A 144,179-nucleotide genomic window follows, 5' to 3' on the forward strand; every position below is an offset into this window, starting at 1 on the left:
GCAGGGCACTGTACGGCTTCAGTACCTGATCTGAAAGATCCACTCCGCCCATGTACTTATTGTAATCTAGGATACAATTTGGTTTTGAGGTGTGGGTACTGGTACCTCGTACAGGGATGGAGGTGGTACTGTCTCCATGAATTGTTGTCAGTATAAGGACATCCCTCTTGTCCTTATATTTGACCAACAACATATTTTCGGTGCATATTCCCCTGCTTTCACCCCTTCTTAGTACTTGGGCAATGTGCGTTTTGGGGAGGCCTCTTTGGTTCTTGCGCACAGTACCGCAAGCTGCTGTACCTCTTGAACCAAGGGCCTTAAACAGGGGGATGCTAGTGTAAAAGTTATCCACATAGAGGTGATAACCCTTATCCAGGAAGGGGTGCATTAAATCCCAGACAATTTTTCCACTAACACCTACGAGGGAGGGGGGGCATTCTGGCGGTTCAATTCTTGAATCCTTCCCTTCATATACCCTAAACTTGTGGGTGTACCCTGTGGTGCTTTCACACAGCTTATACATTTTTATGCCATACCTTGCCCTCTTACTGGGAAGGTACTGGCGGAATTTAACCCTTCCTTTAAAATGTATAAGGGACTCGTCGATACTAATACATTTATCAGGGATGTATAGCTCTGCAAATTTGGCACTGAAATGATCAATGACCGGCCTGACTTTGAATAGCCTGTCAAAGGTGGGATCATCTCTGGGTGGGCACTGTGCATTATCGGTGTAATGTATAAATTTATGGATTGCTTCAAAACGAGTCCGAGTCATGGCCATACGGTAAAATGGGGTGCTGTACAGAACATCTGTACTCCAATATTGCCTAATTTGTGGCTTTTTTACTATGCCCATATGAAACACCAGACCCCAAAACGTCATCATCTCTACTGCATCTACAGGGGTCCACCTAGCAAATGATGACGTGGGGTTTTGAGCAATAAACTGCTGGGCATATAAATTAGTTTGGTCCACCATTAAATTTATAAAATCATCAGAGAAAAATAATTTGAAAAAGTCAATTTCTCTGAGACCTGTGGAATCAAATTGGATTCCTGGCATGGCCAAAAACTCAGGAACCTGGGGCTCAAAATTGTCTGGTGGTGGGGTCCATACGAGATCAATTATTGGGGGGGGGTCTCAGCTGCTCTACGGGGGCATCTTTGAGGGGGTCCCTCATCACCAGAGGAGGAAGAGGAGCTTAAGACGAATCCTTCAAATTCCCCGCTTGCATCACTGGCTGTGTCAGAGTCAGAGGCAAGCATGGCATATGCCTCCTCCACTGAATACATTCTTCTGGATGACTGGGATGACATTTGGGATGACATTTGGGATGACATTTGGGATGCCATTTTTATTTTTGTGTTACTGGTAGTGAAATGTTTCAACACGTGTATAGTGTAGGGGGGGGTACAAACTTTATTTCAACCCGGGGGGTATGTAGTGTGTAGTGTGTATGTAGTGCAGAAAAAAAAAAATACTTTATACAAAAAAAAAAAAATTGAAGGGGTTAAAAAAAAAAAAATTGAAGGGGTTAAAAAAAAAATTGAAGGGGTTAAAAAAACAAAAAAAAAGGTCCTGCGCCAAAAATTGAGCACAGATGTTGGTCAGTAACGTCCGTCACTGAACAGCGCTCAAAGGCAACAGGAATTTGATCAAAAAAAAAAAAAATAGATCAACCCTGTGCCGAAAAAGCTGATCAGTGATGTACGTCACTGATCAGCGCACAGTGGCCACAGGACACCCACAAAATCACAGTGTGTGTAAAAAAAAAATTAAAAAAAGACCACACAGCACCCACAAAAAAAAAAAAGGTGATCAGTGATGCAACACTGATTACCAGTGAGGGGCAGCAGGTGCACAACCTTTGGTGCAACTGACAGTGCAACTGGCAGCAACTGACAGGTATATATAAAAAAAAAAAAACCTCTGCGCCCCCAAAAAGTTGCTGATCACCTCAGATATAGTGATCAGCACAAAAGGCGGGGGTAGCAGACACAAAATATACACTCTCTATCACTCTCTGTCACTATCTCTCTCTATCTCTCACTATCTATCACTATCTATCACTATCTATCACTATCTATCACTCTAGGACACTGCAGCAGCAGCACTGACAGTTATATGTATAAAAAAAAACCTGCACCCCCAAAAAGGGGGGGTAGCAGACACAAAATATACACTCTCTATCACTCTCTGTCACTATCTCTCTCTATCTCTCACTATCTATCACTATCTATCACTCTATGACACTGCAGCAGCAGCACTGACAGTTATATATATATAAAAAAAACCTGCACCCCCAAAAAGGGGGGGTAGCAGACACAAATCTCTCTATCTCTCACTATCTCTCACTATCTATCACTATCTATCACTATCTATCACTCTATGACACTGCAGCAGCAGCACTGACAGTTATTTATATATAAAAAAACCCTGCACCCCCAAAAAGGGGGGGTAGCAGACACAAAATATAGCTCTCTCTGTCACTATCTCTCTATCTCTCTCTATCTCTCTCTCTATCTCTCTATCTCTCTATCACACTGCAGCAGCAGCAGGAAGTCTCAGGAAGTCAGATCCAGGAAGCGTCCAGCACGCTACAAGCAGTGATCAAGTGATCAGGTAAGGTATTTGCAAGGATCAGGTAAGTATTAGCAAGGATCAGGTCAGTATCACGGCAGATAGGCACGGTGACCGCTCTGCACGCTATTCCAGACCGGAATGGCGTCTGCAGCGCAGTCACCGTTAGTTTAAATGTCGCGCCTTGGCTGTGATTGGTCCGTGGGTCCCACGGACCAATCACAGCCTTGGGGGCAGGTGGGGTGAGGGTGGGGTGAGGTGTCATCGTCACCGATGACCCCCTCATGCCCCCTGACGCCCGGCGGTGATTGACACCTGTGTTACCGAGCGTCTGATTCGCTGGTAACACAGGAAAACGCTGTGAATGGCTGTTCACACTGAACAGCCAATCACAGCGATCGCCGACGGGGGGGCGGCATCGCAGCCCCCCCTGGGCATGCAGGGACATGTCTGCTGTCAGGGACAGCAGACATCGTCCCTCTGTCACTGCGTCTCTAGACGCAGTGACAGTTTAAAGTCATGACGTATATATACGTCATGTGTCGGGAAGTACTTCCCGGCCATGACGTATATATACGTCAAATGTCGTGAAGGGGTTAAGCCTTAACAAGCGATAAATGCGAGGGTGATAAGTAGAGATAAATGTCCAGCCAATCAGCTCCTTGCTGACTTTTTTCAAACACAGCCTGTAACCTGGCAGTTATGATGTGATTGGATGGACGTTTATCTCTCCTTATCACCCTTGCATTTATCTCTTGTTAAAGCTTAATACATCTGGCCCATTGTATGCATCACAATCAATAATCCTATAGAATTACATATTATATCCACATGACTGCATGTCAAAGAGGAAGTAGCACACATATAGTGTATGGCATGTTAAACTCATGATCAGCCAGTTTACCTTATTTACTTTAAAAAGTTCATGTAAGCAATCATGTAAAAATGTCCATTCATTGTGTAAACACTCACATTGAGCAATCCTGCCCCTGATTTGCTGGAGCAAATCTGGCTGTCGCCTCCGGAGGTCTGACCATCGCCGCTCCAGCTGGGCAATGCTCCTCCGCACCTGGGTGGGGGCGAATATTCGGCGGCGGGCCGCTACATAAGCATTACGCTTCTGCCGATTTATTATAAAAGCCCCGCACGGCCCAGCCTTCTCTCCATAATGGAGACCAATGTCCTGAGATCCGCAGGCGAAAATGGAACTGCTCTGCCATAGGCCACCATCTTAGCAATGGCACCATACAACCAATCATGTCCTGTAATTGGTTGTTCACAGTGAAATTTGTTAATAACTTTATTGATCATTTTAACATTAACAGCGTGTATGCGCCACAACAAACGGCTAAAACATTGCATAGCCAAACAACACTTGCTGTAGGTTGGCATCGCTGAGCTAACCTTGGCAGTACTTAGTATATTCAAAACAGACAGGGTGAAAGAAGTTTGAAAACCAATGTAATCACCAAACATGGCAGAAAACAACAGGTGAAATAGTGTGCCACAATATACAGTTACACATATCTGTACAAGGTACTACATTAGTCAGCCTTAGTGGTCAGAAAGCAATACACCACTAACATACAAAACAGTGTACCTTTTCCCTTTCCCATGGTGCCAATTTATGTACCTAGCATCAAGGAAATATTTATAGGCCTATCACATGTGATTTGGATGCAAGCAGTGATTACTAATGCATGAGTTGTGGACTGGATTAACATATGGAATGGGTTAGTGTCATTTGTTGTACATACCAAACAAGTGCACAGTACAAATGAACATTCACATATAGATTTTATGTCTGGCCAAAGTTGTAGGTGTTTATTGGTGTTCAAATCTGCCAATAAGTACAAAATCAGACTTTGAAAGTATGCCTGGTTTTGTACTTTTGTTTGTCCGCTGGTATGGGCGTGGACTAAGCGCCGCATCGTGTACATAGCCATACAGAACGCAGGGTGTGGCTGATGTACGCCAATGACAGAAATGTGTATATAAAGGTGAGCTAGAAAAACAAAATGGTGTTGCAAACATGTCTGGTTCTCAATCAGAGGGATAACAGGAGTATCAGGGCCTCCTAGCTCGCCGGGACTCCAGCACCTCCTATTTGCCTCTCACCAGAGACCAGCCATTGGGAGGTGAGCAGGCAGCTGGGCCATCAACAGCAGGCGAATCGATAGATGCCCAATCTGCAGCTGGGCCATCTTCTGCCTCAGCAGAATCATTGGGAACACAGCAGGTGGCTTCCCAAGAGAGTAGCCTGGCTATTTCAAGTACAGCGACTGGTGGCCGTGGCCTTCAAGTACAGCGACTGGTGGCAATGGCCGAAAGAGGCCAACAGAGGAACCATGCAGCAGGAACATGGCATTCGAACCGCAGGAGCTTGCCATACTGGTACCCCGTGCATGGGATTGGATAGAGTGTCCACAGGAGAGGTTGACACACACAAGTAGATGGAAGATTTGGGAGGACATAACTGTGAAGATTAATGCGGTAGCTCCACAAGTTCGTGAGGCGGAGCATGTGAAGAAGAGGCAAGTTCAAGTGTGTTACATTTGAGCAGAACAAGACCAGTAATGTTTTTACTAGATGTTAGATGGAGTTGGTAAATGGTCGGTCACGTTGCTAGGAGCAACAGACATGATTGCCATGTCACTTAGTCTATATTTATTGTAGGGTGAGTGTGAATGTATCTTCTAAGGGTTGGTTTTATAGTTCAACATAATGTTAGTTATGTGGAATGAAGCACATGTTGTATTCTGTAGCAGATTGCAATGGATGCTACATCAAACGTCAGGAGTGACATGTAGTAATATGTAAACTTTGGTTGCAGGTGGCATGACTTCAAAACCAACCTCAAGAAGAAACTGACCAAACGGTGGGAACACAGCCACACCTCTGGGGGTGGCCCCATGCCAGGCTGCCTGAAGCTCACCCCCCTGGAGGAGATGGCTGAGGGCTGTATAGCAATTGAGGAGGTCCGGGGGGTGAGCAACATGGATAGTGAGGCCCCAGTGGACATTTTTGCTGCTGATTTAGAAGGTAATTTGTTTGCATGGCATAAGTAGTTTGTCCAAATTTTCAAGGAATGTGTTGTAATTGTAAGTTTCTCTTTCAGCAGCATCCCCACCGTTTGGTCGTGAATCTCTTGAGGAGGCGGAGGAGTCAGTGCCACCTGCCACCAGTGGCAGCCATGTGCAGCAGCAGCAGCAGCCAACAGCCACACCGGATTTGGACAGGTGGGTGCAGATGCTTGGGCAGATTCGCCAGCAGGGAGAGTTAGCATCAGAGCGGCTGCGTAGGACCGAGGAGGTCATGCAGGGTATTGTCAGCACCCAGCAGGCAATAGCTGGGAGCCAGCAGACAATTGCTGGGAGCCAGCAGACAATTGCTGACACCCAGCAGGCCATGGCTGGCACCCAGCAGGCCATAGCTGCCAGCCTGCAGGTGCTGGCAGATCAAGCCCTGCGCCAAAATGACCTCCTCCTCCACCATAATGAGCTTATTACCACCAATAGGGCCCTATTGTCAGTTGTTTCTGGTACATTTCCAACACCAGCACTCCCTGCTGGCAGAAGGGGAACAGCATCTGCTCCTCCTGCCCCACCATCCCAACGTGGCTGTGGCCGAGGAGCTGCTGCACGTGGCAAGGGCCCTACCACGGCCAAAAAGTCCCGCAAATGAACTTGTGTCCGCATTAATCTCCACCCTTATGTCTTCCCAAATCTTCCTGTGTGCAACCCAATCCCGTGCACAGGGTACCCACATTTGCCCTTGGTTCGAATGTTTTGTTTGGTTCCCCTGTTGCCCTCTTTCGGCTACCATTACTGTCTACTGTACTTGAAGTGTTGGTGCTATACTTTTGTTATGAAGCCACCTGATGTGTTCCTAAAGATTCTGCTGTGGTTATGTATGCAAAGAATACATTTGTGTTTTGGTTTTTTTCGGTTTAAAATTCCTGTTATGGTAACTTTAATTTTTGGCATGTGCCAAAGAACATGCTTTTAAAATGTTATGTTTTAAATCTACCTGTAATAAATTTTTATTTTTATCCCCAAATGTGTGCTGTTATTGGTGAATGTAAAAGTGACATATACATTTATATTAGTGATAGCAAGTTCTGTCCATTGCTTACAGTGTAAATGTGTGTAAAAAATGCAACCGTGCTTTCAGCATATATTTGTTTGTTTTGTAATGGTCCATTTAAGATGCAATTGTTCAAATTGAAGCAATGAAAAGAGTGTAATTAATGAGTAATGAGTAAAGGAGTGGATTGTATTGTGTTCAGCTGACATTGGTTCTGGTGCGGCCGTACTGATTGGGTGTTCCGAATGCCTAGCGCATGACCGAGTGGTGTCCGCAAAGCAATACTTGCTTATGAAGACCACATATTTCCTGCCTTTTTGGTCGGTGTTCTGTCCGAATGCACGCCTACCAGAATTAGTGCACTCCCTCGTGTACGCCCATGTTTATGCCCAGTTTTGCCCACTTTGAAACTACACCCCTGTGTACTTCCGAATGACGCCCATATTACGCCCATATTTCCCGAGTGAATACGGTGCACTTTTCTGTACGGTATTAGTGAGAATGAGTACGGAGACCTTGCGTGGCACATGCGCATAGCGTTGCCCACGCATGCACAGACGGCTAAAAAACGCCATCCGAAAGAATTCGGAAAATTACGCATCGACCAGAATAAGGCCCTAAGTGCTACTTTTGCTATAACGTGCAGTACTCAAATAGTGACTAAAGCATATGACCATATATAGACACATGGATACAGTTGTAAAAACAATTAAACAAAGAAAGAAAAAGTGACAACAACTGAATAAAGATGTTGTGGAGAATTTAAAAAAGAACTTTTCCTCCCTATATGGAGTCTGAGTTTAAGCTCTTGCATGCGTTCCTAACTTGCTCAGGTGTTATGTCGACAGCTCCGTCGGCACCTCTGCCGTCCTCTGTTAGTGTTGCGTTAAATACCCTTAAGCTCTATTAGTGTGCAGGCATATGTGTATTTTATCTAGATTCTAATGTTATCTCATAACTGCCTTGTGATATATCCTAACAATAGGGATAAATGTCCTATTGGTTGAAAGGGACTGTGGGCCTTATTCTAGTTCACTCTTTCTGACAAAATCCTACTTAGATGGACAAAACCATGTGCACTGCAGGGGGCAGATGTAAAATGTGCAGAGAGAATTAGATTTGGGTGATTTATTTTGTTTCTGTGCAGGGAAAAAATACTGACTGCTTTATTTTTACACTGCAATATAGATCTCACTTTGAAGTAAAACCCCACCCAAATCTGATTCTCTCTGCACAAGTAATATCTGCCCCACCTGTAGTGCACATGGTTTTGTCCATCTAAGAAAGTTTTTATCAGAAAGAGTGAACTAGAATAAGGCTCTGTGCCATAGAGGATCGGACACTACACGCTGAACCTCCTACACAGCTTCCTCCAACACGCCCTCTCCTGTCTTAAAGGTGCAGGAGCTACAGAGCCTGTGTAGGAGGGGTAGGATGTGTATATGTATGGGAAGGTGACATGTGTAGGAGGGGTAGGATGTGTATATGGGGAGGGGATGTATATATGTATGGGAAGGGGACATGTGTAGGAGGGGTAGGACGTGTATATGGGGAGGGGATTTATATATGTATGGGAAGGGGACATATGTAGGAGGGGTAGGACATGTATATGGGGAGGGGGTGTATATATGTATGGGAAGGGGACATTTGTAGGAGGGGTAGGATGTGTATATGGGGAGGGGGTGTATATATGTATGGGAAGGGGACATGTGTAGGAGGGGTAGGATGTGTATATGGGGAGGGGGTGTATATATGTATGAGAAGAGGACATGTGTAGGAGGGGTAGGATGTGTATATGGGGAGGGGATGTATATATGTATGGGAAGGGGACATGTGTAGGAGGGGTAGGATGTGTATATGGGGAGGGGGTGTATATATGTATGGGAAGGGGACATGTGTAGGAGGGGTATGATGTGTTTATGGGCAGGGGAGCCGAGAGAGGGGGGGAGCAGGTACTAATTACCCGGGCCCAGGCTTGCTGGAGGGGCCCTGCAGGGGCCCTGGTCCGACCCCTCCCCTCCCCCTCTGTCCCTCCCGGGTAGCAACAGTAGCACACACTTCTACAGCATGTGCTGTGCTGACAGCAGGCTCAGCATGAGTGTCTCACTGACAGCGTGAGAGGTCATGCTGAGCCTGCTGTCAGCACAGCACGTGCTGTAGGTGTGTGCTGCCTCTGAGATTACAGTTTTTAGAGTTTTCTTTCACCCTCCTCAACATTTTGGGGGCGTGGCCTAAGTGTGGGAGATTACCACACCACACACACTTAGGCCACACCCCCAAAATTTTACCGGGGCCCGGCATTCCTCTCGGCTGCCCTGTTTATGGGGAGGGGATGTATATATGTATGGGAAGGGGACATGTGTAGGAGGGGTAGGACATGTATATGGGGAGGGGGTGTATATATGTATGGGAAGGGGACATGTGTAGGAGGGGTAGGATGTGTATATGGGGAGGAGGTGTATATATATATATATATATGTATGGATTAGGTGGAACAGTCATGCGGATGGGGTGTACATGGGAAGGGGACATATGCCGAAGGGGTGTTACATACATCACACTGACAGGCACTCCCTGTCCCCCCCCTGGGGTTCTACATTCATGACAATGACCGGCACTGGGGGTGGGGGGGGACTCCATGTCCCCCCAGTAGCGGCCTCCATTTCCCAGCCTCCCTCCAAAGTGCCACTAGTTTCCCCCGAGCAGCGGCCTCCGCTTCCCAGCTTCCCTCCAAAGCTCCGCTAGTTTCCCCAAGCAGCAGCCTCCACTTCCCAGCTGCTCTCCAATGCACCGCTACAGTCCTCCAGCAGGAACATGGTATACCCCGATTTCAGGAAGCGTCAGGTGCAATTGCAAACGACAGGACGTCTGACCAATCAGCAGCTGGCACAACAACGAGGGAGTTAATCACAGTATGAGAGGCGGTAATATGTACATAAGCTGTGCCTGAAGCAGTGCCATGCACACGTGTCTCTCCCTCAGACCGAGTGTGATGGGTGGAATGTGACAACTGAGCCCCATGCATACAGTGTAACGGTACACAAAGTAACGGTTGCCATTGTGTCAAGAGGGGATGGAAAATGCCAGCGTCTCTTTCTGTACTGTAATAAAATAAGCCATCTTGGTACACCTTTTTAGTGAAGTCTCTCTAAGTATACACTAAGTTGAAATGCTATATCTTTATAATGGGGCAAATTTCACTAAATTTAAAAAACCCTGTAACTTTCTGAAAAACCTTATCTGTGTCCAGCCAGTCTTTTAAAAATCAGCAGCGCTTCCTGCCACGCTGCTCGGCAAACAGCGCTACAAGGTGCCAGCACCCACTGTCTTCCAGCCGCAGCAGCTCCCCGGGGCAGTGCTGTCTTCCCCATTGGGGTGGGCCCCTAGGCAACTGCACATTGTGCCCAATGGGAAAGACATACTGTCACTTCTGGGGGGAGGATGGGGATGGCGTAGCTGCTGTTAGTGCTGGTGGGTGTTGAGGCTTCTACCTTCACGGCTGGGGGAAGGGGATGATGGTGCAGCTTTCAGGTCATGCAGTGATGGGGTGCAGTCAGTGATGGGTGGGGCAGGGGGGATACAGCTATCAAGTTAGTAATTGGGGGGGGTACAGATGTCAGGTCAGTGATGGGGGAGATGTCAGAGTGCTGGTGTGCTTCTTACTGTGTGGTGGGTGTAGTGACACTCTGGCCGCAGTTTGGACCCTCTTGGACCCAGCTGGAGCAGGACAGCAGTAGCAACGAGAACCCTCCTGGACCCAGCAGCTGAAGCAGCACCCTGGCAGCATCAAGGACCCGGCTGAAGCAGGACAGCGGTCGTGGTGCAGACCCTCCTGCGTAGAAGAAGGAAGAGCGCAGGGGAGAGAAAGAGGAGAAGGGGGGACAATGGGAGAGAGAAAATAATGCTCATTACACATTATGCACCACACCGAAATGCTCAATACACATTATACCAAACACTGTAATACCCATTACACATTATGCCACACAGTGATAGTGAGTGATAGGGGCATATGGGTGACAGTGGTGTGTGAGTGGGTGTGTGAGTGACATACGCAAGTGGGACAGGATGTTGGAGACAAATATTACAGTATCCCTCATAAACGGCAGCAGTGATCAATACTAGTGCCCTGCGCTTGGTTATACTTCACTTGTTACCTAACTTAACTGCGCAGCGCAACAGCATCAGCTGGGAGCTGTAGATGGAGCAATCTCCTTCCCCCAGTTTCCTGCTCTCTATCAGAATGACATGCTCTCTCACCCTGCGGCCTGCGCAAATCACACTAGCACACTCCATCACTCTGCAGCCTGCGCTCTATCACACTAACACGCTCCCTCACCCAGCGGCCTGCGCTCTATCACACTGACGCTCCCTCACCCTGCAGCCTGCACAATATCACACTGACGCTCCCTCACCCTGCAGCCTGCACTATATCACACTGACGCTCCCTCACCCTGCAACCTGCACTAATATCACACTGACGCTCCCTCCACCTGCAGCCTGCACTATATCACACTGACGCTCCCTCACCCTGCAGCCTGCACTATATCACACTGACGCTCCCTCACCCTGCACTATATCACACTGACACCCTCCCTCACTCTGCAGCCTGCTCTATATCACACTAACACTCCCTCACCCTGCACTATATCACACTGACGCTCCCTCACCCTGCACTATCACACTAACACGCTCTCTCACCCAGCTGCCTGCACTATACCACACTGACGCTCCCTCACCCTGCAGCCTGCTCTATCACACTAACACGCTCCCTCACCCAGCTGCCTGCACTATACCACACTGACGCTCCCTCACCCTGCACTATCACACTAACACGCTCCCTCACCCAGCTGCCTGCCCTATAGCACACTGATGCTCCCTCACCCTGCAGCCTGCTCTATCACACTAACACGCTCCCTCACCCAGCTGCCTGCACTATACCACACTGACGCTCCCTCACCCTGCAGCTTGCACTATATCACACTGACGCTCCCTCACCCTGCAGCCTGCACTATATCACACTGACGCTCCCTCACCCTGCAGCCTGCACTATATCACACTGACGCTCCCTCACCCTGCAGCCTGCACTATATAACACTGACGTTCTCTTACCCTGCAGATTGCACTATATCACACTGATGCTCCCTCACCCTGCAGCCTGCACTATATCACACTGACGCTCCCTCACCCTGCAGCATGCACTAATATCACACTGATGCTCCCTCCACCTGCAGCCTGCACTATATCACACTGACGCTCCCTCACCCTGCAGCCTGCACTATATCACACTGACGGTCCCTCACCCTGCTGCCTGCACTATACCACACTGACGGTCCCTCACCCTGCTGCCTGCACTATACCACACTGACGCTCCCTCACCCTGCAGCCTGCTCTATCACACTAACACGCTCCCTCACCCAGCTGCCTGCACTATACCACACTGACGCTCCCTCACCCTGCACTATCACACTAACACGCTCCCTCACCCAGCTGCCTGCACTTTACCACACTGATGCTCCCTCGCCCTGCAGCCTGCTCTATCACACTAACACGCTCCCTCACCCAGCTGCCTGCACTATACCACACTGACGCTCCCTCACCCTGCAGCTTGCACTATATCATACTGACGCTCCCTCACCCTGCAGCCTGCACTATATCACACTGACGCTCCCTCACCCTGCAGCCTGCACTATATCACACTGATGCTCCCTCACCCTGCAGCCTGCACTATATAACACTGACGTTCTCTTACCCTGCAGATTGCACTATATCACACTGATGCTCCCTCACCCTGCAGCCTGCACTATATCACACTGACGCTCCCTCGCCCTGCACTATATCACAATAACACGCTCCCTCACCCTGCGACCTGCACTATAACACACTGACATGCTCCCTCACTCTGGGGCATGCACTCTATCACACTGACGCTCCCTCACCCTGCACTATATCACACTGACGCTCCCTCACCCTGCAGCCTGCACTATATCACACTGACGCTCCCTCACCCTGCAGCCTGCACTATATCACACTGACGCTCCCTCACCCTGCAGCCTGCACTATATCACACTGACGCTCCCTCACCCTGCACTATAACACACTGACACTCCCTCACCCTGCAGCCTGCACTATATCACACTGACGCTCTCTCACCCTGCAGCCTGCGCTAAATCACACTGACACTCCCTCACCCTGCAGCCTGCACTATATCACACTGACGCTCTCTCACCCTGCAGTCTGCGCTAAATCACACTGACGTACTCCCTCGCTCAGCGGTCTGCGCTCTGTCACACTCCCTCACCATGTGGCCTGCGCTCTATCATACTGCTCTCTATCAACACTAACACACTCCCTCACCCAGCGGCCTGCGCTTTATCACACTGATGCTCCCTCACCCTGCAGCCTGCTCTATCACACTGACGCTCCCTCACCCTGCACTATATCACACTGACACCCTCCCTCACTCTGCAGCCTGCTCTATATCACACTAACACTCCCTCACCCTGCACTATATCACAATGATGCTCCCTCACCCTGCACTATCACACTAACACGCTCCCTCACCCAGCTGCCTGCACTATACCACACTGATGCTCCCTCACCCTGCAGCCTGCTCTATCACACTAACACGCTCCCTCACCCAGCTGCCTGCACTATACCACACTGACGCTCCCTCACTCTGCAGCTTGCACTATATCACACTGACGCTCCCTCACCCTGCAGCCTGCACTATATCACACTGACGCTCCCTCACCCTGCAGCCTGCACTATATCACACTGACGCTCCCTCACCCTGCAGCCTGCACTATATCACACTGACGCTCCCTCACCCTGCACTATATCACACTGACGCTCGCTCACCCTGCAGCCTGCACTATATCACACTGACGCTCTCTTACCCTGCAGCCTGCGCTAAATCACACTGACACTCCCTCACTCTGCACTATATCACGCTGGCGCTCCCTCACCCTGCAGCCTGCACTATATCACACTGACGCTCTCTCACCCTGCAGCCTGTGCTAAATCACACTGACACTCCCTCACCCTGCAGCCTGCACTATATCACACTGACCAGAGGCGGAACTACCATTGGTGCAACAGGTGCATTGCACCGGGGCCTCTGAGGACTAAGGGGCCCATTGCTGCCCAAGCAAGCAGCTTGTACCCCTGTCACCCACTGGTGTAGGGCCTACACTATACTTTTGCACCTGGGCCCACCACTCACGAGTTCCGCCACTGACACTGACGCTCTCTCACCCTGCAGTCTGCGCTAAATCACACTGTAGTACTCCCTCGCTCAGCGGTCTGCGCTCTGTCACACTCCCTCACCATACAGCCTGCGCTCTATCACACTGCTCTCTATCAACACTAACACACTTCCTCACCCAGTGGCCTGCGCTTTATCACACTGACGTGCTCCCTCACTCTGGGGCATGCACTATATCACACTGATGTGCTCCCTCGCTCAGCGGTCTGCGCTCTGTCACACTCCCTCACCCTGCGGCTTGCGCTCTATCAAACTGCTCTCTATCATGCTGATGTGCTCTATCACACTGACATGATTCCTCACCCAGCGGCCTGCACTAAATCACACTGACACACTCCCTTACTCTGCGGCCTGCCATAATCACACTGACACACTCCATCACCCTGAAGCCTGCGCTCTATCACACTAACACGCTCCCTCACACAGCGGCCTGCGCTCTATCACACTGACGTGCTCCCTCACTCTGGGGCATGCGCTCTATCACACTGCTCTCTATCACACTGATGCACTGTAACACACTGACATGCTTCCTCACCCTGCAGCCTGCGCTTTATCACACTGACGCACTCCATCACTCTGAAGCCTGCGCTCTATCACACTAACACGCTCCCTCACCCAGCGGCCTGCGCTCTATCATACTGACATGCTCCCTCACTCTGGGGCATGCGCTCTATCACACTGCTCTCTATCACACTGATGAACTGTAACATGTGGACAGGGGTTTGTTGATCTGTTGCACAGAAAGGGAGACAGGTATTGGGTATATTTGAGATTGGCCCCCTCTTGTGAGGATAAGTATAAATTGTAATTTTCCTAGGGGTGTGCTACCACAGACAGTATTGGTAGAAGACTTTTTTGAAAAGAGAAAGAATTGTCATATGGTGGTGCACCATTTATAAGAAATTGAGTCATAAAATATACCTTTTATTGGTTATCACTTAAAAAGGAACGTAAAATATGACATAAAACACAAAACATATACACAAGTGAAAACAGTGTGTTTAAAAGGCACATGCGGGTTCAAGGAGCAACTGCCTTATTCAAATATTCATTAGTGACACCATTTAATACTCCTTCTTATCATAAAACAATTGTTCAGGAGGGAGGTGTGAATTAGATTCTATTCGGGTTTGGTGTGTGTTTAAGTACAGTTTCAGTCAGCCATATTAATAGCTACCATTAGGCTACAGTGTTGATAATTGTAGAATGTCACCTTGCACTCAATTGGTTACAATAGACTAGTTTGTTCATTCAGCATCAGAGTATTTGCAACCTGCCTGATATGTATCACTCCTGAATCAGATACATATTAGTCTTGGTAATTGGATCTTATATGCCCCGTTATTTACAGTCACCTCCTATAATGGGAAAAGGTGCTGTGACACGGGCTTGTTAAGTCTCACTTGTCTCTCCTCTGCGTCACCGTCAGCTATGCTGATATTACAGTGATTGCAAGGAGACTGTGATTATCGCCTTGAAATGAGTGCTTTAATGTGGGTTATTTGTAGAACGGCTGTCTCTCTCTGCGCCGCTGTCAGTTGGTACTGGTACCACTGCGGTCGTAGAGAGACTGTTGATACACCTGGTTATCTTAATTATCACGCAGTATTTGGACACGCACTCCCTATGAGGGAGGCGAGTACTACAATACACACTGCAGGACGTGGTCAGTCTCACTCCGTACCGCCGACCGCTTACGTTGGTCGTACTACGGTTAACAGGGAGACCGCCGGTACTGTAGTCCGAATAGGTAACTTATCTGCGGGCACTCCCTGTGTAGGGACAAATGCCACAATCGGATTGCCGTGGGTCAGTTGTCCTGTACCGCTGTCAGCTCGTGCTGCTGCTGCTGCTGCGGTCTTGGGGGGACTAATGACGTTTAGGCTGCTGAGTACATTAGAGTCCTAAAAAGGACTAGTAAATACATTTCATACACACAAACAGGGTGGTAGTGCTCAAGGAACGTGCGCACGGCTGGGTCGACCGGCGTACGCTTCGCATGTCTTCCTCAGGGCAACCGGTATAGGTGCCCAGGACAGGCTTATAAGGCTGTTCTCATTTTAAACTATCCAATGGTGGTCCACTTGTTCTCTGTGGTACCGCCCATGTTTCAATCTGCCAATCGTTAGGTGGTTAATGTACTTTGTTTAGTATTCCCCCATATTTAATGGTTTCTATATTGGTGTCCCATAAATAACTAATAAGATTATCCGTGACTTAGTTGTTTTGCTATCCGTGTATATTATTATATAATTTTTTTTTGTTTTTTAGTAATACCGCTATCTTTCAGCAGTTGGAGTAGCGTGTCATTTTCTTGTTAAGATTCTGTTGGTCCCGGCTCTACATGCGGGATCAGAGCATGTACAGGGCAATTGGTGAGGTGCCGTGTCAAAAAGATGCATGTGTCGACTGTGTTGTGAGGTGCGGTATTGGAGGAATTAAATGTGTCGATTGTGTAAATTCACTTTAGAAGGTAGGCTTCATCATTTTGGTAATTGTTATGAGTGTCAGCATCCTGTTTATTTGCAAGGGAAGCCGTAGAAATCAAGTGAGTGTTTTGTCTTTCTAGAGACTAATTAAATGTTATTATCTTTAGCTTATAATGTGCCCCGTGAGTGATGATATCTCTTAAATTTGTGATGCTGGTACAATGACGGGTTGATAGTTCCAGATTCTAGGGGTGTGTGGTGATGATCAGGTTATGTGTGTAAGGGTGGTGAGAAACAAGTGTTTAACTTATACTGCAAACAAAACAGTGCCAATAGGGGGGTGAGTGGAAAGGTGGGTGATGTAATTGGTGTGAATGGGTAGGTCCTGATGTTGTAGTATTAATATTGGTTGCCACTATCCCTCAATGTGTATAGTGGAATGATCTGATATGTCAGATCCTAGGATCTGTTAGCTTGTAGACTGAGTAAGTCAGGGGTATTGACATATAGGGGGACATTTACCAAAATGGATTCGTAGAAAAAAGGTGTATTCGTAGGGAGAAATACACCTTTTTTTTACGAATTTGTATTTTCGGGATTTACAATCCCAAAAATACAACAATTCGTAGTCCTAAAGATGGAACATTCGTATTTGTATTTACAAATACGAATGTCTACACCATCGATAGGATACGACAGAAATCACCATTCAAAAGAATGGTGGTTTCTGATTTACTAAGCAGCCGTACTTATAATACAGCTGCTTAGTGGTGTAAAACACCCACGCAAATACGACAGGAAAATAGAACACCATTTTCCTGTTCTATTTGCGTTTTAGCCTGCACGGATCAGTCAGATCCGTGCAGGCTTCAGTGTAAAAAAATAGAAAAATTAAATAAATTAAAAAAAAACGGCGTGGGGTCCCCCCCACAGCCGAAACCAGCACCAGGCTGACAAAGCCTGGAGCCGGTAATTAAAAATCAGGGAACCCGACAAATAGGGGTTCCCTGATTTTTAACAACCAGCCCCAGGCTCCTGCTCTGGGGCTGGTTCCCAAAATACGGGGGACAAAATGACTAGGGGTCCCCCGTATTTTAAGAACCAGCCCCAGGCAAAACCAGCCAGCAGGGTAATGCCACAGCCGGGGAGAGACTTTTTATGCAAGTCCCCCCGGCCAAAGCATTAACCCTACTGACCAGTCAGCCTGGCCAGGGGCCCTGGGGGAGTGGGGACCCCCCCAATAAAGGGGTCCCCCCCCTCCAGGACTTACCTGACCAGGCTGAAGCCTGGTGCTGTCCTCGATGCCCCTGGGCGGTGGGCATCGAGCTGATAGCGGTGTAAAAAATAGAACAAACGATTGTTTTTTACTGTGGCACTACAAGTGCCAGCAAGCCTCCCCAGCAAGCTGGGACTTGGAAAACCACAAGTCCCAGCCTGCTGGGCATTAAAGGGCCCGCTGGGTCTTGTAGTGCCACAGTAAAAAAAATAGCTAAATAAAACACACTGACACCCATTTTAAATAAAAGTTTAATACACACATTAAACACATACTGATACTTACCTATCTTGATCCCGTTGGTAGGTCGCTGGCTCCGGTGTCGGCGGCTCCGTGTCGGCGGCTCCGTGTCGACGGCTCCGTGTCGGAGGCTCCGAGGTCGGCGTCCTGTCCGAGGATAATCCATGTTGGACCTGTGGAAGGAAATCCAACTCACCCAGGTCCTCCATGGATGGTCTTCTTTCTTCATCTGTCGACATCCAGGACTTCCAGCAGCTGCCGGCATCTCCCGCGACGCTCCCCGGCTTTCAGAGACGGAGAGATCCTTCCTCTTCGGCGTCAGGGCTCAGAATGAATTCTGGCCAATCAGGAGCCGCCTAGCGGCCAATCAGGAAAGACCTTTCCTGACACGGAGCCGCCGACACCGGAGCCAGCGACCTACCAACGGGATCAAGATAGGTAAGTATCAGTATGTGTGTAATGTGTGTATTAAACTTTTATTTAAAATGGGTGTCAGTGTGTTTTATTTAACTATTTTTTTTACTGTGGCACTACAAGACCCAGCGGGCCCTTTAATGCCCAGCAGACTGGGACTTGTGGTTCTCCAAGTCCCAGCTTGCTGGGGAGGCTTGCTGGCACTTGTAGTGCCACAGTAAAAAACAATCGTTTGTTCTATTTTTTACACCGCTATCAGCTCGATGCCCACCGCCCAGGGGCATCGAGGACAGCACCAGGCTTCAGCCTGGTCAGGTAAGTCCTGGAGGGGGGGACCCCTTTATTGGGGGGGTCCCCACTTCCCCAGGGCCCCTGGCCAGGCTGACTGGTCGGTAGGGTTAATGCTTTGGCCGGGATGACTTGCATAAAAAGTCTCCCCCCGGCTGTGGCATTACCCTGCTGGCTGGTTTTGCCTGGGACTGGTTCTTAAAATACGGGGGACCCCTAGTCATTTTGTCCCCCGTATTTTGGGAACCAGCCCCAGAGCAGGAGCCTGGGGCTGGTTGTTAAAAATCAGGGAACCCCTATTTGTCGGGTTCCCTGATTTTTAATTACCGGCTCCAGGCTCTGTCAGCCTGGTGCTGGTTTCGGCTGTGGGGGGGACCCCACGCCGTTTTTTTTTTGTTTTTTTTATTTATTTAATTTTTTTTTACACCTTGCAGCCTGCACGGATCTGACTGACCCGTGCAGACTGCCTACAAATAATTCGTATTAGCAGCCGTATATACGGCTGCTAATACGAATTCCTACGACATCGGAGGGTTACAAAGCAGTCGTATATGACTGCTTTGTAAATCCCCCTCCGGAACACGATTTTGCATACGACTGAAACAGTCGTATGCAGTCGTAGGGAAAATACTAATACGAAAAACTAGGTTTTTCATATTAGTAAATTTCCCCCATAATGTTGACTTGTAGGTTTGTGTTGATCCTGATACGGTGGTTACTAATTCAGGGAACCGTGTTGATTTAGTTATATGGGACACTATAGTATTACATTAATGGGGAGCCGTCTGTTCTTATGGATTAATGCTGTTCCTGTTAAACCCCGAGGCTCCTTGTTAAGATGAAGGATGTCTTCTTGGTTATTTCAGTATAGTACTCACTGAAACCTCCTATATTTGTGATAGGTTCAGGTTATGATGAAATAAGGAGTATATTTTTAATTGTTACAGTTAGCAGATCAGAGAGGTAATGGAGCAAGGAGATATTTATAGGTTATTGTGTTTTATTAGGAGAGCAGTAAGAAGAATTGGTGGGACATAAGTGGATCTATCCCGTATATTTATTGATTGTATACTGTTATCAATACTGGGTTGTTCCACTCTTTCTTGTCCTTAGTGTCACTTTTGCATGTCTCAGAGAAAGGCTGCATAACTAATGTCCTCATTTAGTCCATTAGGGGTCATGGTGTCCAGCAAGAATATAAATTTGGTTTCTTGTTGTAGGAGTTCTTTATCGACATTATCCCTCCTAATGCCCTTTTCCACTTGCATCATACCAAATGCTTGTAACCCTTTGGCATTACCTTGGTGACATCTGAGAAAATGTTTGGCCACTGGGGTCAGTGTCCTCATATTCTGTTTGTCCCTGCTGGCATTTTTTATGCTGGATAAATGCTCCAGCAGTCTTTGTTTGAGAGGCCTGATGGTTTTACCTATGTATGTTAGGTTACATGGGCATCGGAGGTTGTATACCACCCCTGGGGTGGTACATGTGATCTTGTTCTTGATCTCCCTTTTCTTGTCGAATTTGTCAACAAATGCAGTTGTACTCGTCATGTAAAGACATGCCTTACAAGTACCACATTTATAGGAGCCATTCTTCTGCTGGTGTTTCATGCTGGTCTGTGTTTTTTCTAGAAGGCTGTGGACAAGCAGATCTTGTAGGTTATTGCTTCTCCTCCAGCTAATCTGTATCGTCTGGGAAGGAGAGAAAGAACTATTTATAGAATTCATAAATATCCTCAATCATAACCAGCTCAAACTCCACCTGACTTTTGATATCAGCCAGCAGACAATCACCTTCTTGGATCTCAAACTCACTGTGGAACCTGATGGCCACATCTCCTCTGACCTGTACCGCAAGAAGACTGCCACGAATTCTAGCCTTCATTGGGACAGTTTCCACTTCCCACCAGTCCTTAAGGGTCTACCAAAAGGGGAATTCCTCAGGACGAAGAGGAACTGCTCCGAAGGGACAACATATGAAAAAAGAGCAAAAGAATTGGGCGAGAGATTGACACATAGGGGCTACAGCAAACAAGCAATTAACAGAGCCAGTAAAGAAGTAAAAGGGCATGATAGAGAGCAACTCCTCATTCCAAAAAACAAGGATATCCCCAAACCAGATGACAAAGTGCGATTCATTGGCACCTTTTGCCGAGAATGGAGGACAGTACAAGATATCCTGAACAAACATATTGATGTCCTGAAAACAGACAGAGATCTGGCAAAAATTCTAGACAACAAAATACAGATTAGAGATTAGATTGGAGGAGAAGCAATAACCTACAAGATCTGCTTGTCCACAGCCATCTAGAAAAACCACAGACCAGCATGAAACACCAACAGAAGAATGGCTCCTATAAATGTGGTACTTGTAAGGCATGTCCTTACATGACGAGTACAACTGCATTTGTTGACAAATTCGACAAGAAATGGGAGATCAAGAACAAGATCACATGTACCACCCCAGGGGTGGTATACAACCTCTGATGCCCATGTTACCTAACATACATATGTAAAACCATCAGGCCTCTCAAACAAAGACTGCTGGAGCATTTATCCAGCATAAAAAATGCCAGCAGGGACAAACAGAATATGAGGACACTGACCCCAGTGGCCAAACATTTTCTCAGATGTCACTAAGGTAATGCCAAAGGGTTACAAGCATTTGGTATGATGCAAGTGGAAAATGGCATTAGGAGGGGTAATGTCGATAAAGAACAACAAGAAACCAAATTTATATTCTTGCTGGACACCATGACCCCTAATGGACTAAATGAGGACATTAGTTATGCAGCCTTTCTCTGAGACATGCAAAAGTGACACTAAGGACAAGAAAGAGTGGAACAACCCAGTATTGATAACAGTATACAATCAATAAATATACGGGATAGATCCACTTATGTCCCACCAATTCTTCTTACTGCTCTCCTAATAAAACACAATAACCTATAAATATCTCCTTGCTCCATTACCTCTCTGGTCTACTAAAAGTAACAATTAAAAATATACTCCTTATTTCATCATAACCTGAACCTATCACAAATATAGGAGGTTTCAGTGAGTACTATACTGAAATAATCAAGAAGACATCCTTCATCTCAACAAGGAGCCTCGGGTTTAACAGGAACAGCATTAATCCATAAGAACAGACGACTCCCCATTAATGTGATACTATAGTGTCCCATATAACTAAATCAACACAGTTCCCTGAATTAGTAACCACCGTATCAGGATCAACACAAACCGACAAGTCGACATTATATGTCAATACCCCTGACTTACTCAGTCTACAAGCTAACAGATCCTAGGATCTGACATATCAGATCATCCCACTATACACATTGAGGGATAGTGGCAACCAATATTAATACTACAACATCAGGACCTACCCATTCACACCAATTACATCACCCACCTTTCCATTCACCCCCCTATTGGCACTGTTTTGTTTGCAGTATAAGTTAAACACTTGTTTCTCACCACCCTTTCACACATAACCTGATCATCACCACACACCCCTAGAATCTGGAACTATCAACCCATCATTGTACCAGCATCACATATTTAAGAGATATCATCACTCACGGGGCACATTATAAGCTAAAGATAATAACATTTAATTAGTCTCTAGAAAGACAAAACACTCACTTGATTTCTACGGCTTCCCTTGCAAATAAACAGGATGCCAACACTCATAACAATTACCAAAACGAGTGAATTTACACAATCAACACATTTATTTCCTCCAACACCGCACCTCACAACACAGTCGACATGCAGCATCTTTTTGACACAGCACCTCAACAATTGCCCTGTACATGCTCTGATCCCGCATGTAGAGCCGGGACCAACAGAATCTTAACAAGAAAATGACACGCTACTCCAACCGCTGAAAGATAGCGGTATTACTAAAAAACAAAAAAACATTTATATAATAATATACACGTATAGCAAAACAACTAAGTCACGAATAATCGTATTAATTATTTATGGGACACCAATATAGAAACCATTAAATATGGGGGAATACTAAACAAAGTACATTAACCACCTAACGATTAGCAGATTGAAACATGGGCGGTACCACGGAGAACAAGTGGACCACCATTGGATAGTTTAAAATGAGAACAGCCTTATAAGCCTGTCCTGGGCACCTATACCGGTTGCCCTGAGGAAGACCTGCGAAGCGTACGCCGGTCGACCCAGCCGTGCGCACGTTCCTTGAGCACTACCACCCTGTTTGTGTGTATGAAATGTATTTACTAGTCCTTTTTAGGACTCTAATGTACTCAGCAGCCTAAACGTCATTAGTCCCCCCAAGACCGCAGCAGCAGCAGCACGAGCTGACAGCGGTACAGGACAACTGACCCACGGCAATCCGATTGCGCCATTTGTCCCTACACAGGGAGTGCCCGCAGATAAGTTACCTATTCGGACTACAGTACCGGCGGTCTCCCTGTTAACCGTAGTACGACCAACGTAAGCGGTCGTCGGTACGGAGTGAGACTGACCACGTCCGGCAGTGTGTATTGTAGTACTCGCCTCATAGGGAGTGCGTGTCCCGATACTGCGTGATAATTAAGATAACCAGGTGTATCAATAGTCTCCCTACGACCGCAGTGGTACCAGTACCAACTGACAGCGGCGCAGAGAGAGACAGCCGTTCTACAAATAACCCGCATTAAAGCACTCATTTTAAGGTGATAATCACAGTCTCCCTGCAATCACTGTAATATCAGCATAGCTGACGGTGACGCAGAGGAGAGACAAGTGAGACTTAACAAGCCCGTGTCACAGCACCTTTTCCCATTATAGGAGGTGACTGTAAATAACGGGGCATATAAGATCCAATTTAAAACGCCCAATTACCAAGACTAATATGTATCTGATTCAGGAGTGATACATATCAGGCAGATTGCAAATACTCAGATGCCGAATGAACAAACTAGTCTATTGTAACCAATTGAGTGCAAGGTGACATCCTACAATTATCAACACTGTAACCTAATGGTAGCTATTAATATGGCTGACTGAAACTGTACTTAAACACACACCAAACCCGAATAGAATCTAATTCACACCTCCCTCCTGATTAATTGTTTTATGATAAGAAGGAGTATTAAATGGTGTCACTAATGAATATTTGAATAAGGTAGTTGCTCCTTGAACCCGCACGTGCCTTTTAAACATACTGTTTTCACTTGTGTATATGTTTTGTGTTGTATGTCATATTTTATGCTTTTTTAAGTGATAACCAATAAAAGGTATATTTTATGACTCAATTTCTTATAAATGGTGCACCACCATATGACAATTCTTTCTCCTTTCAAAAAAGATGCACTGTAACACACTGACAAGCTTCCTCACCCTGCAGCCTGCGCTTTATCACACTGACACACTCCATCACCCTGCAGCCTGCGCTCTATCACACTGACATGCTCGCTCACTCTGTGGCATGCACTCTGTCACACTCCCTTACCCTGCGGCCTGCGCTAAATCACACTGACGCGCTCCATCACCCTGAAGCCTGCGCTCTATCACACTGACGCACTTCATCACCCTGCAGCCTGCGCTATATCACACTGACGTGCTCTCTCACTTTGTGGCATGCACTCTGTCACACTCCCTTACCCTGCGGCCTGCGCTAAATCACACTGACGCGCTCCATCACCCTGAAGCCTGCGCTCTATCACACTGACGCACTTCATCACCCTGCAGCCTGCGCTATATCACACTGACGTGCTCTCTCACTTTGTGGCATGCACTCTGTCACACTCCCTTACCCTGCGGCCTGCGCTAAATCACACTGACGCGCTGCATTATCCTGAAGCCTGCGCTCTATCACACTGAAGTGCTCTCTCACTCTGTGGCATGCACTCTATCACACAGATGCGCCCCCTCAGTCAGCGGTCTGCACTCTGTCACACTCCTTTACCCTGGGGCCTGCGCTAAATCACACTGACGCGCTCCATCACCCTGCACTCTATCACACTGACGCGCTCCTTCACTCAGCGGCCTGCGCTCTGTCACACTGACACACTCCCTCACCTTGCGGCCTGCGCTAAATCACACTGATGCACTACCTCACCATGTGGCCTGCAGGCTTTCACACAGATGCACTCACTTGCCCTTCGGCCTAACCTTCCCTTTCCACCAGCTAATTCTAAGCCCCCCAGCAGCCTAACTCTATGTCCATTCTAGTGCCTAAATCTAACCCTCCCTCCTCCAGCCTAATGCTAACCCACCTTACATACTTCATTTCACAGGGGAAAAAAAACACACAGTAGTACTCACTTGCCTGAGGAACTTAAGGTGATCTTATAGCCATGCCTGGACTGGAAGGATGTGGAGTTGTCCCTCTTCTCCTTTCATGACAGCAGCAGCAATGTGGGCAGTAGGCCAGTAGCTGCCCTGAGCCAGGTTAGCCCCACCCCCTGTCCAGCCCCGCCCCCTGACTTCCATGTAGCTCCGCCCCCTGACTCCCATGTAATTCTGCATTCCCTGTAAACTCCGTCCCCACTGCTCTCTCTCCTGAAAGTGACAGGCTCTGTAAAAGCCGTGTCAGCTCCCTAATGCAATAGCGGGAGCAAGCTGTGCAGCACCCCTTTCAGTTGCACGGCTTGTCTCCTGTGCCCCCATGCGTACGCCTAAACTGCCAGGGGATCACGGGGGACTAGGACACTGAGTATGCTGTGGGGGGATCACAGGGGGACGGGACATGGTGGATTTTGCATGGGATCACAATAAGAAATAACGAGCGCTATCCGCCGGGCTATGCGGAAGCGCTTCTGTTTTGGAAACACTGGCCGCACGGTGTGGCCAGTGTTTCCAAAACAGAAGCGCTTCCGCATAGCCTGGCGGATAGCGCTCGTTATTTCTTATTGACTGCTGGGACCCCACGCTGCCGCTGCCGCCGCCAGCTTTGCAGCGCCGCAGGACAGGTACCCGAGCGGCAGACACCGGGGCGCCCCACCCCGACTTGCCTGGGGCGCTCTGGTGCCTTGCACCAGCCCTGATTATTCCTCTACCCTGAGTTATGCCTTCCCAAAAAAAAACCTCATAGACTAACATGGGTGACAAAGTGTCATTTCTCGAGTGTCAGAAAAAACTGACAGTTGGAAGTTTAGATCGTTCCCAACTGGTCATTTTTTTATATTTCGCCCTGAAATTTGGCACGCAGCACCGGTTGACGATTCTATGCGTACTTGCCAAATTTCAGCTCGGTACGCCCAGTCACTTTTGAGGTGCAGTCCCTCAAACACCATGCCCCCATCTGAAAAGTTCCCTATGGGAAAAATCCGTTCGTTGGATTCAGCCTTAATATAAGGGCACGAACGTGCCCTTATAATATACAGTTATGAATCAAAATTTTAATAAATTGTTTCTTTTTCTATTATATATTCTTCTTTATTACTATACTAGCGACCCGACCCAGCTTTGCACGGGAAGCACTTATTATCTATAGCCAGATGACTTCTGGTGGATGGATGTGACAAAGTTTTAGCAGATATCTATACTGTAGGTACAGTGCCGATGGTCAATCTGGTTCCGTTGCACAACTGGTGTGTTTAAGTTGCAAATAAGCATCACCGGTGATCAAACCATCAATGTAAATACATGCAGTGGCATTCCGGGTGGTTCCAATGAATTCAAAAATTCAATCGGATAATTGATGGCTTGTTCTTTGTCCATTACTGTGTCGATCGATTTGTATTTGACTGTTTTACCGGGTAGTTTCAATTGAATTTGCTCATTGAGCTTGTTGACATCATCATTTTTTGCTGCCAAAATTGCACGTTCGCACAGCTAATCCGGATTTTTGTAGTTGGTTGATAGATTTGGGAATACCTTGTCGACAACGGCTTGAATATTCAGCTGAATTTGACAGAAGTTCAGCGGGAACGAAATCTCATTTGTAGCGCGATCAATTAATTGCAACCCCCCCCCCCCCCCAAAAAAAAAATTCTGTTGATCAGATTGCTACCAAACTTCACAGGATCACCCGCTGGGCTAATCTGAAGATTGCCTGAAAATTTTATCAAAATCGGTCACGCCGTTTGGGAGTCCATAGGGAACATACACACATAGATTTTTATATATATATATATATATATATATATATATATATATATATACATGAATACATAATGATTAATTACTAAAGCAATGAACCAACAGGTGATTGATATAATGAATCATTGAAAACATTTATATTACACAATTCAAACAAGACATGGCATCTTGAAAAATTCTGTTGCTAGGAGATGAAATACGTTGATGCCCCCTAATTTCTGGTCACTCTAATCGGTCACAACAGCAGCAGACTCTATACATCCACCCTCAGGACGGACTTTCCTTTAAGAACACCAGAGCCGTAAGGCCACCAGCAACAAGCATAGCTATGCCAAACTCCTCTCTGCAGTGCCGAAAACAGAGTGCCACCTTCCATCAGTGAACAGCCGCCAGGGTTCCATGCCGCCCCACAATTGACCTTCCCCAAGGAGGAATCTATTTGTGTCCTCACTGCATGGCTGACCGGAGATGCCAGTGAATACATCCACACCACACAGCACTCCTTTGTAGCCAGGGGACCCAGTTTGCTACAATCAGTTTGCAAACACTGGAGGTTTAATCAAGTTACATTGGAGGAATGCTTAACTGAATTACACATTGGGTGAAATTTAATAGGATGAGAGATTCAGAAAGTGAGAGATTTGGTAAGAAATCTCCCGGGTTTTTTTAAAGCAGCAATCATTTACACGGCAAAACTAGTTTGATTTTGAAGTGTACTGTAAATGATTGCTGCCTTCAAAGAAACTGGAGATTTCTTACCAAATCTCTCACTTTCTGAATCTCTGATCCTATTTAAATCTCACCCATTAATTCAATACTAACCACATGGTTAGTGCTGGTGCTGCTACTTACATAAGAAGACTGATTTGTTTTAAATAGCTTGGACGCCAGCTTTTGAAGTTTCATTTCCCTACTTTAAATTATATGTGATTTATGTGTGTGTGCTTATGTTTTTATTATGTGTTTATAAATATTTTTGATATTTCAACTTGACGGAGCTTGTGTCACTATTGAAAAGGTGGACCCTTATTATAGTAATTATTAATCTTAACCAAAGGTGCAAGTCTTAGGGCTGGGACAGTCTCCTAGTGGCTTCTTTTTACCTTTTACAAGCCGGCCTGCTTGTTGTTACATGCAGCTTGCCTTGCTTATCATTTTTATTAAATGATAGTGCCAGAGGTATGGTGTGACTCATTCACTTCCTCCCCTTTTTTCTGTTTAAATCCAGTTGTGTATATCCTTGCTTCTTTACAAGGAGCATAGAGTTGTTACTGCTCTCCATCCCCTCCCTTGTGTCTGTGCTAGTGATTTTTGCATTCCACCCTCAGCCTCAATGATGTCAGCAAGGAGATTGATATAGCGGTCCATACGCGGAGTACCTACCTGGAGCTCAAATCCTCCATCAACATGGAAGTGGGAATTGAAAACTGCCTGCACATCGAATTTGAGTACAAGTCCAAGTAGGTTTATAGGTCAAACATCAGCTCCAATTTGATTGAAAAAGCAGGTATTTATTGTACATAAAGAATGCAAAAACAGACATTTACATTTAAATATACATACTGTACTGTGCCGCAGCACAGCCAAAACACAGCAAACATGTTACTACATATAGTACATATTACAACATCCAGTACAAGATAAACTTACACTATAGGCTATACTATGCAATTTTCATTCTAACGTTAAACATACATTAAGTATATGTGGCTATGGGTGTGGAGGGTAGGGGGGTGAGGGAGGGGGAATCACAAGGCCGAAGCTTTATTGATCAGACAAACACATATAAGGGGAGAGTAAATAAATAAAAACAACATCAGACATTGGCCCTTATTCAGATCTGATTGCAGTACAAATTTGTTTGGAAAATGGGCAAAACCATGTGCACTGCAGGTGGGGCAGACGTAACATGTGCAGAGTGAGTTTAATTTGGGTGGGGTGTGTTGAAACTGAAATCTAAATTGCAGTGTAAAAATAATGCAGCCAGTATTTACCCTGCACAGAAACAAAATACCTCACACAAATCTAACTCTCTCGGCACATGTTACATCTGCCCCACCTGCAGTGCACATGGTTTTGCCCATTTTCCAAACAAATTTGTACAGCGATCAGATCTGAATAAAGGCCATTGTGAATAGTGTGTGTGTGTGAGGGCACGGTCCCAAAGTCTTATAAAGCAGTTCATACAAGGGGAAAGGGCGAGAAGAAGGGTGGCTTAATCCTCTTCATCTGGGCTATTCATGATGGAATAATCTCTGAGCAGTAAGTAAACCATCATCTCCCTCTTCAGAATGAGGTGAATTCTGGCAAGCCACAAAGCATCCTTAATACAGTTGTATGGGTGCCAGGTAATAGTTCCTGGGAACACGGTCTCTGAGCTCTGTTTTGAGGGCTTTCAAAAACAAATGTGCATACTGTAGGTACAGTCCCAGAAAAGGTCCACATATTTTTCCTTGTGAATGAGGCACTAAGCAAGGTCTGTACCTGAACAAGTTTCGGAAGTGCTTGTATGACTAGTTGGGCAAGCCCCCTTGGATGGCCATTCATGACAGGTCTTTGTGTTTATTTGTAAGCCTTTTGGAGGCCACATACTCCCAAACAAACTTGGCAGTTGCTGAAGGGAGCCCTGAGATCTGATTAATTATGTATTTGGCTCTGATGAGCTTGTGGATAGATTTTGGCTTCCACAAGTCGGATTTCAATCCCTCCAGTTGGTGTTCTCTCACAGGTAGAAACATGTTGTCCCACTTGTCCCATTTAAGGGTCGCCCACAAAGGTAGGAGGAAGAAGTGGGACATGGAGTTCACCGCAGAGCCGTTACAATTGTCTATCAGAGTTCTGCAGATGCAATTACATGCAAAGAAGATTCTCAGCATAGTTGTAATGTCTGGAATACCTTTGCAAGGATCTTTGCACATAACAATCCGCTTCACTCTGTCCATTTTGGAGCCCCAGTTGAAGTGAAAACGGCCCATGTGATGGCCTTACATACTATCCATAACATGGGTCCTCAAACTGCGGCCCTCCAGATGTTGGGAAACTACAAATATCAGCATGCCTTGCCACACTTTTGCTATAAGGGAGTGTTAAAACTGTGGCAAGGCATGCTGGGATTTGTAGTTTCACAACATCTGGAGGGCCGCAGTTTGAGGACCCATGATCCATAATAATCCTCACTTTAATGGTAAAAAAGATGAAATGCTACCATAAGATTCCAGGGCAGCAGCTGCCTGCAGAAAAAAGAGGGGGAAACACTTCCTTGAGGAGGAGAGGGGCAGAGGAGTTGGTAGGAAGGTTGGATCAGAGGTCAGGAGGGGAGGTAGTGTGAGCAGCAGGGGTGGGGGTTTCTGTCACAGTGGTAGGGAGGGGAGGAGGGTTAGGTATGGTGTGGGAAGGTTTCTGACCACTGGTAAGCAGTTTCTGCTTCCTCGTTACAGGGTGGGGTGGACACTTGGGGAATCCGTCCACTCACAATTACTACTGCAACAGTCTCAGTCACAAGTTGCAGGTCTCCCTCGTGGGGCAGTCCTTGGTCTCATGACCAGCCATGCGACATGCAAGGTTCTGGCATGCAACAGCTGGAACCTTGCATTCTCTCCATACATAATTTTTTCCGCCGCACTTCCGTGAAGTGAGTGGCTGCTCCATGTAGTGAAGTCCTGCAGATTCTCCCAGGTAGAAGCACTGAGGGAGGTACTCGACTCCATTGGGCCACAAAGTGTCCTCATGGAGCCTGACAATCACCAACCACTTTTCAGTCCAGTCTGTTCCCGTAAAGCATCCTTGAAGGGTCTTTGATGACTCTGCAGAATCGGCCAAGGAACATGGTGATGTCCTTGACAAGTGTATGTGGCTTTCCCATTGAAACCATCACCCACCTTTCCTCTCTTTGAATCAGTCAGTTGTCCACAAAGAGAGAGAAAGGGGATTTTGGTCACGCTGCTTTAACCCATTCCCAATACAGTACCTCTTGCAGACTGCGATGGAGGCAAGGGTCACGTACAAGATGCCTGCGAAGAAAGCTTTGGATATGGAGGGTGTCAGATGCCAAGAATCCTTGTTTCAGGACCATCTTCTTGCCGAAGTACTCAACCATCATGTCTGGCATCCATTCATCGACCTCCTTCAGTTTCATCATCATGGTCTGTCTCATCCAGGGCAGGGGATGTCTTGGAGCGGACTTAGCTGATGAAGTCGGCAGGAGATGTCTTGCATAAGTAATGTTATTTAAAATGTTAGGGTGAGAAAAGTAAACATTATGCAAATTAGATTAGAAATTAGAGCATCTGATTGGGTTATGCAAATGAGTTTTGAAATAACACTCTCTTATTGGATTATGAAATGTTAACGTCATCTATTTTACAACTTTTGCTGGTACCATCTACCAATAGTCTTAACGTTTCATTAATTTATTATTTATTTAGTTTCTTATACAGCGCAGTAGATTCTGTTGCGCTTTACAATAGTAGACAGTGATAAAACAAACTGGGTAATGACAGACTTGGAGGTTAGAGGGCCCTGCTGCAAGCTAACAATCTATAGGGATATAGGAGGGAAACACTAGGACAGGCATCAGTAATAGCATAGCAGTCCCACCATGTTACAAGTCCAGAATTGAAGCTATCTATATAATAAGTTGAAGAGTCTGTGTGCGTGCGTGTGTGTGTGCGTGTCCGTTGCATTGCGGACACACCGTGGCACTCAGAGCCACCAAATTCTGCAACAAGATACCTCTGTACCCGGTGGTGTGCACCTCGAAGCCGTTTTTGGGAAATTTCACTTAGAAATTTAAAAAAAACACCAAGTTTTAATTTGCCTTAATTGCTGATCTGGGAAAAGGATCGACGATCTGGGAAACCGTTGCGAAGGAACAACTCCACACCTGATTTCATTGTTGTCATTGAGTATGAATGACACATTCTAACACTATGGTGGAGACTTTAAACAATTAGGAATAAATGAGGATATACATAGACCACACATCACACACAAATGTACACATTGTACACGTGCACACACACAAAGTACACCACATACGCACACCTAGTACACAACACACACATATATACGTAGCGAGCTTCACACACTTACACATTGGACAGATACACACAACAAAACACACACATAACACACCACATGCAGTACATCACAAACCCATATACACTACAACACACACCCAAAAACAGTACAACAAACACACACACACTTAAACATTGTGCAGATACAGAAACACACACAAACATTGCCAGGATAGGCACAGCACACTACACACACATGTATACGTAGCGCACCTTACACATTCGGCAGATACACACAACACACACACACATAACACACCACTCACAGTACAACACACACCCACATTCACTACAACACACAGCCAAAAACAGTACAATACACAGATCACACACACTTAAACATTGCACAGATACACACACATTTATACGTAGCACACCTTACGCACTTACACATAGGGCAGATAAACACAGCACACACACACATAACATACCTCTAACAACACAACACACACCCACATTCACTACAACAAACAGCCAAAAATAGTACAATACACAGATCACACACACTTAAACATTGCACAGATACACACGGCACACACATTTATACGTAGCACACCTTACGCACTTACACATAGGGCAGATACACACAGCACACACACACACATAACATACCTCTAACAACACAACACACACCCACATTCACCATACACACCCAAAAAACAGTACAACATACACAAAACACACACTTAAACATTGCACATATACACAAAGACACAACATACACATACTGTATATACATAGCACACCTCACACACTTACGCATTGGACAGATACATGCAACACACACAACCACATACACTACATCACACACACAAAAACAGTACAACACACAGAACACATAAAAAATTGACGTTTATTTAACAGTCTGTACCAGCAAATAAAAACTGTACCTAATGTACCGTTTTTTCTTTTTTCCGCATATCCGTCTCTGCAGTCCTCCAGCCTGTCACTGCGCTCCCCAGCCAGTTGCACTGAGAAATCTTTGTCCTGGCCAATGCACCCCTTGATCAATACAAAGTGGGTACACTGCACTCACCCTGTCAGTTGTACGTTAGGCACTGCTCTGCCTTGAGGGTGTCCCAGACTCTTTTGGTTCATAGATAATGTTTGGTCGATGGGCATGAGCGCTGCATGTATTCGTTTGAATGTTATGAGTGTAAGAATTTGAAGAATAATACTGAGATGAAGATTTGCCACGTTAAAGTGTACAATTTACTCAATAAATCGTGAAAAAAATATATTTACATAGAAGTACAACCAAGAAATAAAAGTAGGTTTAAAAAATAAATTCTAATTCAAACTGATAATTGTTTGGATGGGGTGGGTTGCCAAACAAATCTATAAGTGGAGGGGGGTATGGATATTGTGGGCATAATTGGTGTTTGGTACACCTACAGGGGGTCCCCAGTTGATGAGAAATTTTCACTACAGTGTCACCGTAGGGGGAAATCCAATTGGGGTTCAGGTGGTTTTTTAGGGACCCCTTTACAATCCCGTTGACAATTATTAAGGGAGACCGTAGGCTCAAGGAGAAGAGACCTACGGGATTGTAAAGGGTTCCTAAAAGACCACCTGGACCCGAATTGGGAATCCCCTTATGGTGACACTGTGACCATGACACTGTAGTGAAAATCCCATCAAATGAGTAGCCCCTGTAGGTGTACCAAACACCAATTATGCCCACAATATCCATATCCCCCTCCACCTATAGATTTGTTTCACAACCCACCCCCATCCAAACAATTATGAGTTTGAATCAAAACTTATTTTTTAATCCTACTTTCATTTCTTGATTGTACTTCTATGTACACTTATATCTTTTCATGATTTATTGAGTAAATTGTACACTTTAACATGGAAAATCTTTATCTCAGTCTTATTCTTCAACTTCTTACACTCCAAACCTTATCAATGCACCCATTGATGATTGCGATGGCTGGATCTGTGGATTGGCCCGGCGGGTGTAGGGAAGAATTTGGCCCATTGCCCCCATTCCCAGTGGTGCATTGCAGTGTTGTGCGGGTAGACTGCGTTGCGTTATGACGTCATGTGGCCAGGCCTGCGGACATGCTCCCACACTCAGGGGCTGCCCAACTGGTAGAGATGACCGGTGCATGTGCTTTACAGATCTCCAGACCTCAGAGACTGCTGCAGGCTGGATTGGTGAGGGGAGCGGGAGTGGCAGGGAGCGTTGAATTTTTTATTAATTATGGCGTGGTAAGTAACGCCCAGAAACTGTACAATTGAAAGTATAGAAATGGAGGTGTGGCCACATCCCTTTCTGATTATGTACCGATTTCTGACCCTCAGATGTTGGAGGCTATGTCATAGGTGCTAAATCTCAGGAGTGGATGTAGAATTCATCAACACATACAAGTTATCAACTCAGGATCGTTGTGTTTCAAACAACACCACCACACCTGAATTCATTGCCGTCATTGAGTATCAATGCAAACACATTCTAACATTATGGTGAAATCTACAACAAATTACAATCTTAGGTCTTTGGCACAGCATACTGTAAGATTACATTTTTCAGCAATTTTGGAAATAAAAAAAACCCAAGGTTTTCCCGGGCAACGCCGGGCGGGTCAGCTAGTATTTAAATAAGTACCTCAGAAGGTTATGCGTGTAGAACTTAAATATGATAGGCTTGCCTGAAGAGGTGAGTTTTCAGGGACCACTTGAAAGTTTGGAGGCTAGTGGAGAGTCTTATTGTGCGTGGAAGTGCATTCCTTAGGATGGGAGCAGCCCGATGAAAGTCCTAAAAAATAGTGAGTTGGAGCTAATAATCCGTGCAGAAGAGAGACGCAGATCTTGTGCAGAGCGGAGAGGTCGAGATGGGAGATATTTTGTGATAAGTAGAGATATATATGCTAGAGCAGTATGGTTAATAGCATGGGTCCTCAAACTGCGGCCCTCCAGATGTTTGGGAAACTACAAATCCCAGCATGCCTTGCCACACTTTTGCTATAAGGGAGTGTTAAAACTGTGGCAAGGCATGCTGGGATTTGTAGTTTCACAACATCTGGAGGGCCGCAGTTTGAGGACCCATGGTTAATAGCTTTATATGCGAGTAGAAGTGTTTTATATTGAATACGGTAAGATACAGGCAACCAATGGAGGGACTGGCAAAGCGGATCAGCAGACAATTAGCATCTTTCTCGGAAGATAGCCTATCAGCAGCATTTAAAATGGATTGTAGTGGTGAGATTCTGTTCTTGGGAAGACCAGTTCAGATTGGTATATAGTTATAATTCCCTCTCGTGCAAAGCACTAACTTTCTATGTTATGGAGAGCAAAGTAAACCTTATGTAAATTAGTTTAGAAATAAGAGCATCTGATTAGGTTATGCAAATTAGTTTGAAAAGAAGCATTTCTCATTGGTTTATGCAATGTTAACCAACAGTCTTCTCGTTTGCAATTTTTCTGCAAACATGAAGCAAGTGTCTTAATCCAACAAGATAAACTCTAAACAATTAGTTATCAGCCATCTGTAGCTGGTTAAATGGGTTTTAATTTACCCTAGTGTGAAGCACTACCTTTCTATGTTATGGAAAGCAAAGTATGCCATATGAAAAGGATTTCAGAAATGAGAGCATCTGATTGGACACAATGTCCAGTGGTCATAGTAGGCTGGTATACTATGGTATGGAATATCGGTTTCGAGCACTGACTTTTCGCCCTTGCCTGCAGAGGATTGTCCTGATGGCTGCCGGACAGGGTCCCGACAGTCATTAACCCGATGTCGGGATCCCGACTGTTAAAACACTGACGGCCGGGTTCCCGACGGCCGTCGGCTATTTTCCCTCGTGGGAAAATACGCTCGCCACCGTGCCCGCAAGGGGCTTTGTTGCACTGGCCACGCTGTCTGAGACCAGGCAGTCGGGATCCCGACGTTGGGATAATGACTGTCGGGATCCCGACTGTCGGTGAATCACCCGTCCTGATCACTGTGGCCAGCAGAGATGAGGTAGCATAGCACACAGTATTGGTCCTTTTGGCTCAGGCTGCTTCCCACAACAATAGACCCCTCACAGCACCCCAGCTGTCTTGTTCTAATCCCAGGGATGGTCAGGGGGATGAGGTAAGTGTGTCCCACCATACCTTCACATTTAGGTTTGCGTCTTTGGGGTCCGAGCCACCCATCGGCTTCACTGCCCCCTCCCCCCTCAAATAACTACGCCCTTTTTTTGGCATCCATAACAGAGAAAACATTCAATTTTTTATATCCCCGCATAAAATTTCCCACTTTCAAGACTGCATAAACCTTCATAAACCATGCCTGAGTGCACACAATGAAACTTATTAATACACAGAAGAAATAGCAGCATCGGTAATATAATAATAAGCAAGTGAATGATAACTATTGTATCAAGTAAACTAATATTCCTGCTATCAAGTATAATAGAGCTATATCCAATAGTTCACTAGCTAGGCTGTAGCTTTCTAAAACCTTTGAGAAAGCTACAGCCAGTAGAGAAATGCATCAGGTTGCTTTTGCCTCACCTCCATGACCACTTCATTTAGATCTTGCTGACAGAGCCAGCCACCCACCTTTAGACATCTTTTCCCCCTTTCTCACTGACAACTAGAGAGGATTTTCCAACCTGCAGCGATACCTTGTGCTACCATTTCTACCCAGCTCCTGAAACTCCTCCAGTGGCCTAATATTCATCCACAGCCACCCATAGAGAGGACGCTTGATCTCAGGACCAACTGGGCTGCATTCTTGTTTGCTCCCCCAGCAGCACTTCTCAGGTGCCGTTTAAACAAGTTACGACATCAACATCTTCCAGCGGGACACTGTCATTCATCCCTCCTCCAGTGGTGAACCTATTCATGGTCAAGTACACTTACCTCACATTCATCAGACGCCACCTTCTATAAATTTAATCGGTTGCTCCAGAAATTCCAGTTCCTACGAGTGTGACATCTTAATACCAATATTTTATACAGTTTTTTGGTACTTATGTAATATCTGGGCTCCCGTTTTTCTTATGAGACCGCGTCCCCTCGCGGGGCTCGCTACGCTCACCACGCTTCGGGCACGGTGGCTCGCTGCGCTCGCCACACTATATAAATTCAACTCCATGAGTAGTTGGATAGTAGGGGTATGAAAAAATGGGGTGCATTTAACATGGGAGCCCAGATTATACATAAGTACCAATTTATTTTTTATTTTTCCTGTGTGGTATAAATGTATTGTGATTTTATATTCTATCAAGTAAACTAATATTCCTACTATCATTCACTTGTTTATTATATTACCAGCACTGCTATTTATTCTGTATATTGTTTTTATCCTTAAGGACTGACTATCCCCATTACTAGCAGCTGCTTTTGAAACTCAGTCCATGTCCCAGGCACCTGAACACATTCTTGGTTGAATTGTGTGTTTTCTTTAACTTTATTAATAGACTACATTTTAAATCCTGGAATTTCATAGGACAATTAATTTAGGATAATAATTATGTACTTTAAAATTGACAAAATTTAAAAAAAGACCACCAAAATGTATTTGACTTTATTTTGCAAGTGAGGTTTGAGCTTACACAAGTTTTAGCAGCACATTTTTTTGGTGCTTGAAAAAAGTCCAAAAGAATCATACGCAAACAAAAGTTCATTACAAAAAATAAAAACAAAATATTAATAAGTAAATCAGAAAATAGACAGGTACACTCTATGGATGAACTTCATCATTTACGTGTACTATGGATAGCACACTTAAAAGTAAAACGCATTTCGTTGCTTTACATGCTATAAATCTTTAATAACAATATATTAGTAATAACCATTTTCATTCAAGAAGACCATATCACATATATATCCATTTGCACAAAATAAATATATTTGATATAAAGGACTGTTCATCTAAAATATTTCAGTTGTCATTCAGTTGAGAGTAGATAAAAAAACATGCTTTTTAAGGCTAAGTACAAGCGAGCTTCAGGAGTTTGCCAAAAATGTGCAAAGAGCTTGATTCTGAGATGTATGGCAATTGCATCGCCCCAGCTGTGGTGTGAAAATATGGTAATTCACCATCTCCAATGCAGAGGCCAAAATCTGATGCTTATGTGCACTTAGCTTAAAATAAGACTTGAAAACAGAAAAAAATAGGTTATATTAAATTAGTGCATATAATCATTTCAATTAATTTAAATAGTAACAAATCAAAAAAATAATGTCATATGTGGAGAAGTACAGGCATTCCACAATCTGGCTTTTTTTTTTTATATATTTAAGTCAACATGTCCCAAAGGCAGCAGCAACAAAGGGCAGTCCAACAAGCAGTTAAACAGGCACTTTCACCAGAGTCGTCCCTTCTTCTTTCTTCTACAACATACACTAATTAAAAAAAATAAAAAAAGAGAAAAAATATAATAAATTTCAGCTATTGCAAAAAGACAGAAAATGTACAAATGATATGCAATATCTAATAACATGTACCCTGTAGGGCTTCTAATATACCATACAGTTGTAGAAGGCTTATTGTGAACATTTAGATAATACGATTCTGCAGTGGCCATATAGAATATTAATATTCGAATAACAGAGCCCAAAAAAAAAAAAAAGAAGAGGACGGTTTTAAAATGTTGCACCTTGTGTTAAAATATACTACACATCAGTTGGAGAGGGCAAAACACTGTATATGTTATGTACTGTATGCATTGGTTTGATGTCAATTTGGAATCCACAACAGATGGTCCATTGGTTTTTAAATCCCAACTCCACTACTAGGGATGCCAATCCTGGGGCATTTTTTCAATACCGGGATTGAAAAATAGGTACTTGTTTCCTAGCACGGCGCCTGCGATCAAGATTGTATCCATTGGGTCCAAAAAAATCGCGTTGATCGCATCGCATGCAACCAAATCGCATGCCATGTGATCAATGTAAAATGGTCCCTGAGACCCGATTTTACATTGGCGCCAATGTTAAATGGCCCCCAGACCCCAATTTTTATTGTTTCCCAACCCTGATGGGTCAAATGCCCCCCCATTGTTAACGCGACCCCACGATCAACGGCAACCTGAAGCGTGGCGAGCGCAGCAAACCCGCGAGGGGCGGCGGTACGCGTCCTCCGACCTTTTCATACCCCCACTATCCACGGAGTTGATCTTATATAGTCTGGCGAGCGCAGCGAGCCACCAAGCCCGAAGCGTGGCAAACGCAGTGAGACCCACGGACGGACGCGCATTAATTCACAGGTATAACACTCGCCGCGCTTCGGGCTCGGTGGCTCGCCACACTATATAAAATCAACTCCACATGGATAGTGGGGGTATGAAAAAGTCGGAGGAGCGTACCGCCACCCCTCGCGGGCTCGCCATGCTTTGGGTTGGCGTTCATCGTGGGGTGGCGTTAACAATGGGGGGGGGGGCATTTGTCATGTCAAGTACCCATAAGGATGGGTATACAATGAAAAATCGGGTCCATTGGCCCATTTAACATTGTTCCCTATGTAAAATCGCATCCATCGCATGCCTTAACTTAAGGCATGCGATGGACACGATTTTTTAATTGTCGAGGAAAAGGCAAAAAATTGCGTCGGTCGCGTCCATCGCATACCTTAAGTTAAGGTATGCGATCACATACGACGGGCGCCGTGCTAGGAAACAAGTACCGAAAAATGCTCAATCCCGGTATTCGCATCCCTAGGCGCAGGCATGTCCCCGTACCCACCCCCACAGCAGCCGACCCACACATTTACTTACAATGGTGGGCGGACGGCCGGCAGTGGCTTCGGAGATGCACAGTGCCTCTGGGTGCGTCCACCTCCTCCTCAGCACCAGGAGAAGAGGTGGACGGTTGCAAGTAAGGGGCGGGTAAAGGAGAAGAGGCGGGGGCAGGCAAAGGAGAAGGGGTGGGGGGCAGCAAAAGGGGCATGCGGGCGGGCAGGAGAAAGGGCGGCAGCAGAGTGGGAGATGTGGCCTGCGCAGCGCGACCTCTGGGTCGGGAACAGCCAGGCAGCGTCTGATCAAGTGCTCAGACACTGCCCGGCATTGGGCAGTGTCTGAATACTCCAATCCTGGGATTGAAATCCCAGACTTTTTGAGGCCAAATCCCGGGATCCCGCCAATCCCGATCCCAGGATTGGCCACCCTATCCACTAATGCTAATTATTTCACTGCCAGCATAAAAGAGTGAAGCTTATTGTGTGCATCTTACTTGAAATAGTTAAACACATACAAATAAAAATTGTCAATCACCTAGCTTTGCAAATAGTTCGTCTGAAAATAATTTTTGATGCCATACAAAAATGTTACCTTTCTCACTTCAGTCGTGCCAAATAGCCACTCAAGGGCCTGATTCTGGTTTACTCGCAAAAGAAAACATTTGCTCTCTAATGGATAAAACCAAATCTAACACCCACAGCTAGATTTCTGTGCAGGGTAAGTACTGGGTGCTTTATTTTTACACTGCAATATATCAGTTTGAAGTACAAACCCCACCCAAATCGAACTCCCCTTGCACATGTTGCACCCCACCGCAATGCACATGGTTTTGTCCATTAGAGAGAGACCATTTGCTTTTGCGAGTGACCCAGAATTAGGCCCTTAGTGCACTGCCGCTTCCAACTGTCTGCTGGCACATTTGAAATGATGGCGGCCATAAGCAGACTGTATACAGGGGGGACATGATAGCTAGAGCCTCCTCCTCACTGCCGACGCCACGGACAATCTCTGCTGTCACTCTCACTGTTGCTCTTACCCTGGTGTCATTCTCATGGACACTGAATTTGGCTCATACAGTGTGGCATAATGTAATTTTTGGCTCATACTGTGCTGCATAATGTCATTTTTGGCTCATTCCATGAGAATTATGGCTCATTCTTTGTGGCATTATGTGAATTTTGGCTCATAATTTGTGGCATAATGCGAATTTGGGAATTCTGGCTCATTCCATGTTCCAATAATGTTAAATTTGGCTCATTACTGTGTGACCATGGGAATTTTGGCTCATTCCATGTGGCATAATTTGCAAGGGGCATTAATACTAGATAGAATAAGGGGTCCTTCTGTTGTGGTAAATAAACTGTATAAGGGGGGTAGGGCCATACTGCAGTTGATACACTATACTTAAGGACACCCCCCCTTTTGACACCTCCGTGGCTCCAATCTCCCCCTGGCCAACAAGCATTTAATCCACTTGGCAACAAGCAAACAAGAAACAGGTTATCCCCCCTGGCAACGGGAATGGCACCACCTGCAACGAGATTTAAGTAAGTGGCTCTTATGTGCATAACAATGCGATGTTCCGATATAGGGAACATCGGAAGCCAAATCGCATGCTTTTTTAGGGCTTCCGAGCCCGATGCACTGCCGATACGCGCTCCCGTGTGAGCGCATATCGGTAGCCAGATAGAGAAGGCAGGCAACACTATATAGTGCAGATCTGCACTATATAGTGTAAATTGTGCCCCTCTGGCATGCCGTGAGATGCGAGTCCCGATGCGATCTGATCATTCTCCCTTCACTATGCAACACTTCCGCGCTAACAGGGGGGGAGGCGGAACAGCATCGGTGACCATGTGCATGCAGCATCATTTAAATAGATTAAAAGGGCACCCTCCATATTTATGCCACATTTTTTTCCCAGTATTCGCTCCATAAGAGGCACACACTTTTCCTCCAACTTATTTGGGGAGAAAAAGTGTGTCTTATGGTGCGAAAAATGTATATTCTATAATGTAAATAATGAAGACTGTCAGGGCCGGCGCCACCACTAGGCAAATCTAGGCAATTGCCTAGGGCGCCGGCCACTGGAGGGCGGCATTTTGCCCCCCCCCCATGCCGCGGGGGTACCTGTCCTGCGGCTGTGTATATAAAGCTACCTCTCTAATATTTTTTGCTATGGGGCCCAGAAGGTGCGAGATACACCCCTGGTTAGCACTAACATGCTGCCAACTTCTCAGAGCAGTGTGTAAGCTCCTCCATCCCCCCCCCCCCCTGTGCCGACAGGCGGACTGCTCACTGCCTCTAACTAGATCGTCAGTCAGCTGTTCCGGGCAGGCCTGGCGATGGGGGAGGGTAAGAGAGACAGCCGCAATCCAGAAGTCTGCATCCATAGCCACCTGCTGCGATACATGATGCGCTGGAGGTGTGCCTGGATCTGGCTGACCCCGGCTCTCTGTTTTTCACGTGGACTGTGACTGTGTCCCCCGGCTCAGCTTCTCCTTCTACAATATACAGTATGTGTCTACACAGTGAGCCTTAGCCAACCTATGGCCAGGCAACAAATTTTCCAATAAATGAAAAACAGGAGGCGGCACTCTCCAAAAAATGAGAAAAACTGTATTAAAACATTACAGCAACAGTAGGTGCAAAAAAGTCAGCGCTGTATGTCAACATGCAGATTTTGGGGGTTTCCCAAACAATGTTGCGCTTTGTGGTGGAGCAGCCCAATGAAAAAGCATCCTGGTGGATGTGAAACGCATTGGACCAAGAGAGAGACATCACTACAGCAAGGGTACACACTGCCACCCACTCCAGCAATTGCCGCAAGCCACGAGCCCCCCCCCCCCCCCCCCCCCCCCGACAAGCGCCCAATAATCCTTTTGCTTTCAGCAATAAACACCCCGCCGGAGCTCCTTCCTCAGGAAAGCTGATAACATAAACATGTCACAAGTGCACCCTCCCCGACATCGCTACACCAGCTCTTTCGTGCGCAGACGGGCAGTGCTATTTTTCAGCAGGAACTCAGTTCCTGAACCTCTAATTAAATATGACATCATCAGGAATTGAAAATCTACTTTCCATAAGATAAGTGTTATTTTAATGTCACCTGTGAGTGCCTTTGTTTCTAAATACAATATATACATATATCCCTCTATCCCCCTCTCTATTATATATACATTTTTTTATTTAATTGATTCATCCCCAGACCTAGAGTTCCTGGACCTATTTTTCCAGAAAAATAGTACTGCAGACGGGGGAGCGGGCATTACACTATTTGGTTCAGAGTATTCTTTTCCTGTTTTCCTCCTCTAAAACTAGGTGCGTCTTATGGTCAGGAGTGTCTTATAGAGCAAAACATACAGTACATGTTGGCTGTTTGCACTCCTATGAAATCCCAGTTGTGGACATTTCTCCTTGCTAATAGACAAATCATGCAGAGGCGCCTTTTCCAAAAGTCGAGACCTACAAACAGCATTAGCCATCTTAAAGCCCATTTAAAGAATATATTGTCCCATAAAGTGCCTCACAGCCTCCAAAAGCTCCAGAGAGATTACAATAAAGGTGGCAAAAGTGGTTTCATTTTTTGGCAGCCAAATGAAGGGAAAAAAAATCTACTGGGTTTCTAAAAAAGCCCCTGGAAATTCCTATGTCTGACCAATCACTTTTAAAACCTTAAATCAAGGCCTGTATAGTTTGCCCCTGATATCCACAGAGTTTGATGGCACTCACTAATATAAACAGATTACGTAAACCACGGCTCTCCCCAAATTATTGAAATTATCCAGGAGTATGGCACACATTCTGGCTACAAAACTCACCTTTAGATGAAATCTTGGCTATATACATAATATATATATATATATATATATATATATACACATAAAAAAACTGGAATCGGTACATCTGTCAGAATGAACTTAGGTCTACAGTCATTAGGTCAACTCCATTAGGTCGACTGGCTGGAAGGTCGACCTGATTTAATAAGGTCGACATGGGCCAAAAACGACATGACTTAAGGTCGAATTTGCCTAAAGGTCAACATGAGGAAGGTCGACTGGTCATAAGGTCGACATGGGTTTTTCACTGGTTTTTAATCCGAATGTCGACACAGTCGACATGGACACAGTTGGCAATGAGAATCGGACCCTCGCATCGCTCGCAATGCATCGGGCACGGAGGCTCGCTTCGCTCGCCACAGCTTTAATAACCTCCTCCACGCCCTAGTGGATGGCAGGGCATGAAATATCGCCTGTCGGCACATGTCGGCTCAAAAAACAGTGAAAAATCTCAAGTCGACCTTATGACCAGTCGACCTTCCTTATGTCGACCTTTATGCAAATTCGACCTTAAGTCATGTCGACATTGGCCCATGTCGACCTTAAGTCAGGTCGACCTTCCTGCCAGTCGACCTAGTGGGGTCGACCTAATGACTGTAGACCTAAGTTCATTCTAATAGATGACCGCTTCCCAAAAAAACTACCCTCATCAAATGTGGCCTGGAAACATGGTCTCAAACACTTTTTTTTTTTTTGGCTCGGTCAGGTCAACAGTCAAAATAGACATCCTCCCCAGAGTACAGTACTTATTCCAAACTATCCTGATTCTTTTCCCTTCCTATGTATTTAAATGTCTAAGATATCATAGATGATTTATGTGGTCCAACAAAAGGGCCTTGGTTTGGGTGTCCCCGATTTCACACATTACTTCTAAGCAGCCCATGTACTGTAACATGGCCCTTCAGTTATTGTGAAACTACACATCCCAGCATGCTTTGCTATAGTTTTAGCATTCTCCAATAGCAAAACTGAAGGGAAGGCATGATGGGACAAAGCTACCTTGAAATGGTACGGAAATGCGTTGGGGTTTCTACTTGGGACCATCACCTATTAAATGGACACTTACCTGTTCATTATTCTGTACTACAGTCGCTCTAATTTGGAGAATCCATTTTTATCTGGTTGCAAGCCGTATTCAGAGAGAGGACCTATCCAGATTCAAATCATCTATACTTGGATTACAAACCTCCAGCTGCCCCAGCTTTCCTCTTACCTGTGGGAATCTGACTCGCTGTTCCAGTGCAAGTTTTTCACTATATTACCACCATATGGTCCCATATAAAATGTTTTTATAATATGGCTTTAGTTATTTATATTCATTTTTATTCATATGTCTAGGTGTTATTAAATTGATATATTTAAAACCATTTACTTGTCAACACATTTTTGTTTCTTTCACCATATTAATATTTTGGAATCTGACTAATCCCTTTGGCAGCTGCGCGCCTTTGAGAATCCAGCCCTAACAAGCGCTCAGCATAGATTACACTGACTTTCCCCCATAGTTTGGACATGCCTGCACTACACTCAGTACAAAGTGACATGGCATGTGACAGAACTTGCATGGCCTGCGCTAGAGAGGTCTTATACCGGCCCTACATTCTTACCCTAATCTTTATGCAACAACTCAATTTTCATCAGTCCTCTTTCATTTAAGGGGTTTGGGTCATATAATCGACCTTAAGTTGGTTGATCGTCTTTAGGTCGACACCACTAGGTCGACATGCGTCTATGTCGACGGTCATTAAGGTGACACAAGGATTAGGTCGACATGGTCTAGGTCGACAGTGAAAAACCCCATGTTGACCTTATGACTGTTTTTTTACCTGATTGTCGACACAGTGGACATGGACACAGGATAAAGTGCACCGCATCCCCTTGCCATGCTTCGGGCATGGTGCCTCACTACGCTCGGCACACTATTTTATTATCCCACAATGCCCTAGTGCAGTGATAGCTAACCTTGACACTCCAGCTGTTGTTGAACTACACATCCCAGCATGCCCTGATTCAATTTAGCATGGCCAAATAGTAAAACAGCTGGAGTGTCAAGGTTAGCCATCAGTGCCCTAGTGGATGGTAGGGCATGAAATATCGCCTGTCGGCTCAATAAACAGTGATAAACCCCATGTCTACCTTTTGACTGTCGACCTAATGCTTGTGTTGACCTAATGACCTGTCGACCTTTCAGCATGTCGACATAATGACCGCATCGCCATTTAAGCTACTGCAGAAGAGGGGAATATACTTTCTGAATGAGATCACTAAAGGATTGTACCTCCACTGTTTTAAGTAATACAAGAACAGTTCAGGATAGCTCACAAATTCTTCATTGAACTCCACAAAATCAGTTATTTTCATTCTTTGGTCCAAAATTGCTTAACACATAGACCCATCATCACCTGTGAACAGTGTCGGCAGGGGCATAGGGAGGGCGGAGCTCAAAGGGCGCGGGAGCCGTGCAGCCCGCTCCCTGAGTCCCTGCTCTGTCCGCGGGGCTGGTGCTACCCGCCTGTTAAAAAGAAAGAAAGAAAGAAAGAAAGAGAGATGCACAGAAGGTAGCATGCAGAACCCGTCTAACAGCCGTTGCCAGTGGCGCGGCCATGCTCTCACCCACCTTCGCCCATCTGGTGACCAGCAGCCGCACTACCAGTCCCTCTTACTTCCTAGTGTCTCCTTTGCCCCTACTGGTACTCTAGCATGCTCTCAGGGACCCCTGAACCTCCTGTTGCTACTTGCACTCAGCTTTGTAGGCACCCATTTAACTTTTTAATTTACACACACGTATGAAAAATAATATTATATATATACATATACACACACACACACACACACATACATACACACACACACACACACACACACTTTATTGAAAATCGCGTCGGACAGGGCAGCCGCAGCTATGCCGGGCAGAGCAAGGAGCGAGCGGGGGATGCAGGCTTCAGTCCCCCTTGGCAACAAGCTATCTCAGTCCCCCTTGGCAACGAGCTCTCAGTCCCCCTTGGCAACAGGCAATTTCAGTCCCCCTTGGCAACAGGCAATTTCAGTCCCCCTTGGCAACAGGCAATTTCAGTCCCCCTTGGCAACAGGCAATTTCAGTTCCCCTTGGCAACAAGCAATTTCAGTCCCCCTTGGCAACAAGCAATTTCAGTCCCCCTTAGCATTGAGCATGAAGTTCCTAGCAATGAACATGTAGCATCCAAGGATACTAAAAGAACTAAAAGATGTGCTGGTAGCACCATTAACAGATTTATTCAACCAGTCACTAGATACAGGTGCAGTTCCAGAGGACTGGAAAAGAGCAAATGTAGTTCCACTACACAAAAGCGGAAGCAAAGAAGAAGCAAGTAACTACAGACCAGTGAGCCTTACATCATAGTTACATAGTTACATAGTAGGTAAGGCTGAAAAAAGACTTGCGTCCATCTAGTTCAACCTGGTATAGATATCCATTGCTGATTTGGTAGGTTCTGGTATTTTACAGACAAATTATATTTCTTATTTGTACCCATGGATGTTTTTCTCCAGTAAATGTTTGTCCAACTTTGCCTTGAACGCATTTAATGAGCCAGCCGTTACCACCTCTCTGGGAAGAGAGTTCCAGAGTTTGACTGTTCTGACCGTAAAGAAATTCTTTCTACTAGCTGAATGAAATCTTTTTTCTTCTAATCTATACTCATGCCCTCGCGTCCTAGATTCCTTTCTAGTAGAAAATAGGGTGTGTGACAGTTCCTTATATTGGCCCTTGATATACTTGTACATGTTGAGCATGTCCCCCCTTAAACGTCTCTTTTCTAATGTAAATAGTCCCAAATTGCTTAATCTCTCCCCGTAGCTTAAATTCTCCATTCCCCTAATAAGCTTTGTTGCTCGCCTTTGGACTTTTTCTAATTCTATGATGTCCTTTTTATAGTGTGGGGCCCAGAACTGTACTCCGTACTCTAGGTGAGGTCTCACCAATGCTTTATATAGTGGCATAATTACCCTTGAGTTCCTAGTTTCCATTCCCCTCTTAATACATGCCAGAATTTTGTTGGCCTTTTTTGTAGCTACATTACAATGGGCACTACATCCTAGATTGCTGTCTATTTGGACTCCTAGATCCTTTTCAAGTATGGAATTACCCAGTTCCTCTCCGCTAAGGTTGTAACTTGCACACTGGTTGTGTCTCCCAAGGTGCATAACCTTACATTTATCTACATTGAACCTCATCTTCCATTTTTTTGCCCACTCATCTAGAATTGCAAGATCATTTTGAAGCATGGTGACATCTTCTGGTGATTTGATGACTTTGCTAAGTTTTGTATCGTCCGCAAAGATGGATACATTGCTGAGTAACCCTATCCCAATATCGTTAATAAAAATGTTAAACAAAATGGGCCCCAAAACCGAACCCTGGGGCACTCCACTTAGTACCGGTATCATATCTGATACGGCACCATTCACAACCACTCTTTGTTCTCTATTACATAGCCAATTCCCTACCCATCTGCAGATATTTTCACCCAATCCTAGGTTCTCCATTTTATTAATCAATCTCTTGTGTGGGACAGTATCAAATGCTTTAGCGAAATCTAGGAAAATCACATCTACAGCATTTCCATTATCGAGGTTTTTGCTAACCTCTTCATAGAACCCTAGTAGATTAGTTTGGCATGAACGATTTTTCACGAACCCATGTTGGTTAGTACTGAGTAGACGGTGATGATCTAAATATTCCTGGATACCATCCCTTAAAAATCCTTCAAATAGTTTACCCACAATTGATGTTAAACTAACGGGTCTGTAATTAGCGGGATCTTCCTTTTTTCCTTTTTTGAATATTGGCACTACCTCTGCTATTCTCCAATCTTTTGGTACTATACCTGACAATAGTGACTTGCTAAAGATATAATGTAGGGGGGTAGCTAGTTCATCCCTTAATTCCATTAATACCCTCGGATGAATCCCATCTGGCCCTGGTGACTTATTTGTTTTGAGTTTGCTTAGCCTCAGTATTATTTCCTTCGGCGTGAAATCCACAATGAGATCTGGCTTATTTGTCCAGTTTGTGGTAAATGTTCGTTCCACAGTCTGCTCTCCCTTAGTAAATACTGATGAGAAGAACTCATTTAACAGTTTTGCTTTTCCCTTGTCCTCAGTAACACTTTTTCCACTAGTATCAGTTAGTGGGCCTATGTTTTCCTTAATTAAACGTTTACTATTTATGTATTTAAAAAACTTCTTTGGGTTGGTTTTGCTTTCAGTGGCTATGCACTCTTCATATAATATTTTAGCTGCTTTGATTACCCCTTTACAAGTTTTGTTTGATTCTTTGTATTTTGCGAACGCCTCCTCATTCAAGTTATTTTTATAGAATTTAAAGGCTCTGGTAGTGGTAGGGAAATTATTGGAAACACTATTACCACAAAGAATAGTGGAATATCTTAAATTAAACAATTTACAGGATCCAAAACAGCATGGTTTTACTGCAGGGAGATCATGCCAAACAAATCTTATTGACTTTTTTGACTCTGTGACCAAAATAATAGCTGAAGGGGGGGGGGGGGGGGGGTTGTAGATGTGGCATATCTAGACTTTAGTAAGGCATTTGACACTGTCCCGCTTCGCAGACTGCTAAATAAACTTGAAAGTGTGGGGTTGGATTATAAAATAATTAAATGAATAAGCACCTGGTTGCAGGATAGGAAAAAGACAGTTGTAGTAAATGGAGTGCATTCTATGGAGGGACATGTTACCAGTGGAGTACCTCGGGGATCTGTACTTGGACCAGTGCTCTTTAATATCTTTGTTAGTGACATTGCAAATGGTATTGAAGGGAAAATATGCCTTTTTGCAGATGACACAAAGATATGCAACAGAGTAGACACACCAGAAGGGGTAAATCAAATGACTGATGATCTAGGTAAACTTGAGAATTGGTCATGAGCATGGCAACTACAGTTTAATGCAAAAAAAATGCACTTGGGACTCAAAAACCCAAAAGCTCAATATAGTATCAAGGGTACTATAATGGAAACTGCTGAGGAGGAAAGTGATCTAGGAGTCACTATTTCAACTGACTTAAAGGCAGGTAAGCAATGTAGCAAAGCAATGAGGAAGGCTAGTCAGATGCTTGGTTGCTTAGGGAGAGGAATCAGTAGCAGAAAAAAAAAAAATAATGCAACTTTATAGGTCATTGGTACGGCCTCATCTGGAATACTGTGTCCAGTTCTGGAGACCATATCTTCAGAAGGATATAAATACATTAGAGAGTGTACAAAGAAGGGCAACTAAAATGGTGCATGGCCTACATCACAAAACTTACCTGGATAGACTAAAATATCTTAACATGTATAGTTTGGAGCAGAGAAGGGAAAGGGGGGACATTATAGAAATATTCAAATACTGTATATGAAGGGTTTTAACATAGAACAGGAGGGTAATTTTCTTCAAAGGAAAAGTAGTAATAGAACATGAGGACATGCACTAGAGCTAAAGGGAGGTAGGTTCAGGGGAAATGTTAGAAAAAAATACTTCACAGAAAGGGTAGTGGATAAGTGGAATAGCCTCCCATCAGAGGTGGTAGAGGCAGTAGAACAATTTAAACATGCTTGTGATAGGCATAGAAATATCCTTTCAAAGAAATAAGGATCAACAAGGGTTGAGATTACCTGAAGGATAAAAAAAGGGGCAGACTAGATGGGCCAAATGGTTCTCGTCAAATTCTATGCTTCTATGTTTCTATGTTTAAGTGGCACTTATGAATCAAATGTCTGGGCATTGTGGTTTGTTATATAGTATGTAATGGGCATCATGTGTGGCCTTATGTGTAATTGGCATTACGTCATGTGGCTTTATGTGTAATGGGTATTACAAAGTTCACTAAAATGTGTGTGTGTGTGGGGGCAAAACATGCCCTTGCTCCAGGCACCGTGGCGCCAAGCTACACCACTGAGTGTTTGACTGAGCTATAGTAATGCACATGCATGAAAATATAATGTGGAAACTTTTTGTTGTGTTTCTGTAGTATAAAGTGAGAGAAATTGTTCAGTGTATAATCCTCTCGATTTTGGAGGGCAAACAATTACATGTACAGTAGTATATAGGCAAAAATACATGATGGGTTATACAGTGCTTTAGGATCAGAAATAATGCAATTGGTAAGCAGAAAAAATTGGTGCTTAAAAGAACTACAAATACCAGTGTAACTGCTATACAATCAACCACCATTATAAACACTTCTGCAGCAGTGGCAACCAAGGAAACACTATTCTGTGATTGCAATCATGTGACTGGCAAACTGGGAAACTAACCCAGGGCCACAGCATCACACACCCGAGCCCAAGCCCACCCCTCTGTATTTGGCTAGCACGTGAACTCCACCGGTATTCAGGAACCTATACATACACTGGTAGTCAGGATTCAGATTGTCAAAGAAACGACTGGGGGAATCCCAACTGTGAGTCATCCGGCAACCTTTCTATCTGAAGTAATTTTTCCTTAAATTTCTCCTGAATCTGCCTCCTTCCATTTTCCATCCATGTTCTACAATTCTAATACTTTGAAGAAGAATGTTTCTCTCCTGGACCTTGTTAATAACCTTGGCATATATCATATCCTTCTATCCTTCTCTGCTCCAAACTATACTTAACTATGTTAATATCTTTTATTCTTTCCAGGTAAGTTTTGATGTAGGCCATGCACCATTTTAGTTGTGCTTCTTTGTACCACCTCTAATGTATTAATATCCTTCTGGAGATATGGCCTTCAGAACTGAACACAGTACTCCAGATGAGGCTGTACATATGAACTACACTGTACATATGACCTACTGTCCTCCAAAGTAATCTGTACCCGTAATACTATATTTAGCCTTTGGGTTTTTGAAACCCAAGCGCATGGTTTTGCATTTTTTAGCATTACACTGAAGCGGCCACATACTAGTCTACCTAGATCATAGTTAACGGGCGGTATGTGCGGAGTCTGCTGTAACACCGCTTGCTCGAACTGGGAATCCTCCCTGGCCAGGGCATCAAATTTGTAGAACTTTACAAACGTATGTTGCCCTGACCAAGTAGCAGCTCTGCAAAGCTTTAGGGCAGAGACTCCTCGTGCAGCCGCCCAGGAAGTCCCTACCGATCTTGTTGAATGAGCCTTAAACGATGATGGAAGCATTAATCCAGCCATTTCATATGAATGTTGGATAGTAGAGCGTATCCAATGGGCAATAGTCTGCTTGGATGCTGGAGAACCCTTTTTCTGTGCATCATAGAGTACAGACTATCCGTCTTTTGAAACCGAGAGGTTCGTCTAACATACACCTTGAGGGCATGAACAACATCCAAAGAAGCAGGAATCTCTGGATGAGCCAAGCTGGATGGAACCACAATTGGTTGATTTAGGTGAAACGCTGACACAACCTTTGGTAGGAAATGCGGCCTAGTCCGCAGCTCTGCCCGATCCTCATAAAAGACCAGGTAAGGGCTCTTTCAAGAGAGGGCTCCAAGTTCAGACACCCTTCTGGCTGAAGCTAAGGCCAGCAGGACCACACTCTTCCATGTAAGATATCTTAAATCAGCCTGATCCAATGGGTCAAACCAAGAAGACTTTAAAAAGAATAATGCAACTGTTACAACAAGGATGAGTATCGCAGTCAAAATGGCGCAGTTTCTGGAGCTGCCAAGTGGTATTTGTTTTTTCTGGGTCCCTCAAAAACCCTTCACCATCACCGCACAACAAATATTAAAAACGTGACCGCTCAGGCGCTCCACATAGGGATGTAATGGGGCTTCTCTCCCATGTATCAATCACATAAAAAAGAGGGAATAAGAATTGCAATAGTGAAGCAAGTAATATCAAATTTCCCCCCTTTAATGGACAAATCAATGATGCATATATAAAAACATAATAATTTCATCTACAATAAAAATGTAAAGTGCTGTGTGCAAAATCGGATCTTGCTATCCAAGCGGGACACGGGTGGGTAATTACCAAGTTTGTAGGGAACTGGAAGTTACTCTGTTCCTTCAAGCGCATGCAACACTTTTTAGCAGTGGTGTGGACACTGAGCTCCTGGTAGCTGATCCCGGTCCTTTACTCTCCGTCTGTCACCAGCATAAACGTGTGTAGATTGACAAATTTCACCAACGCGTTTCGTCCTGTTATCCGGACTTTTTCAAGGTGTATTGACTGAAGGCAATCTCTCTGTTTATAAACCCTACTTCCGTATGCCGGCAGGACCCTAATTAGCGCAATTCCTACAAGTCCCATGGTCCTCTGCCGGCATACGGACTTCCGGCCCGCACACTAATGCGAGCCGGGTTACCGTGGAGACGCTGGCGTCCTGACGCAGCAGGACGTCAGGTCCCAATACCTTACCGGACGTAAGGTATTGGGACCTGACGTCCTGCTGCGTCAGGACGCCAGCGTCTCCACGGTAACCCGGCTCACATTAGTGTGCGGGCTGGAAGTCCGTATGCCGGCAGAGGAACGGAGTAACTTCCAGTTCCCTACAAACTTGGTAATTACCCACCCGTGTCCCGCTTGGATAGCAAGATCCGATTTTGCACACAGCACTTTACATTTTTATTGTAGATGAAATTATTATGTTTTTATATATGCATCATTGATTTGTCTATTAAAGGGGGGAAATTTGATATTACTTGCTTCACTATTGCAATTCTTATTCCCTCTTTTTTATGCGATTGATACATGGGAGAGAAGCCCCATTACATCCCTATGTGGAGCGCCTGAGAGGTCACGTTTTTAATATTTGTTGTGCGGTTTAAAAAGGATAAGACCACATACAGGTCCCATGGCGCAGTGGGCGGCACAAAAGGGGGTTGAATTCTGAGGACCCCTTGAAAAAAAGTCTGGACCTCAGGCAAAAACGTCAATTTTCTTTGAAAAAAGACCGATAAGGCAGAGACCAGGACCTTTAAGGAACCTAATCAAAGTCCCAGGTCCAATCCTGCTTGAAGAAACTGCAAGAAATTGTCCAGTTTAAAAACCGCCGGTGGGAGGCTCTTCTTTTCACAGCAGGCCACATATTTTCTCCATATGAGACGATAGTGGGATGCATTCACCGGCTTCCTGGCTTGCGTTATGGTGAATATGACAGAGGGGTGTAGTCCCTTGTGGCTTAAAATCTGCCGATCAACCTCCAGGCCGTTAAACGTAGAGGATGTAAGTCCTGGTATATGAACGGCCCGTGAAGAAGCAGGTCTTCTCTGAGAGGCAGACGCCAAGGATCTTCCACCTGCATGGCCTGAAGATCCCCGTACCAGGCTCTTCGAGGCCAATCCGGTGCCACCAGGATTGCCTCTACTCTTTGATTTCGTATCCTCTTTAGCACTCGCACCAGTAACGGGAGTGGTGGGAAAAGGTATACCAGCCTGTAATCCCAAGACCAAGTCAGGGTGTCCACTGCTTCCACACAAGGATCCCTGGTCTGTGAGCAGTACCTGTCTACCTTGCGATTTAGCCGAGAAGCCATGCGGTCGATCTGAGGGAGCCCCCAACAGATTCACAATGGCACTGAACACCTGGTGAGGCAGCTCCCTTTCTCCGGGTTGGAGGTCGTGTTGACTGAGGAATTCCACCTCCCAGTTGTCCACTCCCAGAATGAATATGGCAGACCGTGCCAGTACATTCTGTTCCGCCCAAGAGATGATCTTGGCAGTCTCATGCAGGCCAAGCTCCTCGTGCCTCCCTGGTAGTTTATGTACGCAACCGAAGTCGCGTTGTCTGACTGTACTTGTACAGCCCTGCCCTGGAGCATGGGAGCAGCCTTTAACAGTGCATAATAAACCGCCCTCAATTCCAACTAGTTGATGTGTAACCTAGCTTCCAATGGAGACCATCTGCCTTGAAAACGTACTCCTTGTATCACCGCTCCCCAACCTCTTAAGACTGGCATCCGTGGTTAGCAGAAGCCAATCCTGGATCTGGAAACACCTACTTGCCAGAAGATTGGGTGATTTTAGCCACCACTGGAGTGAAAGCTTGGTCCGTGCAGAGAGGTGAATCCTTCTGTGCATCTGGTGGGGGGACCGACACCATTTTGTCAGGATATCCAGCTGGAACGTTCTGGTGTGGAACCAGGCATACTGTATGGCTTTGAACGAAGCCACCAACTTGCCCAATAGTCTTAGGCAGAGATTGACTGATACCTGAGGATTCGCTAACAATTCCACCACCAACTGCTGAAGTGCAGCCACCTTCTCCACCGGAAGGAACACTTTTTGTTTTGCTGTGTCCAAGATCATGCCAAGGAACAGCATTCTCTGGCTTGAGACCAAGGATGATTTCTTCAGATTCAAAATCCACCCATGGTCTGAGAGAATCCTCTTGGTCAGTTGGATTGCACTCCTTAAGGCCTCTGCCAATCCTGCCTTGATTAGCAGGTTGTCCAGGTACGGAATAACATTTAACCTTTGCAGCCTGAGAAGGGACATCATTTCCACCATAATTTTTGTAAATATGCGCGGAGCCGGGGACAGGCCGAAAGGTAACGCCTGGAACTGATAATGGTCGTTCCCCAGTCAAATCGTAGAAACAATTGGTGCGGGGGCCAAATGAGGATGTGTAGATAGGCGTCTATGGAGGCTAAGAACTCCCCTGGTTCCAGACTGGCAATTACTGAACGGAGCGACTCCATTCTGAACTTGAACACCCCTAGGAATGGGTTCAAGGATTTCAGGTTCAGAATGGGCCTCACCGACCCGTCCGGCTTTGGCACAAGGAAGAGGTTTGAATAGTAACCCTGACCTTGTTCCTGTTGTGGAACCGGCAGAATTACCTTTGACTGAAGCAATCCTTGTATTGCCCCCTGGAGAAGCATCCGATCCTCCACAGAGGCCAGAAAGGCCGATCTGAAATACCTTCGGGGAGGGGGCCTGGCAAACTCCAGCCTGTAGCCTTGTGAAATAAGACTCCTGGCCCAGGAATCTAGGCACAAGGCATCCCACACTTGGCTGAAGTGTGAGAGTCGACCTCCCACCTCGAGAATATCCCGTGGTGGGGAGACCCTGTCATGCCGAGGGCTTGGAGGCAGTGGCAGCTCGGTCCTGATGACCCAAGGGGTTAGTCTTTCTGAACTTACCTCTCATGCCCCTGTTGGCTTTGGATGCACCCCTGGCCCTGGAGCGGAACCTGGACCTGCAAAAGGACTGCTGGACAGAGGTTGGGAATGGACGCTTTGGCGCTGATGGGAGGAACGTGGATTTTCCCGCCGTGGCCTTGGAAATCCACTCATCCAGCTCACTGCCAAAAAGTCTTTCTCCTGAGAAGGGAATACTTTCCACGCTGCGTTAAGAATCCACGTCCGCTACCCACTGCTTCAGCCACAGGGCATTACGGCCAACACAGCCATAGCCGAACTACGGGCATTTATTGCACCTAATTCCTTCCGTGCCTCACAGAGAACCCTTGCTGTGTCCTAAATGTGTCGCAGCTTCTCACCTAACTGCACCACAGACATTTCCCCCAGCAAACCCTCCTGGATTTGTGTGGACCAAGAATAAATGGCCTTTGCCATCCAACAACTGGCCAGTACAGGGCGTTGAGAAGCCCCACTTGCCGTATACATGGACTTGAGTGTGGCTTCAAGTCTCCGGTTAGCTCCATCCTTAAGAGTGGATACACCTGGGACTGAAAGCAATACCTTTTTTGAAAAGGCGAGAAACTGAGGAGTCCACAACAAGTGGCTCCTCCCACAGTTTCCTACCTGCAGGGTTGAAAGGATATGCATTAGCAAACCACTTTGACAACTGGAACCTCTTTTCAGGGTTCTTCCAAACAGCTTTAAAAAGACTTTCTAATTCCGCTTGTTCCGGAAAATAGGATTTTAATACCTACTGGTAAATTCTTTTTCACTGAGTTCATATGGGGTACTGAGGTCTCATTACATTGGGAATAGAGGATATACGACAGGAGACAGGCAGATAACATTTTCTTCAACCAGGGTGTCCTGGCTCCTCCCCTCTACTTTCCCTTACTAGCCAGTTAAGAAACTGTGCCCGAAGGAAGGATAACGTATGTGAGGTAGGATTAGAATGATAAGAAACGTGGTGAGATTCGCACCAGCACACCACAACAAACACTCTTAACTAAACTTAAACTTAGTTAACCCCGTCATTGTGTTATATTAACATATAAAACGTATAATCACTTAATGATTTGTGGGGAGCAAGAAGTCACCCAAACTCACTAACATACAAGAGTACAGAAGCCACTGTCTTGCAACCTGCAAGAAGGCTGGAACAAGATTACAACATTTGCGGGCGCTCAGTACCCCATATGAACTCTGTGAAAAGGATTTACTGGTAGGTATTAAAATCCTATTTTCACTATGATTCATATGGGGTACTGAGATCTCAGATTGGGGAGGTCCCAAAGCTTCCAGAAAGGGCGGGAACGTGCAGAGCCTGTTGCAACACTGCCTGCCCAAACTGGGCATCATCCTTGGCCATAGTGTCAAACTTATAAAATTTGATGAAAGTATGTTAATCTGACCAAGTGGCAGGTCTACATAGCTGCAATGCTGACACCTCGAGCAGCCACCCAGGATGCGCCCACGGCTCTGGTGGAATGAGCTCTCACAGAGGCCGGTATAGTCAATTGGGCTGCCACATATGCCTGCTATATGGTGGAACGAATCCACCTAGCAATCGATTGTTTCGATGCCGGGCAGCCTTTCTTGAGTGCGTCATAATGCACAAAAAGACACTGTCTTACAGACCCTTGACGTCCTTTTGACATAGACCTTCAAGATCTTCACCACATCAAATGCTTCCGGGATAGCCTGAGGTCCCGAACAAGAAGGTAGCACAATCGGCTGGTTCATGTGGAATGCCGAGACCACTTTTGGCAGGAACTGCTGTCTCGTCCGATGTCCGCCCTGTCCTGATGGAAAATAAGGTATGGACTTTTACAAGAGAGAGCACTTACCTTAGAAACTCTCCTGGCTGAAGCCTGAGCCAGTAACGTCACAGTCTTCCAGGTGAGGTATTTTAAGTCAATAGTGTCCACTAGTTCAAACCAGGATGACTGAAGATATGTCAGGACTATATCCAAGTCCCAAGGTGCCGTCGGGGCTACAAATGGAGGCTGTATTCTCAAGACTCCTTGTAAAAAACGTCTGGACTTCCGGTAAACTGCTAACCTTTTCTGGAAAAAGATAGAAAGGGCCGACACTTGAACTTATAAAGACCCCAGCTGGAGTCGTTTATCAAGGCCCACCTGCAGGAAGTGCAGAAAACGGTCCAATCTGAAGTCCGCTGGTGGAAAACTCATGTGCTCAAACCAAGACACATATCGACGCCAAATCTGGTGGTAGTGTGACGCCGTCACTACCTTCCTGGCCCGGGTCATGGTGTCTATGACGGAGGAATTAAAACCTTTTAGAATGTTCCGCTTAAACAAAGACACCCTAAATCCCGATAGAGGAAGGGGCCTTGCACCAGAAGATCTCTTCTGAGAGGCAGTCTCCAAGGCTCTTCTACCAACATGCTTCGCAGACTTGCGTACCAAGCTCTCCAGGACCAATCCGGTGCAACTAGGATTGCCTCCACCCTTTGGTGTCTGATTCTCTGTAACACTCTCCGCAGAAGGGGCGAGAACAGGTACACGTCCGTACGACCACAGTGTAGTCAGAGCATCTATTGCCTCTGCTTGTGGATCTCTTGTCCTTGAGCAATACCTTTCCACTTTGTGGTTGGTCCTTGAGGCCATCAAATCTATCTGTGGGAGCCCCCACAGATCTACGATTCTTCCGAACACCTGAGGATGTAATACCCATTACCCCGGGTGAAGGTCGTGACAACTGAGAAAGTCCACCTCCCAGTTGTCCACCCCGGGGATGAAGATGGCAGAAATTGCCACTGCATGCATCTCTGTCCAGGCCAGAATCTTGAAGACTTCTCGCATGCATGCTCTGCTCTTCCTACCTCCCTGGCAATTTATATAAGCAACCGTAGTCGCATTGTCCGACTGGACTTGTATCGCCTGATGTTCGAAGAGGGATTGAGCCTTCAGAAGAGCATAGTATACTGCCCTCAGCTCCAAGTTGTTTATGTGGAGTTGTGCTTCCAGGGATGACCATCGTCCTTGGAACCGCATCCCTTGGGTTACCGCCTCCCAGTCTGGCATATGTAGTTAGCAGAATCCAGTCCTGGATCCCGAAACGCCTCCCCGCAAAAAGATTTGGCGTATGTAGCCACCATTGCAGTGACTGTCTTGCCTTTACAGACAGGCGAATCAACCTGTGGATGTGTGAGCCCGACTACTTGCTTAACAGGTCCCACTGGAATACTCTTAAGTGGAATTTTCCGAACTGGATAGCCTCGAATGAGGCCACCATCTTGCCCATCAGCCTGATGCAGAGGTAGACAGACTCTCAACCAGAGACAGCACTTCCAGTAATAGCTGTTGTAGTGCAGCAATATTCTCCAATGGGAGAAACACCCTTCTTTCCACTGTGTCCAAAATCATCCCCAAGAACTGGAGACGTTGGGATTGTATCAGTGAAGACTTGGGTATAATCAGTACCCATCCATAATCCGACACAAGACGTCTGGTCGTTTCTATGGCCCCAGCAACTTCGACACTGACTGTTTTCAGTAGCAGGTCGTCCAAGTATGGGATAATGTTTATCCCCCTCGTGGGGCTGTCGAGAGTCCAAATGGTAGGGCTTGAAACTGGAACTGTTCGTCCAGAATTGCAAATCTCAGGAAAGCCTGGTGTGGAGCCCACATCGGTATGTGAAGGTATGCGTCCTTCACGTCCATGGACACTAGTTATTCTCCTTCTTCCAGTCCTGCAATAACCACCTTCAGGGATTCCATTTGGAATTTGAAAACCCTCAGATAGGGGTTCAGGGACTTTAAATTTAAGATGGGTCGGACTGACCCATCTGGTTTTGGAACCACAAATAGGCTTGAAAAGTAACCCTTGTTCCTTTCTGATGGAGGCATTGGTACAATCACCTGTGCATGCACCAACTTTTGTACTGTGTGTGAGGATACTGCGATCCTCCGCTGCTGCTGGGAGTCCAGACCTGAAATATCTTTGAGGGGGTGGTTTTTCGAACTCCTACTTGTAACCGTGTGAAATAATATCCCTGACCCAAGGGTCGAGGGAGGATGCATCCGACATGTGGCTGAAATACTTCAGCCGAGCCCCCACCGCGAGATTATCCCGAGGTGGGAGGAGCCCGTCATGTGGCAGGTTTGGGCGCAACTGCGCCTGTGCTACGGTCTCTAGTGGCAGAAGCCGTTGCCTTTCTGGGCTTACTGCGAGCGCCTCTATTGGCGTTGGAGCCACCTCTGGCCTTAGGTCTAAATTTGGAGATCCGAAAGGCTGTTGTGTACCACCTGTAAAGGGGCGTCTCACCGGAGTGGAAGCGGACGGGAGGAAGGTGGACTTACCAGCTGTAGCTTTTGAAATTAAGTCATCTAACTCACTCCAAAATAGCCTATCCCCTGAGAAGGGGAGGCTTTCCACGCTGCGTTTGGAGTCCGCGTCAGCGACCCACTGTCGCAGCCACAGGGCCCTGCAGGCCGACACAGCCATGGCAGAGTTACGCCAACTCCTCCTATGCATCACACATCATTTTTGCCGTGTCTTGGATGTGATGTAGCCTTTCAGCCACACTAGGTACGTCCATGTCAAGCAGCAGGCCTTCTTGAATCTGGCCTGCCCATGTAAAGATAAGCACCGGGCGTTGGGACACCCCACTGGCTATATACATAGCCTTTACCGTGCCATCTCGTTTTCTATCGACCGCGTCTTTTAAGTTCGAGGTACCTGGGACTGGGAGTACCACCTTTTTTTAAAGACGGGATACCGAAGCATTCACCACAGGGGGTTCCTTCCACACCTTCCTGCCCATAGGGTCAAAAGGAAAGGCAGACTTAAAATGCTTGGATAACAAGAAGCGTTTTTCTGGATTTTTCCAGGCAGCTTTAAACACATCCTCTAAGTCAGACTGTTCAGGGAAGATAATATCTTGCCTTCTGTGTGACACAAAGAAGGGATGCCCTTCAGCAGGTGTTTCTAAAGGTAACTCAAGTACCTCTATAATAGCTAGGATCAAATTTTCAGTGTCCTGTATGAAAGTTTGTGACGCTTGAGTATCTACAACATCATCCGCGTCACCATCACCATCACCGTCATCTATATCAGAGTCAGGTACAATGGCTTCAAGTATAGGACAAAAAAAGGGGGAAGGGGTTCTGAAAAGGTTGGCGCTGAATAAAAAGTGTATCTGTACTTATCTTTTGCGTGGAGGTTCTTCTAATTGGTGGTGTTTTCACTTGAGGGTTCGTCTCCAGAGCAATAGAGATATGAAAAGATAAGATTTGAGAAATAGAACGGTATGATGGTCTATTTTTTCACTGAGGGATTAGTCAAAGAAGATGTCCAGTGTCAGCAAGGGGGCGTACCTTACTTACACTGGAAAAATGTAAACTACACATATAATGGTATCTTTTTTAGATGGTGAGGGCGTACCCGTACTCACGGCGTATTAGGTGTTGACAATCCTCAAAAGGTTTCTTTTGGATATCCTTGTTCAAAGAAAAGTGTGCAGTTCTTTTGTCATAAAAAGAATTTATTTGCATAAAAACACACAAAAGTTTTTTAAAAATTATATTAAAAAAGTGTGTCTTTCACTCCTGTAGTGCAATGAGGGAGGTAAGGAGACGGGGTCCTGATCCACGGGGTAGTACCGGTATACACCCAGATGTAAAATAGTGGGATCTTACCTTCTCTTCAACCATCACCTCAAACACTTTTCAGATAGAAAGGCACCTTCCTCCTTCCAACGCGTTTCGAGCAATGGCTCTTTATTCAAGTGCCCGTTTACGGGACACCCCTGGCATGGGTGTTAGAATATCCACCCTTGCTGTAAGCACCTTTAAATCCTGCTGTACCTGCTTAGTCTGCAAGGTATTAGTTGCCAGCTGTGATGATATATTCTCAAGTATGGCTTTCATGCCAGTAAGCCCATGAGGGTTCCAGGGAATCAGCCTGAGAACCACCACTGAGCTGCGGAGACATGTTACTGAGCTGTGGTGACATACATTGCTCACAAGCAACCTGTGATGTAGAATTTGGAGCAAACTTGTTGCTGCAAATTATGCAAGTTATTTTCCTCAACATGCTGGAGAAAACCCTGTAACCTGGTCTTCTGATTAGATAGACCGGTCTCAATGTACGGACACTATTATATGTATACTGTTTACTGCAATAAGTGGCTGTATTGCACACTTAAAGCGCTATTAAGCGATATACTTGCTGTCTCTGCTGACGGATCTCTCCTTCCCAAAGCTGCGCTGAGGAGCGATCTCTGCTCTGCTCTAATGGCGCCCACAGCATGAGAAGAAGCAGGAAGCAGTGTACAGGCACTCAGGTCCCGCTCTGAGCTGAGCCCCGCCCATGTCATGGCGCCCGGGCTTCTCTAATATTTATACTGGTGCCTGGGAACCTTCTAATAAAGATTAACCCACATAGCTGTATATGCCCTGGTGGTCCAGTGGCAATTCCTGGCATCCAGTGTCAGCGTAGCTCGAAGTTAAAACTTCCGCGCGCGGTCCCTGTGCAGGACCAACGCTGTTCTGCCGCACATAAACCGGGGTACCCCACTGTGGGGACCCCGGGTAACACTCACCACAGTCGTTTTCAGGCTCAGCCAGGGGTGTGCGGCATGCTGGGGGTTTGCTCCCTGCAGCACAATGCCCGCAGTAACAGCACCCACTCAGGTCGGTGGACCTGCAGCAGGGATCGGTTTGGTTCCTTGAAAGGCCTGCAACTGTCCCTTCCCCCAGCTTCCCTTGTAGCAGGGAAGCTGTTAAGCCCAAACAGCAACCCGAAAATAATAAAATAGACTGGAGAAAAACTCTCTGGAACTCCTGGAGTGTGCATCCTCTCCTGAGGGCACATTTTCTAAAACTGGCTAGTAAGGGGAAGTAGAGGGGAGGAGCCAGCACACACTGGTTATGTGCCTGTCTCCTGTCCGATACCCTCTATTCCCAATGTAATGAGACCTTAGCACCCCATATGAATGATAGTGAAAATACACAGATTGCTTCTTCTGTGTCATAAAGAAGGAGTCCCCCTCAGTGGGTTCTTCCAAAGGAAGGTCTAAAACCTCTCTAATGGCCCTGATCAAGGGTTCAGGGCCATGGGTTGGTGACTGTTCCTGGACAGGCTCCTGATTCTGTTCCTCCTCCGCCTCTTCCAGATTATCATCCTCGTCCGTATCAAGGGCAAGGGCTGTAAAAGGCCTTTTCTGAGGCTGGCTGGGGGAAGGGTTGAGAATATCAACCCTTGCAGATAAAATTGATAAATCTCTCTGTACCCTCTGTGTCTGCTGAGTATTAGCAGCCAGTTGAGAAGAGATGGAATCCAGCAGTGTTTTAATGCTGCTGGCCCATGCGGGCTCCTGGCTTTCAATCTGTGACGCACCACAGAGTTGTGGGGGCACACCGCTGACCTGAGGGGTAACACCACTGGGTTGTGGTGACATACATGGTTCACAGGTAACTTGCGACTGATGCTGGAATAAACTTGGTGCTGCACACCATGCAGGTCAATTTCTTTACCATATTGAAGCCTGTGTTCACTCTACCACACAACAAACCACGCTCACATACACTGTTCTCTTATGTATTTACAGTGTGTAATGCAGAGTCTATGTGTTAATGTGAAACAGTGCTTAACTAGCCAGTGTGGTAGGAATCAGAACTACTTGGGAAACCAGTGCACCCTGTAACCTTAGCTCACTGATTTGAGAGCTGGTTTAGCATAAGACACAGTGTTCTATATTACATATATACACAGTGCTAATACAGACATGCTAGGCAACGCAAGGAAAGTGTTAAATAGCACTATAACTTGCTGTCTCTGTCGGCAAAAGGATTCAGGATCCACCAAAGCGCTGAGGAGCTGTTTTAATGGCGACCTCAGATGCAGGAGAAGCAGGAAGCAGTGTTAAAAACACGCCCAGCAGAGCCTGGTCCCGCTCTGAGCTAAGCCCCGCCCCCTTGAATGGAGCTGGCGCCTTTAGGTTTTTATACTTACTTAAGGTGCTTTTGTTAAAAAACAACCGCATGACTAGCCCTGGTGTCCAGTGGCTATCACCACATGCCAGTGACAGGGGGTTTGGCGTGGTCCCAGCTTGAGGGCCGCCGCTACTAACAAATGCCATATTGCCGCACAACAAGCCGGGGTGTCTCCCGTAGGAGCACTCCGGCTAGTACTCACCACTGATGTCTTCAGACTTATGCCAGGGGTGTGCGGCAGCTGGGGGGCTTGCTCGCTACAGCACAATGCTGGCGGTGACAAGCCCCACACAGGACAGTGGTCCTGCAGCAGGGTCAGCTCTGCACCTTAAGAGGCCGGCGACTGACCCTTCCCCTGGCTCCCCCGAAGCAGGGCTGCTGCTTAGTCCACAAGCAACGCCTCAAAATAACAAACTAAATAAAAGCTGAAGAAAAATCCTCTGGAGCCTTTCAGAAGTACAGCCTCTCTTGAGGCACATTTTTCTAAATTGACTAGTGGAGGGGGAGATAGAGGGAGGAGCCAGTGCACCCCCACTGAAAGATCTTATGTGCCTGTCTCTCCTGCGGAGGTTCTCTATCCCTATAGTATTGAACTCCAGTATCCCATAGGACGTTAGAGAAATAAGTGATGACATCATCATCATCATGTGCCACAAACTCAATCCATTTTGGTCAGGAATTGGAACTTTAACTCCTTGGGTGGTATGCCTGGAAGTTTTCCGGGCTCAGCTGCACTGCCGGGCATACCACTAATATAGAATATGTGCGCGCCACTGGTGTCCAGGTGTGCACCACTGGAGCACCACCTCTAGAGCCCCCCAGTCCCCCCTCATCACCTTTGCTCCGGCAATCGTACGCCACAGCACTCCTGACCCAACCGCCAGCCGTCACTCATTTTACAGCAGCAGTGACGTTGGCGGCAGGCTCGGGTATGTTTGGCGCGGCTCGGGGGGGACTCGAGAGCGCTCAGGCACCCGAGTCCTCCCGCGAACATCCTCGAGCCTGCCTGCCGCCGACGTCACTGCTGACCGTGACTGGCCGGTAGGGAAGCTTGAGGGGTGGGCATTCCAACGTCCTGTTGTGGGTTTTGCTGGTAGGTTTGTCCTGCCCCAGCAAAACCCACCACTCAAGGGGTTAATAACTTCCCTTCAATGTCCTGTTTTCTCACAGAGTCTATCTTTTTAATTCCATAATCCCCTTGGTCTCTAGTTGCTAAGAAAAAATGATCCACCATATATTAGTAACAGCTTTTGTTCATGTTAAATTGCTTTACATTGGAAGACCCATGAACTTCCTTACTTCGGGTGACATTATTTCTATTAAAAATGTTAGCACACACGTTTGAACAAGGATATATAATTAACGTTGAAAAATGAAAAGTAATTCATTATGGGGGAAAAAATGAACAAGTTACTTATAGACTTAATTGAGTTATTATAGGGAATTCTGCTGTAGAGAAGGACTTGGGGTCATCATAGATAGCTCAAGTGCAGCAGCAAGAGCAAACCAGACACTGGCATGCATTAAAAGGAGTATGGATTCAAGGGATGCCAATGTGATAGTGCCTCTTTACAAGGCATTGGTGAGAGCACACTTGGACTTTAGTGTTCAGTTCTGGGCACCGCACCTTAAAAAGGACATACGTGGATTGGAACAGGTACAGAAAAGGGCAACTAAGCTAGTAAAAGGTCTTGAATCACTAGAATACAAAAAATAGGTTAACCAGGCTGAATATGTTTTCACTGGAGAAATGGAGGTTGGGATATGATTAGTATGTTCAAATACAGGATTAGGAATCATATGGAACTGGGTCATGATTGGGGCATGTACTGAGGCTCGAGGAAAATAAATTTTGGACTGAATTAAGAAGAGCATTTTTCACCATTAAAGCAGTCAAATTCTGGAACTCATTGCCGGTGGGGGTATTACAGCAACTACTGTTAATGAATTTAAAACTGGATGCATTTTTGGCCACTAAGGGAATCCTATAGATATGACTTACTCAAGTAAGTAGCTACAAGTTAGATAGGTTGAACTAGATAGACGAACGTCTTTTTTCAGCCTTAATTACTAGGTTACTTCATATCCTACTTGAGACTTGTCATTTCTAATGTTACAATACTTTAAGATGAGGATGCATTCAAACATGAATATAGGCAGAAAATCTAAATTGTTGTGCACTGTATTTGACACATCCAATAACTTAACTTTTGAATTTTTTTTTATAAAAATGAAAGCCATACATTCTTCTCTGCCATACCACACAAAGGACAGGGTTCTTTAGAACATGGATATTCTTTAGCACTGTAGTTAAGAATCAAACCAGTCATGGTTTGTGACTCTCTAATAAAGAGTTAATAAAGAGTAATGGGCCCCACACAAAGCACAATTTTCAGGCATTTTCTGAACGATTTTACTAAATCGCTCAGAAAATGCATGTAAATCGCTGTGTATATAGCCCACACAGCGATTTACATGCGCGCACCCGCCGTTCTGAATCTGGCAAAGATTCAGAACGATCGGGCTATACAATTCAGAGCAGTCGCTCAGAAAGCTCCTGCTCATCTCCTGCATGTGTAGCCGCGGGCAGAAGAGCAGGGCTGTTCTGAGCGGCTGAAGCCCCGCTGAACGCCAGCGCTGCACCTGAGAGGACCAGTGGACACCGGAGTCCGGACACCACCGCCGCTGATCCCGACGACATCAGGCACTGCCGGAGACCACCGCCGAGCCGATGACGTCACACCGCCGCCCCTCCTGATGACGCCACGGGACAGAGAGGCCGCGATGCTGGACTCCGGAGTAGGTAAGTATATATATTTTTTTTTAACGGCGGGGAATAAGAAACCACTGCCGAGGACTGGGGGAGGGGGCGTGGTCACGGATAGCAGGGAGTAGGTCAGAGGACGCTGTGCTCTCCTGCTCCGTTAGAATGGTGGAAACGCCATAAAATGACCCTATGACCCGTCGGCCACGCTTCAAATAACTCACCGCTGCCTAGAAATCGAAGACACCGCAGAGCCTCCGGTGTGGAGCGGCGTTTTGGGACACTGCTGAGATCATTGAGAGAGACCAGGTGCACGTCTAAGAAGTCGCGGGTGACACGCAGGAAGTCGCGGGTGACGCGCAGGAAGCCGGAAACTGGTGCCGGAGCGGAGGGGCTGACCCGCAAGAGGGACCAGCGCGTCCATGAGTGAGACGCAAGGTGAAGCCAGGAGACGCGAGTGACGCGGCCAGAGGCAGAGAGCAGCTGCCGGGTCGGAGCAGCCGAACAGCTGAGCGGCGGGGTCCGACAGTGAGAGAGCCGGCGTAGCTGCAAACACGCTATACGCAAAAGGAGGAGACGCGAGGTGCTGTGACCCGAGGTGGGGAGCCGGTGCTGGGAAGGAGCAGTTGTATAGCTGTACTGCGGGGACCGGCAGCGTGAGAGCTGGCATTGCTGCAGTTACACCGAATACATGAGGAGAGGAGTTGACTGGGAGTGGAGGTTGCCAAACAGGGACAGGCTGGTGCTATACAACGGAGCTCCCCCCCCCCCCCTTTAGTGTTTTCCTCTGCTATAAGGTGTAAGGAAAAAGCTGTGCAGTGACATCTCAGGTGGCCCCCAAGCAAGGATAAAACTACGGAACTGAGTGAGTACATTCTCCATGCACACTGTGTGAATCTCAGGCTATACCGTGATAAAAATTCAAACTCAAGCACAATATTTGAACCCCCTAGCTCTTATATATTAAGTTGAATCCAGTAGCGCACGCAGGGGGGGTTTCTGAGTACCCAGAAACCCCCCTAGGAGTCTAAGAGCCCTAGGCTGAAAGCTGAGGGTCCCCTCTTTCCAGGAGTACAAGAATTTTAAAAATCGGCCCTTGGGAACCGGAGATATCTGACTTCAAAGCAGTGGTCCCCATCCACGCCTGTTAATTGCTCTTCCCAGTCAGATATTTCAGGCTCTGTCTGACTTAGAGTTTTTCTGAGGGTATATTCCAAAAGCTGAGACTCTCCGCCTTTGATCGACACTAGTAGCTTGTCTCTACTCTTCCCAGAACCAGAGATATCAGCCTTCCAGCAGCTGGTTACTGCTCCAGCTCCACACAGCTGGTATGTAGTTTTATATACTCATTGGCAGATTGCTCTGCCTCCTGAACTCTGATCCCCTAGTCCACAGTACCATTTGGTAGGTGGAATTCTCTAGTTTTTATTTAATTATTCCATTAAAATCTAAGAAATCTATTTACGGGAACTGGAGATATCTGCAGTCAAGCAAGCTGTCTTCCCACCAGAAAATTATGAATAATAAGCCCACTCCACTATACACCCCTCCTCTGGGTATTAAACATCCTCTACCACCCTGGAAGTTATGTATCAGGGCCCCTTCATTCAGCCCAATGCCTCCTTCTCCCACCTCATCTCCCACCATCTGTGCAGTAAAGGGGTAATTAGTGAAAATTACTGATCCAGGCCCTACATGCTGAGCAGTTGATATAATACGCCCTACCACCCGCGGGACATCAAAGCTTCCCCCACCCCTACCACTGGAGGATCGGTAGGGGCCCCAATACATTGCTATGCCCAGGGGCCTACACTGCTGTTAATGCCCCTGTATGTATGTATGTATGTATATATATATATATATATATATATATATATATATTTTTTTATATATATTTTTTTTTTATTATTATTATTTATATACATTTGGTCTATCTATAATACTTTAACTGACCCGGCATATACTGGGTCACCTAAATGTCCATCTCTGTGCTTTGCTCCGCCCCTCTGGAAACCCCCTTCTGAAAATCCTGCGTTTGCCACTGGAATCCTCCAGGCTGTGTCACCATATTAAATCTGACTGAGCTTGGATACATAATAAAAAGGTTGGTGGCTCACTCCCAACCAGGGACACTGGTCTCACTTTAAAGGACTCAAGGCTATAAAAAGCCACATATAAGTATACCCATATAGGCAGAAGCCTACCCTCTGCGTGAAAGGGGTGAGAAAAAAGGAGAGTCTAAATATGGGAAAAACCCAAAACGCCACGACAGTGAATCAGCTTGCTAAGTATGCCCGAAACCCTACAACTAAAACCTCAGGAGCTAAAGGTGAAGGAGCCCCCCCAGTCACTCCTCCTGAAGGTGAAAAAAAATCAGATCAGATGAGTTTATCCATTCAAAATGTGCTGGATGCACTGGCCGCAAGTGAGGGCTGATTGGCTGGTAAAATAGAAAAAGTCCAGGGGGACTTGGACATTATTCGTCAGTCAGTGCAAAAAGTCCAAGAGCGTGTAAAAGAGGTGGAAGACCGTACCTCATTAATTGAGGATGCAGTTACCCCACTAGCAGGGAAAATTGAGGAGATGGCCCTACAGATCCAAACTATAAATGTCAAACTAACTGACATGGAGGGGCGCTTGCGTAGGAACAATTTAAGGATTGTGGGCCTTCCAGAAAAGGCAGAAGGGGAGACCCCTGAACGGTTTACACAAAAGTGGCTTGTAGACACATATGGGCAGGAGGCCTTCTCGCAATATTTCACCATAGAGAGGGCCCACCGAGTACCCCTGAGGGCGCTTCCACCTGGATCAAATGAGCGCACCTTTATTATTAAGTTACTGCATTATGCAGACATAGATGCAATCCTCAAGCTGATCCGGACAAAAGGGCCTGTGGAATAATAAACTGGTCTCGGTATTCCCGGACTATGCAAGCGGGGTACAGCGAGAAAGAGCCCAATTTTATCAGGTCAAAAAGTGGCTAAGGGAAGTAGAGCTTCAATACTCAATGATTTTCCCTGCGAAGCTTCGAGTGATACACAAAGGAAATGCAAAATTCTTTATGACCCCCAATGAGGCAGCCACTTGGCTAGATGGGAAATTTCCTACACACCGTATGATGTCGTGCCGCCAATAAAAGAAGGGGGAAGCATACTACGGAACTTCAAATATAGGGTTACGGGACATTTAGGTTACTTCTTGCCTAGGTTGGACTACCAAGAACTGATGTCGCCTTGAAAATGGCCAACTTAACCCCTCCCCCCCCTTTTTGGGGGGGGGGGGGACTTGATATGATGTAAAGTGATCTACGGAATTATGGAGCGGGACATTTAGGCTATCTCTTGCCCAGGTTGGGCTACTGAGTATCACATCAACTTGAAAAAGTCCAACTTTATTCCCCTGCTTCCCCCCCCCCCCCCCCACCCTTTTTTTTCTGTCTTTGGGAGGGGATTGGATATGATGCAATGTGATGTAAGGATTAGAGCAAGAGTCGATTATAAGGCTCTATGGAGGCCTTTCTGTCAAAGAAGCAGCGGTGGAGGAGGGCGGGAGGCCAGGAAAGGGGGAGAATGAAGTAGTTAAAAAATAGGGAGCGGGAGAGCACCCCCAGCTGGTTGTCATTCATTGATTGTCCCGCAATAAGGGGGGGGGGGGGGGAGGAAGTTGGGTTGATAAAAATTACCTGTTGCTCAGCTCTAGGGAGGAGAAAGGAGAGATGGAGAGAAAAGGGGAGAGAGAGAGGGGAGAGGAAGAAGGGGAAGGAAAAGGAGAAAAAGGAGGAGAAAAGGAAAGTTAGAGGTCTGTAAACTATAATCTACTCACATGGAATGTGAGGGGGATGAATAATAAAATTAAAATGTCCCTAATTCTGCGATATATTCGCAAACAGGCAGCAGACATAATATGTTTACAAGAGACCCACCTGGTTGGGGGAAAGGTGTTGGCCTTAAAGAAACCATGGATAGGCTGGGCCTACCATTCAACTCGCACCTCCGCCTCCAGGGGGGTCTCTGTATTGGTTCGAAGGGGGGTTTCTTTTTCTGCAGATAAAGTATTGGTGGACCAGTGGGGAAGATATGTTTATAAAGGGCCGATTAGGTTCAAGGATCATGTTGATAATGTCGATATATATACCTCCACCGTTCTGCTATGATGTTCTGAAGGCAGCGGTGGAATTTTCCGCACTGTACTCCGGTATCCCGTTGTAATGATGGGGGACTTAAATAACATCATGGACCCAATAATTGATAGGAAAAGAGTAGGGTATGCTGGGGGTACGGTGCGGAAAACTGGTTTTGCAGACATGATAAAGGAGATGGGGCTGAGGGATGCCTGGAGGGAAAAATTCCCGGATAGACAGCAATTTTCCTGTTTCTCCTCCTCTTTTAACTCTTTCTCCAGGATCGATATGGCCTTAGTTGCGGAAGAATTAATCCATAGTATTCAGGAAATTAATTACTTAACGAGAGGCATATCAGACCATTCTCCACTACTATTTAAAATGGATCTGGGAGAGAGAAAAGGATACTCATTCTGGAAATTAAATAGGTTTTGGTTAACACAACTGGAGTCAGGGGAGAAATGGGAGGCTAGATGGCTTGAATTCCTTATAGCCAATGAAGGGTCAGCTCCAGTAGAAATTATTTGGGACACCTTTAAAGCCAATATAAGGGGAACTCTAATAAGAGAAATTCCGGGTCTCAAAGCATCATTTAGAACCAAGGAAAGGGAACTGGAAGCAACCTGCCGTAGGTTAGAGACAAAATACCTCCAGAATAATAAAGAGGAAGATAAAGTTAGATGGAGAGAGGCTCAAGAAATATGGCTACAGTGCCTGGCTGATAAAGAGAAGTATCGAGAATTATATGCAGGCCACAGGAGATATTTGGAGGGAGATAGATCTGGAAGTTTCCTGGCAGTGATTGTTAGACAGGATAGATCAGCTAACATTGTAACAGAGATTAATGTAAGTGGGGTGAGCTCGGTATATCAAACCCCTGAGATAGCTGAAGAATTTAGGCAGTTCTACTATCAGTTATACCGGTCCCAGCATATATTTACGGCGACAGAAACCCGAAGTTACTTGTCCACCATAAGTCATTCCACTCTTTCTCCAACCTCAAGGGAGATATTGGATGCTCCCATTACTATAGAGGAGATTGAAGATGCAATAGCCACGATCCCAGGGGTTAAAGCCCCAGGGATGGACGGGATCCCCCAGGAACTCTATAAAAGGCATAGTAAATTATTTTCTCCCAAATTTCTGATTTTGTTTAACGAGATGTACAAATATAAGAAACTACCTGTATCGATGTCTGAGGCCTTAATCCCTTGGGTGGTATGCCCGGAAATTTTCCGGGCTCAGGTGCGCTACCGCAGCGGGCTGTCTCTGAAAAGTTCCGGGAATACCACTATGAAGTAGGTGCTCGCCAGTGGAGCCTTCAGCTGCGCACCACCTCTAGCCCCCCCCCCCCCCAGTCGCACACCCCCCTTCTGTCATCTCCCCCCCATCACCTCCACCAGAGCTCCCCTGCCGCTTCCCCAGCAGCCATTCACTTCACAGCAGTGATGAAGGCAGCAGGCTAGGGGATGTTCAGGGGGACTCGTGAGTGCTCAGTTCAGGCGCCCGAGTCCTCCCCAGCCGTCACGAACATCCCCAAGCCTGCCACCTGTGGTCACTGCTGGAACTGGCGGCAGGGGAGCTCCAGCGTATAAACACCAAAGCGGGGGTGCCCCTACGTTCTGTGGAGGGTTTGGCTGGGGCAGGACAAACCTGCCCTGGTAGTTTTGTCTTGCCCCAGCAAAACCCACCACTCAAGGGGTTAATAACGGTTATCTTAAAAAAGGATAAAGACCCTAGAGAAGTTGAATCCTATAGACCAGTGGTCTCCAACCTTTTTTGGGTCGGGAGCTACTCGCGACAAAATAAACCACCCGAAGAGCTACTAAAGTAAAAAAAAATAAAAAATCTGCATAATATCCCAAAAAATGCCCTTTACACATAATGCCACAAACTGTAATGCCCCAAAACATACCTCCCAACACTGGAGGCAGAGGAGAAGAGTCATCTGCGCGTGCCGAAGGCACGCGCCAAAAATTAGAAGGTTCAGCTACTACCGTGGAACTCCTGCGAGGCTACATCCCCCATTTTTTCCACACACACACACACGATGCCCATTATACATATGCCCAACAACGTGATACTCCGTTATACAAATGCCCCACACCGTGATGCACCATTATAAATATCCCACAGTGATACTCCATTATACATATGCCGCACACCGTGATGCTCCATTATACATATGCCGCACACCGTGATGCTCCATTATACATATGCCACACACCGTGATGCCCATTATACATATGCCACACACCGTGATGCTCCATTATACATATGCCACACACACAATGCCCATTATACATATGCCCAACAACGTGATACTCCGTTATACAAATGCCCCACACCGTGATGCACCATTATACATATCCCACAGTGATACTCCATTATACATATGCCACACACCGTGATGCCCATTATACATATGCCACACACCGTGATGCACCATTATACATATCCCACAGTGATACTCCATTATACATATGCCGCACACCGTGATGCTCCATTATACATATGCCACACACCGTGATGCTCCATTATACATATGCCACACACCGTGATGCCCATTATACATATGCCACACACCGTGATGATCCATTATACATATGCCACACACCGTGATGCCCATTATACATATGCCACACACCATGATGCTCCATTATACATATGCCACACACCGTGATGCTCCATTATACATATGCCACACACCGTGATGCCCATTATACATATGCCGCACACCGTGATGCCCATTATACATATGCCGCACACCGTGATGCCCCATTATACATATGCCGCACACCGTGATGCTCCATTATACATATGCCACACACCGTGATGCCCATTATACATATGCCACACACCATGATGCTCCATTATACATATGCCACACACCGTGATGCTCCATTATACATATGCCACACACCGTGATGCCCATTATACATATGCCGCACACCGTGATGCCCATTATACATATGCCACACACCGTGATGCCCATTATACATATGCCGCACACCGTGATGCCCATTATACATATGCCGCACACCGTGATGCCCCATTATACATGCCGCACACCGTGATGCCCATTATACATATGCCGCACACCGTGATGCCCATTATACATATGCCACACACCGTGATACTCCATTATACATATGCCACACCGTGATACTCCATTATACATATGCCACACCGTGATACTCCATTATACATATGCCACACACCATGATGCTCCATTATACATATGCCACACACCGTGATGCTCCATTATACATATGCCACACACTGTGATGCCCATTATACATATGCCACACACCGTGATGCCCCATTATACATATGCCGCACACCGTGATGCTCCATTATACATATGCCGCACACCGTGATGCTCCATTATACATATGCCGCACACCGTGATGCTCCATTATACATATGCCGCACACCGTGATGCTCCATTATACATATGCCGCACACCGTGATGCTCCATTATACATATGCCACACACCGTGATGCTCCATTATACATATGCCACACACTGTGATGCCCATTATACATATGCCGCACACCGTGATGCCCCATTATACATATGCCGCACACCGTGATGCTCCATTATACATATGCCGCACACCGTGATGCTCCATTATACATATGCCACACACCGTGATGCCCATTATACATATGCCGCACACCGTGATGCCCATTATACATATGCCGCACACCGTGATGCCCCATTATACATGCCGCACACCGTGATGCCCATTATACATATGCCGCACACCGTGATGCCCATTATACATATGCCACACACCGTGATACTCCATTATACATATGCCACACCGTGATACTCCATTATACATATGCCACACCGTGATACTCCATTATACATATGCCACACACCATGATGCTCCATTATACATATGCCACACACCGTGATGCTCCATTATACATATGCCACACACTGTGATGCCCATTATACATATGCCACACACCGTGATGCACCATTATACATATGCCACACACTGTGATGCCCATTATACATATGCCACACACCGTGATGCACCATTATACATATGCCACACACCGTGATGCACCATTATACATATGCCACACACCGTGATGCCGATTATGCCTATGACCCACAACGTGAAGCTCCTTTATACATATGCCCCACACCTTGATGCTCATTAAACATGTGCCACACAAATGATGCCCATTACACATATTGCACACAATGTCCCACAGTAAGGCTTCTAATAAAAAAATGTAAATTACCTGCTTGCTGTCAGGGGTTCATTTTTGTTGCCAGGGGTTAATGCTCATTGACAAGGGGGTCACTGCTTGCCCCCTCCACTATGCCCGTCTTCACATGGGCATAATAAATTAATAATTGCTGCTGGCTGCTGGTGCGTTCGGAGCTCAGCTCAGCTCCATCATCACCCCTGCTGGCAATTACCGTTCTTCCCCCCACAGCCCCACACCATGCTAGAAGTCATATTTGACTTCTAGCCTATGACAGGGAGGGAACACAGAGCTGCGCTGCTGCAGCGTTACCCGGAAGTGCCGGGAGCGCTTAGCGCGGTGCTCCCTGTCAGACGCTAGAGGTCAAATATGACTTCTAGCGCCTGTGTGCTGTCTCCTCTGGTCCCCGCGGACTACAGCGGGGCAAGGCGGCGGCTATAGCGCCACAAGCCAGCGGCAACAACGGGCGGGCGGGCGGACCGGCAGCAGTGGTCGAGCCACCCGTTTCGCTCAGGCGAGCTACCGGTGGCTCGCGAGCGACGGGTTGGCGACCACTGCTATAGACCAATCTCATAATTGACGAATTATGTCAAAATTGTTGCAAAAGTCTTATCAAAAAGATTAAACCAGGTGGTAGAGGAGGTGATACATAGAGACCAGGCGGGCTTTATGCCTGGAAGGTCCACAACCTCTAATTTAAGAAGGCTCTTTGTACATTTGCAGGCTCGGCAAGAGGGTATGAAGGACGCGGCCGTTATCACACTTGATGCGGCCAAAGCCTTCGATACCATAGAATGGGACTATCTCTGGGAAGTGATGGACTGGATAGGGATTGGCCCAGTATTCATTAACTGGACGAAGCTACTATACCAGTCTAGTGTTCACGCTAGGCTTTTTTCACGGGGCGCTGCGCCCTGCCCCTTTCATAGCTGCCGATTCCCGCCCTGCCCGTTTCTGCCCGCCCTGCATAGTTATTAGCCACTGCCGCGCTAGAAGTCTCCTCCTGCTGACAGTATAAACTGCTAGCGCGGCAGCGTGTGGACAGTCACTTCCCCCTCAGCCTGCAGTCTGACATGCCGCTCACCTCCTATGGGTTTGAGCGGCTGTCAGCTATTCCACAGAGCAAGTCTCGCCCCCCCCCCCCCCTCCCATGCTGACATGCCGCTCACCTCCTATGGTTTGAGCAGCTGTCAGCTATTCCACAAACCAAGTCCATCCCCCCCCTGCCACCTCCTCGTGTGAGCGGCTGTCAGCTATTCCAGATAAGATCCTTCCTCCCCCCTGCAGCGCTGACATGCCGCTCACCTCCTCGAATGTGAGCGGCTGTTAGCTATTCCAGTTGAGATCCCTCCTCCCCCCTGCAGCGCTGACATGCCGCTCACCTCCTTGAAGTGAACGGCGTGTCAGCGCCGCAGGGGGGAGGAGGGATGCCCTCTGGAATAGCTGACAGGCGCTTACGAAGCTGGCCTTGGCCCGCAGCAGGAGCTGGCACTAGAGCGGGTGCAGCAAGGGACCATACACTATTCCGCTCTCCTAATGTCCCACAGGTCTGTCCCAGCTCCACCTTCCCTTCTTAACTTTTTCATTCAGCAGCTGCCTCTGCGCTGCCCCGTCTGACTCTAGCAGTGGCAGCCCCTGGTTCTTCATCCTGGCACCCTAGCGCACCCCCCCCCCCCCCGTCTATACAACTGTGCACCCCCCCCCCCCCCGCTATCTCAGGGGTCAGTAATGTCAGCACTTTGTTTCATCAGAACCATAAGGTTCTTAGTGATCCCCTGGGTGAGCCCTGCAGTTGCTGCTTGCTGCCTGGCATCCCGCACCTCTAAATGTCGGCGATGCTGCAGCGCTGTCCGGATAACAGAATTAGGACACTGGGAGGACATGGAGGGAGCAGAGTAGACCAGAATACTGAGGAGCTGATGAGGGCACAGCTGCTTAAGGTGAGTTACTGGCCTGCAGGTGTCTCATACAGAAATGGTGAAGAGGGGGAGGGGATTGTCTGTAGGGAACTGGGAGGATAGTGAAAATTATATATAGGGAGATTTATTAGAGGGGGTCAGTAGTGTAGTGGTGGGTATAGAGGGATCCGTAGTGTAGTGGTGGGTATAGAGGGATCCGTAGTGTAGTGGTGGGTATAGAGGGATCCGTAGTGTAGTGGTGGGTATAGTAGGGTCAGTAGTGTAGCGGTGGGTATAGTAGGGTCAGTAGTGTAGAGGTGGGTATAGAGGGATCCATAGTGTAGCGGTGGCTATAGAGGGGTCAGTAGTGTAGCGGTGGGTATAGTAGGGTCAGTACTGTAGCGGTGGCTATAGAGGGGTCAGTAATGTAGCGGTGGCTATAGAGGGGTCAGTAATGTAGCGGTGGCTATAGAGGGGTCAGTAATGTAGCGGTGGCTATAGAGGGGTCAGTAATGTAGCGGTGACTATAGAGGGGTCAGTAATGTAGCGGTGGCTATAGAGGGGTCAGTAGTGTAGCGGTGGGTATAGTAGGGTCAGTAGTGTAACGGTGGCTATAGAGGGGTCAGTAATGTAGCGGTGGCTATAGAGGGATCCGTAGTGTAGCGGTGGCTATAGAGGGGTCAGTAATGTAGCGGTGGCTATAGAGGGGTCAGTAATGTAGCGGTGGCTATAGAGGGGTCAGTAATGTAGCGGTGGCTATAGAGGGGTCAGTAGTGTAGCGGTGGCTATAGTAGGGTCAGTAGTGTAACGGTGGCTATAGAGGGGTCAGTAATGTAGCGGTGGCTATAGAGGGATCCGTAGTGTAGCGGTGGCTATAGAGGGGTCAGTAATGTAGTGGTGGCTATAGAGGGGTCAGTAAGGTAGCAGTGGCTATAGAGGGGTCAGTAATGTAGCGGTGGCTATAGAAGGGTCAGTAGAAATATGAAGAAGGAGCGCACGGAAGTGAGAGCAGCGACTTTCTCCAAACACTGGCCACGAGACGAACAGGCAAATGCAGATCCGATATGTCAGACGACCATGCCCCAATGCGTTTTGTCATAGGACTTCGTCATTTGCCTGTCCATCTCGTGGCCAGTGATTGGAGAAAGCCGCTGCTCTCACCTCCGTATGGGATCCATTGGAGTGACGCCCTGGATCCTCGTGCTGTGTGCCATCGAGCGGCCAGTATCCTGCATGCCGTTTGTTTCTTACTTTCATGTATGTGAGCAATAGTAGGCACATGTAACAGAAGAAATAAGAAGGAGCGCACACGTGAGCACAATGTAAAATAATTTACTAAAAAAGCGTATAAGCTCACATACATGAAAGTAAGGAACAAACGGCATGCAGGATACTGGCCGCTCCATGACACATAGCACAAGGAACCAGGGCGTCACTCCAATGGATCCCATACGGAGGTGAGAGCAGCGGCTTTCTCCAATCACTGGCCATATAGCATAAATGTGCTGATGGTGTGACGCTCAGGTGTCACAAGATGGGTTATATAGCATAAATGTGCTGATGGTGTGACGCTCTCAGGTGTCACAAGATGGATTATATAGCATAAATGTGCTGATGGTGTGACGCTCCGGTGTCACAGGATGGATTATATAGCATAAATGTGCTGATGGTGTGACGCTCTCAGGTGTCACAAGATGGGTTATATAGCATAAATGTGCTGATGGTGTGACGGTCAGGTGTCACAAAATGGTTATATAGCCTAAATGTGCTGATGGTGTGACGCTCCGGTGTCACAAGATGGATTATATAGCATAAATGTGCTGATGGTGTGACGCTCAGGTGTCACAAGATGGGTTATATAGCATAAATGTGCTGATGGTGTGACGCTCAGGTGTCACAAGATGGGTTATATAGCATAAATGTGCTGATGGTGTGACGCTCTCAGGTGTCACAAGATGGATTATATAGCATAAATGTGCTGATGGTGTGACGCTCCGGTGTCACAAGATGGTTATATAGCATAAATGTGCTGGTGGTGTGACGCTCCGGTGTCACAAGATGGTTATATAGCATAAATGTGCTGGTGGTGTGACGCTCAGGTGTCACAAGATGGTTATATAGCATAAATGTGCTGATGGTGTGACGCTCAGGTGTCACAAGATGGGTTATATAGCATAAATGTGCTGATGGTGTGACGCTCAGGTGTCACAAGATGGTTATATAGCATAAATGTGCTGATGGTGTGACGCTCAGGTGTCACAAGATGGTTATATAGCATAAATGTGCTGATGGTGTGACGCTCAGGTGTCACAAGATGGATTATATAGCATAAATGTGCTGATGGTGTGACGCTCCGGTGTCACAAGATGGTTATATAGCATAAATGTGCTGATGGCGTGACCCTCAGGTGTCACAAGATTGGTTATAAAGCATAAATGTGCTGATGGTGTGACGCTCAGGTGTCACAAGATGGTTATATAGCATAAATGTGCTGATGGTGTGACGCTCAGGTGTCACAAGATGGTTATATAGCATAAATGTGCTGATGGTGTGACGCTCAGGTGTCACGAGATGGGTTATATAGCATAAATGTGCTGATGGTGTGACGCTCAGGTGTCACAAGATGGTTATATAGCATAAATGTGCTGATGGTGTGACGCTCAGGTGTCACAAGATGGTTATATAGCATAAATGTGCTGATGGTGTGACGCTCAGGTGTCACAAGATGGTTATATAGCATAAATGTGCTGATGGTGTGACGCTCAGGTGTCACAAGATGGGTTATATAGCATAAATGTGCTGATGGTGTGACGCTCAGGTGTCACAAGATGGTTATATAGCATAAATGTGCTGATGGTGTGACGCTCAGGTGTCACAAGATGGTTATATAGCATAAATGTGCTGATGGTGTGACGCTCAGGTGTCACAAGATGGGTTATATAGCATAAATGTGCTGATGGTGTGACGCTCAGGTGTCACAAGATGGTTATATAGCATAAATGTGCCTATGGTCTGACGCTCAGGTGTCACAAGATGGATTATAAAACATAAATGTGCTGATGGTGTGACGCTCAGGTGTCACAAGATGGATTATAAAACATAAATGTGGTGATGGTGTGACGCTCAGGTGTCACAAGATAGTTTATATAGCATAAATGTGCTGATGGTGTGACGCTCAGGTGTCACAAGGTGGTTATATACTGTAGCATAAACGTGCTGATGGTTTGAAGATCAGGTGTCACCATTTTGACCTTTTAAATTAAAATGTGCCTTCGCGATTGAAAAATGTGCCCTCGCGATTGAAAAATGTGCCCTCGCGATTGAAAAATGTGCCCTTCCCGTGGTCAGCACCCTGCCCTAAAAAATTTCTAGAGTGAACACTACAGTCCCCAGCCGCAAGAGTCTCAGTTAATAGTTACATTACCCCCAGGTTTGAGATCGAAAGAGGTACGCGACAGGGGTGCCCGATGTCCCCCGGCCTTTTCGCGGTGGCCAACGAGCCTCTGGCATGCCTCATATGGTAGAGTGCAACAATTAGGGTATTTAAGATAGGAACAAAGGAAGACCGGATTGCATTATATGCAGATGATATTCTCCTGTTTGTGCATAATCATCTTGAGGCAGTGCCGGAGGTGATGGGGATGGTGGAGAGGTTCGGGGGATAGTCGGGCCTTAAAATTAACTGGAAAAAGTCGGGAATTCTACCCCTAGAGGGCCCCTGTCCTCCAGCAGTGGTTACCCCAGGTCCGTTGAAATGGGTCAATGGGTTTGTGTACATGGGTATTCGGGTCTCAAGGGACCTCTCTAAATTCGAGGCGTTAAATATAACTCCACAGATTGAGTACATAAAATCTAAAATAGAACCCTGGTGCCGACTCCCGCTTACAGTCACCAGTAGGGTAAACCTTGTAAAAATGATTGTGCAGCCGAAGGTCCTGTACATGCTACAGCATTCTCCTGTTTACCTTCCACGAAGAATATTCCGCCAAATAGAGGGGCTAATCTCCTCTCTAGTTTGGTCTAATAAGAGACCTAGATTGAAATTAAAAACTCTTACCAGACCAAAGGGTGAAGGAGGGCTGGCCCTCCCGAACTTCTGGCTGTACTATCTTACAGTACAAATAGGCCATTTAAAGAATATGGTCCAAGGGGAGTTTAGAGAGGATTACATCATAGAAATGGTTAAAATCCTATCCCCAGGACATACACCTCTGCAGCTACTTCTGAGCGGCAACATGAAACAAAGCTGGCCACCAATTGTAAAACAGATGATTTTAGTCTGGAAGCAAGTGGAAGGATTACTGGGGAGCCAGGGTATAGATACAGAAACACCCCTTGATAACGCTAAAGCTTTAGCAGAATTAAAAAAAATTGCAAGTCAGGAAAATCTGGGGAGAGAAAGGAATAAGCACTTTGGGACAACTTTATGAGAATAAGGAACTGAAATCTTTCCAGTCACTAAAGTTGGAATTTTCCCTCCCCAACAAATACCTTTTTAGATATATACAACTCCGACATGCCTGTAACGTCCAATTCAGTAGGGATGTTCCTAATCTGGAACCTTCGGGGACAAAAAAGCTATTAACAAGATGCCCCAGGAGACACTTAGTATCCTTTCTATATAGGGCCCTATGCCAGGAACTCCAAGATGAGGGCTTAGTTGAGTTGAAATCTAAGTGGGAGGCGGATATAGGACCCATTTCAGGAGAAGAATGGCAGGGGGCCTTAGCAGATATACGCTTAGCTACTAATCAGGCTAGCTTACAACAGATTCAGCTCTACATAGTTCACAGAACCTATATGACCTCAGAAATATTATATACGATTGGAGGGAGGAAAAATGCTAACTGTCCCAAGTGCGTAGGTAATATAGGTTCATTTTGGCATCTAATATGGACCTGCCCAGAAGTAGCAGGATTCTGGGAAGCAGTAATGAAGGAAATGATCGCTATAGGAATCCCCAAAGAGTTGTACGCCCTTGGCCTGTATACTGTCAATTACCGAAAGAGGCCTTATGGATAGGGACTTAAAACCTTTTTTGTTATAGCCTCTACTCTGGCCAAGACTTGCATAGCAAGAAAATGGCTAGCCAAAGAAGCCCCAGATATAGGTACATGGAAAGCTCTGGTAAAGACCACCATGGAACATGAAAAATGTACACACTTAGCAAGAGGTACAGAACTTCTTCTTCTTCCGTAGGGTATGGAAAAACTGGATGACCCGACAGGAAAACTCCCCTTAGAAGTATATTACAGGTAGGAAGGAATAGGGAAATCTCGAGTTAAAACAATTGAGAACAGGGTAATAGAAATTAACCTAAAAAGGGAGGGAATGGGGGGGGGGGGGGGGGATAGGAGGAAATAGAGTATTGTTATTATTACTGTTGGTTTATTGTTTAGGTAGAAAGTTTCATTGAGTATCCGATTTGGAACAATAATTGATGAACTGTGTTGAATATCTGGCAAATGACAGGAAGATATGAAAGGTAGCTGGATGAATTAAATGTTTATCATGTTATGTTATCTCCTGTACCAATAAAGAAAAGATGGAAATCACTTGGTGAACTCGTATTACAGTGTCTCTGTGTATTCGTTCCGTGATTATAATCTATTATATTTTGTTCTACACACTTATATTACTTCTATTTGAGGGCCGTGGGCCCTCAAATAGAAGTAATATAAGTGTATAGAACAAAATATAATAGATTATAATCACAGAACGAATACACAGAGACACTGTAATATAAGTAAACACAATTTATAGGATACATACACGGACACAATTGTATAGTACTGCTCGTATGTTTTGGCAAGGAGCAAAATTAAATAAGAAACACAAGTAACGTCACTTTAAGCACGGAGTAGGATAATGAAAAAATAGTACTTGGAGATTATGGAAATCATGGGAATGGAGTAAATGTAAGAAATTAGTGGATAAACATAAGTAGGAATTAATTAAAGGGCAAAGGAGATAGGGAAGAGGGAAGGTGGAGACCACTAAGCGATATAGAGGGAATTTGTCAAATAAGAAACACGGCTCATGTCTAACGGAAAGACAACAATATGTCAAAACTCGATGAACTACTGTTTTAAACTGTGATGTTTTAAAAAGAAAAGTTAAATAAATAAAGTATGAATAAAAAAAAAGTATATATTTTTTTTCCACTGTGCCACCAATGTTTTGGGGGTGAATATCACTATACCACCAATGTAATATCTTGGATAGTTCTAATGATCTCTTAGGAGCATTGATGTCATTCTGAATTAGTGCTAATGAGCTGTTATTGGCGGCCCTCTGCCTGTGGTAACATAAGCACATAAGTATGTTAGAAGCAGAATGAAATGGTTTTGGTCTACAGCAAGGTGGCATCTGTGTGATACACGCCACATAATACATGTCTTCACTACATCAGTGACATACAGTATGTTTGCATGCCAGAAAGGTTCCATTTTTCTTTTATTCACACATAGCATTTCCCAAATACAATAAAAGCTGCAAACCATAAGGATGCCAGTGAGGCAGTAATACTAACCATTAAACCATCCGTGCTGCCCATACATACACATATATATATGTGCTTAGGCATTTCAAAACCTGTCAGAACAGTAACCCTGCAGGAATGACGTTTTTTGGTTTAGAACATGTCACTTTAGATATTAGAAAGGGAAACAGAGATGTTATGCTGGCAAAAAGAGAATCCTACTGGATTGTGACACTTAATACCTTGTGCCCGATTGGTTTAAACGAGGGGGTAGAGATAACACCCTTTTTAGGCTGAATATCCTTCTGAGCCAAGCACCCCTTTTTCAAGTTGAATATACTCGTGAGCTGAATTCTTTTTAAGGATGAGGCCCACAATAGAAAAATCTCTTTGTTTAATCATCTTATATATATTATGCTGCTTTAACCATCACGCTGCTACTATGATCCACCATTTGGTTATATCTACCATGCTGCTAATAACTATGCGATAAATGCAATAACAATCTTTTCAATGACTTTTTATGATGATTTTTTATTATAAGTGATTTTTTATTGGAGGTCCATTTTTTTTAATAAACTGGTGCTCTCCAGTATTGGTTCAAGATGATTTGCTAAAACTTTGACGTTGAAATATTTCGGCCGTTCTGTATGTGTATTTTCATCACTTTTTATTAATTTTTAACTTTTAGTGGTATATTATTTATGCTTACCTGTTTTCTTATCTGTATTTATATCCATCAAAAGTCTCTTATGAACACCTTCGAGTTTCGGTCATCAAGAAAAGAATTAATATCTCCAGTTTGGATGAAGGCTAATTAGCGCCACTGTAATACTGTCATTTCTATAAAGAAATTGTGCAAATATGCCATCGATGATTTTTCGATGTATTTCGATGTATTTCGATTTTAAAATGCAAATATTTTTCAAAATGCAAATATTTTTTAATGAGGATGTTTTATTAACTTTGTATGTATATTGTTTGTTTGTATGCACAAAAAATGTTTTGTTGTGGTATTTTTAATACATTGGTAAATGTTCGTAAAGTCTGAATGTAGTACAGGCACTCTAAATTGATTACAGCCGCAGCAACCAATGCATCACCAATAGTGACGTAGGGTTGTATCCAGGCTACAAAGAGGGAGCTGACCGAAGCCAGGACCAGCCCTCTGACGAAGTCCTCGTGACGAAACGCGTAGGGGCGTGCCCTGGCGTCGGTCTGAACTCCGTGTTGGACGAGAGAGTGGTGAGAGCACTCAGATCCTAGCACACTGCTGCCCGGGGCAGCACAGTACATGCTGTTGATCACCCGCGGTTTTGCCTAACCGTCTCTTGCGGTACGTGATACCATCTTGTTTAAACCTGTCGGATATTTTAATACATTTGAAAATAAAAACATAAAGCACTATTTGGAGCGCTCCTTTTTCCTTTCCTAGAAAAACCATTACCTGAGAATCCAGGTGCCCGCAAAAGGTAATTGGAGGAAGCTGCCGGTTTTACATACAGACCTTAAGTGCTGAGAACTACTTTACTGAAGGGACGGATTTGTTCCTGATTACAGACATTCCTAAGGACTTGCACGCTAATTGGACTTTTTTGATATATATATATATATTGTAAGACAGTGGCAGGGAAAGTCATAGACGGCAGGTATCTTTCCCCTAGAATCCTGTCTTATGGCATATAGACTGCAGGCTGTTTCAATCTGTGTGGTAAGCTCCGGCTTACAAAGGGTGTTCTGTCCTGGGCTGGTAATCAGGAGAGCACCTGATTCTTTGAAAAAGGAGTCAGCCCTCTCCATAGGGCTCTCTCTCTCTCCCTGGGTGTTGGAGGCAGTAAGCTGCTGCTAGAGAGAGACAAGGCTGTAAGTACTGCATTACTTGATCTATATCTGCTGTGTGTGTCCAGTGTCACATAGTGTGGCCCTGGTATAGAGAGGGACGTTTATTCTGTTTAGTTAGAGCTCAGACGAGCAGGTTTTATTTTCTGTTTTGCCTGAAGTGTAAAGGCTGTTTTTTTAGTTTCTTGCTCTGAGTGCTGCAATAAACTCAGGCAAGCCCTGTTTTGGACCCAAGCCGTGATGTCACTGTCTAAGTCTGTGCCAAATCCTCACCTGTGCCTACCCGTTTGATGCCAAAACCCCACATATGGTGGAGAATGCGAGCAAGCATCTCACTTAAAGAGACATACATCGAACTATAGGACTTTTGCTACAGCAAGCTGGAAGTTGTTGCTAAAGGCAACCAGCCACAAATGAGTGTCTGGAGTGCGCTAATACTTGTATGTCCTGGCTGAAGGCTGCTGTAACACTGCAACAGGAGACTGTTAAAATGGAGGACCTTTTAAAACACTTGGTGCAGGCAAATGAGCTGCAGCGGCAGGCCAACGCACATCAGCAAAAGGTGCATGAGGAGGCCATGCGTGCCCAGGCTGAAACCAATGTTTTGCTGCTTGAATCCAACAGACAAGCCTTAAAGGAACAGCAGCAAACTAATCTGCAATTACAAGAGCAAATACAGAATGTGGCTAAGAGTGTGGCGCAGAGTGTGCAAACACCCCAACCCTTGCTTCCAACCACACGGGCTGCAGTACAGAAGTCTCTGCAAAAGATGACTCTCACGGATGATGTAGAGGCCTATCTTGCAGTGTTTGAACGTGTAGCAGAGAGTGAACAGTTACCCGTGGATCAATGGGCAGGTGTGGTAGCGCCTTTTCTAACTGGAGAACCACAAAAGGCGTATTTTGATCTGAGTGAGCAGGATGCTAAGGTCTACGCGAAACTCAAGGGAGAGATCCTTGCTCGCTTAGGCGTAAACATGAGTGTGCGTGCCCGGAAGGTGCATAACTGGACTTTTTCTGAACAGTTACCTGCGCGGTCCCAAATGTATGACCTGGTCCACCTGGTAAGGAAGTGGCTACAGCCAGAGGAGTCTACACCAGCGCAGATCGTGGAGAGAGTCGTGCTGGACAAGTGTCTTTGTTCCTTACCTCCAAAGGTTCAGCGCTGGGTCGGTCAGGGCGACCCTAATGATGCCGAGGGGCTTGTCAACTTGGTTGAGAGGTACAGAGCTACTGAAAATCTAATCCAAGAAGTGCCTCCTGGACATTCCACCCTCAAGAACAGCAAAGCGGCCGGATCATCTGGTAAGACTGTTCCGTTTACTAGAGGGGTGAATAATGTTGTAAAGGGAGGTGGCCTAGATGGGGAACAAACAGTGGAGAGGCGTTCCCAAGGGACAGTAGGGTCCAAACCTGGGTCGCAAAAAGACTGGGGCCGCATACAGTGTTGGCGTTGTCATGGACCTGGGCATATTGCTGCCAATTGCCCCCTTACTTCTGAGCCAATGGAGTGTGATACAGCCAGGCGAAGCTCTTTATATGCACGTTCTGTTTTCTCTGCTGAGACTGTGTCAGAAACTGGACAGCAAATATGTCATGTAAAGGTGGATGGTTATCCCGGGAGTGCTCTACTGGACTCTGGGAGTTTAGTTACTCTCATCCATGCCAGCTTGGTAGACCCTGGGACACTCACAGGACGTTACATAGGGGTCTTGTGCATACATGGGGACACCAAGGAGTATCCCACAGCTTTAGTCCAGCTAAAGAGTACTTGTGGAACTGTGTCCCATGAAGTGGGCGTGGTAGAGACCCTGATGCATAGTGTGATCCTGGGAAGAGACTTCCCATTGTTCTGGGACTTGTGGAAACAGAATGTACACTGCACTAGAAATGATGTTAATAATGAGAATGTGTGCCCTGTGATTAGTCCTGAGCCTTTTGATCAGGATACTGAGGTTCAAACGGTAGGGGTGACCACTATTGAATCTGACCGTTTTCCCCTAGCTGTTCTTGCAGGTGAAGCTGAGGAGCAGGAAGAACCGTGTGACATGCCTGAGCTAGAGATGTCACGTGATAATTTTGGGACTGCTCAACTTAGAGATCCCACCTTATTAAGAGCTAGGGAAAATCCTAAAGTCATAAATGGTGAGCCCCAATACCCCAATGCTGACAAAGAGTTCCCATATATGGCCATTAACCAGGATCTACTGTATCGGGTAGATAAAATCCGTGGGGAGATAGTTGAGCAGCTGGCGGTGCCCCGGCCATACCGTAGAATGGTCTTAGACCTTGCTCACAAACACGCGATGGGAGGACACTTAGGTACTGAAAAGACCACACAACGCGTGTTGCAACGGTTTTACTGGCCCGGGGTTCACCGCGCAGTAGAAGACTACTGCAAGTCCTGCCCTGACTGTCAGCTGACGGCTCCCATGACACATTTTAGAAGTCCCCTGGTTCCGTTACCTATTATTGAAGTGCCCTTTGACAGGATTGCAATGGACCTGGTCGGCCCTTTGGTAAAATCCTCAAGGGGATTTCAGTATATTCTCGTGGTGTTGGATTACGCCACTCGTTACCCTGAGGCTATTCCTTTGCGGAATACCTCTTCAAAGTCCATAGCAAAAGAGCTCTTCAACATGTTTACCCGTACCGGCATACCCAAAGAGATCCTTACCGATCAAGGAACCCCCTTCATGTCTAAAGTCACGAAAGAGTTGTGTAAACTATTGAAAATTAAGCATCTACGTACATCGGTGTATCACCCACAAACTGACGGTCTTGTTGAAAGGTTTAATAAAACATTAAAGGGGATGTTGAAGAGGGTAGTGAGCAAAGATGGGAAGGACTGGGACTGTCTTCTGCCTTATTTGATGTTTGCGGTCCGTGAGGTGCCCCAATCATCCACAGGTTTTTCCCCTTTTGAGCTAGTATATGGCAGACATCCTCGTGGACTGCTTGATATAGCAAAGGAAACTTGGGAACAGGAGACTACACCCTACAAGAGTGTCATTGAGCATATTTCTCTTATGCAAGACAGAATTGCTGCGGTCATGCCTATAGTCAGGGAACACTTAGAGCAGTCCCAAGAAGCACAACGTCAAGTGTATAACAGGTCAGCCAGGGTAAGAAGCTTTAACCCAGGTGACCGCGTGTTGGTATTAGTGCCCACCGTAGAAAGCAAATTTCTTGCTAAGTGGTAAGGGCCTTATGAGATCATCGAAAAAGTGGGAAGTGTAAATTATAAAGTGTATCAACCAGGTAAACGGAAGCCAGAACAGTTGTACCATGTGAACTTAATTAAACCCTGGAAAGACAGAGAGACTCTGACAGCTGTAAGTGCCCCATCTAGTGATAGCCCAGAGGTGCGGGTGTCAGAGACCCTGTCCAAATCCCAGAAGCAGGAAACTAAAGAGTTAGTACAAAGGAATTATGATGTGTTCTCAGAACTTCCAGGGCGCACCACAGCCATAAAACATGACATTGTCACCGAACCTGGAGTTCGGGTACGCTTAAAACCCTATAGAGTACCAGAAGCGCGTAGACAGGCCATATCTGGGGAGGTCCAGAAAATGTTAGACCTCGGGGTTATCGAGGAGTCTAAAAGTGAGTGGTCAAGCCCGATTGTGTTAATTCCAAAACCAGATGGCTCATTGCGCTTCTGTAATGACTTCCGGAAGCTGAACGAGGTATCAAAATTTGATGCCTACCCAATGCCAAGAGTTGATGAGTTAATTGAAAGACTTGGTCATGCTAGATATTTCTCTACCCTCGACTTAACTAAAGGTTACTGGCAAGTACCTCTTACCGATAGTGCCAAAGAGAAAACAGAGTTTGTCACCCCCGATGGTCTGTTTCAATATCTCTGTTTGCCTTTTGGGTTGCATGGGGCTCCAGCAACTTTTCAAAGGTTGATGGACATTGTTCTTAAACCCCATCGTCAGTATGCCTCTGCATATCTAGACGACATCATAATTTTTAGTGATGACTGGAAGAGTCATTTACCCAAAGTCCAGGCGGTGTTGAATTCCCTCAGAGAGGCGGGGTTGACAGCGAACCCAAAAAAGTGTACTTTAGGCCTCGAGGAGGCACGTTACCTGGGGTATGTTATCGGGAGAGGTATAATAAAGCCACAAATAAATAAAGTGGAGGCTATCCAAGACTGGCCTCGTCCTTCGACAAAAAAACAAGTCAGGGCTTTTTTGGGAATTCTGGGGTATTACCGTAGGTTCATTCCCCAGTTTGCAACCATGGCAGCGCCCCTAACCGATCTTACCAAAGGAGGTAAGGCAGTTATGGTCAGCTGGAACCCAGAGGCTGAAAGGGCATTCCAAGAATTAAAAGTGGCCCTTTGTAATCAACCAGTCCTGATCACTCCAGATTTTAAAAAAGAGTTTGTCGTACAGACTGATGCTTCTGATGTGGGACTAGGTGCTGTCCTCTCCCAAGAAGTTGGTGGAGAGGAACACCCGGTAACATATTTGAGCAGGAAGCTCACACCTGCGGAGAGAAACTACAGTATAGTCGAGCGGGAGTGCTTAGCAATCAAGTGGGCCCTTGAATCCCTAAAGTACTATCTCTTAGGACGCTCCTTTAGATTAATCACTGACCACTCCCCACTTACATGGATGTACCAAGCCAAAGAGAGAAATGCAAGGGTCACGAGATGGTTTCTCAATTTGCAAAATTTCAAATTTACAGTGGAACACAGAGCAGGAAGGCTTCAGGTTAATGCCGATGCCCTATCCCGAACATACTGCCAGTTGGCAGACAGTGTCCGACCCCATAGGTTCGAACAGAGGGGGAGGGTATGTAAGACAGTGGCAGGGAAAGTCATAGACGGCAGGTATCTTTCCCCTAGAATCCTGTCTTATGGCATATAGACTGCAGGCTGTTTCAATCTGTGTGGTAAGCTCCGGCTTACAAAGGGTGTTCTGTCCTGGGCTGGTAATCAGGAGAGCACCTGATTCTTTGAAAAAGGAGTCAGCCCTCTCCATAGGGCTCTCTCTCTCTCCCTGGGTGTTGGAGGCAGTAAGCTGCTGCTAGAGAGAGACAAGGCTGTAAGTACTGCATTACTTGATCTATATCTGCTGTGTGTGTCCAGTGTCACATAGTGTGGCCCTGGTATAGAGAGGGACGTTTATTCTGTTTAGTTAGAGCTCAGACGAGCAGGTTTTATTTTCTGTTTTGCCTGAAGTGTAAAGGCTGTTTTTTTAGTTTCTTGCTCTGAGTGCTGCAATAAACTCAGGCAAGCCCTGTTTTGTACCCAAGCCGTGATGTCACTGTCTAAGTCTGTGCCAAATCCTCACCTGTGCCTACCAGTTTGATGCTAAAACCCCACATATATATATATATATATACACACACACACACACACACACACAGTGCAGTTTGATGGCATGTGTGGCTGTGACAGTCGTGATCGATTTGAAATCTCCCGTGCTGAATCTCCCAATTTGAATCTCTGACACAAATCTCTCTGTATGTAGCTCATTGTCTGAAATGAGCCACAAGAGTGAAATCTCTTGTGCTGAATCTCCCGTTATGTATCTCTGGCACATATCTCTGCGTATGTAGGGCCCTTTAGCTCATTCATTTTGCCCTGATGGATGAACATGATTTCGAATTACCTCAAATGAATACATTCCTTACTCTATTCTGCCTTTTTAGGGGAGTAATATAACATTACAAGGCATCTCCTAGGAGATTAAAATAGTTTTAAAACATACACACTGCATATTTACTCAGTTCCTTGTGGATAGTCAGTTTACTATCACTTCATTCCAAAAGTCACTTGTGGAATTTCATACCTGTGTTTTTAGGAGCCTCCACATAAACTGGCGCTGGAGGTTGACCACCCTGCCAACCATATTGAGGATATTCTTGATAGCCAGGCTGTCCTGGCTGATATCCAGGCTGTGCTGGCTGATATCCAGGCTGTGCTGGCTGATATCCAGGCTGTGCTGGCTGATATCCTACCGGACCAGGCGGATAACCAGGATATGGAGCGGGGCCCGGGCCACCTTGTGGAACTCCATATGGTGGGTAAGGAGCAGATGGATTGACTCCTGTATATGGTGGCGGATTTTCATAATTCATGGTGAATAGTAACCTATAGGAGAAAAAGAAATGCTGATCACCATTAATGCAGAATTTTCTTACAATTGTAATTAGAATTTATAAAGATTCATTGTTTGTTTTTGTAAATGAAGATACAGTACAATGTACAATTAAGTAACTAAAATCTAAAAGTGAAAGTTGTACCCTTTTCACACCAGAAATGCAGAGACCAACCCGGGAATTAAATTCCAGGGACAGTCCCCGGTTGGGACCCATTTACACATGCTTTAGAAGCAGGGACAACCCGGGTCGACTTTTTTTCACACTGAACCCGGGATGACCCTGCATTTCTATGAAAATTGCCTTTTTTAGGCCCGAAAGATGAGGTAATTAGGGAAAAGGGTAAATCGGGATAGGGAGGGCGGGTCTTTGCAGACATTGCAGGCTTTCAGGGGTGAAATAGCACTGCTGGGGTCTGTTGTGCCACAGAGCTTGCACAGTGTCTTCCTGTATGCTGTGTGATTGCCAATGCAGACATTCTTGGTCTTCAGGCTGTCAGGGGTTAAAACGCACTGCTGGAGTTTGTTGTGACACAGGCCATGCACAGTGTCTCCCTGCACGCTGAATGATGCCTCTGGGCATGTCTGTGAGCAGCCACAACAACAGGAAGTTGCCCTGCTAGCCAATCAGCATCATCAGACAAAAGCAGAGGCAACACTAAAAGGAGGGACATGTCCCTGCACTTTTCCCACCAGCCAGTAGTCCGGGAAGGACCCGGGAGCAACCCATCTAGCAGGGTTGAAGTCCCGGAAAATTTTCCCGGGAACCTTTCACACCAGTGCTAGTCGCGGGTTGTTCCCGGACTGCTCTATGCAAAGCTGACCGCCCCAGCTGAAGGCAACAGGCATGGGGAAAGCCACTCAGTGTGTATGCACTGAGCGGCTTTCCCTCAACGATGATAGCGATCATTGCTGTCCATAGCGCTCTCCACTGGGCAGAGTATTTTGGGGGAGCGCTACCTAAAAAAAGCCACGCTCTCCCCCAGGGCCGGGCAGCCCTGCTAAACACTATGCCAGCTGCTGCCCGGCCCTGCCCCCCGGCCCGGTGTGTCAGTAGCCAGCGCCGGAGGCTTCAATAGAAAAGCTGGGGGGGGTAGGGAAGCAGGAGGAGGGGTGGCGGAGGAGAGGGCTCTAAACAGTGGCAAGCCCGGAAAATTCTCGGGATTACCACTTAAAGGGGTTAAATGTCGACAGCAATAGATTCCAAATGCAAATTTCACACCTGAAATCAACTCCAGACATTTTATCTGCTTAATTGAGGATGAAATAACAAGGAAATAGCCCACATCTGTCCAAGAAATAACTGTTGAGTCAATCGACCCATTACTTTTGGTCCCTTAAAAAGTGGGAGGCACAAATTTAAACTGTTGTAATTCCTACCAGTCTGCAGTTAAAGCACATCTTGTTTGTTTTATTGGTACTCTTTACCTAGAACGGCGCCCATCGCGACCATCGTATGCACTAAAAAACGGGTGCGATGTGATGCCCGCGATGGCCGCGATTTCCCATAGGGATCAATGTTAAAAGTCAGATTGGACGCGATTTTAGTGTTAAATGCCTCAATGCCCGCGATTTATACATAGGAAACAATGTTAAATGGGCCACAGAGCCCTAATAGTCCCCCTGAAGTCTTAAATGGCCCCCACAATTTTTAACGCCACCCCACGATCAACGTGAACCTGAAGCGTGGCGAGCGCAGCGAACCTGCGAGGGGCGGCGGAACGCGTCCTCCGACCTTTTCATACCCCCACTATCCACGTCGGCGTGGAGTTGAGAATAGAATAGTGTGGCGAGCGCAGCGAGCCACCGAGCCCGAAGCGTGGCGAGCGCAGCAAGCCCAGCGAGGGGACGCGGATACCTTCACAGGTAAACGCGTCCCTTCGCGGGCTTCACAGGTATCCGCGTCCGCTCGCTGCGCTCGCCACACTATTATATTCTCAACTCCACGCCGACGTGGATAGTGGGGGTATGAAAAGGTCGGAGGACGCGTACCGCTGCGCTCGCCACGCTTCGGGTTCACGTTGATCGTGGGGTGGCATTAAAAATTGTGGGGGCCATTTAAGACTTCAGGGGGACTATTAGGGCTCTGTGGCCCATTTAACATTGTTTCCTATGTATAAATCGCAGGCATTGAGGCATTTAACACTAAAATCGCGTCCAATCTGACTTTTAACATTGATCCCTATGGGAAAATCGCGGGCATCGCGTCGCACCCGTTTTTTATGTGCATGCGATGGCCGCGATTTTTTACCCCCGCATCGCGGGCGCCGTTCTAGGTAAAGAGTACCGTTTTATTTGAAATCCATTGTGTTGGTGTATAGAGCTCAAAATATGAGAATTGTGTTGATGTCCCAATATTTATGCACCTGACTGTATATACATACACACCAACATTTCAATTTTTACTCCGTTGTCAAGGTAAGAACAAGTAACAAAACGAAAAGCACTCACCTAAATAGACCAGAACCACTTTCACAGCTTTTTCCATTGTTACTTGTCCTTACCTTGACAACGGAGTAATATTTGAAACTTTGGTGTAATCAGCATCTGCATCGTTATTTGGGAAGTTCCGAGGAGTGCCATTGCTTTGCAACTACGATATCTATTTTTCTGAGTGCTGCATCCAGGCATTCTACACTGAGAGATTGGAGTTACTTAATAATAATAAAAAAAAAATGTATGTATATATATATATATATATATATATATATATATATATATATATATATATATATATATATATATATATATATATATATATATATATATATATATATATATTTCTCAATTCGGCACTCAGCAGGTATAATAGCACAATGTATCGCCCCGGTGCCTTGTCCTGCGTATGCAACGCACAATTTACAGAGGTTAGTAATACCGGCACTCGTCTAACTTCACAGCACAAGAATCAGACACATGTGTATTACGTACGTACATACATATATATATATATGGGATGCAGTTAAAATCCCGGCGCCGGAATCCCGACACTTTCTCCCTCCGTGGGTGTCCAATCCCGGCGCCGGAATCCCGACACTTTCTCCCTCCGTGGGTGTCCACGACACCCCTGGAGGTAGAATAAATTAGCGTGCCGAGCGTAGCGAGGATCCGGGCCCTTGTCGAGATTTCGGCGTCGGGATTTTGAACACCGGGATCCCGACCGCCGGGATTTCATACTGAATCTATCTATCTATCTATCTATCTACATACATACATACACATACATACATACACACACAACCATATATACATATACACACACACACACACACACACACACACATATATACATACACATAAAAACACACACACACCAATCACTTCATCTGAGTTTAGCATTAAAAACAGTAAAGTGTCTGCCACCTGCTATTTCTGAATGGGAGCTTTCCTAACTTTTCATTATTACAGTGGTAACTGTGCAAATATGAGCTTTATAGCAGCTGTGTTTACACTGAATACTGTAGTAGTGGAGCCTTTTATATATAAATGCCCAATAATGTCAGCAGTATATAGTAATATGTGCAGCACTAACTGGAATAAATAACCAATAATATAACTGCTAACATTCAACCCAATGCCTTTGCTTTCATTTTGCCTTCGCGCCAGCCTGGATTACTTATTGACTCCTGTTGTAGTTGACTGTTGTTGTTTTATTCTGCACTGCAGCTGCTTCATATAAGGGGGATTACCCAAAACCCCTCAGAAGACAAACCAGCAAAAGAAAAAAAAAATGTTACTGGTTTCCTAGCACGGCGCCCGTAGGGTCCCATTGCATACCATAACTTAAGGTATGCGATGGGACCCGGTCAGACCCGACCGACCTGATTTTCGGGCTTCAAAAGACGTTTCTGTACATTTTAAGGTACTTATGTATTATCTGGGCTCCCATGTTAAATGCACCCCATTTTTTCATACCCCTACTATCCAAATATGCATGGAGTTGATTTTATATAGTGTGGCGAGCGCAGCGAGCCACCGTGCCCGAAGCGTGGCGAGCGCAGCGAGCCCCGCGAGGGGACGCGGTCTCACAAGAAAAACGGGAGCCCAGATATTACATAAGTACCCATTTTAAAAATCGGTCGCATCGCATGCCATTATAATGGCATGCGATGCGACGGACCCGATTTTTACATTGGACCCAATGTTAAATGGTCCCGCAGACCCGATTTTTTATTGTATACCCACCCTGATAGTTAATTATGTCAAATGCCCCCCCATTGTTAACGCAACACCACAATAAACGTCAACCCGAAGCATGGCGAGCGCAGCGGTACGCGTCCTACGACCTTTTCATACCCCCACTATCCATGTCGGCGTGGAGTTGATTTTATACAGTGTGGCGAGCACAGCGAGCCCAAAGCGTGGCGAGCCTCGCGAGGGGACACTTAATACGCGTGAAGTAATGCTCGTCCGCTCGACACGCTTCGGGCTCGGTGGCTCGCTGCGCTCACCACACTATATAATATAAACTCCATGCAGACGTGGATAGTGGGGGTATGAAAAGGTCGGAGGACGCGTACCGCCACCCCTCGCGGGCTCGCTACGCTGGCCACGCTTCGGGTTGGCGTTCATCGTGGCATTAACAATGGGGGGGCATTTGACATAGTAATTACCCATCAGGGTGGGTATACAATTAAAAATCGGGTCTGAAGGGGCATTTAACATTTGTAATCAGCCATCAGGGTTGCTGTACAATTAAAAATCGGGTCGAATTGGTCGCATGCGATGGGACCGATTTTTCTGACCCGATGTCATACAATTGACATCGGTGGCGCCGTGCTAGGAAACAAGTACCGAAAAAATGTAAGCAGCACCTGTGCAGAATAATAAAATTATATTTATTTAAAACAATTTTTATAAATATGTTGTGGCCAGCAACAAAGACCAGACTCACATACACAAATAACACACAATTCCCCTATGCTCGTTAGGTAAGAGGGATTAGTTATGCATGCCGTCCTTATAATGTTAATGTTAGTATCATAAACTTTAGTTTAGTTTCCAACTTTGTATTAACACAGTCTTCAGTCCCCACTCATGTGCACATATTAAGTGGTTAGTATTGCTTAGTAAATACTTAATTGCAAGTTGGGGGTTCGGCTGCCAGTCCCCAGTGGGTTTCCCCGACCACTGGTGCAGTCCAATACTTGCGGTCCTTTCAAAGAATACACACTGGTACTGGTCTTTATGCTGCCAGAATAATCCCAGTGTCCCTCTATGCATTTCTCCGCCTTGCAGGTTACCCCAGTGACCAATTTGGATGACACTAGCTATTTGCCATATCTTCTAAGCCACACAAAACACAGGCAACTGAGGAATTAAATTGATGGTCATTGCTGGTGTTTGGCACAACAGCTAATGTAAGATCTATATTGCTAGTTTTTTTTTCAGGAAGATTTGGAGGAGAAGCATGGTGTGCACAGCGCACCATGCAAGGGGGCACGGTACACTAATAAGTTGTCTGTGTCAACCTAGGTCGACAGACAACCAGAACAATCTATGAAAAACTCATGGCAACCTTTTCCTGTCGAACTAATGCAAGTGTTAACCTTCTGCCTTATTAGCTATAGTGTTCCACCTATTAACTGGTCAACCTAATGATCCACTACTACCCTCAACAAGACAGTGCATTTTGCCTTACAATTGTAATGTACTGGACAGAGAAGATCAAATTGAGGGGAAAACAGACCATCTGGCCTGGCGTGGATTTATACATTGAGACAATTAAGAGTACAGAAGGTTCAGTCAGTTTAAACTGGTAAAAATTCAGGGTTAGATTCATAACCAAGAACTTTACTTCTTCAATAAATGAAAATGTTTTAATTTTTTTATACAGCTAATAAATCCACATAAATGAAACTCATTGTTTGACATCCTCTGAGAAAAAATCAGTACTTGTTTAGTTTCACAGCGGCAGCGTGCGCGCAATCTAGCTATAAATATTGTCAGCTTGCCAAACTTCTCTCAGCTACGTTGTTTACAGAAGCGGTGTGTCGGGGTGTCTATTTCACTGTGGAACTACAAGTGCCGACATGGATAGTGGGGGTATGAAAAGGTCGGGAGGATGTGTACCGTGTGCGCTCGCCACGCTTCGGGATGGCGTGGATGGTGGGGTTGTTTCAGGAACCCATTCACACCTGAGACAGTAATGACAACATGTGTTAACTGTTAAGTTTTTTAGTGAATATTAAAGATAATGAATGATGGAAAAATGATTAAATGACAATACAAATTAATTTGAAGAACAATAAAAAGACACAAAAAACAAGAAAATCTAGAAAAAAGTAATTATTCATGAACTGAATGTGCCATCATCAGCACTCGAAGATGAAGCAGCTGCTGACGTCGACGCTGTCGACTGTGGCTCTGCAGCGTCGACTGTCATCCTGGGGGAGCAGCGTCAGCGCGTGTAGGACGCGCTTAAAGGGGTCCTCCGTGCCAAGCGTCTTCCTCCAGATGAACTCCTGGAGATAGGAGTCCAGGTGATGACGCCCGGTCCCTCTTTGGCGTTATTCCACCACTTACAGGATTCCCATAGCCTCTCAATATTTTGTGTATGCACGCCACTATCAGGATCCACCTCAGCCCAGCCTATACATACATACATACATACATACATACACGCACTTTCACCCTCACATTAGATAGCCGCTGCGGTGCCGTATAGATAGTAGTGCAAAGACAGTACTACAGTATATACTGTAGATACAGACTACTCCCCTGGGGGAAAACAGCACTCACCAGACTTGCTGCCTTGAGAAAGGTCCTAAGGTACCGAAACGCCGGCAGGCCTTACTGTGTACCATTAAACTTGGACATTTATCTGGATGACATCATTTAATACAAGTCTGGTGAGTGCTGTTTTCCCCAGGGGAGTAGGCTGAGGTGGATCCCGATAGTGGCGTGCATACGCAAAACATTGAGAGGCTGTGGAGATCCTGTAAGTGGCGGAATAAGCGCCAAAGGGGGACCATGCGTCATCACCTGGACTCCTATCTCCTGGAGTTCATCTGGAGGAAGACACTTGGCACGGAGGACCCCTTTAAGCGCATCATGCACGCGCTGACCCTGCTCCCCCAGGATGACAAAGACGACGCTGCAGAGCCACAGTCGAAAGCGTCGACATCAGCAGCTGCTTCATCTTCGAGTGCTGATGATGGCACATGCAGTTCATGAATTATTACTTTTTCTAGCTTTTCTTGTTTTTTGTGTCTTTTATTGGTCTTCAACGTAACTATGACAAGATATTCATGATGAATATATACATTTCCATACCTAAAACACCTGGCTTGCACTAGCGATACCGGATATCGGCACAAGAACAGTATCACGCATTAAGGTTGACGCATCTCTACTATGTGTCAACCAGGGATACTGAGTTTAAAGTACTAACAATACCGTTTACAACATGCCTCACAACAAATTCACATACATGCATGTGCAAATGATACAACCAAGAGTCCATGGACCAGCCAGTATCCACCCACATGTATATTTATCAGGTATATGCGCCGTGTTCATTGTCACCAGCGTGTTACCAAAAGTACAATTCGAAGAGATGGGGCATTTGGGAATATATACGTCCCTCTCATCAAGAGTGACAGAACTGGGATATTCATGTCCACAATACCACCAACCTATACACCTTTCCTTTGCGTGCTCTGAACACACAATGTTCTGCAGTTAATTCACCATAAGAAACATCCATCAAGCTGACTGACCTTATTACATGTCGGATACCGCCGACACATCAGAGGATTGATGTACACCTTCTGCTCTCTCTCACATACTTTTCCACATATATGCGTAGCAATACTAAAGTGCGCATACAATGAATACCAGCACACTTACCAGGCCGGCCGGCCTGTGTTGCGTGTCCGGAGCTGCCGCGGTGTCCCAATCGTTAAAAGAATTGACGTACACCGACATATACGTCACCTTTGTCCCTAACAGTGATTGCGCCAGCAAAAACCATAGCGCTGCGGTCGCGACACAACATGGTGATGTGCAGCGTGGTGATCCCGTTTGAACTATACATGCGTTTGATGGGATCGCACTGTCCCCATAATAAGTAACATTGTTCACCATGTACAGGGTATGCAGGATGAACACCACTGACACATTTACCTTTAATGTACACTATGCCACGGGAATAACTATTTGGCGGATCCAGCCGCTTCTCTAACTATACACTGCTGTAGTTTTGGACAAGTGACACAGGATAGCGTGAAAGGCTGAGGACTGGTACACTTCCAAATCTCCTCCACCAGTTTAATCTTTACATGCGTTAGTAATACTCTAGTCACCTACCCATGCCCACCAACATACTCACCAGGTCGGACGGCCCGCGTTGTGTGTCCAGCTTGCCGCAGTATCCATGTCGACGCTATAAAGTGAAACAATACGTACACCAAGACAATCTCTATCCATTACAATTGTTTGTGACAGAATAAACCCTAATACCACAAGAAAGACACGCAGCATGATTAGATTCCATCTCCCCCCTAGCAAGTAACATTGTCCATACTATACAGAACAAGCAGGATGACCACCTCTGATACATTTGCCTTCGGTACAATAAGCGCCATTATGACACGGTAGATGGCTACACACGGGACGATCTGCCCCCACTAAAGTGGACTGACGGCGCGTCCAGGCAGTAGCCGAGTCCCATGGCTCTGCTGTACGCTGATGTCTCGTGCGGCGGGAGCCATGTCTCTCTTTACATTATGGACTATTATCCTTTTACCAGCGACATTAATTTACTTATTTCATTTTTGAACGGGGACTTAGCCTTCCCGATCTCACGGGGACGCACGGCGGTGACTCGCGGCTCTCCCTCCCGCTGCGAACATAAGATGTACTGGCAGCCAGACAGAGACCCATACGGGCACATCACTTTGTGATCCTAAGGGACAGTACGACCAGGGAGGATGACCACCTCTGATACATTTGCCTTCGGTACAATAAGCGCCATTATGACACGGTAGATGGCATACACACGGGACGATCTGCCCCTACAAAAGTGGACTGACGGCGCGTCCAGGCAGTAGCCGAGTCCCATGGCTCTGCTGTACGCTGATGTCTCGCTCGGCGGGAGCCATGTCTCTTTCTATATTATGGACTATTATCCTTTTACCAGCAACATCAATTTACATATTTCATTTCTGAACGGTGACTTAACCTTCCCGATCTCATGGGGACACACGGCGGTGACTCGCGGCTCTCCCTCCCGCTGCGAACATAAGATGTACTGGCAGCTAGACAGAGACCCATTCGGGCACATCACTTTGTGATCCTTAGGGACAGTACGACCAGGGAAATAGGGATTGCCAAGGCAACCCCCATAAACAAATTGAAGTATAAGTGTTTTCACAATACTAAAAGTGGGTGTAGATAAACGCACAATACATGACACCCACATCAATTGACCAATGAGCGATTCACTTGAATCTGCATATGATGAATATTCATGGAGGAACCGGTACTTAAGGAGCTTCCGGCGGCTTGCCCGGTGGTCCTGAAGAAGCTTTGTTGCGAAAGCGTACGCTTGACTGTACTACACACCTAGTGTGTCTAATACCCCACTCTCCCTTCCCCATTTATAAATTGTATTTAACCTGTTGGCTGCGCTAGGCTTACCGTTGGACACGGAGCCTAGAAAATAGACAAAGAGACGGTATCTGGCGCCAGAACCGTCAGTGTCACTGTCTGCTCTCATACTACTGGAGCGAGGAAGTGCACACAGGCACTCCTCTCACACTGCTCAGTAGGAGAACTACAGGACTGTCTGCTCTCAAACTACCTGAGCGAGGAAGTGCACACAGGCACTCCTCTTACATTGCTCAGTAGGAGAACTACAGGACGTGATATTCCTGGCTCCAGCAAGCCTGCAGGAGCACTGAGACGGAATTTTACCCGTACTCAGGTGCTTCCCAGCGGCTGCTAGAGAGAGCCCAGGGTTTATTGTTACATTTGATACATATTAGTAACATCCCTGATCTTAGCTACACTTAAACGGGAATTCGAGCCACACAGGCTATTAAAACTCATTGGGATAATAGACAGTGGGGTTTCCACTAGGTGTAAGGATTTTTATCCTTTTTTATTCTCACTATTTGTTGTCTCATGTCTTGTCAATTCCTTTTATCTTCGCAAACTATTTTAATGAATTAAATAAAAGTGACGTTTTATTATATGAACTTTTTCTCCAGGTGCACCAACAAAAGACACTCTTTTCTTTCCTCTAAGCATGTCCTTTTTGTGTCTATGGTAGCACACCCTCATATCCAGTATTAATAAAGTGTTAAATACATACAAGGAGGGTCCACCCTTGCATTTAAATCAATTTAACCTCTGTGCGACTGACCTGACCTCCCCTAATTTCTTTGGTCTTCAAATTATCTGTATTGTCATTTAATCATTTTTTCATCATTCATTATCTATAATATTCACTAAAAATAGGATTTTAGTACCTACCGGTAAATCCTTTTCTCTGAGTTCATATGGGATACAGGGAAACGTTCAAGACTATGGGGGAAAGAGGATATCCGTAGGAGACAGGCACATATAAAACTTTACACTGGGTGTACTGGCTCCTCCCCTTTGACTCCCCTCCCATCCAGCCAGTTAATAGAAAACTCTGCCGAAGGAGAAGAAACAAATATGAGAGGAATATGTGTAAATAGATAATGTGGTAAGATTCATCCAGCACACCCAACATTATAACTTATCAATTGAGAGAACAAGTTCAGCTACCACAACAAGTGGAGGCCTCAGTGCCATAACAATAAATGGTCCTCTAATGATAACGAAATAACGAAGGTCACCAAAGTGACAACAAACCCTTGTGAGCAACTGAGTGACACAATTAATAATGAAGTGTCACCTGAAGTGACAACCAACACCTGTGAGCACCTGAGTGACACGAGGTAATAAGAAAAGATCACGTGAAGTGATGACAACACTTGTGAGCACCCGAGTGACACAAGGTAACAAGAAGGCACCTAAGTGACCAACAACTCACCTTAGTGAGACAACTGCAGAACTCCGCACAGAGGCGGGCGCCCTGTATCCCATATGAACTCAGAGAAAAGTCCTATTTTCTCTTTCATTCATATGGGATACAGGGAATCGTTTAAGACTATGGGGACATACCAAAGACACCAGAATGGGTGGGAATGTGCGGAGATTGCCTCAGCACCGCCTGCCTAAACTAAGTATCATCATTAGTCAAGGAGTCAAACTTGTAAAAATTTGACAATGTAAGTTGACCTGACCATACATAATTGCAAGGCTGAGACTCCTCGAGCAGCCGCCCAGGAGGTCCCCACCGAACGGCTGGAATAAGCTTTCGCCCCAGCAGGCGTTGGAAGCTTCGCCGCCACATAAGCCTGTTTGATAGTTGCACAGATCCAGCGTGCAATAGACTGCGTCCTGCCCAATCTTCTGAGCATCGTATAGGTTAAAAAAACAACAACATTGTTTTATGGATCTTTGCTGTCCTCCGGAATACACCCAGAGAACTCTAACCACATCTAAAACGCTGGGACCTCAGACTGAGGGCCACTAGCTGGAACCACGATAGGCTGGTTCCAGTGGAATGCAGACACCACTTTAGGAAGGAAACATGGGTTATTACGCAATTCCACCCTGTCCTCATGAAAGGTCCAATATGGGCTCTTACAGGCTAACGCCCCCAATTCAGAGACCCGATTAGCCGATACTAGGGCTAGCAAGACCAAAGGTTTAAACCAGGAGGTCTGCAAAATTGCCAGGACGACGTCTAAGTCCCACGGTGAGTAGGGGCCTCAAATGGAGGTTGTATATGTAAAATGCCTTGAAGGAACGCCTGTATTTCAGGGATATTTGCCAGCTTTTTCTGGAAAAGTATGGACAAAGCTGATACAAGTACCTGTAATGAGCCTAAACGTAGGCCCAAATCCAATCCAGACTGTAAGAATCTGAGGAATCGTTCCAGTCTAAAAATTCAACCAGAGCAAGTTTCCATTGCTCACACCATCCCACATATTTCCTCCAAATGGGATGGTAACTTGATGCTGTAACCGGCTTCCTGGCTTTTGTCATAGTGGCAATAACCAATGTGAAATTCCATAGAGATTTGCCGCTCAACCACCAGGCAGTCAAACGAAGCTGTTCTAAGGCCTGGAGGTTGCACAGACCTTGCATGAGCAGGTCTCTTTGCAAAGGGAGACGCCACATGCATGCTTAGAAGATCTGGATACCAAGTTCTACTTGGCCAGACCGGAGCCACTAGAATGGCCTCGACTAAGTCTCTTTTGATCTTGCTTAGAACCCGACCCACCAACATGATCGGTGGGAAGATGTACACAAGGTTGAACAACCATGGTACTGATAGGGCGTCCCCTGGGGGGGGGGGGGCTTGAGGGGTATCTCACCCTCGAGAAGTACCTGGACACCTTCCAGTTGTGCCTGGATGCCATCAGGTCTACCTGGGGGGTCCCTCACCGAGCCACCAGAGCATTTAACACCTGGTGGTGCAGACTATGTTAAGACGAAATGCAGCTGGTGGCAAAGCATTTTTCTCACACCAGGCTATGTACTTCTTCCATATCACATGGTAGTGAGAAGCCGTGACTGGTTTCCTGGCACGCGTCATGGTTGTAATTACAGAGGGATGTAGTCCCTTGAGGCCTAATATCTGCCGCTCAACCTCCAGGCCGTTAAACGCAGCCACGGTAAGTCCTGAAAGACAAACGGTCCCTGGAGGAGAAGATCTTTTCTTAGAGGAAGACGCCACGGGTCTTCTACCTGCATGGCCTGAATATCCCCGTACCAGGTCCTTCGAGGCCAGTCTGGAGCCACTAGAATGGCTTCTACTCTCTGGTGTCTAATCCTCTTTAGCACCCGTGCCAGCAACGGGAGCGGTGGGAACAGGTACACCAGCTGAAAATCCCACGTCCAAGTCAGGGCATCTACTATCTACTGCTGTTGCCCCTGGATCCCTGGTCCGGGCATAGTACCTGTCCAGCTTGTGGTTCAACCGTGAGGCCATAAGGTCGATCTGAGGGAGACCCCAAAGATCTACCAGGTCCTGGAACACCTGAGGGTGAAGTCCCCACTCCCCGGGGTGGAGATCGTGACGACTGAGGAAATCCGGCTCCCAGTTGTCGACTCCTGGTATAAAGATGGCCGACAGGGCTTTTACATGGCGTACCGCCCAGGAGAATATCCTGGTGGTTTCCCTCATACAGGGCATGCTCCTTGTCCCTCCTTGGCGGTTGATGTAGGCAACCGTAGTTGCATTGTCCGACTGGACTTGTACCGCCCTGCCCTGCAGCATAGGCTCCGCCTGTAATAGGGCATAGTGAACAGCCCTCAGTTCGAGGTTGTTTATATGCAGCATGGATTCCATCGGAGACCAACGGCCTTGCAGGCGGACTCCCTGTATCACGGCTCCCCAGCCTCTGAGACTGGCATCTGTGGTAATCAGAAGCCAGTCCTTTATCTGGAAGCAGCGACCCGCCAATAGATTTGGCGAACCTAGCCACCACTGCAGGGAGAGTTTGGTCTGCGCAGACAGGCAAATCCTCCTGTGCATTTGCCGGGGGGATCCGGACCATTTTGTGAGGATATCCAGCTGAAAAGTCCTGGAGTGGAACCTGGCATACTGTATGGCTTCGAATGAAGCAACCATCTTGCCCAAGAGCCTCAGGCAGAGGTGCACTGAGACCCAAGGGTTTGATAGGACCTCTCTTACCAAATTCCTGTAAAGCTGACGCCTTTTCGGCCGGCAGGAACACCTTCTGCTCCATCGTGTCCAGAGTCATACAAAAGAACACCAATCTCCCGCTCGGGAGCAACGAGGATTGTGGTATGTTTAAAATCCACCCGTGGTCTCTCAACACCTGCATAGTCAGATTTAACGCACTTCTCAGGGCCTCCTCCGATCCTGCCTTGATCAGCAGATCGTCCAGGTAGGGTATGACATTCACCCGCTGGAGCCTGAGAAGGACCATCATTTCTGCCATGAACTTGGTAAAGATGCGCGGGGCAGTTGACAGCCGAAGGGTAGCGCCTGAAACTGGTAATGGCTGTTTCCCACCGCAAATCTTAGAAAGACTTGATGGGGAGGCCAAATTGGGACGTGTAAATAGGCGTCCTTGACGTCTACAGAGGCCAGAAATTCCCCTTTTTCCAGGGAGGCAATCACCGACCTGAGAGACTCCATTTTGAATTTGAACACCTGCAGAAAGGGGTTCAGCGACTTCAGATTCGAAATGCGCCTTACTGAACTGTCCGGTTTGGGGACAAGGAACAGGTTTGAATAGTAACCCTGGCCTTGCTCCTGTCTTGGTACAGGTAGGATTACTTTGGACAGGAGGAGCTTGTGAATTGCTCCCTGAAGGAGCAACTGATCCTCCACTAAGGCTGGGAGGGCCGACTTGAAGTAGCGTCGAGGAGGTCGCCTGGCAAACTCCAGCCAGTAACCTAGCGAAATAAGACTCCTGGCCCAGGAATCTAGGCACCAGGCGTCCCACACCTTGCTGAAGTGTAAAAGCCGGGCCCCCACCTCGAGACAGTCTCGTGCTGGGTGCACCCCGTCATGCTGCCGACTTGGAAGTGGCAGGGGCGGTGGAACGGTCCTGATGACCTGAGGGGTTTGGCTTCCTGAATTTCCCTCTAGTGCCTCTGCTAGCATTAGAGGCGCCTCTGGCCTTAGGGCGGAACTTTGACCCACGAAAGGACTGCTGGGAGGGACCAGTGAAAGGTGTTTAGCCGGAGTGGGTGCTGATGGGAGGAATGTGGATTTCCCTGCAGTAGCCTTAGAAATCCAGTCATCCAGCTCACTACCAAAGAGCCTCTCCCCTGTGAAAGGTATGCTTTCCACGCTCTTCTTGGAATCCACATCAGCCACCCACTGGCGCAACCACAGAGCCCGCCTAGCCGACACAGCCATTGCAGAATTCTGCACGTTTATAGCGCCCAATTCCTTCTGTGCCTCACAAAGCACCCGTGTCGTGTCCTGAATGTGGTGCAGGTTTTCACCTATCTGAGCCACGAACATGTCCCCCAACAAACCCTCTTGGATCTGTGTGGACCAAGTATAAATGGCCTTAGCCATCCAGCAACTGGCCAATACCGGGCGTTGTGAAGCCCCACTGGCCGTGAACATAGACTTAAGTTTTGCTTCAAGTCTCCTATCTGCACCATCCTTGAGGGTAGACACCCCAGGAACTGGTAACAGCACCTTCTTTGAAAGGCGGGAAACAGAGGAATCCACCGCTGGCGGTTCCTCCCACTTCTTCCTACCAACAGGATCAAAGGGATACGCATTTGTGAACCTTTTTGAAAGCTGGAACCTCTTTTCAGGGTTCTGCCAAGCACCTTTAAAAGCACTTTCTAATTCAGCCTGTTCTGGGAAATACACCGGCTGTTTTCTCTGGGTCATGAAAAAGGAATCTCCCTCAGAGGGTTCCTCCATAGGAAGCGCTAACACTTCCCTAATGGCCTTAATTAAAGCCTCAGAACCATGAACTAAAGACTGCTCCTGAAAAGTATCTTGTTCATTTGCCCCATCTCCTACTTCAAGGATGTCATCATCATCATAAGTCAGGGGCCATTGCAGTAGCAGGCCGCTTTGGAGGCTGAACAGGGGGAGGGGTGAGAATATCAACCCTGGCAGACAACATGGCTAATTCCCTTTGCACCCTCTGCGTCTGCTGTGTATTTGCAGAGAGCTGGGAAGCAACAGAGTCCATCAGCGTTTTTATGCTGCTGGCCCAGGCAGGCTCTTGACTATCAGCCTGTGACCCATCCACAAGTTGTGGGGGCACCCCACTGACCTGAGTGGTTCCACCACTGGGCTGTGGCAGCATGCACGGCTCACAGGTAACCTATGACTGTGAAGCTGGAATAAACTTTGTGCTGCACACCATGCATGTTAACTTTTTCACCATGATGAAGCAACAGGACACCCCCAGCTGCGCACACACACACAACACCCACACCTGATGTACTGTAACTCTACACAGTATAAGTGTAATACACCTCTGTATTAGAGACTATGGTGTGTGTACAAGTGGTTAACTAGCCAGTGGGGTAGAGCAATATGAGAACAGTACACCCTAAACCATAACTCACGGATTTGAGTGAGCTGGTAACGCACAAAACACACAGTGATATGTCATACACAGTGTAAATAACACAGCTAAGCAACGCTGCTGCGCTGTTATAACTTGCTGTCTCTGCCGCTGCTGCAAAGGATCAAATCCACCACGCCGCTGAGGAGCTGTAATGGTGACCTCTGGATGCGTGAAGAAGCAGGAAGCAGAGACAGGGCGCGCCCAGCAGAGCCTGGTCCCGCTCTGAGTGAAGCCCCGCCCCCTTTACAAGGAGCTGGCGCTTCCAGTATATTTAAACTGGCATAAGAAGCGCTTTTCACATAAAATTGCTTAAAAAACGCCCTGGGCATCCCTGGTGGTCCAGCGGCATCACCCTATGCCAGTGTGATGAGGGGGGGTCGCGCGGTGCCGCCGCACGGAACGGTTTGGGGTGTCCCCTTATGGGACCCCCAACCTGTACTCACCACAGACGTCTTCGGACCAGTCAGGGGGTGTGCGGCAGCTGGGGGGCCTGCTCGCTACAGCGCAATGCTATGCGGTGACAGTCCCCACTCAGGACAGATTATCCTGCAGCAGGGTCAGCTCTGCACCTTAAGAGGTCGGGGACTGACCCTACCCGACACCCTCGAAGTAGGACAGCTGCCTGGTCAAAGCAGCGCCCCAAAATAATAAACTAAATAAAATTTGAAGAAAAAAATCTGGAGCATCCAGAAAGCACTGCCTCTCCTGAGGCACATTTTTCTAAACTGACTAGTGGAGGGAGATAGAGGGGAGGAGCCAGTGCACCCACACTGAAAGCTTTAATGTGCCTGTCTCTCCTGCGGAGGCTGTTTTAGCGGGGCGCTGCGCCCTGCCCGATTTCTAAAGGGCAAAATGCGCCCTGCCCCTCCAGCAGCGCCCCGCTAAAAGAGCCTGCTGCCTGACTAATGTTGTGCCCGGGGAAGCTCCAGGCACCGCAATCTCGGCGGCGCTAGGCTTCCCCGGCAGTTCACGGACTTCGGCGGGGCCAGGTCCGCCCCCTTGTACGACGGAGGAAGCCCGGGCATGCCCGCTTTGGTGACGCGGCGGCCCGGGCACGCCTCCTTTGATGACGCGCGGCCCGGGCACGCCTCTTTTGATGACGCGGCAGCCCGGGCACGCCTCTTTTGATGACGCGGCAGCCCGGGCACGCCTCTTTTGATGACGTGGCGGCCCGGGCACGCCTACAACGATGACGTCGGCAGGCCCGGTCCGCCCCCATCCCATACAGCGGCGCCCTGCCCCCAAAAATTCCTTGGGGGAACACTATCTATCCCCATAGTATAACCCAGTATCCCATTGGACGGTAGAGAAAGTATGTGCTCTACATACTTTTTGTACTATTAACGTGGAGAAAAGGTGAAGGGTATCTCCGGTTCTGAGCTTCCTATGGCTGCCACAAAAAAGTTATAAATAAAAAGGAAATTCATGACTCCTTTAGAAAATAATATAGCACAAAAACCAAAGTATATAACTTTAAAAAATGGCGCCTGGTTAGGGAAGGGATTGCAATAATAATTGAGATGCAGAGGTGATAAGAAATGCAATATTATACTTCCTTTATAAGAAACAGAGCTCCATTATGTCCTCATTTCAAATCAATCAAGATTCCCTGCAGGGTGGAATGCTCCAATGTATGTGGAAAGAAAAAAGGCTTATAATAGTGAAGCCAGTTTTAATACATACACAAATACAGTCCAGTGGTATTTGGTATCCAGACCAGGAGGACATAAGGACCTTACATGGTTTCAACTGTTCCCAGACCTGTTACCCGGGCACCGGACTGGTGACTATTGACATTATTGTGCGCATGAACAACCAGTTCTGATACACTACCTGGTAATTAGTACCTTTGCATCCTGTGTTCTGGAGGGGTTTTTTTATATTGGATTTTATCATTGGATTTTTAAGATTTGGATATTGTGTATTTAATGTATTGTATTCAATGCATTCCACCCTGCAGGGAATCTTCACTGATTTGAAAAGAGGACATAATAGAGCTCCGTTTCTTATAAAGGAAGTATAATATTGCATTTCTAATCACCTCTGCATCACAATTATTATTGCAATCACTTCCCTAACCCAGGCGCCGTCTAAAGTTATATACTTTGGTTTTTGTGCTATATTACTTTTTGTACTAGTTTGCATCTCATTGCAAAACATATAAGAGACGATCTAGTATAAATTGCATACAATAATTGTACCATGTATGGGCACCTTACCATTACTACAGTATTTGGCAGAGTCATCTAATTTAATGCAATTAAAATTATAGGAGCCAAAACTTTGTGTGTTACTAATACAGCCAACAAAAGTGCTCAAGACAAAATCTATATAAGATTTTTTTTTTCCCCTACCACTCATACTGAGCCACAAAGACCGAATATGAAAGCATAATGTGCTGACACATGTGAATGGATTTCTCCCTATGTGCCCAGCTGAAATTGATATCATAGCCATGCACATGGGTGGGGCGGTGTTTACCTGATCGTTGGGCTCAGAAAATACGCAGTTCCGAATCAGGCCCCATCAGGCCTCGTTGCGCTCGCCACTCTTTATAAAATTAACTCCATGCCCACGTGGATCATGGAGGTATGACATGGATAGTGGGGATATGAACCATTGTGTAGTAGCACAGCTCCAGTTACGTAAATTACGTAGTTTACGTAAGTTACGTAGCCAGCATAGTGGTGTATTGGTATTCTCAATACACCACTACGCAAACTACGTAATGGGCGCCCTGCTAATACATAATTACCCAGAAATGCACTGAAAAAAAAAAAGGGTCCATGCTTCCACCCTTAAGATTCAAATCCAGCCCATTATGTAAATAGCCTTTTATACAAAAGAACGCAAGTACTATTATTACTTCTGCCCGCTCTCTTTGTCTTTTCCTTAGTAATTTTGGAATTACTTTAACTGGGGGAAACGCGTATGCCCTCGACATCCCCCATACCGCTGTCAGCGCATCCACCTGTTCCACTTGCGGATCCTCCAACTGGGATAAAAATACTGGGACTTTCCTGTTCTCAGCTGTGGCCATTAGATGGACTTCGGGTTACCCCCATCTTTTTACCAACATACTGAAAACTGTGTCATTGAGCAACCATTCGCGCGGAAGACATTTTCTCATGCTTAGTTTGTCTGCCATACGATTCTCCTTTCCTGCAAGGAATACTGCCGACATGCTGCCTACGTAACATTCATCCCATATGAACAACCTGGTTGTGCCTTCCATAAGACTGTGGATCCTTGTTCCGCCCTGGCGATTTATGTAGGACACCACAGCCTAATTGTCCGACCTTACAATCAGTTCCTTGCCTTGTAACTGGTCCTGAAAATGATGACAGGCTCTGACTACCGCTTCCATCTCCCTTAAGTTGGAGTGAGCCTCTTGCCACCTTACTGGCCATTGCCCTTGTGCGATTTGCTGACCGCAGGTTGCTCACCAGCCTGTCTGGCTTGTGTCTGTTGTGACAACAACTTGTTCCATTGTTGCAAATGACTTTCCTGCTGCCAGTCGCTGTTTGTCTGACCACCAGGCCAAATCTAACTTCGCTGACTTTGTCAGAACGATTCTCTGTGTAAGATCTTCGCTGTTTTTTTCCCACTGGGCCAGAAAACAGCCTTGAAGCTTCCTTGTGTGGAATCTGGACCACAGAACTGTTTCTAGGGGAGCTGCCATAAGCCCCGATGCTTTCATGCAATCTTGCGACGTCACAACTGGTTTTCTTAACTTTTTTCTTGTTTGTTGAATCAGTTTTGACCTCCTGATTGTGGTCAATGCCACACTAATTTGCTGAGAATTGATTACCACCCCCAGATATTGTGTTTTCTGGGTGGGAACTAAATGGATTTTCTTTTGGTTTATTAGCCATCCGTGATGCTCCAGACACTGCGCCACTCTCTGCGTGCAGTCTTACCTGCTCTTCTGACCTTGCCACTATCAAAATGTCCTCTAAATAGGGCCATAACTTTATTCCTTCTTGCCTTAATCTTGCTATAACCACTAACACCTTGGAGAAGGTGCGTGGTGATGTTGCTAGGCCGAAGGGAAGTGCCGTGAACTGATAACTGACACCCTGATTGCGAAACTGCAGGGATTTTCGATGTCCTCCGAATATTGGGACATAAAACATATGCGTCCTTCAAATCTATGGACGTCATAAAGTCCCCTTGTCCTATATCTGGGATAATAGATCTGACCGACTCCATCTTGAATGGTTTGATTTGTATTAGTTTGTTTAGGCGTCTGAGATCCAGAATGGTACGGAAACCTCCAGATGCTTTCTTTACTACAAAGGAATACCATCCGTGTCCTTCTTCAGATCTTGGTACTATCCTGACCACATCCTGATCCAACATTTCTTTCAAACTTGACATTAGAGCATGTCTCTTGTCCCTGTCTTTGGGAACTGAAGACTCCTCAATAAGATTTCCCGGATGCCTTTTGAAGGCTATTTTGTTACCTGTTTGGATTACTTCTAGGACCCACCTGTCTGAGGTGGATTCCTGCCAGGCGCGATGAAACTGAAGCAACCTGGCTCCTACTCTTTGTAAGCTGGCGTCATTGTAGGTCATTTCTAAAGGGGAACCTGCCCTCCTTGCTTCTTTGGCCTTGAAAATTTGCTCTGGATGTCCAAGATCCTCTCCTATACGCTCTTCCAGGCCTGTACACTCTCGCTTCTCTGTACTCCTGAGGTTAATATCTATTAAATTTCCCCGGAGTAGTCTTCCACGGCTTTATCTTGCGGAAGCCACACTGACTTGCCTCCGGAAATTTTCGTGATCAAGTCATCCAACTGCTTTCAAAAAAGATAGTCACCTTGAAACGGCAGTGACAATAATTTATTTTTGGACTGCACATCTGCCGTCCAAGGTTTTAGCCACATGGCCCTATGCACTACTGCCGTAGTTGCCCCTGCCCTTACGGCCAGACGCACAGTATCCATCGACGCTTCACACAAACTCTACTGCTAATTGTATGTCCTGAATGAGTTTCAGCAACTCAGATCTTTTGATACCGTCCAAGACATATCTTTCCAGCTGTTGGCACCAACCCCTCAAAACCCGAGAGGTTACTGCCATTGCAGATGCCGGCTTTAGAGATGCCCCTGCGATCACATGCTGCTTTTTTAAGCCTAATTTAATCCTTCTCTCCATAGAATCTTTAAATATATTGGCATCCTCTAGTGGCAAAGTTGTCTTTTTAGACAGTCTTGCTATGGCAGTGTCCACTCTTGGCGCCACCTCCCATGAGGACACCTGCTCCTTTGAAAAGGGATACATTTTATTAATCTTTACTGGTATCGCCACTCTTGTCAGGATCCTTCCACTCCTCTGAAATCACTTCTTTCAGAGTCTGGGACAGCGGAAAAGTTTTGCATTTTCTTTTCTTGTCCTTGAACAACAGTTCCTGCAAATTCAGATCCTCTTATGGATCCTCAATATTGAGGGATTTATGAATGAGAACTAATAGGTTGTCAATCATATCAGGATTGAAATCTGCATCCGATTTATCCTGAAACTGGTCATCATCATCATCCAGGTCTAGTCCTGGTAATTTAGCACTGCTAGATTCTTTTACCGAATCATCAGAATCTTCACTAAGTACTACATGCTTCCTCTTGGTTGTCATTTTACTTAAGTCCTCTTTAGTGACAAAAGTAACGGCTAATGCTGTTTTCAACATTTCCCCAAGGCTGGTCATCTGAGCCACTGGTATCTGCTGAGGGGCCTACAAGCCTCACAGAGGTTGCCCACATGCTTATCCGGTAACACCTTATCTAGTGTTCATTCTAGCACCCGCTATCTTTGAAAACTCATGCAGTTCCTCTTCCCTGCCTGGGGTGTCACTGTCTGCTGTAGTGCTTCTAGCACAGTGTGTTCTGTATATCAGCACTGATATGCAAACCACACCTGTGCTAGAAGCAATACAGCAGACAGCGACACCCCAGGCAGGGAAGAGGCACTGCATGAGTTTTCAAAGATAGCGGGTGCTAGAATGAACACTGTTATCGCATGCATTACATTTAGCCACATGTAGTCTCTTGTGCTTCACTTTTAGCACTTTACCTTTGCTGGTCTCAGACCTATACAGCAAGGTATAACACTTAGAACAAAAATACTTCCAACATACTTGCCAGATGGCAAAAAAAATTAAAATAAAAGACACCACCACCTGGCACAAAAGGCTTACCCTGACTTTCTAACTGTCTGCCGATGCACACTGGCTTTTAAAAAGCAGTTCCAATCCACTGAACATGGTACTAATAGATCCGGCTCCAAGCACTGTTCCCCAAAAGTAGAACAAACTCATATCAGCCCAGGATAAAGCAAAAGGCAAAAAAAACAAGCCCATCACGTTGGTGGCATAATGGGACTTAGCTACCTGTACCCTCAGATTCTCCGCAACCAAGCCGTCAACCTTCCTGCGCTTGTAGCACGTCCTTACGCCGCTCCTGTGTGTTTGGACCGCGTCCTGAATCTGGAGCCGCCCTATGACGTTTTCCGGCCGGGGAGGTGGAAGAACCGGCGCCGCCAGTGACACCCGCCCGCTCTCTGCATAGAGTAACGTGGAGCAGGAAGTGCTGCGGCCGAACGCTATACCGCATCGCCATGAGCAGACACCCTTGTGGATGCCACCACTTGTAGCTGCCCCCATGGGGGTCCGCATGCGGCCGTCGGGACTTTCACTGCCCCTGGGGTTCGGCTACACCTCCATCTGCTCAGAGCCAGCAGGGAACAACAGTACTTCACAGGGTAAGCCTTCTCTTCACTACCCGAAAAAAAAAAGACACTGGACTCAGGAGGAGGTGCCTTATTATAGGGGCTGGTGTCTTTTCCTTTCCAAAGCACTACCCAGAGGGGAGGAACCCATGAGTGAGGGCTGCCATGGGGGAGGTAGAGGAAAATATACATTTCACAGTTTACATGGGGTACATCTTGAACATGCCACAGTTCTAAAATTGAGGATGTCTGTGCAATATATTTTGAGAGCTATTCAATGGTTTTGCAGATCTGGTGCAAGTACAGTACAGTATTTCTGCTTGCACTCTCCAGAATTGGTGAAGAGAAACTTGTTTCCTAGCACGGCGCCCACGATTTCAATTGTATCGGGTCTGAAAAATCGGTCGCATCGCATGCGACGGAACCAATTTTTATATTGGACCCAATGTTAAATGCCCCCCAGACCCCATTTTTTAATTGTATACCCACCCTGATGGGTCAAATGCCCCCCCATTGTTAACGCCATGCCACGATCAACACCAACCCGAAACAAGGCGAGCGCAGCGAGCCCGAGAGGGGCGGCGGTACGCGTCCTCTGACCTTTTCATACCCCCACTATGCACGTCGGCGTGGAGTTGATTTTATATAGTGCGGCGAGCGCAGCAAGCCAACGAGCCCGAAGCGTGGTGAGCGCAGCGAGCCCCGCGCATTACTTCACACGTATTACGCGTCCGCTCACCACGCTTCGGGGTCGGAGGCTCGCTGCGCTCGCCACACTATAGAGAATCAACTCCACGCAGACGTGGATAGTGGGGGTATGAAAAGGTCAGAGGACGCGTACCACTGCGCTCGCCCCGCTTCGGGTTGACGTTGATCGTGGTGTTAACAATGGGGAGCATTTGACATAATTAACCATCAGGGTGGGTACACAATTAAAACAAATCGGGTCTGGGGGGAATTTAACATTGGATCCAATGTGAAATCGGGTCTGAGGTACAATTTAACATTGGGTCCAATTGCAAAATCGGGTTGGTCGCGTTGCATCGCATGCCATTATAATGGCATGCGATGCGACCGATTTTTTTATTGTACGGGAAACGTCTTTGAAGGTTTAAAATCGGGTCGGTCGGGTCTCATCGCATACCTTAAGTTATGGTATGCAATGGGACCAGACGGGCGCCGTGCTAGGAAACAAGTACCGAAATCCACATAAAAAAAGACAGCTGTTGGGCATACTACCCAGCAATTTAATAAAGTTCAGCCATTTTACATGTCTGACCTCGGTGCATTTGGGTGTGACAAGTGCAATGAGTAATGCAATTTCTGATGGGAGATTCGGGAGAACAATCCAGAAGGCTAACTCAACTTCTTGAACATGGATGCTGCCACCTTCCAGTAGTTGCTCCTACTGGTGACCCCATATATCCAGAGGCAGTATACCAAGTTCCATAGCGCCATCACGGCTGAGGAAACATTGGTGGCTACACTGCCGTATCTGACTACAGGAAGGTCCATGGAAGACCTAACAAATGATCTGTTCGCAATCACAACTTATCAGCACATAAGATAACAGGAACCACCTCAGTACTGTTTATTGTACTGAAACGCCTAACAATGTACACTCAAAACACGACTCATCGAAATTGTGCGTTCTAGCCTGAAATCGCTCTGATGTATGGCCAGCTTTAGAGTTCATTCTAGCACCAGCCATATTTGAAGCCCATGCAGTTCCTCTTCCCTGCCTGGGGTGTCGCTGTCTGCTGTGGTGTTTCTAGCACAGGTCTAGTTTGCATATCAGTGCTGATATACAGATCACACTGTGCTACAAGCACTACAGCAGACAGCGACACCCCAGGCAGGGAAGAGGAACTGCATGGGTTTTCAAATATGGCGGGTGCTAGAATGAATACGGAGCTTAACAATCAAAGAGCTGAAACAGACATTGCAAAGTATATTCTTACTTAGGCAATGAACAATATGTGTGTGATGCTAATATCCAACACCATAGGCTGGTGGTGGCAATATTGGGGTAAGACAAACCGAGTGGGGTCTTATCAATAATGCTGACAGGGCACCACTTTTATAATATCCAATAATCCTAGCCTGTTCAGCAAGGGACCCAAAAAAAAAGGCAACCAACTTGAAAAGCATTACTAAAACTGCTAGCATATTGCAGAAGGTGTGGGGTAATAAAAATAATAGAATTAAATGTTCTATAGCAGAGGCTCTCAAACATATGTTTTCCAGGTCACCTAGTGGACATTCTAAAAGACCCAAAGATGGGGCTAATTGTTTCACCTGTGATTCCGTAAGATCTGTAAAACATGCAATGTGTGTGGTCAAGAGGACAGTTTGAGATCCTAGGTCCTATACTAAATTACTGGACCCAGCAAACCTGGTCAAACATAAGTGTATGAGCAGCCACAGGCAAGCTGGGAATCGGTATACCCATGTCTGCAACCTCAAAAATCAGTGCTGTTTTTAACCACACAAAAAAAAAAAAAGAAAAGGGCTTTTAGAGCGCCTGTTTTTACTCAAGTGGATTACAATGCCAAAATGCGTTCATTATGCAGCCAGCTACAAAATCCATCAGGTGTTAAATCTACTATTTAGAGTGGCCTTCAAATAATAAAAACATATGGAACTTGTGGATAATCACGGCTCCCACGATGTGCATCGCATAGCAAAAAATCGCATCGCATGCGTTTTTTAACAGAAAAGCATCCAAATGCATTGAAATTAGTGTCAAACATGTTCAATGGCCCCCAAATGTCATTTTTGAGGCTGTACCACCCCCACTATCAACGCGAACCCGAAGCGTGGCGAGCGAAGCGATCCCGCGAGGGGCGGCGGAACGCGTCCTACGACCTTTTCATACCCCCACTATCCACGTCGGCATGGAGTTGAGAATAGAAAGTGTGGCGAGTGCAGCGAGCAATCGAGCCCGAAGCGCGGCGAGCCCCGCGAGGGGACACGGATACCTTCACAGGTATACGCGTCCCCTCGCGGGCTTCACAGGTGTCCGCTCGCTGCGCTCGCCACACTTTCTATTCTCAACTCCACGCCGACGTGGATAGTGTGGGTATGAAAAGGTCGTAGGACGCGTACCGCCGCCGCTCGCCACGCTTCCGGTTCGTGTTGATAGTGGGGGCGGTACAGCCTCAAAAATGACATTTGGGGGCCATTGAACATGTTTGATACTAATTTCAATGCATTTGGATGCTTTTCTGTTAAAAAACGCATGCGATTTTGTAAAAAAAAATGGTAAAAAACTGCAAAAATCGCATGCCATCGCATGCCACTATATATGGCATGCGATGGGAGCCGTGATAATCCACAAGTACCAAACATATTTCTAATACATTTTAGCAATATGCCGAAACGCGTTGGTACATGCACACGCCATCAACAAAGACCCATCTAAGCATCTCAATCACAACACCTAAGAAGTATCCAGCATCCAGTCTCCTCCGGCAGGAGTCGAGCGCTCACAGTCTGCAGACGCGACCACGGGTAACAGCACTGTTCTCGCGAGAACAGAAACCCGGAAGTCGCGTCACACAGACTGACGGTGAAGCCGCACACAGCACAGCCAGAGGACGCTGCGGCTGCAGCAGTCCAAACAGCGAGACGCCAAAATACGACACCCCATACCACCACTGCCTCTGGGTCCAAGGAACACCATCCCCCACATTCGGTCAGGACTGACCGGGGGCCAGCAGGACCTGTCGCAAGAGGCACAAGCACCAATACGGTAAGGAGCAGTGCAGCGGGACGCCGCACACTGCTCACACCTAACATTGACCCTTAAATACAACAACCAACACAACTGTGTGAACTATACCTTCAGGAACACAGAGGACCCAGAGAGACATAAGCCAGTTGGTTTATGGTAGAAAGGGGTCTGTTAATCCCCCGATCCCCTGAGGAGCTCTCACGTGTCTCAGTGTGCACAAAGACTTTGCCCAAACCACCCCCACAAAGTCACCCCATTTTTACTGTTATTTGTATTTTAAATAAACAGATTTCACACATAGATCGGGACATCCACTTTATTTATATTAGACAGACACACACAGGAGCAGCGCTTAAGCCCACCCATTGTTTCTCTATATACTCACCACACAGGGGGTAGGGATACCCCTGTGGCTGAGCAGCGCTCCAAAACTATCTCAAGGTGAGCGCAGTACACCCCCCCCCCCCGCGCAATTTAATACATTTTAGCACCTTAGCTGTCATAGCATATTTCATAATCAGTCACAAGCTAGTGATAACATTTTCTAAATAATGCACAGTACACATGCCTCTGATTAATGAATCACCTACCAGGTACTGGGTGTAGCAATGTTTTACTTCAGCAAATAGTGATTATAAAATAAAAGATAGGGTTAATGATTAAAGTACATGATGTGGGGAAACACAGGGCAACAAAAATGAGTCAAAGTTTTTTTATGATCACTTCTGATTTGCAATTTATCGGTCTTGCATTTGTGGACCTAGTGGTGCAAGTTTGTCCCAGTTGCCCAAATGTGGGTGTATATTAATATGACGTGTGTCTGCATGTTGCAGCAGCAATTGATACACAGAACGGAATTTGGAGCACTCCAACCTTCTTGAAATTATATCATTATTTATTCCCACACGCTTGTGGGAATAAATAAGATTGGGATTTCAAAATGGCTGGAATGCTGTATATTCCGTGTGTGAAACACAAACACACACACACACTAGCAACCTGCCCCTGCTTCGCATGGGTAGATCAGAGTTTTAAGAAAAACTTAACCCGTGAAAAGCAGGAGAGGGCTGCTAGTACAGTATATAAGTGGTATGATGTAAGTGACAGTAATAGCTCAGTAACAGGTTACAGTACAGTGGAAATTGGATTCCGACCTCCTAGGGTATCAGTGAACGAATAAGGCACCCTCCCCCTCAACTGCCACCACCCCCCTCCAAACTTCACCAATGGTTTCCGGGAAGGGGAGTCACTCTCCTGCCTCTCACTTCCTGCTGACACAGTTGCGCCATCAGCCCATCCACTCCGCCTAGCGCTGTGCTCCTTCACTTCCCTTCTCCTCACTGGATCCTCTCTGTCTCGACTACTACTGCCGACTTCCAAGCACCCAACCAACCGCAGACAGAGACAACAGCACCGAGTTACGTGACATGTGCAGACCAATCAACCACATCCCCTTCTCTCCTGGCTTTATCCCAGCAGCAGCCAGAGAAGAAGAGTCTGCCTCACTGCTGTTACCAGGTGCTGGCATCACCGGTCTACCCAATGCAGAACTTTCTCAACCACACTGCCTGGCTCTGTCACAGTGATTTTTCTTGGACTGGATTCACTATAATAGTTAATTATTGCTAGACTCTCAAATGGTATTGGCTGTTTGTTAATACACCTAGAGAGAATATGTTAGTGCATATGAAAAGCATTCGCAGTGCTTCACTTGTAGGACATTTTGTAAAAATTACAGCCTTATTCAAAAATAGAATAAATTAAATTTTTTCACACAATACCCCATAATGGCAAAGTAAAAATATAAAACTAATTCACAGCCTTTGTTTAACACTTTGTTGATGCACCTTTGGCAGCAATTACAGCCTCAAGTCTTTTTAAATATGATGCCACAAGCTTGGCACACCTATCGTTGGGCATTTTCACCAATTCCTCTTTGCAGCACCTCTCAAGCTCCATCAGGTTGGATGGGAGGCGTCGGTGCATAGCTATTTACAGATCTCTTAAGAGATGTTCCATTGGATTAAAGTCTAGCCTCTGGCTGGGCCACTCAAAGACATTCACAGATTTGACCTGAAGCCACTCTTTTGATATCTTGGGCTGTGTGCTTAGTGTCCTTGTCCTGCTGAAAGATGAACCATCACCCCAGTCTGAGGCCATGTGCGCTCTGGAGAAGGTTTTCATCCAGGACATCGCTTTATTTATCTTTCCCTCTATCCTGACTAGTCTTCCTGTTCCTGCTGATGAAAAGCATGATGCTGCCACCACCATGCTTCACTTTAAGGATGGTATAGGCATGGGGACGAGCGATGGCAGATTTCCTCCAAACATAATGCCTGCCATTCAAGCCAAAAAGAGTTCAAATCGGAGAATGTAGTTTCTCACAGTCGGAGAGCCCTTCAGGTTGTTTTTTTAATTTACAAAGGATTTTTATTCCAAACCAAAATAAACACATAAAATCTTGTTCATAAAAACATGGGTTTTATCCTACCTAAAATTGATGGTATCAAGAGGGATGATAATGAATATAGGGATTCCATAGTAACACCCTGTTTTTGTCACAAGTGTTTTGTTCCAATACCCCCAATAACTATATGTCTGTTCCAAATGGATATATATTAAACATACAAAGTAATCAAGGTGCAAAAAGACAAAAGTCCTTACCAAGTAGTGGTGAGTGCAGACTCCCTATTCCTTACCATCCCTCCTGACACTCACCGCTGCTCCTTGGTAGGACTTTTGCCTTTTTGTACCTTTATCATCTATAGATCGATCTATCTATCTATGTCTAGTGTCAGTTTGTGTGTCTCTGAAACACTGCCATCTGTTGGCAGTGAGTGAAACTACACCTCACACATGCACAAACACAGAGGCAGACTAGCTTTCGAAGCATTTGCTTCAAGCGGGCTTACTAGTGTTTATTACATATCCATTTGGAACAGAAATATTGTTATTGGAGATATCAGATAAAAACCCTAGCAAGTGTAAAAAACTGGAAGTTACTATGGAAACCCTATATTAATTATCATAGTCCCTCTTGACACTCACCCCATGTTTTTATGTATCATTTTAAGTGTTTATTTCCATTTGGAATAAAACTCCTTGGTAAATAAAAAAATAAATAAATAAATAAATTACTTTTCTATATAAGAGAATACCCTGGCACTGTATCTTCGGGAAGCACTGATTTGGAGCGCAGCTAGATTCCACAATATTTACCCTTTTCTTCACTCTACCATACAGGGCTGTTTGTCCTTCTAGAAGGTTCTCCTCTCTCGACAGACAGAGGAATGCTGTAACATTGTGACTCAGGTTCCTGGTCACCTCCCTGATTAGGGCTTTTCTCCCCTGATCACTCAGTTTAGATGGCCGGCCAACTCTAGGAAGAGCCCTGATGGTTTTGAACTTCTTCTATTAAGGGATGATGGAGGCCACTGTGCTCATTGGGACCTGTGTGTGTGTGCGCGTGCATTTCCAGATCATGTCCAGTCAACTGAATTTACCTCCAGTGGACTAGAATTAAGCTGTAGGAACATCTACCGGTACTTGTGTATTATCACGGCGCCCAGTTTTGCTCTACGTATGGCACCGTAGGGAAATCACATCGCATGGGCCATTTAAGGGTCATGCGATACAATTTTTTTAGTGTAATTTATTCACTGCTCTTTCAGCCATGGGCCATCGCATGTCCCGCAAAATCGCATGCGATTTTATAGGGTTTGCGATGCCGGAATGGGATCATTCGTCAGACTGCATTTAGGTCTACAGTCATTAGGTCGACCCCACTAGGTCGACTGGCAGGAAGGTCGACCTGACTTAAGGTTGACATGGGCCAAGAAGGAAGAGGAAGGTCGACTGGTCATAAGGTCGACATGGGTTTTTCACTGTTTTTTTATCCGAATGTCGACACAGTCGACATGGACACAGTTGGCAATGAGAATCGGACGCTCGCTTCGCTCGCAATGCTTCGGGCACGGTGCCTCGCTGCGCTCGGCACACTATTTTATTCTCCCACCACGCCCTAGTGGATGGTAGGGCATGAAATACCGCCTGTCGGCACATGTCGGCTCAAAAAACAGTGAAAAACCCATGTCGACCTTATGACCAGTCGACCTTCCTCATGTCGACCTTTATGCAAATTCGACCTTAAGTCATGTCGACCTTGGCCCATGTCGACCTTAAGTCAGGTCGACCTTCCTGCCAGTCGACCTAGTGGGGTCGACCTAATGACTGTAGACCTAAGTTCATTCTAATAGATGACCGCATCCCGCGATGCCATTACATTAGCTATACAATAATATGATTGTATGTCCCAAAAATAGGTTTAATGCACCCCCCCCCCCCCCCCCTCTATCCATGCCACCCCGAAGCGTGGTGAGCGCAGCGAGCCCCACGAGGGGTGGCGGAACACATACTCAGACATTTTCATTCCCCCACTATCCACGTAGGCGTGGAGATGATTTTATATACAGTATAGTGTTGCGTGCACAGCAAGCCACCGAGCCCGAAGCGTGGTGAGCCCCGCGGATTACTTTACATGTCTTCCGCGTCCGCTCGCCACACTATATAAAATCGACTCCACGCCGACATGGATAATTACATGGGTAATGAAAACATCGGAGGAAGCGTTCCGTCGCCGCTTGCCACACTTCGCGCTGGCGTGGATAGTGGGGGTGTGCGTTAAACCTATTTTTGGGACATACAATCGTATTATTGTATACCTAATGTCATGGCATCGCACACCCTATAAAATCGAATGCGATTTTGCGGGAGATGCGATGGCCCGGGGCTGAGAGAGCAGTGAACAAATTACATAGGAAAATCGCATGGCACTAAAATGGCCCAATGCGATGTTCCTACACAGAATAGCCCACTAAGCAAATTGCTTAGTGGGCGCCATGCTAATACACAAGTACCCATCTACCTTAAAGATCACTGGAAAAAGGATGTCAATTTTGAACTTCATGACAAAATCTGTGAATCTGTATATGTGAATTGTAGGAATATATATATATATATATATTCCCAGTGTTGGTGCGGCACTCCAAATATGCACGATGACGGTGGGTAAGACAATAACTTATTTGCTGCAACGTTTCGATGCTACGCAGGCATCGTTTTCTAGCAGAGTATCAAGATACTCTGCTTGAAAACGATGCTCTGCGTAGCATCGAAACGTTGCAGCAAATCTAAGTTATTCTCTTACCCACCGTCATCGTGCATATTTGGAGTGCCGCACCAACACTGGGACTCTACATGCATCTACAGTGCGGGCACCCAGGACGTTTATACTAAGGAGGCTGTGCCGGGCATTTGGAGATTATATATATATATATATATATATATATATATATATATATATATATATATATATATATATATATATATATATATATATATATATATATATATATCGATACAGCTGGAGATGCGCTAGTTTTTTTAGCTTAAAATGTTTTTTGCAGACCACTACACCTGAGTGTTAGGGTGAGGATACAGTCACAGTCCTTTTCAGGTATCTGCTTCGTGAGACACACTAGATCCTTATAGATTTTTAGGACCGCAGCTTTCCAACTAGTAGGGGAATCCCTGGATCCGTAGGGATTAGGACAATCTGCAGAAAAATGTAGAAGGAAGCGCTTCTTAGTGTATTAACGTTTTATTAAAAGGCCATCTGCCACTTTGTAAAAGTATAAAAATTAACAAAGCCTCGTACCACACAATACATCAGTGTGGGCTTAAATACCACATGATATAAAACAAATTTCCACACGACACACGTCACCGTCAAAGATGTAGGGCTGGGGTGCTTTGGCTGGTCTCAAACACGCTGGTTCTGTAACAACTGCCACGGTTTTTTCAGCTCGCAGCAGCTCTCCCTCTCCCGTAAGGCGACCGGTGTGCAGGTAAGCGTCTGGTGAGGCACGCCCAAACGCGTTTCGTCAAGTATATATAGAGAGAGAGAGAGATTAGATAGATAGATAGATAGATAGATAGATAAGATATATATATATATATATATATATATAGACTGTCCTGGGACGGCACTCCACTCCGATGGCAGCAATGTATTCTCCCACCCAGGGAGTCAGCAAACAATCCGGTGCCCTCCGAACTGACAGATAGTCAGATATGCAGACGGGCGTGGGGGCGGCGGCACTCGGAAATAAGACACAGCAGGCAGTTGAATTCCTGACGTTTCGAGACCTCTAGGTCCCTTTATCAAAGGTGCATGTGAGAACAATACATATACAAAATACACTTACTTAAATACCCTGTGTCCGTGCGCATAGAGATAGATAGAGATAGAGATAGAGATATATATATATCTATCTATAGAGATATATATATATATCTATCTATAGAGATAGAGATATATATATATATATATCTATAGAGATAGAGATAGAGATATATATATATCTATCTATAGAGATAGAGATAGAGATATATATCTCTATCTATAGAGATAGAGATATACACACACACACACAAACACAGGGGGCCCAGCACTCACTACAACAAACTAACTCACCTTAACATTCAAATAATCAATTAAATAAATAATGGGGTTTTAGTTCATGAATTGATCAATGATTTAAGCTTGCAGCCCATTGCCAAGGGACCCCATTTCACTGCAAGTCCTACACTAACAACTGATTTTCATCATGGGAACCTGGCAACTGTTTGCACATCATAGCTAAAATGAATATGTGTGTTATTTTCCTGGGTTAAAGCTCAACTGCCATGTCCTTATGGCTTTTAAAAGGTGAGACCATCCCAAACACAGCACCTGAATTAGTATTAAAGGGGCAGCTGTCACAGGTTTCAGGTAAATTAGCTTATCTAGGGCGCATGAGAAAGCTATGATCACAGTAACAGAGGTTAATTAAAAATCAACCCAAATATATAGATACAGAAGTACCAACACACTCGCCATTCCTAGGAATGGGGTGCAAACAGCACCCACTTCCCAGGATGGGGTGCATTGGTCTGTGACCACACACTCTAGTAAATACAAACACAGGGGGCCCAGCACTCACTACAACAAACTAACTCACCTTAACATTCAAATAATCAATTAAATAAATAATGGGGTTTTATTTATTTAGCAGTAATAGCCAAAACAAATTTTTCACATTGTCATTATGGGGTATTGTGTTTAGAATTTTGTGGGGAAAAATGTATTTATTCCATTTTGGAGGTGGTTAAATTACAAAATGTATAAAAAAATAAAATAAAAGTGAATGCAGAGTTTGTGTGGATGTGTAAATATATATTTTATTATGTCACGACACCCACAGAAATAAACAAGTACACAGAAGCACTTTTCCCTCCCAATGGAGTGATAGCATTGACACTTTTTGTTGAAAATGACACAAAAACCTTTTTGCTGGGAGCAGCTCTGGGTAGGAGGGTCTGAGCACTAGAGAGCTCAGACCCTACAGCGCATGCGCGAATCTCTGTAAACATGGCATCATGGCCATTATTTTTTTGGAGATTGCTGCTAGTGCCAGCAGTGCAGCATTATGGAGTCTGAGCACTAGACTAGTGTTTAGACTTCACCGCACCATTTTTTTAAGCAATTTCAGCAGCGCTTCTGCCACCACCGCTGGAGGGTATTAGAAACACTGCACCCATTATAGATACGCCACTTGCGCTCCTGCATATAATTAACAACCCCCATCTGGGATGAACATGCAGGTAAAATTGGCTATTTAGCCAACGACCACATGTTCAGTGGGTCCCGGTGACATCACTAAGCGATATTGTTTACCGAGTTCACTACCTACGGCCGATATTGTATACTATATTGTCTGCAGTGCGGATCATGCAGTGCGTCAGATAATGAAAATGACAGTTAGGGGCTGATTGGCTGGTGATAAAAGAACAGATACTTTATCACGATTAATCTGCCCCATAGTAGTTACTAGGATTCATTAAAAATTCTTGAAACATGGAATATGGCAACACTAGTACTAGACAACTCGCTACAAGCTATATATTCCAAGCTTGTGAAATAAATCCTTAAGAATACCAATGACTATTTAAGGATATACACGTCTCTCAGACAGCAGATGTACAACAAAGTATTCATGCAAATGTCACGGCTAATGCCCTGTACACACACACACACGTATCGATTCAATTTTGCCTATAGAAGCAAAATCGAATCGAAAATGACCCTGAATTGAAGAGTGTTAACCAATGCAAGGTCCCGCTTCACTGGGATTGAAAGCAGAAATAGACTTGCGTGGCAAGTCTATTTCTGCTTCGATCTGAAATATTGAAGGCAGTGTAATGCTGCTCTATGCAGCAATCCCCCCCCTGCCCCCGAGCACTGTCCTCCCTCCAGTTCGATTCCGGAAACCCGCCAGCCATCGATATCGAATCAGTATCGACGGCCGCCGGAACCGAAGCATCTGTAAGCCCCATAAAATAGATTACTTTCTTTTAGTAAAGTATGACAATGATTAATTGTATGTGACTGTCACTGAAATAAATGAGAATGGAGAGGGCAATTACCTTGTACCAGTTATTTCCTGAATAATGTATTCGATGGTTACGTCCGTTACACATACATTCCATTAAATAAAGTCAAGATAAAATTTTACTAAAACATCTGTGGGTACTTGTTTCCTAGCACGGCCACACCGATTCTAATCGGGGGCATCGCAGGTAAAAAAATCTCATCGGTCGCATCGCATGCGTGCTAAAAAATCGCATGCGATGGTCACGACGCGATGCCCCCGATTTCCCATAGGGAACAATGTTAAATGGCTCAATTTACCCAAATCAACAGGGAACAATGTTAAATGGTCCAGAAACCCCCCAAAACAGTGAAATGGCCCCCCAAAATTAGTTAACGCCACCCCACGATAACCGTGAACCCGAAGCTTGGCGAGCGCAGCGAGCCCGCGAGGGGCGGCGGTACGCGTCCTCCAACCTTTTCATACCCCCACTATCCACGTCGGCGTGGAGTTGAGAATAGAATAGTGTGGCGAGCGCAGCGAGCCCGAAGCGTGGCGAGCACAGCAAGCCCCGCGGATACCTTCACAGTTATACACGTCCCCTCGCGGGCTTCACAGGTGTCCGTGGCGACGCGGACACCTGTGAAGCCCGCGAGGGGACGCGTTTACCTGTGAAGGTATCCGCGTGCGCTCGCCACGCTTCGGGCTCGGTGGCTCGCTGCGCTCGCCACACTATTCTATTCTCAACTCCACGCCGAGGTGGATAGTGGGGGTATGAAAAGGTCGGAGGACGCGTACCGCCGCCCCTCGCGGGCTCGCCACGCTTCGGGTTCACGTTGATCGTGGGGTGGCGTTAACTAATTTTGGGGGGCCATTTCACTGTTCTGGGGTGTTTTGGGGGGTTTCTGGACCATTTAACATTGTTCCCTGTTGATTTGGGTAAATTGAGACATTTAACATTGTTCCCTATGGGAAATCGGGGCCATCGCGTCGGGACCATTTAATGCTTATTTAGCCGCATGTGACGCGACCGACGCGATTTTTTAACTTTTCTATGCATTTCAATGGGAAATCGGGTCCATCGCATACCACTATTAAGGGCACAAGATCAATGCGATTGTGGCCGTGCTAGGAAACAAGTACCCATCTGTGTGGTCTATACTTTATTGTAAAAAAGTACGGAATAAATATCTATTGTAGTTTCAGAGAAATTAGGACATGGTAATTTCTGAAATAAAATACATGTCTATCCCAGTTGCATCCATTATATTTAAGTATATTATTATTGTTATTAATAGCAGACAACAATGGTGAGGCTTGTTTACACTTTATAGTTATGATTCACCAGTGGTATATACAATCGTGGTTGAATTTGATTCGGTACTTGTTTCCTAGAACGGCCACAATCTTGTCCATCGTGTACCTTAAAGTTAAGGTACACGATGGACCCGATTTCCTTTGAAATCAGGTCCATTTTGCCGGCAAAGGCAAAATCGGGAGCATCGCGTCGGTCGCGGGAATTAACATGTCCCGCGACGCCACCGACGCGATGGGCGCGATTTTGCCATAGGCTTCAATGTTAAAATATTTTTAACATTGAATCGGGAGCATCGCGTCGGTCTTGTGCCATTATAATGGCACAAGATGGGATGGACTTGATTAAGTCCATTTTACATAGCAAATAATGTGAAATGGGCCAATATGACCCATTTCACATTGTATATGGCCCTGTCATGGTTAAAAAGTTAACCAACCCCATTGTGAGCGTCACCCCACGATTGACGCCAACCCGAAGCGTGGCGAGCGCAGCGAGGCCGCGAGGGGTGGCGGTGCGCGTCCTCCGACCTTTTCATACCCCTACTATCCATGTCGGCGTGGAGTTGAGAATATAAAGTGTGGCGAGTGCAGCGAGCCCCGCGAGGGGACGCGTATACCTGTGAAGTTATACGTGTCCGCTCGCCACACTTTATATTCTCAACTCCACGCCGATGTGGATAGTAGGGGTACGAAAAGGTCGGAGGACGCGTACCGCCGGCGCTCGCCACGCTTCGGGTTGGCGTCAATCGTGGGGTGCCGTTGAGGGGGTAAAATTGGGGTCTGGGGACTACTTTACATTGAATCCAATGTAAAATAGGGTCCCAGGGGCCCTATTCACATTTGAATTAATGTAAAAAGCGATTTTTCCGACACGATCACCCCGATACAAATCGGTGTGGCCGTGCTAGGAAACAAGTACCTTTGATTCTTTATTTGCATTTTATATTTGAAGCAATCCAGATGTTTATCACAAACATTGTATCTGAGAGTTACATCCTTTACTCTGGACTTGCCCCTATATTGAAGGTCTCACACCAGGGAAACGTGATGATAAAGTTGAACATGAGATGTGGAAGTTTAGGTAGATAGAATAAGGAGACAGTTTTTCTGTCCCATAGGTAGACATGGCGACAGGACATTGAGGTGTCTGAACCTGCATTTGGTCTTGCTATAAATTTTGTCAAGACGGATGTGGAAGACGTGTATCAGATTATGTCAGAGAGGTGGGATTGAATTTTGTGGGATTGAAACTCATTCAAGATTTTAGGAACCAGGCTGGCTTTTCTTAACTAAAATCACTAACTTCTTTCCCTTACAAGCCATGAAGAGACAAGTGATTTGGCTTTCTCAATTTTGTTACTGGACTGCAGCCTCATTTTAGCAAGCAGATCCTTATTCACTGCAAATTATTGTTATGGTTGTGTCATAAGCGAATTGCAAGAATTCTAAAACATGGATGGTGTTTGGTCATGAAATCTAGAGATAAATTACAGATGGGCACAAAATATCCAATTTCATGCGAAAACAATTAATCACAAAAACAATAGAATTTCAAAGACAAATTAAACAACAAATAATAGCCTTACATACAATATTAATCATTCTCCAAATAACAAAGGACATGGAAGACAGTGAGAATAGCTTGTTCCGACGGTTAACCTATTTACCCTATATGCAAATTAATGACAATTACTGTCTGACGCTAGGCAATTCTCAATACTGACCATTATTTTTAAGGACTATAGGCCAGATGCACAATGCTTCAAAAGTGATAAAATAACCAACCAATCAGCCCCAGTCTGACATTTTTCAAACAGTCTGTGACATGGCAGGTAGGAGCTGATTGGCTGGCTATTATTACTATTATTTTTAAGACAAACTACTCACAATCCATGTGTTTTTTGTCAGTGACTGATTTTTTACTAATCAAACAATCAGCACTTGTGTACCCCCCCCCCCTATGTAATTATAGTTGTTGAAATTAACCATTTCATGTCCAAAAAAACATAAAGCAGGTGATCTGGTTATCTGGCTCCTCCTTACCCACATCATCTGCAGCCCCAGAACTGGCACCTCTTCACCCAAGTTATCGCACTGCTCAACCCACACAGGGTCTCACTCCTTTCTGCCAGACTGAATAACCTTCTTTCCACATGTGACCCAGCTGAGCACTATGGGACAGCATGTTACCAGGGGTTGCATCCTAGTATATGGAGGATGGGGTGCAGAGTATGTTGTATATGGAAGAGGAGGGTGCCTGGATATAGAGCACCAGAGAGGGTAGGAGCAGGTGAGCCGTATTATATTTTCACTATATGGACAAAAGTATTTGGATGCCTGTCCATTACTCCAAATGGGTCTGTAAGACATTGTATGCAAATACATACATTAATATGGAATTGGTCCAACTTCATCAGCTATAGCAGCTACCACTCTTCTTGGAATGGTTTAGGCAAAACATTGGAGTATTGCTATGGGAATTTGTACCCATTCATTCTATAGATCATATAGGAGGTCAGGCAATGATGTTGGACGAGAAGATCTGTCTCGCAACATTCCAGGTCATAATCAAAAGGTGCTTGATGGGGTTGCGGTTAAGGCTCTGTACAAGGCCAGTCAAGTTCTTCTACACTGAACTCAACCCACTGGCCTAATTCAGACCTGATCGCAGGGCAATTGTGTTCTTAAAATGGTCAAAGCATGTGCACTGCAGGTGGGGCAAATGTATCATGTGCAGAGAGAATTAGAGTTGGGCGAGGTGTGTTCAAGCTGAAATCTAAAATAAATCAGCCAATATTTACTCTACACAACACAAACAACATAACTCACCCAAACCAAACTATCTCTGCCCATATTACATCAGCCCCAACTGCAGTGGACATGGTTTGCCCATTTTGAGGACAAATTTTCTCCTGCGATCATATCTGAATTAAGCCCCATGTCTTTATAGTCCTTGCTTTTTGTCAGTGACTGATGCACTTGGGCAGTGTATGTTGGAACACAAAAAAGGTCTTCCCAAACTGTTGCCATAAAATCGCAAGGATAGCAAATGTTCAAAATGTCTTGGTATGCTGAAACATTAATATCACCCTTCAATGGCGATAAAGGGACTAGCCCAAAACCTGCAGTTGGCATAATGCAGTAAGGCAGGTACATTCTCCTTGCATTAGCCAAACTTGCCCCTACAAACAAAGAAAAGTGATTGGTCTCTCCACAAAACAAGGTTCCTCTGCACCACAGTCCAGTTCTGGAGTGTCCAGTCCATCTGACACTTAGCATTGGACTTTTTTTGATGGGAGGATTGCATGCAGCTGCTCGGCCATGGAAGCCCATTCCATTAAGATCTCAATGCATAGTTTTGGGGCTTACAGTAATGTATTTTACACACAATGCGCCTTAGCAGTCGTTGACCCAGCTCTATGATTTTATGTGGTCTGCGCCCTTCATGGCTGAGTTGCTGTTGTTCCTGAACACTTCCACTTTCTAATAATATAACTAACAGTTGACCGTGGAACATATTTGCATACATGACCCTCTCCGTGAGGGAGAACATGTTCTGTTCCTGGACTTCTCTGGTAATGTAGAATTGCCATCACCTCTGTTGAAAACACCTTTCTTATCACTGGTGATGGCAATCATAATTTACTAGGGAAGTCCAGGAACAGAGCATTGGCCCCCACATGGAGAAAGTCAGGTAGGCAAGTATGCCGTGGAATATCCAGTAGGGAGAACATAAAATAATGGCCTTATTTCAAAGCTGGCATCATAACAGTACCACACGAAGTCATTGAGCTCTTCAGAATGATCCATTTTATATCACAAATGTTTGCAAATGGACAGCGTCGCTAGGTGGTTGACTTTATACACCTGTGGCAACGGGTATGATTGAAACACCGGAGTTCAATTAGGTCAATTCTATTCAAAATGATGTGAAGTACTACCATTTTTTAACTTTGCAGAGAGCTGATTAGAATAGCACCAGGACCTCCCTCCCAGCATTATTCACCTCTTTTTGAATAAAATTAACCCCAATAATTATCAGGTTTGGCCAAATACTTTTGTCCATAAAGTGAGAAGCGTATGTTGCTATATATAATATATGGGAGCATAAGACAAGCAACCATTTGCTCCCAAACACTGGAAAAATGACAAAAATGATTGTTCAGATAAATTTGTTAACTTATACCCCTTAAAAAGATAAACTGCTGATTTTTTTGCCTTTTTAAATGGGTAGAGCTGCAGTGGGAAAGCTCCAGGGTGCTTTACCCATTTAACAAATACTGGTATTTGTTAAACGGGTAAAAAGCAGTATCCTAACCATTTAAGACCCATTTTTTTGGCAGTGGGAAAGGGTCTTAAACGATATTTAAGATCCCACACTGGTCGTCCCCCTCCCCTGGTACCTGTCATGCCGCGCCCCCCCTGGTTCCTGGCAGCTGGAACCCCCGTCCCCCCCTCCCCTAGTAAATGGCAGTAATCCGGGCAGCGCAGTAGGCAGCGTGCGTGCCAGGGCTCGTAGTCGGCAGGTCCCCTACTGATGCATGAAAGCATCATGCAGGAGGAGGCTGCAGCTGGTGCACAGACAGCGGGGGCACTGTGGATCTGGGCAGCGCAGTCCGTGCTCAGGAGGAGGAAGCGGGTCCATTAGGAGATTGTCATTTCATCGGCGGGGTCCCTGCCACGAATGGGAAGTAGCGGACCCACTCATTATATATGCACATATGTAATGATCTGGTCCGCTACTTTCCATTCGCAGCAGGGACCCCGCCAATTAAATTACAATCTCCTAATGGACCGCATCCGCCTCCTGAGCACGCTGCCTGGATCCCCAGTTCCCGTGCTGTCTGTGCACCAGCTGCAGCCTCCTCCTGCATGATGCTTTCATGCATCAGTCGGGGACCTGCCGACTAGGAGCCCTGAAACGTCCGCTGTCTACCGTGCTGCCAGGTACCGGGGGGGGGGGGGGGTACCAGCTGCCAGGTACCGGGGGGTCAGCATCAAATGGGGCAAGTTGTCTGTTTTCCAGTGTGGGAGCACATGTTCCATTCTCATATGCTTTCCATACATTACCAGATTTTAGAACCCACCAGATAGATGGGCCTTATAAATATCTCTGTGTGTGTATTTAGCGTTACATAATCCATGTGATTACTATATGCATATTTAGCTATAAAATAAAAGTACGCATTACACTATTTTTCATAAGAAAGCTTTACAGATTAAAAATATTCCAATTTGTAAGAACCAATAAGTAAAAGATTCTACTTATATGCCTTTAAAGTCACACCTCGGACCCAGGTTGATGATGTATGGACCCAGGACGACCAACCTGGCAATTTAACCCGTTATAATAAGGGTTAAACCTGAGTCGCCCTCTGTATAATAGGTGACCTGGGTTTAATCTTACCCAGCTTTGCGTTGTGAAAGCGGTATTATAAGTATAAAGTAAAAATGTGCATAAAAGGACCAAGTAATTTTAACGCAAGATGATTAACATAAAATGTATCTTTGACTCTGTTTTGGGTTTACTAGGTACTTTAATCCTCAATATAGCACAACACCAATATATATTTTATTTTTTACTTTTATTTATGACAACACATTAAGACAAAACTATAGCACAGATAACGCACAGCTTCGAAAAGCAGAGGGCAAAAAAAAAACCAACCTGAACCAATTCGAATTTGTCTCCCAAACGCTGCTGGCTCTAGTCAAAAGATTTCCTAGTAATGTAGAGCCTCTATAGAGGAGGGGGAGACAGGAGACTTGTTTGTTTTACCATCCACACCCAATACTCATTGCTCCATCACTGTCATTTATCATGACTGACATTACTAGACCTGCAATTCCCACAGTACAGAAATAAGAGCAGGCAATTATTACTCTTCACACATTGCAGCTACGCCTACGTTGGAGAGATTTAAGACTGAAGAGCTGCAGCTGCAACCAGAGATCTCTACGAGATTATAGATAGATAGTTACAGACAGGCATCATAAATAAATACATAAAACCACATTCGGCAGTTCTTCCAGAAAAAAACAACATGTATTTGGATAAATACCTGTACCCTTCCTGCAGATCAGGTGCCTCGGCTCAGCCCCACAACAGCAGTAGCAGGCAGTATCGGCCGGCGTCAGCGAGAAGTCTAGAACTGGAAGCAAGCAGCTGTGTCAGTCTTTCAGGAGGAGCTGCAGACGTCACATTCTCTCGAGATAGCGGTCACGTGACATTGCGTTGCTAAGGTGAGGAAGAGGCTGCGTTGGTACTAGTTGGTGGTACCAGATGACCTAGTCCCTAGCAAGCAGGGTAGTGTCTAGATCCCATGCAGTTTAGGTAATTTTCCCATCATGCCCTGGGTCCACGTATACCTGGAGGGGGAATATAAATCTGTGGCGAGCGAAGCGAGCCACCGTGCCCGAAGCGTGCGAGCGTAGCGAGCCCGCGAGGGTACAATGCTGCAAAAATAAAACAAAATAAACGACACCTACATGAATTACACATAAATTTAAAAACGTTGTGAGGGCATCTAACAACTTCCGCCCTCACTGAACGTCACTTCCTGTAAGCTATACTGCATGGGATCTAGTCTCTACCCTAGCAGCAGCAGCATGGAGTGTCGCAATTCTGGCAGTGCTGCTATCTGTTCTCGTTTATTAAGGAGGAATCGTTTGCAACATAAATAATTTTCAGGTTGGGGCGGGTGTGTGTGGTTTTTTCTAATTCCCATGCTGATATCTCCCGCATGTGACATTAGGTAGACGTCATGTGATCCTGCTCAAAGAGGGGACATCTTCCTGTGCTATATTATAAAACTAAATGATGTGGTGGATTATAAAATCTACATTTTCTGTCATGTGAGGTTTTTGGTGTATTATGTTATAATTGGTGGGGAATGGCTGATAATTTTGAAACTGCCTCTTGTTAAACATACTTGCTGACATGCAACAGCAGCAGCTGTGATTCAGTTTAGTAGTCCACATTGCAGTAGGGATGGCCAACGACTCGCAGGGCTTAAAGAGGCTCCGGAGAGGTGTTGGAACGACTTACCCCTACAACCTGTCTTTCCTGGATCAGCCTTCCTGTTATTACTAGCTAGCACCCCTTCTGCCTCTCCAGCCTCCAAACCCAACCCTTTGAACCTTCAGTTTATTGTACCAGACAGCCACTGGTAAGCAACAGCAGCTACCCAGAAACCTGCAAATACCCCTGTTCTCACCACAAAAATAACCCAGGTTGACCTGGGTCTGCACGATTTAAAAGGACCTTTTTGAATTTCTCGGGTCCAGCGGTACTTGTGTATTATAGCGGCGCCCCCGATTTCCATCGCACGATGTTTTAATCGCATGACATGCACCCGATGGCATGCGATGCGACGCGATTTTTGCCCCCTATACGATGAAAGATTGTATAAGCACCCTAAAGGGTGCTTTTAAGCACCGTAATGGGTGCTTACAATGTTAAATGTCCCCCACACCACCTCCCCACTATAAACGTGAACCCGAAGCGTGGCGAGCGCAGCGAGCCCGTGAGGGGCGGCGGTACGCGTTGTCCGACCTTTTCATACCCCCACTATCCACGTCGGCGTGGAGTTGAGAATAGAAAGTGTGGCAAGCCCGAAGCGTGGCGAGCGCACGTGGATACCTTCACAGGTATCGGAGTCCCCTCGCGGCCTTCACAGGTATCCGCGTCCCATCGCTCGCCACGCTTCGGGCTCGGGGGCTCGCTGCGCTCGCCACACTTTCTATTTTCAACTCCACGCCGACGTGGATAGTGGGGGTATGAAAAGGTCGGAGGACGCGTACCGCCGCCCCTTGTGGGCTCGCTGCGCTCGCCACGCTTCGGGTTCACGTTTATAGTGGGGGGGGGTGGCGGGGGGGTTCATTTAACATTGTAAGCACCTATTAGGGTGCTTATACAATGTTTAATCGCATCGCATTGTATGGCATTGTATGCCATATACAATGTCATACAATTTTAAAATTGTATGGCATTGTACAATATAGCGTCGCATCGCATACCATCGTATGCCTTATGGTATGCGATGCGATGGGCGCCGCCAAAATACACAAGTACCGGTCCAGCAACCCAGCATTCCAACCCGGGTTAAAATAATGGTTAATCCCGGTTCAGACCTGGGTTGCTGTGCAGTGTGAATGGGTAACCCGGGTTGAGCGGCTCAGGTTCCGTTCACACTATGGAGGAGACAGCATTTGAAGACAGTGTCATCTCCAAGCATTGCCTCCACCCCAATGATGTGCCTCCGCCCCTAACAGGTCACTATAGGGAGCTAATTCTCGCAAATGCCGGCTCGCTTCGGGGACAGACGTGTCCAACTCCCAGGGCATCGGGGCGATGTGAAAAGGGTAAAAGATCCTTTGATAATGATAACTGCTGCCTGCACTACTGCAGTGATGAGCAGGATACAGGCAGTGTCCTCCTAACAGCGCCCAAAGGCCAATACTTTAATGGCCTCTGGGAGTTCTGGGTGCTGCACAGCTCGGGAAAATATGTTCCCCATGTCAGTGTTCCTCATTAGAATGCGTCTAGTGCATATCTGTATGTGTGATGTATATCTGTAATGCCACTACTCATTCTGATAACCCTTTGTATTACAGTATGTGAATTATTTTTAATGTCTGTAAAGCGCCTTGAGTCCTGTTGGAGAAAGTGCGCTACATAAATAAAACTTACTTACTCTCAATGGGAAACGGTTATTGGGTCACCAGCATGTTGGTTGACAGTCATTAGGGCGACACCATTAGGTCAACATGCAGGAAGGTCAACATGACTGTAGGTCACCACGGGTTAGGTTAAAAGGGTCATTAGGTCGAAACAAGCATTAGGTCGACATGGGGGTAGGTCAACATGGGGTTTTTCACTTTTTTTGAGCCGACGTGGCGACAGGCGGTATTTCATGCCCTACCATCCACTAGGGCAGTGGTTCCCAACCTTTTTTCTCTCCCATACCCCTTGATTAGGCTTTACATTGATGAGTACCCCCTCCTCTCAATTTAAAATATAGACAGTCCTTATGAGTGGAGTGGAAGTGAGCGCTATGTGTGTCCTTATGCATGTCCTTATATTAATGAGTAGCGGACAGAAATCGTGCCCCGGTGTCTGGCCTCTGGTTGTGTATTGTCTCCAGGGTTCCCACTAACACCTGTAGGATTAATGCCACTGCTTCTTCCACCCGTGTCAGTGCAGGGCAGATGATCGCTGATGTCTGAGGGCAGCACGGGTAGCTCCCATTGGATTGCTGGTCAGGCAAAAGCACAATGAGACGCTGAAGACAGAACCATAAGTGACACAACATGGTTCTTCTCCATAGCATTGGGTCTTCTTTTTCTGCCATCAAAAGACTTTTTTTCATCTTCCGCCATTACCAATATTATTTTCAAGTACCCCCAAGTGGTCTGCAGAGTACCCCCCAGGGGTACTAGTACCCCAGGTTGGGAACCACTGAACTAGGACGTGATGGGGGAATCAAATAGTGTGTAGCATACAAAATCAGAGTAATTAATCATATATATACATATAACTGTGTAAATGTAAGAGAGCGCCACACATCTGGAAATTCAAAATTAAAAAGTGCTTTTATTAGCTTAATCTGGTTAAAAAAATAACCCTAAAACAAAATTACATGAGGACTCAATATCACATACAAGTCATCAATACAATATAATATAGAACAGCTCCTCAATATATAAATAGAATAGGCAGATTGATGTTAAACTGCTCTAACCAGAGGGGGCCGTGGCCAGCGACTGGACTGAGCAGACGCCATTACACAGAGCTCCGGGGAGAAACACTGAAAAACCCCAAATAACACCTGAAAAAGACCCACCAACGGAGCATCTGTGGCCAGTCCAGCGAGCGGAGAGACGGAGGAGCAGATCGGTGCCCAGCACAGCCGCACCGGAGCTCCGGACGACGAGCGCCGGGTTGCGGCCTACACGAGAGCCGAGACCGCGGCCTAAAGTTTGGAGACGGCCGGAGACGCCGTCCGATACGCTTCACGCGGCAGACAAGAGGGGAGCACCCGGATACCCTCCCAACTCCCCACGAGGTGAGCAGACAGGAGGGGGAGGTCATAGAAGCCAGGCCTAAAGCCCGGGACCCGGCAGCAACGATAATACGGGGAGGAGAGCCGGGACTGAGCCCCAGCCCAGGAGCCTGCACATCACTGCAGGAAACAAATAAGAGGCACGGGACACACAAGGGCTCACACAAGGAGGGACACTGAATAACATACTCCTAAAGTCTGGCTGAAATAAAACTGAGGGGAGACGTTTGAAGGTAGCAGCAGGGGCCAAATAAACTACACCTCACCACACATAAGGCTGGTGACCAGAAGGCTGACTGTACAACAAACAGCTAAACCCCCCTGCTGAGCCATATACAGAGGGGCCTGACTCAGCTCATAACAACAAAAGAACACCTACTGCAGACGCAATACTCCCTCTCTCTGTCCCCCCTACTTCACTTCAACTCAAATCATTCCAATCAGACACAATTCACTCAGCCTCGGAACTCAGACCTGATGCAGTGCTGACGCACTACAAAGCTTTAACTAATACAGTGCAGCGTCAAGGATTACCCACACTGCTTACTGCTGCTGGACAGAGGAGCTGTGGGGAATCCTAACATCCATCACCCAGACACTACCTGCACATACGCATTTGCTGATGCTCACTACCATGGATACATTTGTGGCTAAGCCGCAACGGGCCCAAAAGAGTAGCCAACAGGGTAAGGGACGGGGGAGGGCGACTGCCCCTCGATCCTCCCCGAACTCCCCAATGTCAGCACAAGAGGAAGACCCTGACACAGACCACACTCCGGCCATGACGCAACTGTCGACACAAGATATCACAACCATCCTGGCGACACTCTTAGATCAAAAACTTGCTCCAATTAAAGAATCAATAGATTCTACTCTTACCCAGCTGACACAAAATACTCAGAGGCTGTCGGAGGCGGAGCAGAGAATCTCTGACTTAGAGGACGAACTAGAGAAGTCAAAGGCAGTGATAACCCAACAAGAAAAGTTGGTAACCACTATTCATGACAAGCTTGAAGATCTGGAGAACAGGAATAGAAGGAACAATGTACGCATCATAGGCCTGCCGGAATCGGTAAAGAACTCAGAACTTATGCCGCTGGTGGCGGAATGGCTGCCCAGAGAGCTGGGCCTTACCCCACAGGGAGGCCCCTTACTGGTGGAGAGAGTCCACCGTGTAGGGCCAGACAGACAGTCCAACAAAGACCGACCAAGACCGGTCATAATGAGAATACTCAACTATGCAGACAAAGTCCGCCTACTAGATGCATACAGGAAATGCAAGGATCTACAATACCAAGGAGCTAAACTGCTGCTGTTCCAAGACTTCTCTTTCCTAGTCGCCTCACAAAGAAGAGAATTTGCACCGGCTTGTAAGCAGTTATTCGAAATGGGCCGCAAATTTGCCCTACTTTATCCGGCAAGGCTTCGAGTAATACATGAGGGGCGATCCTACTTTCTAGACACTCCGCTGGCAGCAAAAAATTTCATAGATTCTTTCAGGGATGAATCTGCCTCTCGCATGTCGCATGTCAGATGCGGACTGACCTTTCAAGATGTAAAAGGACTTTCATCATCATATCCTTTTACATGCTACTTACATTCATGTTACTGACTAGAATAATTCACTTTATACTCCAGTTGCCTTCAATTTACTGTATTTTGTTGTTTAGTCACATGCTTTACACGATAGGCCCGACACAACTATGTGTGGGCACACGATTACAGTGTTCAGAGTTACGTTGCAATGATCTGCGACATATTAGGTCGCAGTATTGGTTCCAAAAAATGTTTAAAAATGCTTGGTTAATGTTTTATTGTATTGTGTTTGAGAAATGCCATTACCCCATAGGCACAATGGGCCATTGTACAACTATCATCCGGCCCTCTAGTCCGCTCGCTGGGACGGATAGGAGGACCAAAAATAGAAATTGCCGCAGATTAGTTAAACCTAAGACAGGTATAGGATAGAAACGATTACTGCAACAGATAGTACCACTAGAGTGCAGCGATCCTTAAGGTTTATATCGTGGAATGTAGAAGGGTTTAACACTCCGATTAAAAGGCGTAAGATCATGACTCATTTGAAGAGGCTTAAGCCTGACATAGTGTTCCTTCAAGAGACCCACTGGAACATAGGAGATGTTAATGTTCTAAGAGACACTTGGGTGGGGGAATTCAAGGCCGCTTCTTATACCTCGAAGCGCAGAGGTGTGGTTACATTGTTCCGTAAACACCTCCCCTATACTATAAAAGATGTATGGACAGACCCAGAAGGTCACTTTATCTTCATAAAGATCACACTGTTTGGCTCGATATACACACTGGTTAATATATATGCCCCTGTCAGCCAACACAAACTATTCTATACAATGATCTATTCTAAGTTATTACAGTGGGCTGAAGGGGAAATGATTATGGGAGGAGATTTTAACTGTGTACAATCCTTGGGCCTAGATAGGTCCACGGGAACGGGGAGAGATGGAATGGGAGATGATGTTGCCCCTACTAGTATACTTACTAATAACCTCAACCTATGTGACCCATGGAGATGTCGATACCCAGTATCTAGAGAATACTCATTCTACTCGCACCCGCACCACTCCTCATCTAGGATCGATTACTGGCTATTATCTAAACCACTATTCCACAAGGTTATTGACTCTGGGATCAATCTCATAACACTGTCTGATCACGCCCCAGTATGGTTCACACTGTCCCTCACAGACCCGATAACGACAACATATAATTGGAGGTTCCCCTCCTATTTAGCTAACTCCTCTGACTTCCACACACATTTGAAACATGCAATTAGCATGTATCAGAGAGATAATGCGGAACATGAACAAGACATCAACCTGTTTTGGGCGGCGGCTAAACCGGTGATCAGGGGTCAAATCATGGAATATGTGGCCAGGAAACGCAAAAAGCTGAGAAGTGCCATAGAAATATGCAGCACCAGGCTGTCGGAAGCCTATAATGCTCTACTACTAAATGACTCTGAGGTAAACCAGACTTCATACCGAACGGCCAAACAAGCTTACGATGCTCTATGTACCGAAAGAGCACAGTTCACACACAACGCACAACGAAATAGATATTTTCGAGGTTGCAATAAGGCAGGGAGATTATTGGCCAACTTAATTCGTACACATACAACCCCATCCCAGATTTTACAAATACAATCCCCCAGGGGACCCCTATTAGACAATCCACGGGAAATATTGCATACTTTCCAAGACTATTATAAACAGTTATACTCAGCACCACCTGACAATCCCACAGAGGGATTGGACTTCCTTAGATTAGCCGATTCACCTACACTTACCCCAGAGGAAAGGGAGTCTTTGATGTCCCCTGTTACAGAATTAGAAATATCACCCCTTATTAAATCCCTGACAAAGGGCAAATCCCCAGGTCCTGATGGATTAGGGGCTGAGTTCTATCAAATGGCTCACGACCAGATACTTACCCACATTACTTCCCTATTTAACTCCATGCTATCAGGTAACCCCCCTCCGGATAGATTCACAGAAGCTAGGATTGTAGTATTCCCCAAACCGGGGAAAGACCCCTTGAAGGTACAGTCATATAGGCCTATATCCCTACTGAATCAAGATCTTAAACTCTTCACTAAACTACTAGCTCAAAGGCTCCAACCTATACTGTCGAGGATTCTCCACCCGGCCCAAAACGGGTTTGTGAGAGGACGAACCTCCGTACATAATATAAGAATGCTAATTGCCGCCATGCATAAGTCGCATCAACTCTCAGCTAAGGACACTATCATAGTCAGCTGCGATGCCGATAAGGCGTTTGATAGGGTTTCCTGGCCACATATTCTAAGAGTCCTACAGTCTCAGCAGTTCGGGGAGGGATTCATGAACATATTCCGTATGCTATACTCAGGCCCTACAGCACATATAATGGTAAATGGCCTTAACTCTGCAAATTTCACCCTATCAAGGGGACACGCCAAGGCTGCCCGCTCTCGCCACTATTTTTCAACTTGGCCCTAGACCCACTGATTAGGGTTTTCATTAAAGATGAGAACTGGAGAGGGGTCCCAATCGGGGGGTTGGAAATAAAGGTGTCAGCATTCGCTGACGACTTGCTACTTTACATTAGTAACCCAAAAGAGGCCTTACCGAGCCTTCAACAGACTATGTCAGACTTCCACAGGGTTTCCGGATTCCTAGTAAATTTTGACAAAACAGAGGCTCTGGCGATGTGTCCTGAAGCTATGCAGGGGTGGACATATGAGTTCCCATTTCAATGGACGCAGGACTACTTGACATATTTAGGTCTGAAATTTCCCAAACAGGTATCAGATATATACTCTATCAACTATTCACATTCCATCTCTCAATTAAAGGCAGACTTTGCAAAATGGCAACATCTGCCCCTTTCATATTTGGGACGGTGTCAGCTATACAGAATGGTCTCGTTTCCCCGCCTCCTGTACCCGGTCCAGATGCTGCCATATCTTATAAATAAGCATGACATCATGCAGATCAATAGAGCCCTCACAAAATTTATATGGGCAGGCAAACGCCCGAGAATTGCACTATTTAAGCTACAGCAACCCCTGTCTCTGGGAGGTATTAACCTCCCTAACATTCAGGATTATGCACTAGCATCCAACATGAGGTATGCCCTGGACTGGGTACAGGGGACCAACCACTATGTGGACCGGGCAATAGACCAAGCATTTCTTCCCAACTCCACATTAACGGCCCACCTACACTCCCCAATGGGAACTATGGAAACGGCCATAAAAACTAACCCTTTGTTGTATACTCCGTACATAGCCTGGCGATCATGGAGACAACGATCCAAATTATGCTGTACACGATCTTTATTCTCAACCCTAACTGGTAATAGAGACTTTCAAGAGGGCACCCCGGATCAGATATATAGGAGATGGCATAATAAGGGCCTCCGACTGATATACCACTTTCTTAACTCAGACCACACTACCATGCTCACACTATCAAACCTAAAAGAAAGGTTCCCAAACATCCACATCCCAATATTCGCATACTTCCAAGTCAGAAGTTACATCACCAGACTATTACCCACTCTACCGAAGTCCGAATTCACTAACACCCTAAATAACTTGATAATTACAAGTGAGGGAAGGTCAATCTCGACATCAGTAATATATGAGCTCATTAGGAAGAAAATCGACCTCACCACTAATACCACAGGTCTCTCCAAATGGCAGGACACATCGCCAGGTTTGGGCACTCTTGATGTAATCAGACTCACAGTCAAACTCAACAAACAGCTGGTCTCTGCATCATATGCAGAAATGCAATACAAAATCTTACACAGGGCCTACTTCACCCCAAAACTCAGACACATAACGAGAATAGCAGATAATTCAAACTGTTTCAAATGTTCCTCACCAGATGCTGAAATCACACACTGTCTTTGGTCCTGCACGGTGGTACAGACCTTTTGGGACAAGGTACAGGCATACATCACTGACACACTACACATCACGTTCACGATCAATATGACTTGGGTTTTATGGAATTACTATCCCCCATCGCTTAACCCCAAACTTACACAGGGCACACGACTCCTGCTAGCTAGAATAGCGACAGCAGCAAAGAAAACCATACTCTCAAGGTGGATACATTCGGAGGACATATCGTTTTCACTATGCATGCCCAGACTGATTTACATGTTCCAAATGGATTGGGTCGAATGCATGGGAGACGTAGAGACCAGATCGGAGAAATTTTTTGATATATGGTTACCCTATGTAGCAACATTACCGACAAGCGAAAGGGACACTATAAGGAAAATTGTTCACTTGTCTACCTGGTATAATATGGCTGTTTTAGCGACAGGTAAACCACCCTTCTAAGTTCTATTAAAACCGATATGTTTATAATACATTCACACTCTATAGCAAGAAATGCACTTTGGTGGAATGATATATCTGTACTCACTTAATGCTTACTGCTGTACAATGTGCCTGTGCTGATGAAACTGTATGGACAACACGCAATACAATGTCTGTTGTATATTTCTGTTTAATTGTGAATAAAAATATATAAAAAAAAAACCTGCTCTAACCAGCTCCGGAGTGGTACCAAAATATTAAAATAGTACAAAAAGTCTCACAGATATGGAAAGAAAGTCTATATCGGATTTAATCGATTGTAGGAAAAGGTGATGATAATAATGGGCAGTTCTTAAAGCCTCAATCCTTTGAAGGATATTTTAGAGATACCAATACCAAATTGGAAAATGACCAGGTTGTTATAGCAGCCACCTGATGGTATGACGAACGCGGCTACAGCTACACCCGTTTAGCGGTCGGCTGTGTGCCGGCAGGTCGCCGTTTGATGATTCAGCAGGGAGCTAGCCGCATACACCTGGGCAAGGTTGCAGATTCTGTGGCTCCAAGCTGTAGCGGGTAAACGGTGCGTGCTAGCAATCCGCGATTAGTAATGAGGGGTGCCGTGAAATGGTGTAGAAGTGGTAGAATGTCCAGGCAAGTAGTATTGGGAGGTTAAGTGCCTCAAATTATCCTTGACGCGTTTCTCCGCTAGAAGTGCATTGCGGTTTCAGAAGGGAATAAAATAGTGTGCCTGAAGCATAGCAAGCGCAGCGAGCCATGCGATGGGATGCGGTGCTAAGTTTTAGTGTCCATGTCAATTTTTTTTAGTGTCCATGTCAAATATTTGGAAAACAGCCATTGTTACCTTTTAACTGTCGACCTACCCCCATATCGACCTAATGCTTGTGTCAACCTAATCACCCTGTTGACCTACAGTCATGTTGACCTTCCTGCATGTCGACCTAATGATTGTCGAACTAATGATCCATACCCCTCTCAATTAAGACGCACATAATATAGGATCCAAATTATAGCTATTATGATATTAAAGTTTAGTGAAGTGAGCAGAGATGCCTTGACATAGCTGTGGCTTATTTGTTTGCAAATGTGTGTTAACTAAAAGCCTGATTC

At 46.0% G+C, this 144,179-nt stretch overlaps 1 protein-coding gene across 1 annotated transcript; it reads right to left on the reverse strand.

Moving 5' to 3' along the window:
• Positions 1-37,249: 37,249 nt before the first annotated feature.
• Positions 37,250-118,646, reverse strand: CYSTM1 (cysteine rich transmembrane module containing 1). The gene is made up of 3 exons (XM_083181809.1): positions 118,567-118,646; positions 90,445-90,746; positions 37,250-38,085 (listed from the first exon to the last, which is right to left on the reverse strand). The coding sequence occupies exons 1-3, from the start codon at positions 118,629-118,631 to the stop codon at positions 37,979-37,981; spliced, it is 474 nt and encodes a 157-aa protein (XP_083037935.1). The 5' UTR covers positions 118,632-118,646; the 3' UTR covers positions 37,250-37,978.
• Positions 118,647-144,179: the final 25,533 nt, after the last annotated feature.

The sequence above is a fragment of the Crinia signifera genome, chromosome 4, assembly GCF_055691185.1.
Source record: "Crinia signifera chromosome 4, ASM5569118v1, whole genome shotgun sequence".
Taxonomy (NCBI): Eukaryota; Metazoa; Chordata; class Amphibia; order Anura; family Myobatrachidae; genus Crinia; species Crinia signifera.

Excerpts from the sequence above, each read along its gene's own strand:
- CYSTM1 (XM_083181809.1), bottom strand. The coding sequence starts at position 118,631 with ATGGCGCAACTGTGTCAGCAGGAAGTGAGAGGCAGGAGAGTGACTCCC. Across the intron at positions 90,747-118,566 it reads CCCCTTCCCGGAAACCATTG|GTTACTATTCACCATGAATT; the intron begins GTGAAGTTTGGA and ends TTTCTCCTATAG. Across the intron at positions 38,086-90,444 it reads GGAGGCTCCTAAAAACACAG|TGTATGTTGTAGAAGAAAGA; the intron begins GTATGAAATTCC and ends TTTTTTAATTAG.